This window comes from Phocoena sinus, chromosome 3, assembly GCF_008692025.1.
Source record: "Phocoena sinus isolate mPhoSin1 chromosome 3, mPhoSin1.pri, whole genome shotgun sequence".
Classification (NCBI taxonomy): domain Eukaryota; kingdom Metazoa; phylum Chordata; class Mammalia; order Artiodactyla; family Phocoenidae; genus Phocoena; species Phocoena sinus.
The window spans coordinates 13403933-13543438 of NC_045765.1; the positions used below are offsets into that span (position 1 = coordinate 13403933).

The window sequence follows — 139506 nt, forward strand, 5'->3', positions numbered from 1 at the left end:
CCTAAAATTTCTTCCTTGATCAATGGGTTATTTAGAACTGGTTTCCAAAATATGGAGATTTTTCTTATTATTGTTTTAAAATTGATTCCTAACTAAATAACATTTTGGTAAAGGGACTATTTCCTTCAACCTTGCTTTATAACCCAGTGTGTGCTTCAAAGAAAAATGTATTTTGTAGTTGCTGAATACAATGTTCTACATATACAGGCCCATTAGGTCAAATTTATTAATTGTATAGTTCAAATATTCTGTATCTTTACTGACTTTTTTGGTTTACTTGTTCTATCAACTGCTGAGAGAGATGAATTTAAATTGCTCATTATTACTGTGGATTTAACTATCTCTCCTGGCAGTTGTGTCAAATTTTGCTTTATGTATTTTGAGGCCATGTTATTAGGGTCACACAGATTAAAAATATTTTTATCTTCCTGATGAAATGAATCTTTTATTATTATTATAATAATATGTCCCACTTTATCTCCAGCAATGATTTTGCCTTAAAGCATATGTTGTCTAATATTAGTATAACAATTCCAGCTTTCTTATGGTATTTCTATGGTTATTTTCCCCATCTGTTATATATGTTTTTAAATTAATTAATTAATTAATTTTATCTTTGGCTGCGTTGGGTCTTCGTTGCTGCGTGTAGCCTTTCTCTGGTTGTGGGGGCTACTCTTTGTTGCAGTGCACAGGCTCTAGGCTCATGGGCTTCAGTAGTTGCAGCACACAGGCTCAGTGGTTGTGGCGCATGGGCTTAGTTGCTCCGCGGCATGTGGGATCTTCCCGGACCAGGGCTCGAACCTGTGTACCCTGCATTGTCAGGCGGATTCTTGACCACTGTGCCACCAGGGATGTACCCATCCTGTTATTTTTTAACTTTCTGTATTTTAATGGTTCTTATGTGTCTCTTATAAATAACATAGAGTTGAAATTTCTTAAAATCCAGTTTGACAAACTGACCTTTAGCTGGAGTGTATAGTCCATTTACATTTAATGTAATAATTGATATCACACTTAAATCTAGATTTAAATCTACCCTATTAATTTACTTTCTATTTTTACCCTTTCTATGTTCCTTTTTATCCCCCCTCTGGCCTCCTTTTAGGTTGTCTGTGGCTTTTTAAAAAAATCATTGTCTTCCCTCTGAACATTTGGAAGTTACAATTCTGCTTTTATTATTGTAGTGATTCCTTTAGAAGTTATAATGCATGCTTTTCAAAATGCAGATTTCATCGATGTTTTTTACTTTTGTCCAACACAGTCGTGGACTTGGAACACTCTAACTCCATTTACTCCCTGAAGACTTTTTTTTTTCTGTTGTACATTTTAATTCTATCACTTTTTTTAACTCCAGGAAACATTATTATTGTTTTATGCAACCTATGTTTGTTTAGGTTTTCCCATGTATTCGCTCCTTCTTTATTCTTTCTTACATCTTGACCTTCCATCTGGGATCACTTTCTTTTTGCCCGAAGCAATATAATTTAGAATTTTCTTTAGTGTGAGTTGGCTGCTGCTGGCAAACTCATACGGGCTTTGTCTGAAAAAGTTTTTATTTCAACCTCATTCTTGAAATATTTTTGTTGGGTTGGCAGTTTTCTTTCAGCACATTGAAAATGTCATTTTGCTTTCATCTGGTTTCCTTTGTTGCTGATGAAAAGTAGGCTGTTTACCTTGTCACACTTTTGAAGTTAATGTGTTTTCCACCCCCAGCTGCTTTACAGATCTGTTGTCTTTTTTTTCTTTATAAATTTTACTGAAGTGTAACATATATACAGAAGAGTGAGCAATGATAAATGCTTGATGAATTTTCAAAAGTGAGAACACCATGTAACCTGCATCCAGATTTTTTAAAAATCACTGATATTTTCTAATTTCCATTACATTTTCTTCTTTCATTACACATGGTAATTTAGAAGTGTTCTTAAAAACTATATTTGGGCTCGGTGACGTGGCGGGGGTGGGGGAGCAGGCCCAGGGTGTGGCGGTCACGGCGGCGGCGGCGGAGCTAGAGCAGAGCGGAGCCACCACAGGGGCCTGGCTGAGCACGTTGGGCCACGTGGTCCTCTCCCCAGTCTGGTTCCTGTACAGCCTGCTCATGAAGCTGTTCCAAAGCTCCACCCCAGCCATCACCCTTGAGAACCTGGACATCAAGTACCTGCTGCGGCTGATTGACAAGGAGGTCATCAGCCTTGACACCTGATGGTTCCACTTTGCTCCACCGTCGCCCCAGCACATCCTGGGCCTCCCCGTAGGGCTAGCACATCTACCTCTCGGCTTGAATCGATGGGAACCTGGTCATTCTGCCCTACACGCCTGTCTCCAGCGATGACAAGGGCTTTGTGGACCTGGTCATCAAGGTTTACTTCAAAGACACCCACCCCAAGTTTCCCGCTCGTGGGAAGATGTCCCAGCACCTGTAAAGCATGAAGATTGGAGGCACCATTGAGTTCCGAGACCCAAATGGGCTGCTGGTCTACCAGGGCAAAGGAAAGTTTGCCATCTGTGCAGACAAGAAATCCAACCCTGTCATCAAGACGGTGAAGTCTGTGGGCATGTTTGCGGGAGGAACGGGCATCACCCCAATGCTACAGGTGATACGTGCCATCACGAAGGACAGGGATGATCACACCGTGTGCCACCTGCGCTTTGCCAACCAGACTGAGAAGGACCTCCTGCTGCGGCCGGAGCTGGAGGAACTGAAGAACGAACATTCTGAGTGCTTCAAGCTCTGGTACATGGTGGACAGTGACCCTGAAGCTTGGGACTACAGCCAGGGCTTCGTGAACGAGGAGATGATCCGGGACCACCTTCCACCCCTGGAGGAGGAGCCGCTGGTGCTGATGTGCGGACCCCCGTGCACGATCCAGTATGCCTGCCTGCCCAACCTGGACAGCGTGGGCCACCCCAAGGAGCGCTCCTTCGCCTTCTGATGGGCGGGTCCAGGCTGGCTCCGCCCCACACTCACCGTGCCCTGTCTGCACCCACCCCTCCTGCTGTTGTCTGTTAACACCACTCTCCCCCACATCTCCTGCTGCGGCCGGGTTCAGCCTGGCCTGCCCGTGCCTGGGAGGTCACCCCGCTGGGCTGGTCCCCAAGGGGCCCCTTTGGGAGCAGGGCTCTGTTACAGGTGGGCCGCTGTCAGCCACCTTTAGGGCAGATTCCTGTCTGGGCCTCACTGGAGATGCCCTTCCCCACCCGCTCCTGGCAGGGGCTGCTGGGTGAGAGGCTGCCTCGACCCCAGGGTACAGCAGGCCCGGCCAGCAGGCAGTTGCACTCTCCCTGGAGCTGGAGTAGGAGGAGGGGGCTGGCCGAGGGCCCTTCCAGCTGGCACTTGGGCCCTCCCAAAGCCTCAGCATTTCCGCAAAACATCCAAACATTCGGGCAGCTTTGGAAGCTCCAAGCAGTCGACCTCTGATTGACCAGCTTGGGGCCCCGGGCTGCCAGCCCTAATGGCAGAGCTAAGACGATGTATTTATCCCTCTGTCCCAGACCCCCATCCTGCTGCCCTCACCCCAGATGGGGGAGATTTTGAGCAGAGCCTCTTGTCTGAGGGATATTCTCAGTGGCCTCGACGTTGCCTTTAGACCGCAGCGTGTCAGCCTCTTGCATATCGGCTTTTTAGAGTCATTTATGAGCAAATTGAAGTAAACCTTTGCTAATTTGGAAAAAAAAACATTATATTTGTAAATATTTTAAAGAAATTCATTTGTTGTTGAATTCTAACTTAATTCTCTTGAGAATTCCTTAGAGAATGTGGACTCTAATACCAAGAATTCTTGGGAATTTGTGAAAAGTGTTTCAAGGTCTAGTACACTTTTTTTTTTTTTGGCCTTAAGTCTACTTGGTCTGATATTAATATAACTACATGAGGTTTATTTTGGTATTGGTTAGCATTATTTTCAACTGTGCTGTGTACTTATATTTCAGGTGTATATTTCACAAACAGGATATAGCTGGATTTTGTATCTTAAACTAGCAGGTTTGCTTCGTTTACATTTATTGTGATTCCTAGCATTTGGATTTATTTCTACAATCTTATTTTGCGGTTTCTATGGCACAGTAGGAAAAGTTGTGCAGTTTTAAGTGTTATTATTAAAAGATTCTTAGGACACCTTGTATTTATCCCGCTTTTTCATGCTCCTCTCTCCTTTCCTGTTGGTTTGTTAAAATTTTTACACTGTTTCCCAACCACTGGTTTGGAAGTCATACAAGAATATCTAGCATTTTTAGAGTTTAGTCCATCTTCTTCCCAAACAGTAAAAAGACCTTGGGAGGTATGGATGCCAACTGCCTATCTATTTTGCAGGATGCTGTCCAGAATTTTAGTTGTACCTTATGTTACTACTCAGACATTACTAACTCATCACTACCACTGCTTTATATAGTCAATGATAGTTTAGATATTCCCAATGTTTTCCAAGCTTTTTCAGCAATCCTCCTCGTCTCTTTCCTTCCTCCTGCATTGAATCCTTTTTTGTTGTTGTTGTTGTTGGCGGCGGTGTTGGGTCTTCGCTGCTGTGCACGGGCTTTCTCTAGTTGTGGAGAGCAGGTGGCTACTCTTTGTTGCAGTGTGCGGGCTTCTCATTTTGTGGTGGCTTCTCTTCTTGTGGAGCACGGGCTCTAGGTGCATGGGCTTCAGTAGTTGCAGCACACAGGATTCAGCAGTTGTGGCGCATGGGCTTAGTTGCTCTGCAGCATGTGGGATCGTCCCAGACCAGGGCTCAAACCCATGTCCCCTGCATTGGGAGGCAGATTCTTAACCACTGAGCCATCAGGGAAGTCCTGAATCTCCTTGTTGTACGCCAAGTTGCTTCGTGACGGTCTGCTATCGTTAAACTTTTAATTTTGTTCTTTGGCTGGGCACAGAATTGGTCATCACAGACTAGTCATCTTCTCTTAGCAATTTGAGCCTATTCTTTTTTTTTTTTTTTTTTCCGGTACGCAGGCCTCTCACTGTTGTGGCCTCTCCCGTTGCAGAGCACAGGCTCCAGACGCGCAGGCTCAGCAGCTATGGCTCACGGGCATAGCCGCTCCGCGGCATGTGGGATCTTCCCGGACCAGGGCACGAACCCGTGTTCCCTGCATCGGCAAGCGGACTCTCAACCACTGTGCCACCAGGGAAGCCCTTGAGCCTATTCTTTATCTTCTTCCATTCTTGCAGTTGTGAAACCAGCTCTCAGCCTAATTGCTTTTTTCTTTTTTGCGTGTGTTGTGTGTTTTTATCTTCTTTGCATTGCTTTTTATGATCTTCACTGAGTCTCTAATGTTCTGCATTTTGACTGTGATGTTTCTTAGTTTTAGACTTAGGTTTATTTATCCTGATTTGGCCTCACTGGTTTCCTGAATCTGAGAATGTAAAGATTTTACATTTAAAATGTTTAATTTTGGAAAATTCTGGTCATTGTCTCTTTGTATATTGTGGCTCCCCAGGGTCTTCTGGAGGGAGGCCACCAGGGCTTGCTGCAGATGTGGGCATGCGAGCGAGGGGTGGGGCATTAAGGGTGCCTGCAAGGGCTTTGGCCTGAGTCCTGGGCCAGGGCAACGTCCTTTACTCCACACGGTAGAAGGCCAAGATTCCACTCAGGCTGATGCCCACTAGACCTCCAAGGAGGAGCTGGGTGATATGGGAGAGGGAGAAGAAAACACAGTCCTTGAATGTAAGAGGGTGTGGGGCAGGCAGGGCCATCAGCATTGGAGGGACAGTGGGTGCAGGTGCCTGCAGTGGGAACACAAGCTCCTCCTGCCCATGTGCCCACCATGATCCCCTCTATGGACCAGGCAGCGGTTCTCAGACTCCAGTGTGCACGAATCACATGTAGAGCCTGTTAACTGGTCTCCTGGGCCCCATCCCGAGACTCTGCCTCAGCAGGTCAGGGTGGGCCTGTGAACCTGCATTTGCAGTGAGCTCAAAGGGGACGCTGATGTTGCTGGTACCAGGACCACACTCTAAGGAAGACCACTGGGCTGGGGAGGGATGGGGGCAAGCTGCTGGTGATCTGAGGGTTGGCGGTTGTAACAGTCATCTCCGATGAGAGGGATACATTTTGCTCATGTGCTCTCCTCTGTGTGGCCCCCCTAGAAGGGGTGGCCCTGGTGGCCCAGTGCAATGGCTCTGCCATCCCACTGCCTGCTCCCGTCTTCCCTGGGGGATGTAGGGGCACTGGGAGCTGGTGACACCACACGGAGCCACACACAGGTTGGCGTGAGCCTGCACCTCCCCCTGGTCATCCATGGGGAGTCAGTACCATGCTGCATCAGATGGAAGGCAGGCAGCATGTGTAACTGATGGAATTTAATGTACTCATGACACAAACACAGACAGGGTTGAAGGGGGTGGTGTCCAAGCACAGATGTGGATGACCCGTGCACCCCACCCTCTGAGGCCAGGGGCCCTTCCTGGACCCCACCTCCCCTGGTGGGACAAACACTGATGTGGCTGAGTGACAGCATTGTGTGGCACAGGCTGGCCCTCAGAAGGCGCCTCTGTTGAAGCCTATGCGTCCAGGCCAAGGAGCCTCCAAGGCACAGCCATAAGCTGCAGCCTCCGATCAAAGTGCCAGGTTCTGGCCCGATGTGGGAAGGCGACCCAGCGTCAGCCTCGCTGGGGAGGAGGGCGAGGAACGGGGAGGCCCTGTCCTCGCTAAGTGCTGCCTGAGCGCTGCAGGATGAGGGGCAGGAGGCGTGGCCAGTGAAGTTCACGTAAACAGCAACGGACCAAGACAAAAATCATAAACATACAACGTTCAACAGAATGGCAACAAAACGGTGGCCCTGCCAGCCCGGCCAGACAGTGGTCTGGCGGGCGTTTCCCAATCTTTTCGTGACTAGGAGCTAAACAGCACAGAAGGCTGTATTTGATCTCTGGAGGGAAAGATTTCTTTCCTTCCCTTCAAACTGACTCGGGGGCAAAGAGACGAGACTTCTTGAAGATAAGCCTCTTCTGGGAAAAGGGACTTGGGCGATGAGAGTGGCGATGGCACAGCAGGTGCGCCTGGAGGAGGAGGGGCCCCTGGGTGGAGCCGGGAGGGTGGCTGGTGTCCAGGGGAGCCCTTCCTTCCGGCAGGCTTGGCAGGTGCTTCCTCCCGGTGCTTCCACCAGGAGCCCCAGTGCCGGGCCGGGAGCGTTGGCCACCGTGGCCCCTCACTGGGTCCGGAGCTGGTAATCTAGGAGTGAGCAGGAGGCGTCTGTTGTCTGCTCTGCACCCTGGACCCACCTGCCCCGACCCTGGGGCTGCTCCGTGAGCACCACCCTGGGGACAGCAGCATGCCCACCCAGGGACCTTTTCAGCACCCCCCCGACCTGCCCCACGGGTGGGCCGCACGCACCTCCGTTCTGAGTGATGTAACGAACCCACGGTAGGGCCTGGTAGCCGCTCTTCTCAATGATCTTCAGGTAGCGCACCTGGGGCACAGGTACCAGGGTCCTAAGCATGCACACACCCCCATCCCCCTTCCTGGTCCCCGCTTAGTCATTCCTCCCAGGGCCAGGCTGTGACCAGGAGGGCGAGGGAGGGGGCAAAGGACCTTGATCTGTCTGAACCTCTCTGAGGCTGAGGGAGGGTGGAGGTACTTCTAGAAGATGCGGCAAAGAGCCAGATGTGCTCTCTCGGGCACAGCCCTCTAGCAGGTTCCTGGAGAAGGGGTCCCGTCCAGGGTTCTCTTCCCCATGCAGGTCTTCTGCGGAGGTGCCCAGGAAAACGGGTCCCATGGTGGCAAGCGTGTGGATGCTAGAGGCTCGAACTCTAGTTTTGGGGACTGAATGCGTCTCTGAGCTTTGAGCTCAAGCACAGGTCAGGTCTGGGTAAACAACTGTGGGCCTCTTTCCATTAGGGCCGGACTGCCCTCGGAGACAGGCAGAGCCGGGAGCACCGCGGAGCCCCGGGACAAGCCAATAAGCACCCTTTTCTAACTGGTTGCACTGATGTCTGTCACCTGCAACCCTCTGAGCCTGGACTGACACCTGGTCCCGGTCCCTGTGAGGCCCCCCTGGGCCTGTCCATGTCTGCTCTGGGGCCCTGGCAGCCCTGGCCGCATGTACCTGGATGCCGGAGGTAGTGAAGTAGGGGATCTCAAACTTGACACTGATCGGGGGCTTGCCCTCCTTGTCCTCCGCCTCCACGCTGGGCAGGCCGAAGTGGGCCCGCATCAGGTACTCCTTGCCGCCCTGGGGGAGAACACAAGGGTGGAGGTGGTCAGGCTGAGGCCCTGGGCAAGCTCAGCCAACAGTTGCCCCTGGAGAATGCCAGGCTGCTGGCTCGGCCACCAACCTCTTCCTGTGTGACCTGCAGTCACCCAGTGCCTTGGCTTCTCCAAAACACTCATACTTGTCCTCCAGGCCTCACGGGCTGCCCCCACCAGCCCCGCTGGGGAAAACTGTTGAATTCTGAGGATGAAGAGAAAATTTCACAAGTTGCCAGGCACAGAAGCTTAGCTGCTTCAAGGAAAATAAAACCAACAGGCCTTGGGAGGGAAGAACAGAGAGGGAGAGCGAGCACACAGCGCAGATGTGGGCTGCTGTGGGACAAGGGCCCCTACCTGCCCAGGCCAGAGTCCAAGTGAACACCCCCAGAACCCAGTGTCAGGAAGGTGTGTGAAAGCAAGAGGGACATGTCAAAATGAAGAAAAGGGAACAGGGAGAGGCAACAAAAATAAGAGACCAAGGTTGGGGACTGACTGATGAGCTGGCCCTGGGTCTTGCCCCCAAAGGGCGTGGCTCTGGCCCTGCAAGCTGAGCAATGACTGCAGAGATGGTGCTTGGAGCAGGGCCAGGAATGACTGGAACCCTCCTCTCGGCCATGAGGAGTCAGGAGTGTTGGCCTGGTTGTCCAAGCGCCCGGTGAGTCTCACCCAGAACAGCAGGGAGGAGTGGGGAGCACAGCTCTCGTCACACCCGGGACATGGAGGGTTTTGATCCCCATGCGTCTGGCAACAGGAGTCACTGCCGACCAGAGCTACTTCTGCATGCCTCGGGCAGGGCAGGGCAGGGCAGGGGAGAGCCACGCCTCCCCAGGGCTGAGCTCACGCTCCCCTCCCCCCAGGATGAAGCGAGTGGTCAGTCTCTGCTCATCAGTGCAGGAATGTGGACTCTGCCTGACTCAGTGCTACGTGCTGAGTGCAGATTCTGGGACAACGAGGGGAGAATAATGTGGTCTCAGCAGTAGACGAAGCAGGCAGCAAAGGAACAAAATCACCTCCATCAGCCTGTGTATGAAACAACAACCTGACCAAAAATCTGAGCCTTATAAAAACAAAGTGGAGGGGCTTCCCTGGTGGCGCAGTGGTTAAGAATCCACCTGCCAGGGGCTTCCCTGGTTGCACAGTGGTTAAGAATCTGCCTGCCAATGCAGGGGACACGGGTTCGAGCCCTGGTCCGGGAAGATCTCACATGCCACGGAGCAAATAAGCCCGTGCGCTGCATCTACTGAGCCTGCGCTCTAGAGGCCGTGAGCCACAACTACTGAGCCACTGCTCCTAGAGCCCGTGCTCCACAACGAGAAGCCACCTCAGCGAGAAACCCGCTCACGGCAACAAAAAGTAGCCCCCGCTCTCAACAACTAGAGAAAGCATGTGCGCAGCAACAAAGACCCAACACAGCCAAAAATAAAATAATCAATTAAAAAAAAAAAAAGAATCCGCCTGCCAATGCAGGGGTCACGGGTTCAATCCCTGGTCCGGGAAGATCCCACACGCCACGGAGCAACTAAGCCAATGCACTGCAACTACTGAACCTGTGCTCTAGAGCCCGCGAGCCACAACTGATGAAGCCTGTGCGCTCTAGGGCCCACGTACCGCAACTACTGAGCCTGCATGCTGCAACTACTGAAGCCCACGCACCTAGAGCCCGTGCTCCGTAACAAGAGAAGCCATTGCAACAAGAAGCCTGCACACCACAACAAAGAGCAGCCCCCGCTCGCTGCAACTAGAGAAAGCCCGCACACAGCAACGAAGACCCAAACGCAGTCCAAAAAAAAAGGTTAAGAGTAGTAATTAAAGAAAAAGCAAAGTGGAAAATGAAAGCAAAACAATATGCAGAGAGGCAGGCCCTCTCTGGGGGGTGGGGGTGGAAGTCTGCAAGCCTACCTTGTGTCAGTCATGTCCACGTAAATGGGTTTACTTCTCCTATTAATGAGAAAGACTTAGAGGTTGGCTCACAGACCAAAACCCAACTCCACACTGTGAAAGCAGAGTGAGAAAGGCTAAACCAGTAGAAAGAATGGGTGAAGGCATGCCAGCCAAAGTCAAACAAAATAGAGCAGGGCTGCTGCCACAGCGGAGAATTCAGGGCAAAGAATTACAGGTGCAGAGGATGACAGTCCACATCCTAAAGGCTATTCCTATGATCCACAGGGAGGATACAACAGATAGGAGTATCGATGCACCAAATAACATGGCGGCAACTTTTGTTAAGCAGATGCTACAAGAGAGGAGAAGAGAACCAGAGGAAGGCAGAGCTGGCCCAGCTCTCTGTCTGACTGATGCTGTCATGGCATCATGGCAGACCTCATGGCACACGTGTCAAATTCTCGACCCCAATAACAGAGGCCCTATCTTCCTCTCAACTACATATGGGATATTCACAAACTTTGACCTTCTATTAGTGCACAATGAACACTTCAATAAATTCTAAAAGTAGAAACAGCATGAATAACATTCTCTGGTCTCAAAGCACCAAATTTATAGTGAAGACAAAATGGAAAAAACCCCTTGACCATGAAATTCAAACAAGACAAAACAAAACAAAAAAACACTCTCCATTCAATTACAGAATTTCTAGATAATATCAAATATTACATGCCAGATCTATGGGCTATACAGCTAAGGCAGGGTTCAGAGGAACATTTGTGGCTTAAATATTCATTTATATCAATACAAATTTTAAAACAAAATAATCAAATTAAAATACAGAACTTGAAAACTAGAGCAAAGGAAGGATGAAGAAACTCAAATTAAAGACTTATAAAACTGAAAACTATTATAACAAATAAATTAAAAAGTGAATCTGGAAAAAAAAATACGCAAACCACCAGGTAACCTCATCAAGGAAAAAAGAAGGCAAAAGTACGCAAAATAAGATATAACAAGGGAGAAGTAATTGTCATAAGAGAAAGGGAAAAAAAGACACCAATTTTCTACAACTCTGTGTAGACAAATTTGAAAACCTGGTTAGGATGGATAATTTTGTAGTAAAATACAATTTACCTAAACTGACTCCAACAGAAATAGAAACTCTAAATGGTCTAATTTCCACAGATGAGGTAGAGAAAGTAACAGAGATACAGATGGTCACACAGCCAAATTCTACCAATCCTCTGACGGCGAGATGATCTCAAGGCTACTTAAACTGTTCTGCATCATGGAAGAGGGAGACAAAAAAATAATGAAATGGGTACAATATTGATACCTGATAGAGACTGTACCAAAAAAAAAATCAATCTCAGTTATGGATCTCAATGTAAAAATCCTACATACAATGTTAACCAACAGGATTAATAGCACATTAAAGAGAAAACAGATCATGATCAAGTGGGGCTTGCCAGAATGCATGGATGGTTCAAGATCCATCCTATATTAATACAGGAACTTACAGACACTGAAGAGGCATTTGGGTAAATTCGTTGGCCATTTGTGCTAAAAACACAGTAAAGGGGACTTCCCTGGTGGCACAGTGGTTAGGACTCTGCACTCCCAATGCAGGGGGCCCAGGTCTGATCCCTGGTCAGGGAACTAGATCCCACATGCATGCAGCAACTAACAGTTCGCACGCAGCAACTAAGAGTTCGCATGACACAACTAAGGAGCCTGTGTGTTACAACTAAGGAGCCTGCCTGCCCCAACTAAGACCCGGCGCAACCAAATAAAAATAAATATTTAAAAAATAAAATAAAATAAAAACACAGTAAAGTAGGACTGAAGTGAATTATAGCCCAAAGCAGCAACACACTTAAGAGGGGAAACCCTGCCAGCTCCAGCTGGGGGCAAAGCCAGGAGGCTGCTCTCTCCACCGCCATTTACAGGCAATGGAGACAGCAAGTGAAGCAGTGAGACGCCAGAAGCCATAAGGTGCCCAAGAATGGGAGAGGAAAAGGGGAAACTGCATCTGGCTGCAAACAGCGTGAAAGGATATCTAAAAACCCATGAGAATGGAAAGAAAAACTACCACAAACAAAAAATTTAGTAAGGTACCAGTACACAAAATTACCATACAAATGTTAGCAACCTGTTGTAAGATACAATGGAAGAGAAGACCCCAGTTACCAAAATATCAACTTAAAAATTATCTTAATGAAAAATATGCAAAACCAGAAGAGATCTTTGGGGTGTCCTGGAGGCAAGGAGTGTTCTGTGGTTTTTATCCGTTCAGTTGTGTTCACTCTGAGGAAATTCACTGGGTTGTACACATATCACTTGTTACTTTTCTGCATGTTATATTTAAACAAAAGTACCTTTAAAAACAATGGGAGAGGCCATATGAGGTATATATAAGGCAAGCATTAAAACATTCCCAAAAGGCACAAAGGTGAGAGTGGGGCAAGGCCATTGATAGGATAATTCGGCCTCAAAAAGGTGTTAGTCCTTCCCAATTAACTTACAAATTTAGTGCAAACAAACTGATTCTAAAATTTATAAGAAAAAATGAAACAAGCAAGAGTTGCCAGGAAACAGACAAGCAGTGAGGTTGTGGGGAGTTACGGTGGGGGTAGGGCTGGCCCTACCAGATGTTAAAACATAGAATAAAGTTAAAATGTGGCCTTGCGGCACGGAGAGACAGACAAGAGGATGCTCAGAAAGAGACCTAATGCCGCATGAAAATTTGATTTTTGAAAAACACGGCATTTCAAACCACTGGGGAAAAGATGGGACTTTTTAGTGAATGATGTTAGGAAACTGGATAGCCATGTGGGAAAAGATAACGTTGGATCTGTATGTCACCCATTTACCAGACTGTGCTCCAAAAGGACCTAAAGTCTAAGGTGAAAAATACTACTGTACTCGTTCTAGAAGCAAACATGGGTGAATTGCTTTATAGCCTGGAATGGGGAAGCCTTTCAAATCATGACTTAAAATCCAAACGCAATAAAAGAAAGACTGAGAAATGTGACTACATTAAACAACACTTAAAAGAAGAAGCAATCAGAAAGGTTACACAGCAAAAGACACCAGAAGCAAAGTCAAAAGACAAACACCAAACACTGAGAAATACCATTTGCAACTGATATCAAAGAAAAGGTGCTAATCTTGCCCATGTGTAAACAGCTTTTGGAAACTAAGAAGAAAATGAGCACACTTGATAGAGAAGTGAGCAAGAGACAGCTCCTACAGTTTCCCGAGAAAGAAGCACCAACGGTCCTCTGAGACGTGAAAGAGTGCTCCATCTTGTTTATCATGAGAATGGCAACGGGCCGCACCCTGAGTCGGCACAGCCGCTTACCCATCTTCCAGTCCCAGGGCACTCTTTACACAAACCCAGACTCAAGTGCTCAAAATCCTGAACACAAGCCAGGTGGCTATACCGGCCTGTGGGCCGGGGCAGGAAGTGCTCTACCTTCCTGGAGCTGGTGCTGGATTCCCGTGAGGCTCTGGCCCCAAGGCAGTCTGTTCCCCAGGAGGGATGTTAAGCTCTAAACAGGAGTGTCAGTGGGAGAAAGAAGGAGGAAGAGAGGGACCCCTGCCGTGACTCTGAAGACAGGCTGGTTCACACACAAGAGGAAGGTGGAGTTCCCCCCTACCCTGGGCCCCAGCCCCACCCCTGCCCCAGCCAGGCTGAGCAGAGCAGGCCTCTGCCCATGCCTGTCTGGAGGGCGTGCCCTGCCGAGAAGGGTGCTCACCGGGAAGGACTTGATGGACCACACAATCTCACTGTTCTCGGGGACCCACTTGACGCTCCCCACTGTCGTCTTGAACTTGGGTGAGTCGGCATCGTTGGGCACAGGGATGTGGATCTCCACGTTGTTGGCTGTTGACCGCCGCTTGAACTGGCTCTTGGCCTGGAGACGAGGCCAACGTGGCCAAGGTTGCGGCGGGCGAAGGTGAGACAGCCTGGCTCCCACCCAGCCTGCTCCCACAAGGGCCACATGCCCCTTGGCCTGGCCTCTGGGAGTCCCACTCCCACCACCGAGCTGACCCCCACGCCCTCTCCCACCCCCTGAGGTCTTCCTTAAGCTCAACTTTGGATGGTCAGTCTCTGCCCTCCTGTCCCCTTGGCCTTTGGGACTCCCGATCCCTCCCTCTGGCCCTGGCCTCCAGGGAAAAGGTCTGTGTGACCAGGGCTGGCCTGGGCTAGGTGAGGTCACTGAGTGGCAGAAGTGCTCCACCTGGACACTTGGTCACAGGCCACTGCCACGGTGGCCGCACACAAGATCCGGGCAGTGTGTCCTCTCTGTGCCCAAGGCCCCGGACAGGCCAGAGATACCAGAAGGCCTGCACTAGGCGGGGGAGCCCAAATCCCCCCTCTTATGCCCCACACGCCCGGCTGATGCTGCGTGCAGGATGCACACACACCTTGATCATGTACTCGATGCGGCTGTGGGAATGCTTTTCAATCACAGACTCGATCCAGATCAAGGGCTTGACCTGTCGGGGAGAGTGAAGATGGCGCTCAAAACCAGTCGTTTTACAAAGCCCTGCTTCACAGAGGGGAAACTGAGGGCAAGGGACCACAGGTCCAGGTGTGAGCCCAGTACACTGCTGCTCGGGGCTCCACAGCTGGTGCAAGATGGGTCAGAGCATTAGAGAAAATGCAGAAAACATCACCGAGGACGCTCTGGTGGGGATGCCTGGGAAAGGGGCAGTGGTGTCAAAGGGGTCTGGCCCCTCAGCTCAGAAAGTTCGGAGCCTTGCATTGTCAAACAGGCTCCTTGGAGCCCAGGCTGCTCATGGGGAGCTGTGCCCATCCTGGGCATCACCTCACAAGACGTGAGACTCGCTGTGGACGGGGACGGCTCCCAGGCAGCAGGGAAGAGGAGGGAGGCTACCCCAAGGGAGGAGCAGGGGCGGGGGCCTGGGGGCCCTCTTGGCTGGCGGCTGGTGCACTCACATGGGTGTTGAGGCGGTAGGACATGAGCTCGAACTCGCCATCGGGTGGGATGAAGGAGATGGTGCGGTCGTTCTCAAAGCGAGAGAGCCGCACACACTGGTGGAACTTCACGTCCTCCAGCTCCACGGACTTGCTTTTGCCACCTGAGGGAAGGTGGGGGTGAGGGCGGGACAGTCCCTAGGCCCCCCAGGCCACTCTCTCAGCAATGCTCCCACTGTCTAGGGTTCACTCCTGACAGAGCAGAGCAGAGCTGCCCCCGGATCTGTGAGAGTATCTTGGGCCACGAACACCAAGGGGGCCGGCTTCTGAGGCAGCCACGCCCCATCTCTCCTCACCCCGCTGGAAGCCCCATTACGTCCCAAGATTGGGCTGAGGACAGGTGTAGTAGGCCTAGTTCACAATGAGTCCCCAGCCAGGGTTGCTGCCTGGGACATGTTTGCTGAATGATTAACAGACCCCACTGGGGGTACTCGGTGATGGCTTGGGGCTCCCTAAGGGCGCCGGTCCTGTCATCCCTGGGGTCCTGTCTTGGTTTCCCAGCCCAGAGAGGCTGTGTGGGTTGAGCTCAGTCCTGAGAGGGGAGCTGCTCTGATGGGCTAACGTCAGAGAGGCCCTCACTAGTGATGCTGCAGACGTAACTATGACAACACGCGCCACTGCTCTGGCCGCCGGTGGACCTGTGGTCGGCGGGGAGGCTGGTGGTCCAGTTCGCAAACACGGAGCCCCAGCCACCCTGGGCTCCTGAGGCCGCTCTGGCCATGCCCCACCATGGGAAGTGCTACATCCAGGCCAGGCAGAGCATGCTCGAACCACTGTGTGTGGCTTTTGAACAGCCCAGACCCAACGCCAGAGGTGAGGGCAGAAACTGGGTCTGGGAGGGGAGAGCGAGCCCCGCAGTACCTTCCAGTAGGGTGGAGTTGAGGACCTGTTGTATGATGCTACATGTGCTTTGGCACCTAAGGTACTCACCTGCACCTCTGGCCCTCGGAGCAACAAGGGGGTTTGACTTGAGTATTTTCACTCTCCCATGTCCTCTAAGTCCAGGTGTTAGTTTATTCGTTTTCACAGTTGTCTTGTAAACAACGTGCAAATGTTTCTAAGCCAAGTGCCTGAGATGAACTTGTTGCTATCACGCAGGTGAACAGTCCCTCAGCTGCCCCAGGGGTGAAACCTGGGCCCCGGTGGCATACTCACGGCCCGTGTTGTCGAAGAGAACCTTGTCGTTGAGGCCCAGGCGCAGCTCAGGCATGCCCGACAGGAAGACCCGCATCTTGATGGAGCCCACAATCTCACTGCGTAGGACGTTACCGTTGGCACTGACCTAGGGGGTGGCGAGGAGGGGGTAAGGGGAGGCCCCACGCACCGGTCACTGTCCCCCACCACGCTGTGTGACCCTCCTGGCCACTCCCATTCTCGAAGCCCTTCTCACTGTCCCCTGAGATGGGGAGGCAGTGCCAGGCCAGGCCAGGGAGGCAGACACTTACAGGTCCCGCCTTCTAGTCCTCAGGCCACACTAGGCTCCTCCCTCGCAGAGGGGCCAGGTGATACTGTGCCTGGAGTCCTCTCTGAGGGCTCTACTCTAAGTTGCTCTTGGGATGCCCGGGGCAGACCTGGTGGCTTGAGGCCGTGTGCTCGGCTGGCCTGGGCAGGGACTCTACCAGGTCTGCTCATCGGCTGGGAGCAGGCCAGACTGACTTTCCTGGAAATCTGTTTCTCCATGTGGGGCCTGGCAAAGTCCCTAGGGCTTGTTGAAGACGGAGCTTCCTGGACCCTGCTCCCAGGGCTGCCCTGATGTCTGATAACCACCGATCCAAAATAACAACAGACTTAAGCAAATACAATCACAGCTACAACACTGACTGAGCAGCTCCTCCTCAACAGGGCGGGGCTGTGACTTGGGCTACCTTTTAACTTCTGTGCAAACCGGAAGGCATCTGAGAGTGCAACTAAAAATCACAGCAGGACGATGGGCAAAGCCGGAGACTGTCCTCAGGGGGCCAGGCTGCTGGAGCACCTCTCCTTGGGCCCATTTTAGAGATGAGGACACTGAGGCACGGAGAGGATGCCACACGCCGAGGGCACAGAGTGGCTGGCAGAGGTGCTGGGGCCACAGCCTGGACCACCACCCCATAGTGCCATTCTGCATGAGGCCACATCCACACCAGCAAGGGAAACAGAGGGCTACAAACTCAGAGGCCCTAGGGCCATATGGGCCGTTCCTTGGAGGGCCTGATTTCCGACTTCTGCAGAGAAGCAGGAAAATCTGTCCAGTCTTTAACTCAGATGTCTGCAAGTAACACGTGCACACATGAAAGCCCTTCGCCTCTGAGGGAAGTGGAGAACTGAGGCGCCATGTGGACGATGACCCCGAGAAAGGCACAAAACAGGACAGAAGGCCCTGCAGGGTGTGGCTCCGTCACTTCCCGTTGCTCACCATGCTCTGACCACGCTGGCCTCTCACTGTCCTCGCCTCATCAGGCAGCAACCTGACCCCACAGCACACAGAAGCTGCTTCCTCCTCTGCCTCTTGCCAGCCCTGTCTGCCTGTCCATCCATCCTGTCCACACTCGGGTGAGGGGTCATGTCAGGCTGCTCACTGCTGGGTCCAGCACGAGGACAGTGCCTGGGGCAGCGGGCACTCGGCGAGCCCGTGCAGACACGGCCCTTCGCCCCTGGGCTCTGGGCAGCTGGCACTACCACCTGCCTTACTCTGCGGGTCCTCCGTGTTCCCCCCCCCGACAGTCTGCCCTTAGATCCCCTTCTCTGGGGGGCTATCTCCCCTTGGGGAGTTGGGACTGCACCACCCTCTATAGCTGAACGATGGGAAAGAAGGCTCAGGAAGTGGAGACAAAAGCCATGCAGCCTCTAAGGCTAATCCTGGCCACCTGGGCAGCAACCAGGACGGTGCTGAGGCGTGACTGGCAGCCCAAAGCTGGTGTCTTCCCCAGGGTGGGCATGGAGGAGACGTTTGCCGGGGGATTGGCTGCCTAATTATACTAGTACAACAAGATTCTCAGAATCTGGAGGCCAATGTTGACTCTGAAGGCCGCCAGTTCTGCAATCAGACTTAGGAAGGTGTGTTCCAACGTGGCTGGGATGTCCATACCTGCCTCTTGCTGCCCCTTGTATGGAAGAACAGGGGTCCTTGGGCAGTGCCATGTGTAGGGACACACTGCGGCTGGGACGCCCCTGAACTCCCAGCACTTTCCCAGGCAGTTGTTTATAAGCTGCTCCCTGGGATTGCTTCTCCACCTGAGGACACCCTACAGCCATGTTCTGGGCTCAGTAAACAATTCAGACGAAGGTCCTCAGGCAGGAGGGGAACGCAGTGAGTCAGGCCACTGTCTTGCCTCATGGCTTAGCAAGTAAGAGAGCAAATATGTTTATATTCAGTCCACTGGGAGAATCTTCTTGGAAAGCACTGTTACTTAGCAATTGCATGTCTGGGAACTCGGCCCTCCGGAAATCCTGCCCAGATAAGGGAGATGCCCAAACACACATCTGAGGATGAGCATTCATGCTCATTTCTGCCCTGGCTGTAACAGTCAGAAACGGGCACACCTAAGTGGCCCACGTGACTGGATTGGCCCAACCAGTCCTTGTCTGCCCAAGTAATGGGAGTGAGGCCCTCTCCTGAGAGGTGACAGGCAGGCTGCAGGTGAGATGGAACTGGCCTGCATCACCCTTTCTCTACCACTGACTACAGCTATAAAACCTGGGCAGGATGCATGGGCAACTACTGGAAGACTGAAAAGGTGGATCTGGGAGGAGCCGACTGAATGAGCAGTCCTCCCTACCCCGCTACCCACGTGAAAGCGCAGCAGAAACCTGGAAGTGGAACCAAGAAATACGGTGCAGTCAGAGCTTGTGGAAGCCTCTGGCTCTAGCTCCAGGGCCAGAAGGGGAACTCCTGCCGCTCAGGAGTATGGATATCCCTCATTTACCCTCTTTTCTCTGTTTTCTCACGTCCCAGGCCCTAGGCAATTCAGCTGCCTTTCCGAGAGGGTGGGGCAAACCCAGGATTTCAGCCCATGTGCAGACAAGCGCGAGAGTAGGAATCTAGAGCCCCGAGTTTTTGGCCACAGAACCAAAAAGGGAAGCCCCCAGCCAGAAAGCACCAGGTAGAGAGCAGAGAGTGAAAGGTTCAGGTAAGCAACCACATGAAGTTGTTTATGTCTCCAGATCTCTCTAGAACCAGGCATGCATGGATATGATCCTAATTAGCATACCAAAGACATCAAGAACCAAACTCTCCCCAGTCCCTGAGGGACCACTGGGCAGTGCATATTTGGGATAGATTTAAATAGCAAAGGGCACAAAGGCTTTGAAAACTGAACTGATTCTCATGGCCCATAGAGTGGGGGTTGAAACTTGTGGCCTGAACCTAACCAGGACAATTGTCAGCTAAAACAAACAAACAAACAAAATCAACATTTTCTGTATAATTTAAATAAGACCTAGAATCTTACCCCAGGATATAATCTAAAATTACTCAGCATACAAAGAACCATGAAAATTTCAGCTCACATGGGAAATACAATCAACAGACACCAACAATGATATGGATATTGGGATTATCTGACAAAGACATTAAATAGCTAGGATAAAAACTGCAAACACTTGCAACAAATGTCAAACTAGGAAGTCTTGGGAAAGAAACAAGACTATAAGAAGAGGAATCAAATGGAAATTTTAGAACTGAAAAATACAATAACAAAAAAATCACTGAATGGGCTTAATAGCAGAATGGAGATAACATAGGAAACGGTCAGTGAACTTGAAAGCAGATCAATAGGACTTATCCAATCTAAACAATAGAGAGAAAAAAAAGATGGAATAGAATGAACAGAGCCTCAGAGACCCTTGGGACAATAACAAAAGGTCTAACATTTATGTCATTAGAGTCCAGACAGAAACGAGAAAGAGTGAAATGGTGAAAACATATTTTAAGAAATAATGGATGAAAACATCCCGAGTTTGGTAAAATACATAAATCTACAGATCCAAGAAGGTGAACAAGCCCCAAACAGTAGGAATCCAAAGATATCCGTACCTAGACACATCATAAGCTATCTGCTGAAAACTAAAGACAAAGAAAAAATGTGGAAAACAGCCAGAGAAAAACAACACATTACCTACAGGGGAATACCGATTCGAGTGGCTGTGGATTTTCATCAGAAACCATGGAGCCCAGAAGGAAGTGACACAACATTTTTAAGGTACTAAAAGAGAACTGTTAACCCAGAATTTGATATCCAGTGACAATATCCTTTTGGAATAAAGATGAAATAAAGACATTCTCAGATGAAGGAAAACGAAGGGAATCTGTAGCCAGTAGGCCTGTTTTGAAAGAACTGCTAAGAGAATCTTTTTAGATGGAACTGAAATTGTACCAGAAGGAAACCTGGAAAATTGGAAATGAGGGGAGAGCAACAGAAATAGTAAATATCTGGGTAAATATGGTAGAGTCTTCTTTTTCTCCTCTTGAGTTCTTTAAAGTATGTTTGACAATCGAAAGCAAAAATTTTAACACTGTCTGATATGGTTTTCAATGTAATATAGATGAATATACAGGACAACTCTATAATGGGGCAGTAAAGTTTCTAAATTCCAATTGAAGCTGTAAAATATTAACTCTAAGTAGAGTATTTTATAGCAACCACTAAAATAACTATACAAAGAAAAAAAAGGTAGAGTGAAGAAACAAAATGGAACACTACAAATGTTCAAAAAGATCACAGAAAGATAGGAAAAGGAAACAAAGGAATGAAAAACAGAAGGCAAGTAATAAAGTGGTATATTTTAATCCAAGCAAATTAACAGTTACAGTAAGTATAAATGCTCTAAATATATAAAAGGCAGAGACTGTCAGAATGGATTTAAAAAATGACTCAATTATATGTTTTCTACAAGATATATGGCACAGGTAAGTTAAAAGTAAAAGGATTAAAAAAAAAAGGAGTAAAAGGATAGAAAGACATATACCATGTAAACACTAATCAAAAGAATTCTGGAGTGACAATATTAATAGCAAAACAGACCTCAGAGCAAAAAAATTATCAGGAATAAAGAGGGACATTATATAATGATAAAGGGGTCAGTTCACCAAGAAAACAGAAGAATCCTAAATCCATTTGCACCTAATAACAGAACTTCAAAATATGTGAAGCAAAGACACAGACAAATTCACAATTATAGCTGGAGATTTTAATGCTCCTTAGTAACAGGTAGAACCAGTAGACAGAAAATTAGCAAGAATTGCTAGAAGAATTGAACAATGCCATTAACCAACTGGATTTAATTGGTATTTATAGAACACTCTCTCCAACAAGAGCAGAATACACATTTTTTTCAAGGGTACATGGAGCATTCACCAAGATAGATCATATTCTGGATCATTAAAACAGGCCTTAACAAACTTTAAAGAATTGACAGTATATAAACTATATTCTCAGACAATAATAGAATTAAATTAAAAATCAATGACAGGGACTTCCCTGGTGGTCCAGAGGTAAAGAATCCACCTTACAATGCCAGGGACGTGGGTTCGATCCCTAGTCAGGGAACTAAGATCCCACGTGCCACAGGGCAAATAAGCCCACGTGCCACAACTACTGAGCTTGTGCACCTCAACTAGAGAGCCTGTGTGCCTCAAACTACAGAGCTCACGTGCTCTGGAACCTGCGCACCACAACTACAGAGCCCGTGCACCCTGGAGCCTGGGCGCCACAACTGGAGAAGAGAAAACCTGCACGCCACAGTAGAGAGAAGCCCGTGCGCCACAATGAAGATCCCACATGCTGCAACTAAGACCTGATGCAGCCAAAAATAAATTAAAAAATATATATATATTAATAAATAAATCTTTAAAAAAATCAATGACAATGAGATAACAGAAAAACCTGCAAACATTTAGAAATTAAACAACACTTTTATTAAATAAGCCATGGGTCAAAAAGAAAGTCTCAAGGGAAATTTAAAAATATTTTGAACAAAAATGAAAATCCAACATATCAGTGTAGGATACAGCTAAAGTAGTGCTTAGAGAGAAATTTATAGCATTAAATGCTTGTATTAGAAAAGAAGAAAGTTTCAAATTAGTATCTTTAGTTTCCACTTTAAGAAACTAGAAAAAGAAGAGCAAAATAAGCCAAAATCATGAGGAAGAAAATATTAGAGATAAGAGCAGAAATCACTGTGATTGAAAACAGAAAAATAATAGAGGAAATCAATGATATCAAAAGTTGATTCTTTGTGAAAATCAATAAAACAGATAAACCTCTCATAAGACTGGCAAAGAGAAAAGAAAGAACATAAATTACCAATATCGGAAATGAAAGAGAGTGTATCAGTACAGACCCTGTACACATGAAAAAGGTAATAAGGGAATACTATAAACACTGCATAGAAACTCAGTTAGATGAAACAGATCAATTTCTTAAAAACAGCAAACTACCAAAACACACTCGAGATGAAACAGAAAACCCAAATAATCCTATAACCGTTAAATAATTGAAATTCGTACTGAAAAATAAGTCTCCAGGCTCAGATAGTTTTGCAGGTGAATTCTACCAAATAGAATTAAAAATAAGCAATTTACAATGGCTTCCAAAAAATGAAATAGGTATAAATCTAACAAAAAATTTGTACATGGTAAAAACTAGAAAATGCTGATGAAAGAAATCAAAGATGACCTAAATATATATAGAGAGATATACTGCACTCATGGATTGTGAGACTTAATATACTAAAGATATCAAATCTCCCCAAATTGATTAATAGGGTTATTTAACACAACACCAATCAAAATCCCAGACAAGCTGATTCTAAAACTCTACACAAAGGAACTAAAGAGCTAAACAATTTTGAAAAAGAAGAATGTTGTGAGAGTCACATTATCTGATTTTCAGACTTACTATAAAGTTACAGTTATCAAGACAGTGTGGTTATTGGTGAAGGAACAGATATACAGATCGATGGAAAAGAACAGAGTCCAGAAATAGAGTTACACAATATGGCCAATTGTTCTTTGACAAAAACGCAAAAGCAATTCAATGGAAAAAGGATAATATTTTCCAAAATGATTTTACAACAAATGAAAAAAAAATGTTCAGGGGCTTCCCTGGTGGCGCAGTGGTTGGGAGTCCGCCTGCCGATGCAGGGGACACGGGTTCGTGCCCCGGTCCGGGAAGATCCCACATGCCGCGGAGCGGCTGGGCCCGTGAGCCATGGCCGCTGAGCCTGCGCGTCCGGAGCCTGTGCTCCGCAGCGGGAGGGGCCACAACAGTGAGAGGCCCGCGTACCCCAAAAAAAAAAAAAAAAAAAAAAAAAAAATGTTCAATATGCAAAAAAATGGATATATGCCTCACACCTCAAATAAAATTTAAGTCAAAAATATCATAGACCTAAATGTAAAACTATAAAGCTTTTAGAAGAAAATTTAGGAGAAAATCTATATGACCTTGGGTTTGACAATGAGTTCTCAGACATGGCACCAAAAGCTTAATCAATTTAAAAAAACTGACATTTGGACTTTCTCAAAATTAAAAACTTTTGCTCCGTGAAAGACAATGCCAATAGAATGAAAAGAAAAGTGACAGACTAGGAGAAAATATTTGCAAATCACATATGTGACAGAAGACTTTATCCAGAACATATAAAGAACTTTCAAAACTCAACAATCAGAAAACAAACAACTCAAAAATGATCAGAAGATATGAAGAGACACTTCTCCAAAGAGCATAATGACGACAAAGAAGCACATGGAAAGATGCTCAACATCATTAACCATTAGGGAAATGCACATTAAAGCCATGATGAGACACCTATTAGGATGACAGAAATAAAAATGTTGATCAAGGATGTGGAGCAACCGGAACTCTCATCTGCTACTGGTGAAAATGCAAAAATGTTAACAGCCACTCTGGAAAACAGTTTGGCAGTTTCTTACACAGTTAAACATATACTTACCATATGACCCAGCAATCCCACTGCAGGGTATCTGCCGTAGAGAGATGAAAACTTCTGTCCACACATAAACCTATACATGAAATGTTTATAGCAACTCTTTCAACAACTGCCAAACATTGGAAACAACCCAGATGTCCTTTGATGGGTAAATGGATAAACATACTGTGGTTCAACATATAAAATAAACAAATATAAGAAGAAATAAACTTTTGATAACAGAGCAACTTGGATGAATCTCAAAGGCGTTATACTGAAAGAAGCTAGATTCAAAGTGACACACACTGTATGATTCCACTCATACAACAATCTCAAAAAGACAGAACTAGTGATGAAGACCAGATCAGCAGTTGCCAGGGGTTGGGAACAGGCAGGAGGGTGTGACTACCAAGAGGCAGCATTCAGAGAGGTTTCTGAGGTGATGGAGCTGTTCTGATTCCTGGTTATGATAATGGGTACACAAATCTGTACATGTGCTAAAATTCATAGAAAATATGGTCAATTACCAAATAGTAACTTAAAACATAAAATTAAAAAACAAACAAACATACACAAAACAGTAAAAACCAAAACACCCCAAAAACAAGTCACAGGAGAACTACATCTTATGCTCTCAGTTTCACAGAAAAACAATGTATGTCTGTATATCTACAGCACAAGGTCCCAAAGGATGACAATGAATCCTTAAGCAATGTGGCCTTTCTGATTACAGAGCCCTTCACTTTCAAACTCTATACACTGCTTTTTTTTTTTAATGATGTGCATGCATTCACTCTAAATAAGAACAGAAACTAATGAAGATAAAACAAGCTCACATTGCAATGAGCAGCCCAACCTGAATCCCGCTGATCTGCTATCACACAGAAACCACCTGTTTCTCAGGGCCTTGCTAGTTTTAAAAGTAGAGCTGCTTTTATTTCCAATCATGGAGAAGATAAAATTTTAAAAAAAGAAAAGGAAGCCTACCAGGAGATTGACGGACTCAATGACGTCCAAGAACACCTCGTTCTTCCGGTACTTGATGCCCTCAGAGCGCCAGGACACTGCGTTGGTGACGGTGGCTGGGGGCCGTGGGGCCCCTGTTTCCAACTTGTGGCCTTCCTGAGTTATGTACCTGTGGGCCCGGGCTCACAGTTAAGCAGCTCAGGCACAGACATTCTTCAAAACAGCCCCTCCCTGTAGCAGGCGCCAGGAAAGGCAGGCTCTGGTTTCACCTGAGGCTGTTTAACACAAGAATATCTTACGATTTCCAAAGCCTCCAACAAACTCTTCAGTTACAGTGAGTGCAGAGTGGTCACTTTTAGGGAGCCAAGGAGACAGTGTTGGTGAGGAAAACAAGAAGTGGGCATGAAGTGCTCCCCCGCTGGGGGTGCAGAAGGGACCAACCTCCTAGGGGTGTAAACTGGTGACCCTGATTCCACTTGGGGAACAACAGATGTGAGATGTGCTGAAGTTCACGTGGCTTCTCTGAGTGTCCCTCTACTCCCCTGTAAAATGGGAAGACAGCACCCCTGATTGTGAATGGAGTGAAAAAAGTGCTTGTACAGGGCCTGGTTCACAGGAAGTGCTTAACCCACGGTGACTGTTACTTGATGGGCAGGATTCCAAAGGAGGGAGATTTTTCATCATAGCTTCATTTATGACAATAAAAACAAAGGCAGGTGACTCCCTAATAACAAGCCATTTAGCACACTTCTGTGGATGGAAATGAAGACCTCGCAACAGGAAAAATGCTCATGCTACGCACGGATGCTGCGTGGAAAAAGGACCCACAACTGTCCCAGTGACTTAGTAAACTTCTGGTGCGGCTGGAGACAGGGCAGGGGGACCAACAACATGAACATACGTTTGCTTCCTCCACCTCCAAACCTGCTGACGACATCAATGTTGTGACGTCACCCAGGAGGGGCCTGACCCCCGCCCCCCATCCCCGGGCCCCATCCCACCCACTCACTCCTGCAGGATCTTGCTGTCTGTGGTCTGAGGGTAGCCGAAGTCCATGAGCTCATCCAGCAGCTCGTAGATGATGACGAAGTTGTCGCGGATACTCTCCTCTTCCAGCTCCTTGAAATACTCTGAAAATACCTGTGGTGTTGCGTGGGGGGCAGATCGTTGAGAGGAAGGACGAGGAGGGGATGAACGCTTGCACGAGTTCATTTGCCCTTCGTGCCCTGAGGCCCCTGCTAACAGCCCTTTTGTCCAGGAGCTGCGTTTGTCCATTTCCCAGAGTGCTATGGACGAGGCCTTGGGCTCAGGGAATGTGGGCAGGAGGACAGCAGTGGCCGCCTACAAGGCTGGGGGAGTACAGGCGTCAGGCCTGGTCAGAAGCCCCACCCCTGCGGGCCCACTCTCTTCCCCTCCCTGACAGACACTCCCAGGCCTGGGGCCCCTTCCCATCTTCTCTTTAATCCTGACTGTAACTATCACCCTTTGCCTCTGAGGCAGGAGTGACTCAGGTGAGGGACAAGAACCACTGTGTGTGTGGGGGGGGGGGGGGGGACAAATGGCTCTTCCAGCCTCCTCTGGCCTCCCTGAACTCCAGTCTGTACAGCTGTGCCTGCAGACGAATCTGCCCCATTTCAACAGAAAATTAAGAGGATCAAAGCAGGGATGCCAAAGGAGACAAAGGGAAGAGGAGCTTGGTCGAAGCTCTTTCATGAGCACAAACACTGAAGCAGAAAGGCAACGCCAAACATTTCAGGGAGGAGAACCTTCCTCCTTCCCGCTTCCCCGTCTCCACACCCCAGGACTGCAACCGCTGGGCCTCTCCTCTGAAATCACAGGCAGCGCAGCCCGGCCTGCGACAGCTCCGGAATGCAGGCCTCCTCCTCAGTCTGCACCCGGGGCCTCCCCGGGGGACATGCTGCTCTCCTGCCCCCATGTCCTCACTGCCCACACCAGCCTGTTCCCCAGCATCTGGCGTAGATGGCTCCTGATCGGGCTGCACAGGGCACCATCTGAGGGATGAAAGCTTTCCTGGGCCCACCCCAGGCCTCCTGGGCCCAGCTGCCCACTTTCTTCAACCCCACAGCCCCCACTTTGGCCGCACCCCTCCATCTCTCTCCTGGAAACTGGCATGGCCTCCCAGCTGCCTTCAAGTGCTTTTTCTACTCAGCAGCCAGAGATGATCTTACCTCGAATCAGGTCTTGTCAGTCTCCTGCTTAGTGCCCTCCACCATCTCTCGCGAGACTTGGAATGAAATCTGAACTCCTCACTAGGCCCTGTACATCCGATCCGGCCCCTGCCCACCCCGCCCACCCCTATGGTCTAGCCCTGTCACCTTGCTGATAGCAGCCCCACACTCTGTCCTGAGCACACTGGCCCACCTGATGTTCCCTGACTGCACCACGTGCACTCCCCCGCCAGGGCCTTTGCATGTGCTGCTCTCTGCCTCCCCAGCTGTCAGCTGGGCCTGCTGTGTGTCACCTCTCTCCAAGGTAGGGCCTCAGGCCTCTGTGCCTTTAGGCTCCGCCCCCCCAAGATTCTGAACAGAACTTGGCTCCGCCCTCCTCCTGCTTATCCCACCTTCCTAATCTCTGACTCATCTGGTTACCCTCCACCCTTCCACAGCCAGCTAGGGGGCATACCGGTCCCTCTTGGAGTCATGGCGCACCTGGCCTGAGCCCCACCTCCTGTTCACTTTCCTCTCTTCACCAGGCAGAGGGGCAACTAAGGCCACAGAATCCCACTCACGGATCACGTGGAGCTCCCCCATCTCACTTCTGGGGTTCCAGCTCCGAAGTCCCTAGGGATGCTGCAGCCCTCGGGAGGCTGGTGTGATGAGGCACACTGCAGTGCCAGGGCGACGGATACCCCCATGGCCCCTGTGGCTCAACTCACCTGCACCACCTTGTAGAGGAAGGAGAACACCAGTGACACGCACGCGTTCTTCTTAGAGGTGGCGACCACTGCGTGGCGGCTGCAGTCAAGGAGCAGTCAGAGGCCTGGGCTGCCACCCCACAGACCCCAGTTCACTGCATGTTTTGGAGCCACCCCAAGCCATGACTCGGCCCTCAGCGGGTTACCGACCTCCTGGTCTGAGCTGGGCCTGGGACACAGCAGTTACAGCCAGAGAAGGTCCCGGCTCCCAGGGAGCGCTCAGCTGACAGAGGGGCAGCAGGGGGCACAGGGAACCCACCCAGCTGCTGGGTAGCGGGGGCTGCCCTGAGGTGATGCCTGAGCTGAGGGCTGAAGCCCAGGGTGTGGCAGAGGGCACTTCAGGTGGGATGAGCAGCCCGGGGCAGGAGGAGGCAGTGCGGGTCATCCAGGAGCGGAAAGCAGGAGCACTGCCAGCCCTTCTCCAAAGCCCATCGCTTACGTGACCCTCCTGAGGTCCAGGGCTCCCCAGGCAGGCTCTGGAGGAAGCAGCCGGGGCCAACTGTAGCTCCAGCCTTTCTTTGAGCCTTTGCCCCTGAAGCAAACCTTTTGAATGAAGCTTCCATTTTCTCACTAGTATGATGGGGGCCTGAGGGTGGACTTACTGAGGTGACGTATGTAAAGTGTCTGGCACACTCCCTCTGATGGGCGGCGGGGGACGGCGGGTGGGTGTGGGGTATGTCCTCACCTCTTGGGGTCAGTGTATACTGGGCACTTCCTGTTCCTCTCTTGTTAAAGGGCCTCAAGCCACCCAGGGAGGCCAGCTCCTGTGCACTGCGCCCTGGCCATTCACAACAAGCCTGTGCCGCTCCAGTGCCAAGCTGTGAGCTCTGGGAGGGAGAAAGGGACTGCCTCTACCTCACTTCCTGCCTCAGCTGGCCCAGCGCAGGGCCCCAGGAAATGGAGCTGGGCCAGTCAAAGGAGTGCTGGCTTCCCATCTCTAGTCCGGGCAACATGCCGTCCAGGTGCTCTCTAAGGAGGGGCAGAGGGCACCTCTGACCCTCATGGCTAGGCCTTGCTGGAAACTGCCACCTGACAATGGAACTCAGGCTGGAACTCAGGCAGGGTGTGCTTGGCACTGGCACCCAGAGGGGCAAGCCCTCGATGTCTCCTCCCTGGCTGCCCATGCGTGAGACACTGGGGCCCAACTGGAAACTGGTCTGACGGCTCCTGCTGTGCTGACACAGCTGCCCCTCCCTCCGCTCCATACCCGGGCAACCACTGCCCAGACCCAGGGCAGCTTCCAAGATAGCCAACTCTTGGCTCACAGGCCACCTGTCATACTCTACAGAGCTGCCCCTGAGGCCTTCCTGAGAGGGGTGAAGAAACAGAGGCACGATGAAGGGAGCCAGACCTCAGGGCACTGGATGAAGGTCCCAGGCCAACACCTCCCACCCTGTAACATGTACACAAATCACTAGGGATGGCCTTGCTACAATGCAGATTCTGACCCAGCAAGGCTGCATGGGATCTGGGATTCTGCATTTCCAAAAGGCTCCCAGGGGATGTTCGGGCCCGTGGACCACACCTGCACTAGCGAGGTCCTGTGTGTCTCCGTGAACACGGGAAAGGGGACAGAACCCACGTCTGCTGGATGTGATCATATGCACCAGCTCAACGGACCCTAACAGTCCTGCTCTCACTGGACTGTGGCAAGGTGAGGACTTGCCTCCAGTCACATAGCTACTGGAGCTTGGGTCTGAACAGGGCTGTGTGCTGCAAAGCCATGCCCTTCTTGCAGCAGTGCGGATACCAGAATGTGCCTGACCAAAGCCATGGGGGGCTGGTCAGACCTCACGGATGGAAACTGGCTCAGCCAGGTCTCCACATGAGCCTGAGCATGGGGGGCTCTGAGATCTGGGCAGGGTTGGGAGGAATCTCTCCCCTCCTCTGTATCCCACCACCTTTCATGATCCAGGTCACCACCCTGCCCACCTGGATGCCAACCTCCGCCTCCCCACCCCTCCCTATGTCCACTTCTGATCTCTGAAGTCTGGCATCCACTCAGCAGCCAGAGACTTTCAGAAAATGCAAACGTGCCCATGTCACCCCTCTGCCTGAAACCTTCCGAAGACTTCCCAACACACTTAAGGTGATTTCCTATGAGGCCTTGCAGTGCACACCCTGCTGACCACTTGGGCCCTGCTCCTACCATGCAACCCCCTCCAGGGCTCTGGTCACCCCCCACTACAGCTTCGGAATGAGACTTCACCTGGGCTAGTGCTCCTCGTGCTGGCCAACTCCCACGGCTGGCAGACACCTGGCCTTCCTGCAGGTCTCCTCCAGGATGTCACCTCCTCAGGGAACCCTTCCTGGCTCCCTGGACCTCTGTCACACTGGTCATCCTTGGGCAGCAGGGAGCTCCAGAAAGACAGGGCTGTGCCTCATGGCCCCCACTGGCCTGAGCCAGCCCTGGGTCAGCCGGGGCAGGGGCTGGCAGCCCTCAGTTGCACGTGTGTGTGTATGAACACACATGTCCACACAGGGGCCCCCTGGGAGCCCCCTAGCCAAGGGATACGATACAGGTTGTTGTGCTTGATCCACATGAAGCGGACTCCCCCATGGGCCAGGATAGGTGACAGCATCCCCTCCTCCTCTTTCTCCATCAGGATGGGCATGAAGTGCTCCACCTCCGACATGTCCACGTCACCGCGGTAGTTCCGGCAGATGAGCACCTGGGTGGAGGTGGAAGACAGGGAAGACATTTTCATCTTGAGTTCCACCAGCGGGTGGCTGGGGTGGGGGGTGAGATGCACCAGCTTCCTTCCCTCCAGGGACCCCAAACACACCTGTCCATCAAAGGGCCATCTGATCTCCATCCCCCAGAGGATTCCTCAAGGAAAGCATTTCGCCAAGTGAACTTCCACAGGGGCCAGTGGGAATCTTCCCAGAGGGAGCGTGGAGGGGGGCTATGGGGCAAGAGTCCAGGACCGCGTCACTCGGGAGATGCCAGGTTAAACAATGTCCCATAGGCTCTCATTGCAGATCTTCTCAGAGCCTTTCTGTGCTAATGAGCCCTGCTCTTCTGTCTGTGTCAGGAGTGGGACACTGCTAAGTGTTCACATCTACTAGAACCTGCCTGTGGCCTGAAGAGAAGCTCTTCTCCTCATCTCTCTCTCATGGCCTGTGGGTTTGGATGTGAAGCATCACTGCCGATAGGAAAGGAAAATGGGACAACCACTTTGGTAAAGTTTGACAGGTTCTCAGAAAGTTATAATCCCGCTTATAACCCAGCCATTACTCTCTTAGGTATTCACCCAAGAGAAAGGAACCATACGTCCACATGAAGATGCATGCATGGATGTTCACAGCAGCTTATTTTAAATAGACTCAGGCTGGCGAGAATGCCAACGTCCTTCAACAGGTGAATGGAGACATAAACTGTCCAGCCACACCATGGAACACTCCTCAGCTATGAAAAGGAATGACTACTGACACTGGCAACAGCATGAGAGAATCTCAGGATCACTGAGCCGAGTGAAAGAAACCAGACAATGAAGAACATATCTATGTGATTCCACTGAAATAAATAAATCCTGGGAAATGGTAACAGAAAACACATCAGTGGCTGCCTGGGGACAGGCTGGATACAGACGGGTGTGAGGAAGCTTTAGGGGGTGATAGAATATGTGTTTATGGTTTCCTGGGTATACACAATGACTGAACTCATCAAACTATATGCTTTAAATAAACACAGTCTGTTACATGGAAGTTACACCTCCCTGAAGGAATGAAAAAGGAGGTGTGAAGCCATGCCATTCTGAGCAAGGCCCCATTTGGAAATGCCGCCTAGAGCTGCTGCCACTCTTGTGTGTCCATGAGGACAGCTGGCAGTATAACTCAGTAACATGCTGAGAATGACACCACAGAGCTGACCAGCCTGGGAGCCGCCTGCCTCAGAACCTGTAGTTTCATAAGATACATTGTCTTACTGTTACAAGCCAGAGAGAGACAGAGAGACAGAGAGACAGAGAGACAGAGAGAGAGAGAGCACGCGAGCAGGCGAGAGAGAACCTTCCTTTTCTAGTTTCTCCTTTGTGGCCTATGGGCAAGGGACCCTGTGCCCTCACTGCTGTTCAGAAGGCCTCTTAGAGACTCAGCACCCAGTGGGTGAGCTTGTGGGTACCTGGACCAGGCCCTGGCACAGGGATTCCCACATACCCTCTCATATATTCTTTGCCAGGAGTATATATTGCCTCATATACTCCCCCCACCATGAAGCAGGACTGATATTTTTAAAGAGATGGACAGTGATGTCCAGAGAGGTGGCACCACCTGCCTGAGGTCACACAGCGAACAAAGGTGAGCCAGGATTCTAACCCCACTTCTCACTCCCTTCAGGGCCACTTCTGCTTGATAAATATTGCTTTCCTGGGCTTCCCAAGCCCACCTTCTACCCCATGTATCCAATTTTGGGGGATGCCACGGGCATGGAGTCCCCGGGCCCCCAGTGTGTTCAAAGGAAAGAGCAGGGAGCAATTTATTTTGCTCACCTTCATCACCAAGGCTGCAGAGAGGTCCACTCATTCATACCATCTACCACACAGCATGCTGGGCCTGGAGAAACAGGGGTGACCAAGACAAACAGGGTCCCTGCACTGAGACAGCTGGTCAGGGGGAAATGAGAGACTCTGCAAGGGTATGACCTTCAAACTGAGGCCTGAGGGGACAGGCAGGATAGAAGCAGAGGGACCAGTGTGGCTAAAGCCATGGGGTTAGGGGTGCAGCCCATGTGGGCACACCTAGGAGCACTGCTTAGGTAGAGTAGGGGCAGCCTCAGAGCTGCAGGTCAGGACAAAGGCAGGAGACAGGACAGATTGGAGGGAGGCAGGCAACAATGAGGGGACAATCCTCAAGCCCTGCTGCTGATCTTGACCCCACAATTCCTTCCTCGCAGAGAGACAGGTGTTCTTAGACAGAATCAGATCAGATTGCTTCTCGTTTAAATTGCTGCTATCCCAGCCTCCCCTCATACAGAACAAACTGCAAGTCCATCCCCATGACATGTCTTCACAGCCCCTCCAATGCCTCTCCATCCATGCTCCCCGGGTTCACCCCATTCCAGCCATCCTGGTCAGCACCCTAGCTCTCTCTAAGCCATCTACATTTGCTCCTGCCTCAGGGACTTTGCACTTGCAGTTCCCTCTGCCCAGAATGCCCTGGCCTAGATCTTCTCGGTTCTCAGACCCGAGCTCAGATGGCACCTCCTCCAAGAAGTCTTCCCTGCTCACCCTGGCTAAGATCATATCCTGCCCCTTTCCACTCCCAAGCCCACCTTACCTTCACTGCCCACATTACCACTGCATTATATATTCGTATCCTCATTTATCATCTGTCGCTTCTACCAGAGTCTAACACTCCCTGAGAACAGTGACCACTTTTGTCTTGTTTACGGCTGTGTCCCAGCACCCACAACGGAGCCTGGCCCATAGTAGCTGCTCAGTAAAGTCTGTGCAGTGAACATGGCAGTGAGGAAAAGGAGGCCAGGATAATGCCCATGTCTCCAATGTGGGCAGCTGCATGGATAGTGGTGTCAATCACTGAGATAGGGAGAGACAGCAGGGCCGGCAGGTGGCAGGGAGCTCATCTAGGGAAATGCCAAGTTTGCGGTGGCCGTGAGACCTCCAAGGTGTCCTGGAGGCCTGTGGATCTCCAGATAAGTGCTCTGGACTTTGGAACAAATTTGAGAGTCACTGGCACAGTGACATAAATCAAAGCCTGCCTCAAGGAGAACAACAGTACGGGAGGCACGCCAGGCCCAAGCATGAGGAGCCGACGTCCAAGGGGAGGGCAGAAGATGAGGGGCAGCAGTCAGTGAGAGAAACGGGGAAAATAGAGAGCACTGCAACCTCGAGGCCAACAGAAGCCTGCTGAGGAGGAGCGTAGTAGTGGTGTCAGAAGCTGCAAAGAAGCAAGAAAGATAAGGGCAGAGAAATATCCATGGAGGGCTTTCTATCAGCTGAATGTGGCCCCGCTGGTTTCCTCGGTCATCAGAGGCTCTGGCTGGCAGGTAGATGTGTGGTTGTGAATTCCCTGACCTTATTTTTTATTAAATGAAGTCTGCGCAGAAGGCAAACTTTCAAAACGTGAGGTCCATGGGGAGTGGAATAATAAATGGCGTGATGGTCACTGAGGATGGGAGGCAAACCCACAGCTGCCTCAGGAGCTTCCTGAAAGGCACGTATAATCATGCTTCTTCCAGGCTATTGTCTCCTTATGGTGGCTGTTCCTTCTTGGGATCAAAGTGGTTCCCTCTGTCCTGCTCTCCCGTCTGGACATCCTCAACACCCACGGCCCTCTTGGTGCCATCCTCCAGGCTCCAGCATTACCCAGGACTTTTGGCTTGCCAGGGCCAGCAGGCCCACTGTGACACCTCCTCGTTCACCTGACTGCCACCTGGTCACCTTCCCAGCTCTGGCATCTCCCTCCTCCAGGAAGCCTTTTGTAAACACTTCTCTTCCCGCCAGCCCAAACTGAGGATGGGTAACTGCATTACCTGGGGCCTTGTCCTTGTGGCTAATGGGATCTGGCCATTCGGATCCATGTGTCTGCTTGGATCTGTCAGCTTCCACGCACCTCCTCTACCAGAGCTCAAGGTCCGTGGGGACTAACGTGGCCTGTGGACCATGGATGGTGCTGAGCCTGCCTGGTGTGTCTGCTCAGTGAGTTCACACACTCGCCCTACGTCATGCAGCTGAGCAGCAGAGACAGGTTTTGAGCTCAGCCCTAACTCCTCAGTCACAGAGCGATGGTCCGCACTGGAATTGCTGCCTACTAGGTGCTCATGAAATGTTTGCTGAAGAAATGAGTGATCTGAGTAGGCAGCCTGTAGGACCTCTGGTGACACAGTGGCCAGGGAGGAAACAAGAACACGTGCTACAAAGACTTGGGGAACACTGCACCCTCCCAGCCCCTGGTGTGCCCTGTGTCTTTCTTTGCCTCCAAGAAGGTTGAAGAAGGGAGCCTAGTACTGGGTCTCACTAGCTGTTGACTTTGGGTGGCATCCAAGGCAGGCAACCCACTTAAGGGACTCTGGGAAAGTGCTGGGGGTGGGGAATGGAGCAGCAAGGGACAGTCACTTCACCTCTTCACTCCCTGCTGCTTCTGAGCTAACTCCTGCCCACTTCACCTAGGCCCAACACCCGTGTTTCTCTCACTCACTGATGTGGGGCTTGTTTAATATTGTTGGTTCTGCCCTATTCTTGTTACTCCCCAATGCAAGAGGTCTCTTGGCTTCTAGCTGGGATGGACTTGGGGGAAGGCAGCAGGTCACTTCTGAAAAGTTTTGAGATCCCTCCTTTATGAAGCTTTCCCAAAAACCCCTGGGAAAGGCACCCAAGTCCTAGTTATGTCCAATTCCTCCTTCATGTCTCAGCCGGGTTTGTCACTCCCCCTGGGCAGCCCTTCCTGACCCCCAGCAGAGGCTGACTCTCCCTATTATATCATCACTGCTCCACCACTGCAATTTATATTTATTTGTGCTTTTTGAGATCAGTGTCCCTCTACCACCAGATTGTGAGCTCCAGAAGGACAGAGACTGATTCTGATTTTGCTCCCCAAAGGCAGCCCAAAGCTTAGCACCCTGCCTGGCACTTAGTAGGTGCTCCTCACATATCAGCTGAATGAACAAATGATTCTGGGTTCAACTCCTAGACCTGCCACTTCTCTGTGACCGGTGTGACCTTGGGCAGGTTGCATCGCCTCTCTGTGCCTCGGTTTCTCCCTCTGTTAAATGGCACTCCCACCACCCACTTCACCTGACCCTTGTAACTCAATGTCACAGTGAACGTTAAGAAATCCCTACAGGGACTGGCACAGAAAAATCGCTGAATAAACATAAGCTGCTGCGCTCCCAGAGGGCGGGACTGGCCCGAGGGCACACTGTCCCCGCAACGCCTCACCACCTCTGGTCAAGGGTCGTGCAGCCCCTCGGCGCCAGGCCTGGCTTCCAAGCGGGCTGCGGCCCGCGCTCCCCGGCCCCCACGGAGGCCTGGGCCGCCAGCCCACAGGGGTGGGGGATGAGGGTCTTGCAGCCGGTTACCTGGCAACGGCGGCAGCCCACCGCGTTATCTAGCAACGAGGCAGGACTAAAGCGGACCTAAGACCCCTTCCTGGATACTTAGCAACAGGGTGGAGGCCTCAGCTGCTGCCAAACGGCTTCCTTGCCTAAGACCAGGATGGCTCCCATTGGCCGGTTAACTAGCAACAGGGTGGGTCCCCATGGGGCGAGGCCCCTGCCAGTTGCCTGGCAACGCGGAAGGTGGGGCGCCCTCGGTACCTTGCCCTTCAGGTCCAGCACGTAGACGGCACTGGCGGACATGGTGGCTGCGGAAAGCCTCGGCACTGGCCAAGGGCGACGGCGACAGCGGGGACTGCCAGGCGGTGAGCCAGGCCGGGAGCGCCCCGCGACAGTTCGTTTCCACTTCCGGTCCGGGGAACCTCGCGCGGACCGTTATGTCCGGCCGGGAACGAGCTGCCAAGAATGCGCCGGCGCAGGGCGCAGGGTGCGCAGGCGCAGTAAGTCCAATGCGCCCTAATTTCCCGCTCCTCCCTCAAGCATCCCGGAAGTAAGCCGAGAGGGGCGGGGCCGGGGCCGGGCAGACTGAGGTAGGGCACTGTAGCTGCCTGACGGGGCGAAGCCCCTGCAGCTGAAAACCCCACTTTGTGGGCCAAGTTAGGTAAGAGATCCTTGTGGTTGAACCCACCTGGGGCCCAGGCGTATGGAACTCATAGCCTGCTGGGGAAGTCGAAAACAAATATACAGTCACCAATTGTGATACCCTTTATAGGGAGGGGTAAGGTGGTGGTTACTTGGAAAGAAGTTAAACTCTCTGGCAATTGAGCCGTATCAACAGTCAGTTCCTGTCACCTGTCAGTGTCAACGATTGTCAGTGGACAAGTGTGCCAGTTTATTGCCTGAAATGATCTCCTGAAAGCCACACCCCACTGAACCTAGGCAAAAAGCAGGTGATTTATTTCTGTAGTTAGTGGTCACTGTGGGTAATGCAAACTGTGACCCTAATTAATCTAATTGAATTATATCTCATTTGCTTTTATGAATACTCGGCCTTTGGAGAAATGCCTGCATTCTGTCCCAGTGAACCATCACAGTGCCCTGGGCCCAGTCCTGCAGTATCAGAACCATTTACCCAGGCTGCTTGCCTCTCTCTTATCTTCTCTACTACCTCCACTTGGGGTTTTCAAAGATAGTTTTTGCAACTCTGTGGTTATACATCCTCTACTTGGGGTAGAGATGTAAGTGCAAGAAAATCCAGAGAAGAAAACTGGAATCTTTAAAGGTTATCAAGTGAATCCTGGGCTGGAAGAATTCTTCCACAAAGCAGCCAACTGAGGCTTTTTGACATCAACTCTCTCTTAAGAAATCCTACCGTGCCTAGCCTCATACCTTGCCCAATTTATTGCAGTGTTTTAGAAAAACATGTCTTTTTTCTAACTACAAAACTGTACATCTCACTGAAGAAAAACTGAGGAAATGCCAAAAAGCATAAGGCAAAAAGAAAAGCCACCCAGGAAAGGCAACCCTTTCCATTATGGAGGATTTCTTTTCAGGCTTGCTGTGGGCATTTTAGATGTGTAATACAGTATCGGGGGGCTAGGAGGACAAAAGTCTTTTGAGGAAACAAAGACTTCCAAGTGCCAAGAGTACTGTCACAGTAAACACTGTTTACACATAAGTTACTTGTAACCTCCTTTTCTCCATATGCGGAGGAAGGAATTTGAATCATATCTGAATTTCATTCTTGGCAGTTAATGTATAAGTCAGATTTGACCTCTGTGACATCTCAGAAAAGACCATACTGATTGTGCTAGACCAGAGTTTTTCAAACTTTGCTGCATGCTGGGGTCACCTGGGGAGCTCTGAAAAATCTCATGACGGAACCCCACCCCGGGCAGCATCAGTAGTTCTTAATGCTCCCCAGGAGAGCCTAACATACAGATTTTGAGAACCACTGTGGTAGACTATAAGTGATGGCCCTCAATAAACCGCATCTTCTGGTGTTCGTGCCCTGTGTAATTCCCTCCCAGAGTGGGTCTGGCGATGACTTGTGTTGGCGATGGAACAGGTTATGTAAAGGGAGATTCCAGAGGACGTTCTGGCCCCAGGCAAGTCAATGTAACTTACACATGAACTAAACTACACCTCGTGGAGCAGAACCATCCAGCTGAGCATGGTCGATACACAGAACTGTGAGAGAGAAATTCCACTGTTTTCAGCCACTCAGTTTTGGAGTGATCTGATGGGCAGGGAGAATTGGAGTAGCTGTCTTCCCCACTACCGAAGCAGGCTCTTCACAGCGCCACCGCATCACGCTCACAGGCCCCAACTGCTGACTCATGGATGGCGAAGGCCTGAAAGTGCCTTTCTACCAGTCAGTGGGGGAATCCACCGCAAGGAGAGAGTATGTCACCTCCTTTAGGTGGGTTGCAAACCCCAGGTGGAAACACATGTCATCTAATTTTCTCCAAATTGAGGGAGAATAGTTGTTTTGTGGTACACACATTCTTTGTGTGTGATAATCCTAAAGGCAGTGTTTCTAGTGGTAGTCAGCCTGTAATTATACTCAGACTCACAGTTAATAACTTTGTTTTATTCTGCATTTCACATATGACAGTCCCAAACCCAACACATGGTTTTGTTTTCTGCCTTTCTTATTCTCTCAGCATCTATGTCAACACATTTTTTCCCAACAGCATATGCAATCTGATCCTTATCTGGTGGGTATACAGAGGCCTTCAAAGATCCTGGCTCTCCAGCAAGGGAACCTGAGTCCTTCCTTTCGACTACACTCACGTCTGTCTGTGCTGGGGGTCTGCCTCGGTCCCATCACCCTCGAGGTGTCCTTAGGCCAGTAACGCCAAACATGTTATGTGCCAACTCTGAATAAATACGGGGGCTGCTTGGAGCCCAGTGTTGAGGGTACGATGGCAGGCTGTGTCTGGGTTCCATCACAAAGAATGCTGTGCCTGACTGGCAATGCCTGCCATGGCAACACCCACTAGGCATGTCTGGAATGGGGATACTGGGAGAAGAGGCTACATGCTGGCCACAGGTTTAGAAAGGGACAAGGTGTATGTTCCATCCTTGCCTTAGGTGGTTGTTCTGTTTCCCTGGCTGTGCTGTCTCACGGGCCAGGAGGCTGAGGGGGCAGACTGAAGACCGTAGCTGCAAGTGGCTTCCCCAACCCCTGGATGGGAGAGCATAAGCCCCAATCTAGAGGGAGCTTGGAAGGGCAGCCTGTGCAGGGCCCTACAGGGGTGTACATGCTGCAGGCCATGCTGGCATTAGCTCCTTGTCCTCTGGAGTCGGTTTCATCCAGGCAAAACCAGCTGGCTGGCTGTCAAAGAGTCAGATACAACTCGGGGGTAAAACCACTTTTCCATGGCACTTACACAGAAATAACCTTAATCTCTGGATACACTTTCCAAACTAAAAATGTTTCTCTTCTATGTGCTACTGAGAAATCAAAATAGGGTAAAAGGACGGTCTTATTTTAATCAAGTTCCAGAATGAGGACATACAGCTTTGAAAAGCACTGTCTCAGCAGATGATGCAAGGATGTGTGTAAAAGAATGTTTCTAGAAAATACCAAAGGCGCCAAATATAACCCCAACTTTGCCTTCTGCTTCTCCTTGATGCCACTCCATACCCCAGGAGCGGAGGCTACTTTGTCCAGCTGACTTTGGGAATGTCATAGTGCTCCGTGAGTGTGTCCAGGTGTCTGTTGAAGTCCTGGAAAAGCCGAGGAGAAAGCCCATGTCAGCACAGACCCAAGCAGGGCACTAGGGATACGCAGCATTGCCCACTCCCACTTCTCCACATCCTGTCTCTCCTCAGTGAGCCCATTCCTCTCAAAGCCACCCTGCCAGGCATTATAGATGCCTGAACCCTGGCCTTGCCCTTATATGACCCTGGGGAGGTTGGGTAAAGCACCCCCCCCCCCAACACTCCAATGGCTCCTCTACCAGGCTCCTAGCCTCTGGGCCCAGCCTGGTCCTTACATGGCTCAGTCTCCCCCACCAGCACATGACTTACCTCTACTCTCTGCTTGTGGGTTTTGGATGCTTTCTTCAGGATCCTTTCCATTTGCTGAAGAGAGGAGAGAAATGGAGGTGAGTCACATGCCTGATGCAGCCCAGGCCAGCACATGATGGAAGATGAGAGCCCCCAGCCAGCCTGGCTCTCACACTTAGAATGGCTGGAGGTCTCAGGGTGAACACCTCACCCCTCCCTCAACCCCACTCAGGTGGGTCCAGCAGGGATGCCTGACCATAACACACCCCGGTGGGAACTCACATCAGCTGCCCTTTGGTCTGAGTGGCGGGAAACGTCCTAGCACTGACTTAAGGAGAGAGACTCCGCTGGGAGCTGTACATGTGCTTCCTGCATCCTTGGGCAACTGACTGCATTCCCAGTTTGCAGAAAAAGAAAGCCTCAGAAGGGGTCTGAGGAAGGATGATAAATGAGGAAGGTAAAGAGCCTGACACAGAGTAGGTGCTTGAGTGACAGGACACAGAGCCAAGAGGGTTACAAGACCCAGATGGCCTTGACAAGTATGATGCTGGAACATGCACCCTGTACCACCACGACCTACCCTCATGCTTAACACCAATTATACCTGGTATGAGGTGAGAGCATGGGATGCAGAGCCACGCAGACCTGGGGCCGCACCTGGCTCTACACTTACTAGCTGGGTGACTGTGGCCGACTCACTTTGGTGCCCCACCCCACCCCACCAACCGAGCTGCCTGGTACTGGTGCCCTGGTGCAGTCCTCTGTCGCACTGACTCTGGGTTGGTCCTGTGACACGGTTTACTTAACAGAATGCAGTGCCAGTGCTGGGATGAAGCTGTAAGGAGGCCTAGCAGGTTTTGCCTTGTGTTCTTGGAAGCTAGCCACCATTCGGGAAGTCTGATGACCTTGCTGCAAAGAAAGGACCTGGAGAATGAGATGACATGTGGGGAGGGAGGCCATAGAGGAGCAATGAGGCACCAGACACGTGATGGTGAAGCCATCTTGGATTTCCAGCCCAGATGGGCCTCCAGCCCCAGCTGCCATCTGACTGCACCAGGTTCCAAGGGAGGCCAGCAGAAGAACCACCCAGCTAAGCCCAGGCAACCCACAAAAGCATGAGATATACTGTAGACTGCCCCCTGACTGCCCCTCCCTTTCCCTCCTCTTTCCTTTGCTGCCTCTTCATCTCCCTCTATGTCCAGTCAGCTCCCACCTGGCTGACACTCCCTCTCCCTCTGAAGTATCTGCCTTGTCCATCCCTGCCCCTTCCTGCTGCTGTAAGCCCACGTGAGGCCCGTGTCTCCTCACAAGAGGCCACACTGACTTGAGCAGCTGTCACCAATGCCAGGCACTTTGGGGGGGCTTTGCCCTCCCTCTTCTCACTCCACGCACCAAGTTCAGAGGGTGTCATGGGTGCTGTTGCAAACCCCACTTCACAGACAAGAGAAAATGAGGACCAGAGTGCACAGTGGGTGATGGGGCTGGAAATGCCAAGCTCTGATCCTTTCTACCAGGCTGGAGTCTTCCTTCCAGGAGCTGTCCAGCCTATAAAGCCCACTGTGCTCAATCCAACACACTTCCACAAGGGAATCTGCATTTCCCAACTGTACCTCGCTTTGTCCACACCTGCTCCCTTCTCTCTCATCCATCTCATGTACCTCCCTCTCTTCCCCTCTCTTTCTCTCTCTCTCTTCCTGCCCCCCTCTCTCCCTCCGCTAGGTCAAACCAAACCCTCAGGAGTATTTCTGGTATTCAGTGCCAACAACGAAAACTTCACCTTGACCTTCTACCCTCCAGCTAGAGGCCATTTCTCCATTCCCTTTGACAGCACATCTCCCAAGACTTATTTCTAATCCTTGTCTCCATCTCTGCCTTTCCCTGCCCCCACTTGGATCCACTCTAATCAGCCTTTCCTCCTTTTCATACCAAATGCCAACTAAGGGCTCTGAGTGCTCACCCGCCTAGACCTCCTGCCAGCATATGACACAGCTGATCACGTCTTCCTTCTTGAAACACTTTCTCCACTTGGCTCCTAAGGACACACTCTCTCCTGGTATCCCTCCGTCCTGTGCTCCTCTGCAATTTCTTTTCTGCCACCCTCTGATCACCAGGGGTCAGATCCTAGACCTCCTCTGTCACTATCCTTCCTCAAAGGATCTCATGCAGTCCCCAAAGCAATTCCCCTATGTTGATCTGGGCCCAGACCTTTCCTCTCAACTGCAGATTCAGGTATCGAACTGTCCATGAGAATTCTCCACTTGGGTTTCTAACAGGCACCTCAAATTTAACTTTTAAAACGAAGATCTTGATCCCCCCACTTTAGAAGCCTGCTTTACTTCCAGTTCTTCCTGTTTCAGTAAAACAGCACCTTCACTCACCAGCTTCTCCCACCAAAAATCTTGGTCGTCCTTGATTCCTTTTTCCCAGCCCACACCCAGCCCATCAGCTAATCTGGCTGTTCTTCCTTCAAAACCTATCCCAAACCCGATACATTCCATCACCTCCACTATTGCTGCCCTACTCTGAGGGGCCATTATTAGTCACTCTGATGGTTGCATGAGCCTCTCCCCCTCTCCACCCCAACTCCAGCAGTAAAATCCCAGCCCTGCCTCTGACTATAACCTTAAGGAACGGGCTTAAGTGCATTCACTTGTTAAATCCTCACCACCTATGAGGTTGGGACTTGAGTCCCACTTTACAGATGAAGAAATTAAGATGTGGGAGGTGAGCCAACTTGTCCAGAGTTACACCACCAACAGTGGTAGAGACAGAATGGGACGCAGGTCTGTCATGTCAAAGCCAGTGAGTCTCTCTCTCTTTTTTCTCTCCTATGACTCAATTAGACCTGAGAGTAATGAGTTAACTTTTTCCTGACGTTACTGGACCAAATCACCAAGACCACCATTAGCGTTTCTCAGCCTGGGCACTACTGACATGTTGGGCCAGATCAATCTTTGCTCTGGGGGACATTGTCTCAAGCACTTCAGGATGTTGAGCAGCATCCCTGCCCACCCCCGCCCCACCCAAGTTGTAACAAACAAAAATGTCTCTAAACATTGCCAAATGTCTTCTTGGGGGTGGGGGACAAAATGGCCCCCAGTTGAGAACCACTGACCTAGACGGATTATTCCCCCCAAACATAATGGGCTGAACGTATCTATCCTACGCTGACCTCTCCTACCCGTCGCCACCCAAATTTATTAAGTATTTAATATTAAGAGAAATCATTTTTCAGGGCCTGAACATACAACGTATTTGAAGCCGCCAAAGTCGTCATGGGAACACTTCGTGGTGACCTACAGCGGTGAGTATGCCCGTTTAATGTCAACAGCTAATATCCATTGAGCACTGACTTTATGCCAGACTGAGTGCCATTTGCCCACGTTACCTCATCCAAAGTTCCCATCCCTCTTAGGAGAAAGCATGATTCTGACCCCTACATATGTGGAAACTGAGGCATCAAGAGGTGAGTCACTGACCAGTGTTACGGGTCAAACGAGCGACAGCACTGGAATCCAAAGCCGGGTCTCTAGCTCTCCCCTCTGCGGTCCAATCCGGCCAGAATACCTTCTTGTCCTCGGAGCTCCCCGACCGTGGACTCTTACTCTCTTACTCACGCAGCATCTTCTCCCCGGAATTAAGGTCCTCACTGACCGCTTGCCCTCCCCGGAGCGTTCTGGTGTAGACCTCGGTTACGGGTCTCCGGGTCCTGCCCTCTGAATCCACCCCAGGAGACCCAGGCCATCGATGCGGGACATCGCTAGGCTTCCCACCCGCCTTACCCGCTTCTCCTGCATCTTCTCGAAGGCCGCCTGGGCCGGTGTCCGCTTGTCCAGGCCGCGCCGCTTCTCCTCCTCGTTCTTTTTGCTTGTTCCCATCGCTTCCAGCAGTTTCGCCTTGTCTTTGTCCTTCTTTTTCTTCTTCCTGGGAGGGGAGACGAGGTAACGGCGGGTCAGAGGGCTACGCTCCGGGGTCTCAGGAAGAGGCTCAAAGGGGCAGCCTCTCGAGACTCACCGCTTAGTCACTCCGAGCTCTGCCACGCCTTTCAGCTTCAGGGGCGCCTTCTGGACCTGCTCGTAGGCCTCCATGGCGCTCGGCTAACGTCCGGAACGTAAAAAGGCCACACTTCCCGATTTTCACCCGAACGCCCGCCTTCCTTCGTTTTGATTGGCCGATCTAGTCTGTGCGCATGCGTAGTTGCCCTGGACGTGGGCCACACTTCCGGGTTCGGGGGGGGGGGGACTTGGAGAGTCAAGCGCGTCCCCAGCTTCTGCATCCTGTTTCCTGCCACACTTCCGGCTTTGGCGCCCACTTCCAATTTCCCCCGCCTTGGGCACCTAAATCTGGGAAGCCTTTTTGACAAAGCACCGGTTTCTTAAAACCCAACGTTTTATTGAGTGTTTTGCGCGTATTTGAATGTTCTGTTCTCCTTTATTGCCATATTTTGAGGGTTCAATAGATAACCTAATTTTGTAAGTACTCCTTAGTTTTTCAGCTTTTGGTAAATGACGGTAGTATGTGAAATATATGTTCGTGGTATTTAAAATAAAAATCGATTTAATTGAGGTACAATTTATAAACAGTAAAATGCACCCACTTAAATTGTAGCCTTCCACGAGTGTAGTCACATTTATACACCTATGTAATCGCCTTCAGAATCAAGATAAAGAACATTCCTTCACCCCCAAATTCCCTTGTTCCTCTTTACAGTTAATTCTTCCATCCCTTTCCCCAGGTAACTCCAAATTTGTTTTCTCTCACTATAGGTCATAATGGTCTTTTTTTAAAGTTTCATATAGGTGGAATCATAAACCATGTGTTCTCTTGAGTTAGAGTACTTGCACTGGGCATAGTGTGTTTGAGATTCTTCCTGTTGTTGGGTATAACAGTACTGCATTTTTATTGGTAAGTGTTATTCCATTGTAACTGAGTAGGACCCTTCCTGGAACACACCCTCCCCCACCCACTCACCCACCATGTCTTCTGCCTGCCTCTCGTTTGTAGAAGAGGTTAGCCTCCAAGGCTGTCCCCAAGTTCCAAAGTGTAAATTTAATCAGAGAAGTGAGACAATGGAGAAAGAAAGGAAGACAAAGTAATAATAGTTCAGCCATTAAATAAAGTCAAGGGGACTTGCCTGGTGGTCCAGTGGCTAAGACTCTGCGCTCCCAATGCAGGGAACCTGGATTCGATCCCTGGTTGGGGAACTAGATCCTGCACGCATGCCGCAACTAAGAGTCCGCATGCCGCTACTAAGACCCAGCATAGCCAAAATAAATAAATACTTAAAAAACAAAAACAAAGTCAAGGACATTCAGTTCCTCCTCAAGGGCTACAGATAATATTCTGAGCCATACCCTTTGAGGGTTTCCCCACCAGGTAGAAGAAGTTAACTGTATGCTGACCACAAGCACATAGATCCCAGACCTGTTGGAACCAGAAGATTGATGATGTTGACTCCCAATTGCCTCCTGACCAACCAATCAGAAGAAGGTCCATGAGCTGATCACATACCCCACAATCCCCCTTCCTCACACTGTCATTAAAAATCTTTCCCTGAAAGCCTTCAGGGACTTCAGGCCTTTTAAGCACTAGCCACCTGGACTCCTTGCTTGGCACCCTGCAATAAACACTACACTTTCCTTCACCACAATCCAGTGTCAGTAGATTGGCTTTACTGCACACAAGCAAGCGGACCCAGGTTTGGTTCGGTAACACAATTATATATAAATGTATTCAACTTGCTTATCCACTCACCTGTGGATAGATATCTGGGTTGTTTCCAGTTTGTGGCTATAATGAATAGAGCTTCTGTGAACATAGTATATATCTTTGTATGGACATATTTCTCATTTCTCTTGGGCTCACTCCAGATGCCTTTGCTTCTTGAGGTAGAATTGTAGCAAGATTTGGTTTTCCTCAGAATAAAATGTTGATTCTCAGCCACTCTGGCTTTGAGGCTGTGATAAGAGAATATGGTTGCAGAAGGTGTACCAAAAAACCTGATCTAATAGTGTCATAACACTTGGGACTCCAGTGAGTTGGGCTTTTAATTCCCTGATATCACAAGTAATTTGTTTGTTGAATAAGCAGAACTATTGTCATAACCAAAACACAGTTCTATCTTTGTTCCCTTCCATTCTTTTAAACATTATTATTTTTCAGTGTGGATCATCTTCCTCTGTCCTGGATGAAAATGCTCTCAGCCCCATGGCTCTCCTCTCATTTTTTCATGTGACACAGAGGAAACTCACTTTATGTAGTAAATAAGCCTCAGATCAATAAATGGAAAGACCTCAAATGGAGTCACTTATACTAAGTGCCACATCACCAAACTGAGACTTAATTACAGTTTTGGCTTTTCCAGAAATGGAATCTCAAAGTAGTCAATCAGGAATTGCCTGGTCAGCACTAGTTAGGTCATCTGCCTGATAGACTCCTACCATCGCCTAAAGAAAAGTAACCTTGCAATAACCAACCAGGTAAGTAGCATAAAACATAAAATTTACCATTGTAACCACTTTAAATTGTACAACTCATCAACATTAAATGCATTCACAATGCTGTGTATCTATTTTTTTTCAGATTACAAAAGATATACAAACATTAATTGTGGAATACGTAATAGAAAAAAATACAGAGAAACCCAAAGAAGACAGTAGAAATCGCTCCCATACAGAAAAAAAAATCTGTTAGTGTTTTGATTTCTATTTCAGTCTATTATTATTTATAATTTAAAAAAATAAAAATGAGATCTTATTCTATACTTGCTTTGTCACTGACCCTTGCCCCATGAGAATACTGTGACTGCTTTCATGTATTGAGTTAAAAATTTTATCATTGAGATTTTAACACTAAGAGAAACAGGGAAGAAGCCCAAAATCTCCCATAATCCTTTGCTGACATTAAGATATATGTATAAATCCACATGTTCCGTGTAAGAAAACCACACAGTAAAAAAAACTGGTTAAAAGAAAGAAAGAAAAAGGAAAACAAAAAAGTAGAAGCTTCCCTTCCCACCTCCTTCCAAAGCGATTAACAAGTTCATTTTGATTCTTTGCAGCACAAAATGTGTATATGCCAATATATATATATATATATATATATATATATATATATATATATATATATCTTTGCGATGTTCTTTTATTTCTGCCTTCAGCTTTTCACTTATCAAAATGTCTTGAAGCTCTTTACAAGACAGCAGGTACACTTCCACCCCACCTTCCTCAAAGCTGGATGTCCTGTGGATGAGTGAAGCCCTCCCCAACCAATGACCACCTAGGTGCCCACAAATCTTATCTGAGTTTTGCAAGTGGCCTGAATCTGTAGCAGTGGAATTGCTGAGTCCAAGAGTATGTGCATTTGTGCATTTAAATTTGGACTGCTGTTGCCCAAATTGTGCCAGGGACATTTTTTGAGGGCATTATGGGGGTGGAGGAGAAAAAAGAAGAGAGAAGCAAGAGCCCCCAAATCTAGAGGGGGTCGACAAAGGAGGGCACGATGCCTGCCATTTCCCATTCTACCTGCAGGGGGCAGCAAACCGCTGCCCAATTCTCCAGCCATAGGCTCAACCTTTGGCGAACCGGAATTGATGAGATCGCCAAGAAAGGAGTGGCTGTAAATATATATATAACAGATTCACTTTGTTGTACTCCTGAAGCTAACATAACATTGTAAATCAACTGTACCCCAATACAAATTTTAAAAAAAGAAAAAGAAAGAAGGGGCTTCCCTGTGCCAGTGAATGGGGGCGACCAAGTGGCGCCAGCTTACTTGTGGGGCTGTCCACGACAGAATCAACTCCGCAGGGAGGGACAGGAAAGATTCAGGTGTGGAAATCTGTCTTCCCCAAGCCAACCCAGCAGCCTTGGAGCTCCTTTTTGGCACTTCCAAGGCTATGTGCCCTGGAGCAAGTGGTCTGACCTCTCTGAGCTTCTCTTTCCTCTTTTATAAAATGGGAGTGATGATGATGATAACAATAACAGCTAATACTTTATATGGACTCATATGGAGATCATCTAATTTACTCTCACAGCCACCCTATTATGTAAACCATCCTGATTTTATAGGTTGGGAAACTGAGGCACAGACATAATCCAATGCACACTGAGTACTGTTTGATCCTTGTTTTTGTCAACCACTATGAGGCCATCCGCTCAAATTAGATGCATCACTGTTTTATAAACCTTAAGAAAGTGTTTTTCAACCACTTCCCCCCCCTTATTCCCCCCTAAAGAGACCATTTTAATTTAATTTAATTAGAGAAGTTAAATGCTGATGAATAAGATTTTGCGAGGGAGGGTTAAGCTTTGGAGGGCCACAAACCACTGAAATATCTAAGATTTTTTTTGTCACCTCCTCCCCGCAAACCAATTTTCACCCCCTTGGGGGCAGTATTACCCCCACTGATATTTGGTGTTCTAAGAAGGAAAATGTGACAAGTGAACTATGACACAGTGCTTTTGATTCCTTACAATTTTTATTTTATATCCTTTTGAAGAGTCTCGAGATTTTCATTATATGCTACTGCTGTGTATAGATACAAAGAAAACCAGTGAATCAGTTAAGGCTTCCTAAATGTCTTCATATTCAGAGTATACTCTTCAAAATCACTTTCCAACTCTAGGTTGTCAATGCCTGTGCTTTATCACATGACATCTCCCTCTGTGCCATCAAGGACTCACGTAAGGAGCATTTCTGTAAGACAATCCACACTGTTTCCAAAGAATAGGGTATGGAAAGAGAAAAAACATAGGGTATGGGGGGAAAACATGGGACATATCGCCTTCCAAGTGATCAAAGCCAATGTTGTTGGTGACATGGTATAGCTCCTGGTATGATGTGATGATGAAACTGAGCAGGACCCTGCAGGACCTTCCTGGGGACACACCCCATGTCCTCCACCTCTTGTTTGTAGACAAGCTTTAGCCTCCTACGCCTTCCCCAAGTTCCAAAGAGCAAACTTAACCAGAGAAGTGAGAAGGTGCAGAAACAAAAGAAAACAGTCAAGTGAGACAAAATAATAATAGTTTAGCCATTAAACAAAGTAAGGGACCTTTGGTTCCTCCTCAAGGTCTATAGATAATATTCTGAGCCATATCCTTGAGTTGTTTTGCAGATACTAAAACCCCTACCAGATGGAAGACGTTAACTGCATGCTGACCACCAGCACGTAGACCCCAGACCGGTTGGAACCAGAAGGTTGATGATTGAGATTCCCCAAACACCGCTCTGCTACCTCACCACCAACCAATCAAAAGGACATACACGAGCTGATCCCGCACCCTATGACCCTCTGCCTCACCTTGCCTTTAAAAACACTTCCCTGAAAGCCATCCGGGAGTTCAGGTCTTTTGAGAATGAGTTGCCCATTCTTCTTGTTTGGCCCTGCATTGGGCACCTTGCAAAAAACACTGAAATTTCCTCCAGCAAGACCTGGTGTCAGTAGATTGGATTTGCTGCATGCAGGCAAGCAGACCCAAGTTTGGTTCAATTACAGTGAAGAAGGGCAAATGAGGTGTTTCCTGTTTGGGGCTATTATGAATAAAATAGCCATTATAGGTTTTTGTGTGAATATACGTTTTCATTTCTCTGGGGGTTGCCCATGAGTGCAAGTGCTGGGTTGTATGGTAGTTGAATGTATTTTATTTTATTTTATTTATTTTATTTTATTGTGGTAAGAACATTTAACTTGAGATCTACCCTCTTATCAAAGTGTATACTACATTATTGTTGGCTAGAGATACAATGTTGTCCAGCAGATCTCTGGAGCTTATTCATCTTGCATGATTGAAACATTATGCCTACTGATTAGTACGTCTCATTTCCTCCCTCAAGTCCCTGCCAACCTTTTCTACTCTCTGCTTCCAAGAATTTATTTTAGATATCTCATATAAGTGGAATCATGCAGTGTTTGTCTTTCTGTGACCGGTTTATTTCACTTAGCAAACATCCTCAAAGTTCAACCATGTCGTCACATATTGCAGAATTTCCTTCTTTTTACAGGTTGAATAATATTGCATTGTTTATATATATACCACATCTTTATCCATTCATTCATCGATGGACTTTCAGGCTGTTTCCATATTGTGGGTACTGTGAACAGTGCTACAATGGACATAAGAATGCTAACATCTCTTCAAATTCCTGATTTACATTCTTTTAGATTTATACCCAGAAGTGGGATTGCTGGATCATATGGTAGTTCTATTTTTAATTTTTGAGGAACATCCATACTGTTTTCCACAGAGGCTGCACCATTTTGCATTCCCACCCACAGTGTGCAAGGGTTCCAATTTCTCCACGTCATTGCCAACACTTGTTTTTTTTGTGTTTTTGTTTTGTTTTGTTTTTGCAGATGTGAAGTGATATCTCATTGTGGTTTTGATTTACATTTCCCTGGTGATTAGTGACATGCAGTATTGTTATTATGATTCTGAGTTTTACAGCCTATATTATTATTATTATTATTTTTTTGGCTGTGTTGGGTCTTCTTTGCTGCACGTGGGCTTTCTCTAGTTGCGGAGAGCGGGGGCTACTTTTCTTGCAGTGCGCAGGTTTCTCATGGCAATGGCTTCTCTTGTTGCGGAGCACAGGCTCTAGGCACACAGTCTTCAGTAGTTACAGCACACGGGCTCAGTAGTTGTGGCTCGCAGGCTCTAGAGCACAGGCTCAGCAGCTGTGGCACATAGGCTTTGTTGCTCCGTGGCATGTGGGATCTTCCCAGGCCAGGGATCGAACCTGTGTCCCCTGCATTGGCAGGCAGATTCTTAACCACTGTGCCACCAGGGAAGTCCTATAGCCTATATTATAAGGGGATTTAAAAAGACCTCCTTGTTCCCCATTGCCTCATGGTTGAAGTCCAGGATATACTATAAGGTATTGTTGCATATAGTTTAACATAATAAAGCTGAAATTGATCTATGCCAAGATAAAATTAATTTATTTATACCATGAAAACTGATTTCTTGGAAATGCAAAAAAGAAAAAAATTCCATCATTGGAGCTGGTGTATCAGAGAAGCAGCCTCTAATGGCAGACATGAGCAGCAGCTTAATTAACCGTTATTAATTAACTTAATCATAGTTAGTGCTTGCTGAGCCCCTACATACAGCACTGGCTGGCTTGCTCTCTCTCAACTGTGTGATGCTTGCTCCAGCCTCAGGGCCTTTGCACTTGCTGTTCCCACTGCCAGGGACTCTCTTCCCACACAGCTTACTTCCCACTCACTTCCTTCCAGTCACTACTCATATGTCACCCCAACAGAGGTGCCTTCCCTTCCTAATCTTGTTAGCTCACCCTCATAGCTCACCCTCATCTACATAGCTCACCCTCATCTCTATCTATGTCTGCCCTGTTTTATTTTTCTTCTTAGAACTTAGCCCTCCTGACTAATTATGTGTTTATTTGGTTGCTTGCTCACTGGAATGTGAGATCCATGAGATCAGAAACTCATTTTTTTCCACAAATGTATTACCAGGACCTAGGACAGCGCCTGGCACACAGTACATGTTCAATCATTAATTAATTGGGGGGGGGGAGTTACATAACCAAATCACAAAGTGTTTGATGGGGTCAGGCATAGGAATTTGGACTTCAACCACGAGGCAATGGGGAGCAAGGAGGTCTTTAAAAACTAGTTTTGTTATTGTCTTCATTTAAAAAATGTATTGACCAGCAATAAAATTCACCCTTTTTGTGTACAGTACTATGAGTTTTCACAAATGAATACAGCCATGTCACCGACACTACAATCAAGATATAGAACAGTTCCATCACCCCCCAAATTCCCTTGTTCCTCCTCCCACCTCCCAGCCCCTGGCAACCATTAATATATTTTCTGTTCCTATAGTATTGTCTTTTTGAGAATGTCACATGAGTGGATGAAATCATCTGGTAGATGTCTTCTTGACTCACTTGAAGGAAGTGAGGCTTCTTTCACTAAGCGTAATGCGTTTGAGATTCATTCACATTGTGCATATCAATAGTTCATTCTTTTTTATGGCTAAGTAGTATTCTATCATATGGACAAACCACAGTTTGTTTATCCATTCTCCAGGTGAAGGACATTTGTGTTTTTTCCCGTTGTTGAAGGTTATGAATAAGGCTGCTATAAAAATTTATGTACAAAGAAATTTTTAAGCTGAAATACAATTCACATACCATCAAAGTCACCCTTTAAAGTGCACAATTCAGTCACACTGAGTACGTTCACCATGTTGTGTAACATTCACCGCTATTCAATTCCAGAACATTTTCATCACCTCAAAAAGAAACCCCATACCCATTAGAAGTCACTCCCCATTCCCCCTCCCTCAGCCTCTGGCAACCGTGTATCTATTTTCTGTCTCTGTGGATTTGCCTGTTCTGGGCATTTTATATAAATGGGATCATACAACATGTGACATTTTGTGTCTGGCTTCTTTCACTCAGCCATAATGGTTTTGAGGTTCATCCACGTCATAGCATGAATCAGTGCATCACTCCTTGGTATGACTGGATAATATTCCATTGTATGGATAGACCGCAATTTCTTTATCCATTCACCCATTGATGGCCATTTGGGTTGTTTCTACTTTTCTTTCATGTACAAGTTTTTACGTGGACATATATTTTCAATTCTCTTCACCTAGGAATAAAAATTGCTGGGTCATATGGTAGCTATAAGTTTAACTTTTTTTTTTTTTTTTTTTGCGGTACACGGGCCTCTCACTGTTGTGGCCTCTCCCGTTGCAGAGTACAGGCTCCGGACGCGCAAGCTCAGCGGCCATGGCTCACGGGCCCAGCCGCTCCACGGCATGTGGGATCTTCCCAGACCGGGGCACGAACCCCTGTCCCCTGCATCGGCAGGCGGACTCTCAACCACTGCGCCACCAGGGAAGCCCTATAAGTTTAACTTTTTAAAGAACTGCCAGACTGTTTCCCAAAGCGTCTGCACCACTTTACATTCCCACCAGCAGTGTATGATGTTTCCAATATCTCCACATCCTGGCTAACACCTGTTATTGTCTGTCTTTTTTAGTATAGCCATCCTAGTGGGTGTGAAGTGGTATCTCACTGTGGTTTTGATTTCCATTTACCTAATTACTGGTGATGTCGAGCATCTTTTCACGTGCTTACTGGCCATTTGTATATCTTTTTTGGAGAGATGTCTATTCAAATCCTTTACCCATTTTGCTTTGTTTTAATAGACTTTGGTTTTAGAGAAGTTTTAGGTTCACAGCAAAATTGAGAAGAAGGTATTCAGAGTTTTCCCTTACATCTCCTGCCCCACTAATGCACAGCCTCCCCAGATATCAACAACCCCCACGAGAGTGGCGCATTTGTCACAGGTGATGAACCTACATTGACCCATCATCAGCTAGAGTCCATAGTTTAATTAGAACTTACTCTTCATGTTGTACATTCTGTGGGTCTGGACAAATGTATAATGATACATAGCCATCGTTATAGTATCATACAGAGTAGTTTCACTGCCCTAAAAATCCTGTGTTTCACCTATTCATCCCTCCCTCCCCCCAACATTTGCCCATTTTTTTCTTGGGTTATTTGTCTTTTTGTTGTAAACTTCTAATAGTTCTGTATATAGCTTGGAGACTAGTCCCTTACCAGTTACATGATTTGCAAATATTGTCTCTATTTCGTGCACACGTACAGGTTTTTGTGTGCACATAGGTTTTCATTTCCCCTGGACAAATACCCAGGAGTGGGATTGCTGAGTCATGTGTAAGTGTATGTTTAACTTTATAAAAAACTGCCAACCCATTTTCCATAGTGGCTGTACCATTTTGCATCACACCCTCAATGTATAAGAGTTCCAGTTGCTCCATGTCTTCGTCAACACTTGGTATTGTCAGTTTTTTCCCCCAAAAAGATCATCTTCAGGGGGGTCTTTAAAGCTTGATCATAGTCATATTTTACAGGATGGCTTCACACGCTGGGGCACAGTATAGAAGCTGAGGCAGGGGCCAGAGGAGTCTTGTGGGAGGAACTGCAATGGTCCAGGCCAGGGAGAGTGGGGATGAGGGAAGGGGAAGACTCAAGAGTGATTCAGGGGGCCTGGGGTATGGGGCTGGAACTGGCTGAGCAGGAGAGGAAAGTGGAAGGAGGCCAGATCCAGAGTGAGAAGGGCAGGGAGTGCCAGGCTGGGAACTTTCAACTCCCAGATTTTCTGCCCAAGAGGATTCTGAGTCTTAATAAGGTTGGGAGCTGCTACATTGTATTTACCCCTTGAGGATGTATGGCGCACATTAACATATTAAAGCCTCTGACAAGTACTCCAATAAAGAACTCTGGTGTTATTGAACCCAAACTTAGACATTGGATTGCTTTTCTCAAGCCATAGCCTCGTCCTCATCATCATCCCCAATGCATACCTCATCTAGCTTGTTTACCATTATGTGCCTAGAGCTTGCTTGTATCCAGTGGTCAAATATTTTTTGGGGGGTTGTATTAATGATCTCATTAGATCTTCAGAACAACTCTATGAGGTAGGTACTAATATAATTTCCATTTTACAAACAAGGCTCAGAGAGACCAGATGACTTGCCTAAGGCCACACAACTAGTGGGTAAAGAGCTGGAATTTGACCTGGGGTGTGCTGGCAGCCTCTCCATCACCCTGCCCATCTCTCAAAGGTGCCCCATAACCTCGGTCTCACCTGGTGGTGGCACGTGTGCTCTCCCCACTGAGGGCTACCCTGTGACCTCCCAAAGCCCTTCTCCTTGCTCTGGTGGCTATGGACATACTCAGGCTGTTGCCCAGAGAGCTCGGCTGTAATTTGAGTCTCACCCAGGCTGGGGGTGATGTGGAGGGTGGGCAGGTGACAACCAGGGCAGGGAGATTTGCCCAGACACTGGTACACAGCAGCCTGCCGACCGGTGTGGCCCCGAGGAGTTTGGGGGCTTTGGGAGCTTGTTCCAGGGTCCTGGCAGTGGTCTTCACCATGGGCAACAAGCAAACAGTATTTACTCATGAGCAGCTGGAAGCATATCAGGTAGGCGTGATGGGCCGGGCCCTCGGTGGGTTTGGCAGCCTTGGTTTACTGGCCCAAGAAATGGGGACAGCATCTCTTCATCCTGGGTGTGCAGTCAGCAAGTGTTCTGGGGAGGCTCTGTGTGTGGCTTCAGGCAGCGATGGACGTGGGCTTGTGGGAGAGGAAGGAGGCCCCCCCCCCCAGGCAGGGTCTGGGTCAAGCCAACATCTCTCTCCGCAGGACTGCACCTTCTTCACGAGGAAGGAAATCATGAGGTCAGTCTAGGGAGGAGGGAGGAAGAGGTGGAAACTTGCTATACGTTGCTTGATTTGCAATTTGACCACGTTCAATGTTTCGTAAGGGTTAAAGCACTAATGGGGGGATTGCGTGCATGGTTGGTGGATGGATGCAGAGACGGGAAGGCTGAGAAGTCACATCTGGTCCTGTTGTCACGTCTCTAGGCTGACAAGCTTGGCCTTTCTCCCAAAGGTGGTGGGGAGCCATGGAGAGTGTGTGAGCATGGCAGATACAGATCAGCATGTTAGAAAGATCCCCCTGAGGCCAGTGTCAAGAGGCTGGGAGGCCAGGGGCAGAGTCTAGAGCCAGTTCTGGGCTGTGGGGTTGACATCAATGTTAGAGAGTGAGAAGGTGGCCCCAGGCTGCTGCAGGTCCCTGGTGTGAGCGAGACAGGCACAGGTGGGTATTCTACATCATCACTCATCCCATCACTCTGGAGCTCTTATCCAGAGGCCCCGACCCATGAACTTGGAGCTGTGAAACTGAAGCTGGCTGGGGTTTAGCTGCAGAGTGATAGGGGCCAAGGCCCCAACTGTGTGGGCACAGGACATCCATTATTGATGGACACACCTTTCACCAGTGAGCCCCATTGTCTGGGTGAGGACAGCTTGCAAGGTCATCCTGGCCATCACGATTGGATTACTGATGGGGAAACTGAGGCTCAGACAAGGGAGGCTGACCCCAGGCCCCTGGGTAGATGGGTAGAGCCCCAAGGAGTTGGAGACTAACATTTTGTCTGCCTCAAGCTTCTCGCTTGTCAGACAGACCTACTGAGGGGAAAGGGGGATGAGGGGAAGAGGGACTTACACAAGGCCATACAGAAGCCCAAACCCAAGCCCAGGCTATTCTCTGAAGGAACCCAGGACTGAAGTTCCAGATATCTCCTCCTCGAGTTCCTAGTCATCATGTGACCGAGGGGCTCCTGTCCCCTCAGAGACAGTCCCTAGCAACTTGGGGACCTCTGACTCATCAAGGATGGTCTCTACAAGGCTACTGCTCAGCATGCTTCAATGATGGTATGGTGTCACCAGGTGAGGGCATTAGGGTGGAGAGCTGGCTCTACCATCTAGGTAGTGTGTATGGCATTTGGTGTTTTGCAAAATGTCTTTCATTTACCCTTTTGAAAAACCTGAATATTAGACTTTTGTGTTTGCTCCGCCCCATTGAGAGAACCCTGCCCCCCGCTGTGAAGGGAGAGAAGGAAAGTGTGAGGATGTGGGCCTTTAGAGGCCTTGCCAATGATGTGATAATGTCCAGAGGTACATAGATTGGCTCAGATTCTCTGAATGCTAAATGTGAATGCTATTTGTCTCCTAGCATGGAGCAATGCTGTTTACTTTTTTGTTCTTTCATCTGCTTACTTCTTATTGACTTTCTCTCGGAGGAGACCCAAGGGCAGTGACAGTGTCTGTTTTGTTCACCATCCGTCTCTGTGCCTGGCAGATAGTAGGTACTCAGTAAATACTTGTTGAATGAATGAATGAATGAATGAAAATTTATCACAGTGCCTGGCACACTGTAGGCACTCAATAACTACTTGTTGAAAGAGGGAATGAATGAATGACCTTGCCTTAAACACTCTCTCTTTGTCAACCCCAACTGCTTGGTAAGCTCCTACTCATGCTTCAAAACCCAGCATCAATGCCCCCTCCTCCAGGAAGAATTTCCTCCTCCCTGGCTTGCTTCCTGCACTCTAGTTTTCCCTAGCTCTGGAGTCCTCTCTTTACCTTGGCATTGTCCCCAGGGCGATAAAGGCACCTGTGTCTGGCTTTGTGTGTGTGAGGCTTAGGCCCACGGCTAATGGCTCTTGGGAACTCAGCATCTTTCAGTGTAGAGTAAGCAGCTGCAAGAGTGAGAGAGTAGGGACAAGGCCACACACACCCATCTCCCAGACCTTCTCGTTGTTTCTGTCCCCACACCAGGCTCTTCTATCGCTACCAGGACCTTGCCCCCCAGCTTGTCCCTCTCGACTATACCAGCTACCCTGATGTGAAGGTTCCTTACGAGCTCATTGGCAGCATGCCTGAACTGAAGGTATGCCTGGGCCATGGGGCAGGCAGGGAAAAAGTAGTAGGGATGTCCCTTGCTGCATTCCTATGAGGTGAGTACTGTGATTATTTCCATTTTACATATGAAGAAACTGAAGTTCAGAGAGGTTAAGACACTTGTTCATAATCACACAGCTAGGACATGACACAGACAGGATTTAAACCCTGGGTTGTTGGGAAGATGAGATGAGATAATGCAGGTAAAGGGCTCAGTACAGGGCCTGTGACATGACAAGTACTCAGGGAACATTAGTTTTTCTTTTCATAGTAGGAGCTATTAAATGTGGGTTCTTCTCAGCTGGTTGTCTGACACATAGTTTGTGACTCTGGAGGGGACTCTTGGGGTGAGGGACTGTGGATAGAGATTATTTTATCACAGGGGACAGAAACCTCATTCAAGAGGGACAGAATGGGTTGGATCACATGAACAAAAATGCAGGGAGAGGCTTAGCATCATGTACGGCTGGAACCAGGGTCTCTGAGAATATGCTTGGGAATCTCCCTCCATCTTTCAGCTTCTCCCAGGAAGAGTCTTCAGTCTCAGGAAGCCTGTTCTCTTGAGGTAGTGAAGGGAAACACCAGCTGCCTCAGATTTCCTCCCATAAGTTCTGCAACAAGCAGAAATAAGGTTCCTCCACCCCAACTTTTCAGCAACTCTCCCAGGGCAGCCTCTGATTGGCAAGTTTGAGTCATATGCTCATCCCAGAGGCAATCACGGATGCCAGGTGAATGGAAATCCCTGATTGGCCTCACTCGGGTCATGTGACTGCCTCTGAAGCTGGAAATGGGGTTAACGACACCCAGACCACTGGGGTGGAGATTGGAGTTGCCTGAAGTCCTCTCCAGGGATCATGGGAGGAAGAGAGTCTTGGTGAGGGGTACTTGGAGGTTCCCAGGAAGGTGAGTGTTGAGAGTGAAACCATGCAGAGCCCTCCCCCCAAGGTCCTGGTCAGGGATTGGTTCCCTGCTTCCTGTCTCTAGGACAACCCTTTCCGTCAGAGGATTGCCCAGGTCTTCTCCGAGGATGGGGATGGCCACATGACCTTGGACAACTTCTTGGACATGTTTTCTGTGATGAGTGAAATGGCTCCCCGCGACCTCAAAGCCTACTACGCTTTTAAAATTTATGGTGTGTGCAGGGACCCGGGGTGGGGAAGCGGGAATGAGACCGGGTCGGGCCAGGGGCTGTCCTGCCATCACAAATGTCTCCCCAAGGGCTCCGAGGCCCTGCGTGGCCCTGTCCTTCACCTCACCCTGGTACCTCCCCACCCCATCCGTTTACTGACTCCATTCCAGCCACAATGGCCTGGCTGTTTCCCCAACACACCAAACTCTTTCTGCCTCTAGGCCTTTGCCTCTGTTGTGCCCTTGTCTAGAATACCTTTCCCCTGGCTCCTTCTTACCTTGAAATTTTGGTGAAAAGTAACCCATGCCCCCGAGTTACTCTCCATGCCACAGCCTATTTCTCTCCTTTCATGGAGCAATGCTGCTTAATTTCTTGTTCATTCATCTGTTCAGTCCTTATTGACTTTCTCTCTGAGGAGACACGAGGGCAGTGACAGTGTCTTTTTGGTTCACCATCTGTCTCTGTGCCTGGCACTTAGTAGGTACTCAGTAAATACTTGCTGAACGAATGAAAATTTATCACAGTGCCTGGCACACAGTAGGCACTCAATAAATACTTGTTGAAAGAGGGAATGAATAACAGTTATCACACACTTGACACATAGTAGGTGCTCAATAAATACTTGAGTGAATGAATGACCTCCCAGCAGGTCCCTGCCCAATTCCAAAGCAAGATCCAGATATTACCCTAGGGTCTTGGGTTCCCTCCAGTGGCTCAGTTTCCTCCTCTGTAAGACAGGGAAAAGATGTGCCCATGACTGGCCCAGCCTGCCTGCCCCTGTGTCCCCTCACCACCACAGCCCCACCTGTTCTGCTGCGCAGACTTTAACAATGATGACTACATCTGTGTGTGGGACCTGGAGCAGACGGTGACCAAGCTAACGCGGGGAGAGCTGAGCGCTGAGGAGGTGAGCCTGGTGTGTGAGAAGGTGCTGGATGAGGCCGACGGGGACCACGATGGGCGACTGTCCCTGGAAGACTTCCAGAACATGATCCTGCGGGCGCCGGACTTCCTCAGGTGACATTCCTCTCCACCCTGCACAATCCGTTCCCATGTATGAGAGAGGCTCTTATGGAAAGGGTTCATAGACTCCCTTTGTGAAAATCCCTCTGTTCATTCATTTGTGACCTTGGGGAATTTTCCCGACCTCCCTAGCCTCAGTCCCTGTGTCTTTAAAATGGGGATAATTAGAGACCTTGTGAACACCTCCTCTGGGTGGACACAGCTCTTTGGGTGAGTGGAATATGGTTGGACTTCAGCCCTCAGTTGCTTGAACATTTTGTAGTGAACAGACTGTACCATAGCACTTGGCAGCCCTGGGGAGAATCAGTGCTTCCACTGTAGGGTGGATAGCATGGGTTAAATGACTTAATACAGGGGTTGGCCCACCACCTGTTTTTTTGTACCTCCCGTGAGCTAAGAATGGTTTTTACATTTTTAAATGGTTGGGGGAGAAAATAAAAGAATAATCATACTCCACGACACATGAAAGCCGTATGAAATTCAAATTTCCGTGTCTATTGCTAGTTTTATTGGCACACAGCCATGCCTGTTTGTGTACATAGTGTCTACGGCTGCTTTTGAGCTACATGGTGGTGCTGAGTCATTGTGCAAAGTTGGAAATATCAACTATTTGGCCCTTTGCAGAGAAAAGTTGAGTGACCTCTGAGCTAGTACACGGAAAGAATTTAGAGCAGTGCCTGGTATACAGTAGGTGCTCAGTAACTGCTTTATGGTTGCTGTTGTGGCTGTTATCATTGGTGGTATCCTTTCATGACCAGAGGGCCTCCTTCCTCTACCCTGGATAAGCAAGGCTGGTCTCCCGCCACAGAGACACAAATAATGACACCAGGATGAATCCCTTGCTACTAATTGAGCACCTACTGTATGTCCCGCCCTGTACATTGGCCTCTTTTTAGCCCTTATTACAGCACAGTGAAGGAGGGACAGCTTATCCCCATTTTACAGGGGAGTAAACTGAGGCCCAGAGAGGGGTAGCCGCGCACTTAGAGTCTGGGGCAGAGCCAGGATGTACACTCTGATCCAAAATGATGTGCTCTCAACCCCTGTGGGGGTCAGGAAGGCCACGGCCTGGGGTTTATTGAGGGGGTCTATCTCTCCCCCACCCACTGTGGCTCCTTGCATGCCTCGGGGACTCCTGGTGGGAGTGTTGGGGAGAAGGACGAAGGAAGGGTACCCTCTGCCTGCTGACAGACTCCTTTTCTCTTTGCACCCAGCACCTTCCACATCCGCATCTGAGGGTACTGCAGAGGAGCCGGGCCAGAGGAAGGCAGGGCGACCCCTCATCTCAATGTAGAATCTGGTCTCCCTGGGCTCCGGGAATAAACACACATCACTGAGTCACAGCTGCTCCGAAAACGTGTTTCCCAACTTTAACCTGGCAGACAAGAGGGAGGCAGCCAAGGATCTAACCTCTGTCCTCACTATGTGATCCTGGGTGTGGCTGCACCCTCTCTGGGCCACAATCTCCCCATTTGTACAAGGAAAGGGGTGACTTCTGGATGTCTCTCCACCGAGAGGGCTGGAAGTGCCTCACTGTGGGTCTTGGTGGGCAGAGACGAGGTGTGGAGATCAGGCCCATGCTGTCCCAGCTCAGGGCCCCCCAAAGCCCAACCCTCGACCACTCAAGTTGCCTTTTCCCCCCTCAATCCCTGAATTCCTCAAGGGGACTAAAGCTTCACCGCCTCACTGATTCATTAGAATCGCCAGAGGAGGCCTCTGGAGAGGGTGTGGTGGCAGGAATGTTATTCACTGAGGCTGGCACAGTGCTTTACAGTTCAGGAAACACCTGCCATTCTTTCATCACATTGGCTGCCTGTGACATCCCAGCAGGGTTGGCTGAGGATAACTCACACTTCGTTCAGAGGCAACGGGGTGACTTGCCCAAGGCCACACTTGAAGTCATCTGCAGAGGTGGACTTGAACCCAGGCCCACTTCACTGCACATCCCAGACCTCTACATCTTGCAGATTTGGGAACCCCCATACCCAGTCCACCTATAGTCAGCCTGGGGGCCCATTCCATGTCCCCAGTCAATCCAAGGAGTGGTCATTCCTGCAAGAGAGACAAGCCCCCCAGGGACCCTCCCAGACACCTCCACTGTGTATTATTTCTAGGGTGTCCACTCTTGCCCTAACCCCCATTTATTAAGCACCTACTGTGTGCTAAAGCCCTAGGTTTTATTTGAATTCTGCTGGTTCATCCTGAGAAAGAGGGACTGCTCTTCTCCCCATTTTCCAGATGAGGAAACGGGCCCAGAGATGTCTAGTGACTCACCAAAGGTCACACAGCCCCACAACCCAAGATTCCCTCCAGAGCCCATCCCCATCCACAGCCCTAGGCTGCCTCTCCCTTTTTAAAGGAAAGGGCCTCTTATGCTTCTCCTAAAGCTGCCGTTGATGTCAGGAGTGCTTACTGTGTGCCAAGCCCTCCACAAGTTTCATCTCCATTTGCACAAGAACGCTGAGAGGAAGGCATGAACAGCCCTGTTACAGACAAGGATGTACTCTATGAGGTGTGCCTAGGTTACGTGGGGAAAGGGCTCAAACTGACCTGGCTTTGAATCCTGGTGCTGACACCCCAGCCATGTGACCTTGGCCACACCTCTTCTCTTCTCTGAACCTGGATCTTTATTTTTTTAATTTTAATTTAATATAATTTAATTGTTTTGGCTGTGTCACGCAGCTTGTGGGATCTTAGTTCCCCGACAAGGGATCGAACCCAGGCCCTTGACAATGAGAGCATGGAGCCCTAACCACTGGACCGCCAGGGAAATTCCTGTCTCTTCTTTAAAATGTGCAGAATGGGGGCTTCCCTGGTGGTGCAGTGGTTGAGAGTCCGCCTGCCGATGCAGGGGACGCGGGTTCGTGCCCCGGTCCGGGAAGATCCCATATGCCGCGGAGCGGCTGGGCCTGTGAGTCATGGCCACTGAGCCTGCGCGTCCGGAGCCTGTGCTCCGCAACGGGAGAGGCCATAACAGTGAGAGGCCCGCGTACCACACACACACACACAAAATGTGCAGAATGAACCTACCTGATGGGCCTGCTCAGAGGCATAAAAGAAATAATGAACATGGAGGGTCTGGTGTGAGGCTAGGCACAGAGTAGGTGTCCTAGACGCCACTGCGGTAACATTATTATTATTACTAATTATTATTAAAATGACCAGGTCACCTTACTGGCAATCGCAGGACCAGACCCAAGCAATGTCTTTATTACATTCCTCAGGTCCCTGAGGGCTAGTGGGTCACGGCAGAGAGCAAAAGGTCCAGGTATGAACGGCCCCCGGCAGAGAGGGTCCCAGAGCCGGGGCGAACCTAGCAGTACCCAGGGGCGAAGGGTGGCGGTGAGCGGTACTCCTCGGGGAGACAGTCCTGTGGTTCTTTTGAGCCCCTCGGCTCCGGTTTGGACACGTGTGAGGACAGGGCCCTCACCACTGCCTGGTGCCAGTCCCTGACCCTCGAGGTTGTCTCGCTCCAGCTGGCTGACCTTGAGGCTTTCCTGGAGGGCTCATCTCTGTTTCTTGGAGCTTGGGGGTCTGTGTAGACGTTATTTTTCCAGGCTGAGTCCCCTGCTCCAGCTCCAGAGCCATGGGCCACCACCAATGGCTTGGTGTCCCAGAGCGATGAGCTCGCAGCCACCAGCTGGGATTTCAGCTCCTGCTGGACCTTCTTGCCCGTCTGGGGGAGTATCTTGAGATTCCTCCAGATTTTCTGGCAGACCTCCTCAAGAGGAGCTTTCGGGGGGCAGGAGGAAGTAGCTTTCTCCGTGGATGCCCCGTCCGGCTCTGCCAATGGCTTCCCTTCTTTTCGCCGATGGAGCAGGACTGGGTTTGTGAAGGCCTGAAACGGAGAGCAGGTGAGACCTGGGGCTACCCCGCCTACCACAGCTCTGAATCTGCCCCAGAAACTGGGATCTGGGTTCCACCCAGATGTCCTGGGGCCAAGAAAGTCCCAAAGAGAACCCCCAAGCCTGATCCCACGACCCACACTTCCTGTCTCAGTAAAGGGCTTCACTGTCTCCCTCAGTGGTTGGCAAACTTTTTCTGTAAGGGGTCAGAGAGGAAATGTTTTCAGCTTTGCAGATCAGTCTATGTTTCATTACTCACCTCTGCTGTTGTAGGGCCAAAGCAGCCAGAGATCATACGTCAGTGAGCGAGCGTGCCTGTGTTCCTCTAATACTTTATGGACACGGAAATGTGGGTTTCATCTGACTTTCAAGGGTCATGAAATACGATTTTTCTTTTGATTTCTTTCAGCCATTCAAAAACATAAAAGTCATGCTTAGCTCATGGGCCATACAGAAGGAGGCAGTGGGCCAGATGTGGCCCTTGGGCAGTAGTTTGCCAACCCCTGATCTACCAGGTTGTTCAGGCCCCAAACTTGGGTGTCATTTGTGGCAGATGCTGTCAATGCCCCATCCACATCCCTTTGTCTTGAGCATTTTGGTGCCTCCAGGTCCACTCCCAAGTGCCAGCAGTGGGGACTCTGCCTTGGGGACTTCTTTGGCCACTTGCAGACCAGAGGTACCAGAGAATTAAAACCTCCCAGAGACAGCGCTTGACTAATGACTGATGGAAGGGAAGATCAGTACCACAGCTCCTTGTCCCTAAGGTGGGATAACTGACGTGCGTGTTCCACAGAGTCCACAGGGGTAACCTGCTCACTACAGCAGCCTCCTTTGGTGGCCCTCTCTCTCCTGACCCACTTTCCTGCTCCCCTCATGGCACCTCCTGGGATCACTTCCCAAATAATGAATGACTGGGGGACTCAGACCATGATACTGTCCCTCTTCCCCTCACCCTCCACCTCCAAGCCATCAGCAAGATCCACCTTTAGGGCTCCCTTTCTAGTTTCTCCCACATGGATACTGTCCCTGCCTCCTTCCCGCCCCCAGACAGCCCCTTCTTGCAGCTGGCAGCCACAGGGAACACCATCAGTCCCACCATGCTCAAGCTCTCTCATGGCTCCCCAGCACACCTGGAATAGATCCCAGCACCTCACCCTGGCCCCAAGACCCGGCATGAATGACCCCTGCCGACTCTGGCCCCTCACCTCCCAACAATCTCCCTTTTGCTCACTCCACTCTGTCCACACATTGGCTATTGTGGTTCCTGTTTTTCACCCTGAGCCTCAGGACATTTGCATGTGCTGTTTCCTCTGTTTGGAATGCCCTCCCTGCATCTCTATGTGTGGTTGGCTCCTCTTCATCCTGAATGTCCCAGCTCTATGCCACCTACTCCAGGAAGCCTTCCCTGACTGTTCCCCCACCCTCACCTGCAAACCCACCGATGTGCCAGGTCCTCTGAGGGACAGGAGAAGCAGTGGTGAACAAGTCAGATTCCCAGGCCTCCCAAAGCTCACAGTCTGATGGGAGAGGCAGGCAGGAAACATGAAAACTCATAAATAAACAAGACTTTTCAAATTTTACAGACTGCTCTGCTGCAAATGAACAGGGTGATGTGATGGAGACGGCAGAGGGGCTACTTTAGGTCTGGTGACTGGGCAGAGAGATACTTGAAGAAGAAGTGATGAACGAAGCCAGGCACGGGAAATCTGGGGGCAGAGCACACAGCACATGCAAAGGCCCTGAGGTTAGCTTGATGTGTCAGAACAGCAGAAGGGTTGGCAGAGGGGCTGAAGTTGGGCTGGTGATGGGTAGCGGGACCTGAGATCATAGTTGGGATTTTAATCTCAGTGCCTTGGGAAATCACTGAAAAGTTTTTTGTTTGTTTGTTTGTTTTTGGTTTTTTGGGGGTTTTTTTGGCCACACCCCACGTGGCATTGGAAGTACAGAGTCTCGACCACTGGACTGCCAGGGAAGTCTCCCTGAAAAGTTTTGAGCTCGGAGCTACGGGATCTAATCTTCATTCTAGAACATCTCCTCTGGCAGCTGTTGGCCACCTCTGCTCCTGCATCCCCCTGCCTCACCTCCCGCCTTCCAGATTGAAGGTGCCAGTTTTCTGTCACATACCTCTTCAAGTGGGGCCATGGGACAAGAGGAGGGATTCTGATATTTGCTGAGGCCAAGAGCAGAGCTGGTGGCTTCCTCAGCCAATGCGTTGGAGAAAAGGAAGAGATCCTTATAATCCGCATTTGCTGGATCCTTCTGCGGGGCAGAGGGGACATGCAGCTTAGTCCCAAGGAGGGTACAGGGATGGGGCTGTGGTCCCAGATCCTGGAAATGGGGCCTCAGAGGTTGCCCCATCCACAAACCTTGTAAGGAAGAATGCCCCTCCCTCAGCAGCTACTGAGGGCTAGGCCCTGCCCTCTGGGCCTTATAAGGAATATGCCACACTCACAGCCCCTTCTGAGGGCCTAGGCCACGCCCATCAATCCTTATAAGGAGATATGCCCCTCCCCCAGCAGCTTGTGAGGGCTGGGCCCCACCCACTGAGTCTTATAAGGAAATATGCTATTCCTGTAGATCAGCCAAGGTTATACCTGGCACATGAATTCCTGTAAAAAAAATCAGCCTGCGGGCCAGGGAACAAGGACCAGGAGGGGCGGGGCCACAAGAGAAATGGGGACCGCAAGAATGACAGAATCACAAGAGGCTGAGGGGACTGAGGGAGCAAAAGAGTCTGGGGGGCTTGGCCCTTGGGAGAGCGCTATGGCCCTTGAGGGTCCCAACCCTCACCTGCTGGCTGGGCTGCGTCAGCAGATCCCCGTGTGGCCGCAACGGCTGCTGCTGATGGAAGGTGACCAAGGCAACTAGAGAGGCATGGGCTCTCTCTTCCCCAGGGATGATGAAGCTCCCATCGTCCAAAAGTTTCACCATGAAGTGGCGGCAGCAGTTCTGAGCTCTGCGGAGACATTGCCATCTCATTCCCCATCATTCTGTCCCCATCCCCGAGCCCTTGACCTGGTAGCATCATGGCTACAGCCCATCTGCCTAGATTCCCTTGTAGTCTCCTCCACTCACTAGCCATGTGACACTTGGCAGGTGACTGCACTGTGCCTCAGTTTCCCCCTTTATCACATGGGGCTACTAAGGCTGACCTCAGGACTTCTTGTGAAGATGGAACAAGCTACTGCAGGTAAAAGCTTAGCTCCGTGCCTGGCAAGGGGTAAATGATCAATAGAAATGACAACAATGAAAACTGGTACAGGTACTGAATAAATGCTCCATTATTAATGAACGGATGCATTTATTAATGGACCACTATGTGCTTACTACGTCTCATTTAATCCTCCCATTATGACTCTGAATTAATTTTAGCATTCTTATGTTCGAGATGAGGACTTTGAGGGGGGAACAGAAAGGGTGAGTAACTTGTCCAAGATCACACAGCGTCTTAAGTGGCACAGCCAAGCCTTGGACTGCGTGACTAAAAGCCTAAGCTTTCCCCTCTATGGGTAACTCTGTAATAGGTCCATTTAAAAAATTCCTTTGGCCTGGAATCCTTTTGAAAAGTAGTTTGTGCTGCTGAATCCCCTAACTGAGATGCTGGATCAGGCATCGAGAAATTAAGGAGCTGGGCTGCCCTGGTTTCCCCTAACATGTCCCCCTGAGTGAAGTCAGGGAGTTGACATTTAAATGGTAGGGGAGAGGGGTAGTAAGGGGAAATGCAGTTGCCACTCTTGAGTCCTCAGCAGTTCCTGTTCTCAGACACACAGTCTCAGTTACCACCAGGCCCAAGTCTGCTGGTTACAGCCAGACCTGCAACTGCCTACTCTTCAGTTATATCTGGCCAGACCCTCGCACTGGTTGCTCACTGAGAAGTTGTTGTATGAAGCACCACTTGCTCCTCCAAGGAAGCCCCAGAGCCCTCCTGTCCCTGCCCTGGCCCCTAGCCCAGGCCTTACTTGTAAGAGAGCGTGTAGCCCACGTGGCTGTGACTGACCCTGATGAGGAAGGATCCCAGTGGCTGTGACTCCAGCAAGTTCTCGGCATCCCTGGAAGGGCAAATACAGGAGAGAGATGGCTAAGCATACTGGCCAGATGTCTGGTATACCAGTCATCCCAGTACTGGTGCCCCTGAGTCAGAGAGGCCTGTACTTTTCTGTTTTCAAACAAACAGCCTAAAACCCCTTCTTTTCTTGGTTATTTCAGATCTTGAGATATTCAGGGACAGGGGTGTTCTCCCAGACTTGGCAGGAAGCCTCTGATGACCTTGACCATCTCTCAGAGCCCCTGCTTGCCTTCCCAATGCCTGGAAGGCACCCCCCAGAGGCACCTTTGGGTAGATCAAGGTGTCACAGGTAATAAAGCAGGAGCTGCTCTTAGATGCATTTGGTTTTAAAATCCAGCATGCTTTTCATTAGCTGTGTGACCCCTGGTGAGGGTCGGTCCCTTGGTGACCTTCAGCTTCCTTAAGGTGAAAGTAAACTCTTACTCTCAGGGCCCACTTGAGGACAGATGACGTGCATCCAGCGCGAGTGTGCAGCTGGCTTACTGCCAGCTGGTAAGAACCCACAAAGATGCTGACTACAGTAACTCCCCTACACATGAACCTTCAAGATGCGAACTTTCAAAGATGCGAATGTATTATAAACTGCTTACAGTACAGTACTGTTGGGCTGGCCAAAAAGTTGGTTCAGGTTTTCCGTAAGAGCGTATGGAAAAACCCGAACGTACTTTTTGGCCAACTCAATACATTGCCAATTGTGTTAGCTGGGTACCTAGGCTAACTTTGTTGGACTTACGAACAAATTGGACTTCCGAACACGCTATCAGAATGGAACTCATTCGTATGTAGGGGACTTAGTGTATTATTGTTACTCTTATCCCGGGTTCACAAAGAGCAATGTGGCCTTCTAGGAGACCGAATGGGGATTTTGGACCCAAGCTGTCGAATACAGAGGCCACTGGCCACGTGTGGCTGCTGAGCCCTTGAAATATGACTGGTGGGAATTGAGACGTGATTTTAGCATATAATACGTGCTGGATTTTGAGGACCTAGCGCCGATTACATGTTGAAATGAGAATATCTTGGATATACTGGGTTAAATAAAAAATATGATAAAAATTAATTCCACCTGTTTCTTTTCACTCTTTTAACGAAACTACTAAAAAGATTTAAAATTGTAATGTGTGGCTCACATTGTATTTCTTTTGGTGCACCCCAGAACTCAGAAACCATGCCCAGTTCCTCCTCTCTGTGGCTTTCACAGTTTCCTCGACTTCCTGCATGCAGAATGTGGCAATAAATGTTCTATTCACCATTTATTTAGAGCCAGACCCTAGGGGTGACTAGGTGGATTTGTTCATGTCCTCAGAGCTCAGTCTGATGTAGGAAGTGCATGTTGGTTATATCCCTGATGGACTGAGAGCAGCTGTTTGGGGCACTGTGTTAAGAAAGATTCTGAGGCTGCATTCTGCCATCATTGACTGGTGAGGTTGCATCCCCACCTGGGTGAGGTGGGGGGCAGGGGCCTGTCAGGTCCCTGGCAGTGCTGGTCTGGTGGCCACTTGTATAGAGAAAGCTGAGGACCCGTAACTTGCTCAAGGTCACATAGTGAGTCCATGGAGGAGGCAAGATTCAAGTCTGGGACTCCAGAGCTCTTTTCACCCACCCTCTTAACACACTTAGCTGAGCTAAGCCCAGAATTCTGCAGTAAAAACCTGCCTAGAGTCGGGGAAGACAAGGGAAGAGGGTGAAGGGCAGGGTGGAAGGTGTGGGTGTGTCCTTACTCTCTTGAGATGGCACCATGGAACCACTCAGGGACCCCTCCACAGGTCAGCTGGTCCACCTGAGTCTGCACGAACCAGTCCAGTCTTGGAGGCAGTGGTGGGGGCAGCTTTCTGGCCTCCGTCATGGCTTCCAGGGGTGAGGGGTGACCTGGGAATGGGAGGGAGGAAAGAGAGTCAAGCCTGGACCACCTCGCAACTTTGCTCTATTCACGCAGCTCATGGTGTTTCCTCCTTTAAGAAGTCCTCCAGGCTGGACAGAACAACAGGATTGAAGTCGGCTTGAGTTTCTTGAGCACCTACTATGTGCTGGCACTTTATGCACATTCACTCATCGACTTGTCCCAAACCGCGCCCGCCCCCCCAAGGATTTTTCCTTTTCCTTTTATTCTTATTATGTCGTTACTACAAGTATTAGAAAGTCCCTTTTAAAAATATATGTATTTAAGAACTGAGTTTATTTAAATATTAAGTAACTATCACTGTCCTGGGAGGGACGTGGAGATGGCAAAATGATAAGTGAATGAATGAAACAGCAGGTACACAGTGGGTGCCATAAAAGGTTGCCACGGTTTCATTAAACACTACAGAGATGTGGCCCCAAACAGTTGCTTCTGCCACCATCGTCACCATAAGTGGTGGCTACAGATGGCACACCTATAACTTGTCAGGTGCATGGCTAATTCACACTCATTCTCAGCAGTTTTAAGCTCAGGTACCACAGGACTTCGTGAGCCAAGACAGAGAAAACAGAGCTGGAAAACAGAAAGAAAACAGCAGCGATTTGCAGAACAGTATTAAGTCAGCGAAAAACCAGCAAAAGGGTTGTGCCCTGCTGGGTTGTCTACACATGACCCCTCACTTTTACCCTTAATTCTGTCCCCAAACTGCAGCTCGCCCCTTCTCCTCCCACCCACTGGTCTAACTTTTCAATATCTCAGAAGGTCTTTGTTACCAAGCTGTTTCCACAGGGAGGGGATGTGTTTATCAACCCAGTCAATATTGACTTTCTCCTGCCAGAAGACAGACACCAAGCACACCCTCTGGGGAAGGACCCAAAGGAATTCTGCGGCAAGTGAAATTAAATAGATCCATTAAAAAATGTTAAATGAAGCAGCGTGACAAATCAGTTGAGCCCAATCAGAGCCAGGCAACCTGGGTTCAAACCCCAGCTCCCTCACTTAGCTGCTGTGTGACCTTGAGCAAGTCACTTAACCTCTCTGTGCCTGAATTTTCATCTGCAATTTGGGGTTAATGATGGTAATTACCTGAGAGGGTACAGTTGGCACAGCAGTAAGCACTGTATGTATATAATGAACATTCATGAATCCAGTAGTGACCTAGCATGAGGTAATGTTTACAAGCTTGTTCTTTTTTTCTACCAGGAAGAACTCTTACTTATCCTTCAAGAGTCAGCAAAAATATCCCCCCTCCAGGCAGCTTTCTTGCCTCTTCTCTAAGACAAAGCCCTGGGCATCCCTCTCTGTCCCTCACCTTCCCCACCATTCTGGTCTAGCCTTGCCTCATGGAGCTGGAGTGTCTCTGTCTGGCTCTGTCTCCCCCATATTAGGAGCTCTTGAGGACTGGGTCCAGGGCTAGGTTCTTTTGGATTTTTCTTGGTCCCCAGCATCACCTGGCACTGGGTGGGCACAGAGGAGGGTGCAGGGCTGTTGGCTGATGAATGAAGTCATACTGTTTTAAGCTTCTGACCCTGGCATTGAGGCCTCCCTCACCCCTTCATCCCCACATCCTTACTCTACCCCATACTGATCAAGCTGTCTCTCCTCTCCATGTCTTTGCCCATGCTGTGCCCCTGCCAGGAACGTTCTTTCCCTAATTCCAGCTCTATTTTCCAATGGTCACCTACCGGTGCCCCCAGAAAATTCCTCCTGCCTCTCTGGACCCCACCAGCCCTGTCCCTCCTTCAGGCCCAGCCTGGCCCCCATGTGCTATCTTCTCAAGGGTGGAGATGAAGCTCAGGGTCTTGGGGCCCCGGTCTCAGCATGGGGTGGGTACAGAAATAGGCACGTACCTGGGAGAACCCTGTGGGGGGGCCCGAGGCCCTCACTCTGGCTGTGCCCCGGCACCTGCAGGAGCCTGGGTTTCTGTTCAGGGACTGCACGTCAGCGGGGTGGGGCGTTGCCCCAAGTGGTTCCTGTTTCCTTAAGTAGGTGAGCCCTGGGCGGGGACTAGGACACTGCTGTCCCCCCCCACCCCCCCGCCCCATCTGCAGTCTGACGGAGCTGCTGAGCTGCATGCAGGTGGATAGACACCCTTGCTCCATCCAGACCTCGACAAGCCTTTATTGAGCACCTACTGTGTGCCAGATCCTCAGGGAATAAAAGAGGTGACCCCAAGACAGGCATAGGTCCTGCCCTCCCAGCATCTATAACCTGGTGAGAAACGAAGAGAAGTGAGAAATGATTAATGTCATTGTTTCACAGTGGACAGCCTGTCAGGAAGGGGGAACTGGAGTTGCAAGAACCCCGCAGAGGGGGGCCTAACTCATCTGGAGGAAAGGGCTTGCTAGGGGGGCAGGTAGGAGTCAACTTGATTGCCGGGTTGTTGCACAGAAAGAGTGCTCTAGGGGGAGGGAACAGCACAAGCAAAATCCCTGAGGCAGGATTGAGCCTGGACAGGCTGAGGCCTCACTGCGTGCCACAGGGCTACATTATGACCTCCTCTGTAAGAAAACAAACAAAAAAAAGAACACACCCATTTAAAATTATTTTTTATAAACTCCTTGATATCAAGACTAACGTATCCTGGGCTGGATTTATTTTATATATTCATTATTATTGTATCCATTTTTTTCTCCTGATTTTAAAACACTAAAACATTTTGGGGGCCCCTACACACATTGTGGGCCCTGAGTGTGGGAACCCCTGCCTAACACATCAGCTAGCCCCAGATGCGCGCTGGCTGCCTCACCCGTCCCCGGCACACAGGCAAAACCACTTCCTCCTCCCTTTTCAGAGAGAAACGGCCCAGATCCTGTGGCTGAGCTGGGGGCCTCCCTGCGGACCTATCATCCTGGTGCAGCTGGTATAGATAGCCCCCCCATTGCAGGCTCAAGATGGATGTCATCACCATCCCCTGCTCCTGGGGTTGTTGACGGGGGTTGGGGGTGGTGGTGCTGGCCTTCTCTGGAGCCTGTGGGTCAGTAAGGCTCAAACAGGAGACACATGGAACCTGGTTTCTCACTTACTCGCTGTGCGGCTTTGGGTGAGTCACTCAAACTCTTCTGGGCCTCAGTTTCCTCATCTGTGAAGTGGGCACGAAGATAGCCCTCCTTAGTCACGTGACGACGATTAGGCAAGACAACCTTCAAGCATGCAGCATGGGGCTCAGTTAAGAGAAATATCAGGACTCTTCCCTGTGACTTAAGCTGATGCCTTTGTGCCTGGCTGGGGTAGATGCAAGTTTGGCCTCCTGATCTCACAGGCTGGGCTGCCTTGGGCAACACATTTTACCTCTCTGATCCTCCATGCCTTCCACAGCCCAATGGACAAGGTCCCAACCTCGAGGAGAAGAGCAATTCTTTGGGCAGGGGATCAGAATTGTCCAAGAGACCCTTGTCACTTAGAAAGTCTGGCCATCGGGGATCTCATTTACATAGAGTGCAGTCTCCAGAAACATGGGGTGTTTCAGTTCACCTCCAGCATGTCCCCTTGAGGTCCAACCACAGAGGGCACCACCCTGATTAGCCTGACCTGCCTGGGGGGGATGTGGTCTTTCCCAAACTAATGTCCTCCCCTGAGACTGTCACAACTGAATCATCCCCCATCTCTTGGTGGCCAACAGTCTTTGAACAGGGCCCTCAGAGGAACATTCCAGAAGGGGACCAGCAGGGAGATGGTGGGGCTGGGAGACTCCAAGGCCCCTGCCCCTCTGAAGTCAGCCCCTTACCCTTCCAACGTCAGGTCTGGGCTTCTCACTGGAGGCCCCAGTTGGTGACTGGGACATTCAATGGCCCCTATGTGGGGTGGCTCTCGGGGTAGGAGGCCACAGTGGTGTCTCAGCCCAGGGATATGCTGGGGCTGTCGATGTCAGGGGTGGGGAAGCCCTTAGACTCTGTCAACTCTGGGCTTTACGCAATTTCACAGTTCTCTCATTCTCCAATGCCTCCATTCTATTCATTCATTCCACAAAAACTGACTGAGCCCCAAGTGTGGGCACCATGTTAGATGCCGGGGATGAAGCAGAAGACAAAACAGGCCCTGTCCGTGTCATGCTGGAGCTCATACTCCACGGGGAGACTGATGCCACAGAAGTCCACATGCAGGAGAGGCTGGCAGAAGAGGAGACAGCAGGGGCAAAGGCCCTGGGATAGGAACAAACTTGGCACACTTGAGAAACAGACAATAGGCAAAGTGTCCAAAAGGTGGAGACAACCCAAACATCCATCAGCGGATGAACGCATAAAAGATGTGGTCCATCCACACAGTGGAATACTAAGCAGTCATAAAAGGGATGAAGCTCTATGACTGATCTCAAAAACTTCATGCTGAGTGAAAGAGGCCAGATGCAAAAGGCCACATCGCGTGCGATTCTATTTATACGGAACATCCAGAACAGGCAAACCCATAGACAGAGAGTAGATTAGTGGTTGCCAGGGACTGAGGGAGGGAGAATGGGGAGTGACCGCTAATGGGTACTGAGTGATAAAAATGTTCTAAAACGGACTCTGGTGATGGTTGCACAATGCTGTGAACACAGTAAAGACTACTGAATCGCACACTTCCGTGGGTGAACTGTATGGTGTGTGAATTACATCTCAATAAAGCTGTAATTAGAAAAAGAGCCGATGTGTCATCTGTCTCGGTACAAGAGGATGGTAGCTGAGGAGCTGCTTCCCCACCTGCCACCCCATCAAAGTCTTCAGACACAAGGAATAGTAATGACTCTCTGAGCAAGAGGCTGGTACAAGGTCGGACTGAGGAGTTCAAGGATGCCACCTGACCTGGTTGCGGGGGGCCACTGGTGGAATTTTAGGGCATTATGGGGCAAATACTTACAGCTCAAAGCTGTAAGCTACTTGGATGACTTGTTCCCCATTAGAGACAAGGTGTGAAAAGAGAGGTGAGCTTTTCTCTTGGGGCACAAGACGAATAATGATGCTAATGATGATGGATATGAATATGATGACACAATGTGATAGCAGTTAGCTTGGGATGCGCCCTCACGGGAGCTTCATAGCCACCCTATGAGGTGGGAACTATGATCATGCCCAACTGAGGCTCAGCCCCTGGTTGTGCCGTGGGTCTGAAGCAGGACCATGGGGAGGAGACTTCCTGAGAGGTGAGGGGGGCGCTCAGAGTGGATCACTCAACTTGGCAAAATGGGTGCAGTAGGGACCAAGACGAGAGAAACTCGGTGGCATGACGGGGACTGATGTGGACCGAGCGGGTTAAGCAGGGGGTGTGGTGTATGAAGTGGTGCTGCAGGGAGGGACACCTCCTTGCTTTTCTGTGCTGCGTGTGTTTGGGGAAGGGGGCAGGTTGGGAAGCTTATTCTCCCCCGTCAGTCTTTTGATAATGCGTCACCTCCTCAGAGCTTGGGGTGACCTTCTCCTCCAGCTTGGGGTAACCTGCCACCTCTACTTTGATCTTGTCCAGACCTGAGGCCCCTGCTGACCTGGGCTGTGTTTTAAATAGCAGGCATCCTGTGAACCCAACATCTGGCCACATCTGTGTACCTACAGAGAATGTGGACATAAAAATCCGTTAACTTTAAAATGAGCTTTAATTTGTTTTCCTTAAGTGCATTTATCGATGTAAACAGAGCATGTTAAGAGATACCAAGGGGAGAGCAGACAATTGCTGGTATGTTGGTTTTAATTCAAAAAAAAAGAAAAGGAAAGGCTCCCTGGTGACACCCCCCTGGCCTGGTTACCTGGTCCCGACCGCAGTCTATGGGACGGTAGAGATGTCAAAACAGAACTGAGCAATGGCAGTTAAAAACCCACCCAGACTGCTCTGCAGTGGGGCCCCGCAGGCCACCCCACACTCAGCCACGTCCGAGAGGTTGCGGGGCGGGGAATGCGTGTGTTCCCGATCACCTGGGTCTGCTGATGGAAATCAAGGAGAGAATCACCTCCTGACACTACAGATCTGGAAAAATAAAAATCTCTAGAAAAGAACGTCCGATTTGGAGACAGCGGGAGGACGAAGAGGAGTAGGTGCCCCGATCGAGGGTGGGCCGTGTGTGACTGCATTTTGGGGTCACCGTGGCACGCACGGAGACCCCTCAGTGCTCAGGTGGGGACTGTGGAGGGACCTACTGGCCATGCCCAAGGCCTGGCTGGACCACGGGACCAAACCTGGCTGTAAACAGGAAAGGCCACTCTATGCTTCTTTCCTCAGATTTCCTTAATTTGTGCTTCCCTTTGGTTTGACAGTTAACATGGGGGTGAAGGGGTGGAGCCGGGGGGGGGGGGGCGGGGAGTAGAGAACGGTTTCTGTCACTTGTCCAAAAACTGAGAGAAGAGGTGAAAGCGGGTGTTGGATTTGTTGGGCAGACGCTTCCCGGGCCTGATGTGAGTTGCCTCGCTCAGGGTGCAGAGACGGGCTCCCCTGGAGCTATCACTGGCCTTTGGGGGCCTCGCTTCTGCCGCGGGGGACATGCACGGGCTTTCCGGCGGGGCTCTAGCTATGTCGAGGCCCAGAGATGGAGGCCTGCCGTGTGGGCTGCTACTGACGGCCGTGCCGCGGCTCCACCTCTCTCTCTAGCTTTACACGGTGCATGGACCCGTTCAGTGGATGTCGCAGGAAAGGTAGCAGATTCTTAACTTCTTCCATCTCCAGAGTTGAAAAAGATCAGTTACCAAAATAAACAATTTCTCGATTGTGTTCCGGTGGCCACGGGCCCGGGGGCCGCGGCGTGGCGGGGAGTGGTGAGGGGGGAGGGCCCCGGCTGAGTGAGGGGCTCACTCAGGACAGGCACAGTCAGCTCGGCTGAGCGAGGCTCAGGGTAAGGCGGCGTTCCTCACAGAAGAACACATCGGAAAAAGCTGCTCCTCTTCTGCTGGTCCGGTGTGATTTTGACTCCCTGGTTGCTCCCCTGGGGGCTGTTGCCTTCCTGAAATCACAAGAGGTTTTCTGAGGTTACGGCTGAGCAACGTGAGCTCTATGTCTCTTAACCAACCAGCCAGTCAACTAATGAACTAACCAACCAACCGCCAGCCTATGTATCCATCTGTCACCTTCCAACCATCCATCCATCCCCTCCCATCCATCACCCATCCATCCCCTTCCAACCAACCATCCACCCATTCATCCAACTGTTCCCTCCAACTAACAATTCATCTTTCACAAACCCATAGATCTGCTTTTTATCTACTACCCATCACTCCTTCCAACAATTCATACCTTTAATCACTCATTCACGTACCTAACCACCCCTTTCCATTCACCCTCTCAACATCTTTCCAACCACTTATTTACCCATCTCACTCTCTTCTTTCCCTATTTCCTTCTTTCCATTCACCCACCCCTGCCTCCTTCCCATCCATCTACCCATCTGTGCTGAGCACCTATCAGTGAGGCAGCTGAGGGCAGCAGAAAGGTACTCTCTCTTGGGATTTGGAGTGGCTGGGTTCAAGGTCCCAGTGCCACTCACTCACCCGGCTGGTCTCCCTGCCCCTGTGCCAAGGCTCTGGCTCCCCACCTTTCCCCACAGTTCACCCTCCACCCTGCTGCAGGTGAGGTAAGCCCTAAACTCAAGCCCTGTTGAAAATCCATCAGTGCTGTCGCCTGGCATCTGAAGCCTCTGTTCTGATCCCTGCCTACCCTGGGAACTGAAATCCTATTTTCTCTCACATCACCATGTTTGGAAAGGTTCAGCCCTGTTTCTTTGACTAATTCCTTCTCATCTTTCAGCTCTCAGATAAAACCTGGATTTATTCAACAGTAACTGCTGAATGCCTACACGGTGCCAAATTTACACAATGTCCTATGTCAATTACATTAAAAAAAAAAAAAAGACGCCTGATAGAAGTGATGTGGGGTTGCAACTCTGAACATAAACAAAGGTGGTAGGAAATGAACAGAATTTAACTGTTGGTGATTTGCAACTTAGTTAAGAAAAAAAGAGAAACTGCAAGGATTATGGTGAACATCACAATCTATGCCTTGGAAGGATACGGCACGTTCTGGAGGCCATCAACAGGCCGGTATCAATAACACAGGCAAAGTGTTGCCGTGAGGCTCCGTGTAACTCCCGGCGGGCATGAGTGAGTCAGCAGGATCGTTAAAAATCAAAATTTTACTGTTATATTGAAGAGGAAAGAATTCTAAGAAAATCACAATTGTAAGAAAAGCTTTCTACAAGCACAGTGGTTTTACACAGAATTCTGAGAAAATCACAATTGTAAGAAAAGCTTTCTACAAGCACAGTGGTTTTACACAGAATTCTGAGAAAATCACAACTGTAAGAAAAGCTTTCTACAAGCACAGTGGTTTTACACAGAATTCTAAGAAAATCACAACTGTAAGAAAAGCTTCCTACAAGCACAGTGGTTTCACACAGACTCCTCTGTTCTGGCTAAGCAGCTGCTACTAAATTGATTGTGTGCCTTGCAATTCAATCCACAGCATCTTAGAATTATGAAAATGACACTCATTTTAAGTCAGATGTGAACTACCTGAATGGCGTTTTGTATGGTGTGAGCAGTCCTATATGCACAGACACAAAACAGGTCACAAATAGAGTGCTTTATGCTCTCGTATCAGACAACAGGGAGCATCACTTGGCGGGAAGAGTGGTCACTGGAACAGAGGCTTTGGAGTAAGACTCACGACAGCGTTTAGCCGCTAACATGCCCAAAATATAGTTCAGCGTTCAGACCCTACCAAGAAAGCACTAGTTATGCTGAATGCTGGGGACTGTGAAACTGCTCATGTGGTAAACAGAAAAGCTAGAAAGGAATGAAAGGGTGGATGCGGAGGGATTCAGGCAGGACCTCCTGGAGGCCTCAGGGCCCCGGCACCCACTGAAGGTTGTCACAACCTGCAGAATTTCGGGCTGGAAGGAAGAAAAAGGCTATCGACCTGCTGGACTCATCAGGATGGAAAGCCGGCAGCTGTCAGACACGAGCCCGGCTTGGGGGCCTTGTTACGGGGTGGACCGTGGTTCTGGGCCTGCCTGGGGGGCTTTTCTGCAGGAGGCCCTCTACCTTCGTGCATGCTTGGCTCCCAAGAGGGACGGAAAGGGTCCGGTGTCCCCAGCTAGCTTGTGTGCTTAGTGAGCAGCGCCTGGTACTGAGCAGCTCTGGGCCACGGAGGAAAGATGTAGTTGAGAGGCATGTTCAGGGTGGATGGCCCCACCACACCCGATAACTCTACCCCCCTTCCTAGAGATGCCCTACTAGGTGCACCTGGGCCCTAAGAAGCAGGATCTGCCTGGGGGTGCATCACACCACTGAGAGCGATGCCAGCCAGCTCCAACAGGGGTGCATGTGGGGATCCGGGGAGGACACACACTCACCAATTTTTTATCCATTTTTGCTTTGATGTCTCTGGCGAGAGTGAAAAATGCCTGTGGAATAAGCACGTAGTTAGTAGCCCAGGAATGGGAAGCAGGTGGGGGGCCTGCTGGTTCCTAGACACTGCCACACAGAGGGTGCGGCTCAACAGCAGGGCCAGTGTGGGGAACAGTGTTAGGACAGAGACCTGGGCATGGGTCTCACCTGTTCAGTCCCATCTCCTGCCCCTACAGGGATACCCCCACCCACCTGGACCACTTCCCCTAAACCAATGACTCTGAAAGGTGGGATCACCCTTGGCTGGTCAGAGAGGAAGCTGAGGCTTGGAGAGGGGGTGCCCAAGTGACTTGTCTCAAGGCACTCAGTGGCTAACTGACTGATTGAGCTCTCCATCCCTGACCCCTGTGCTCTATCTGCCCACTTTGCCACGCTTCTAACAGTCAGGGGCAGGGCAGAAAGACAAGTGGCTCCTTGGCCAAACGAGCTTCATTCTGGGTCCTCGCCCAGTAAGAAGGCCTGGTAGGTAGGGTGAAAGGTTCATCTTTCAAGGGTTGGCGAAGGCCTGACCCCAGGCTGCTGCCTCTGTCACAGGCTCCTGACCGTTTCTTCCCTTCCCCCACCTGGACAACACTTATAAACCCTACTCTGGCACCAACCCTACTCCGGGCCTCATACAGAGATGAGCTGGCCTCAGCACTTGCAGTCGAGGGGCTCCTGGTTCGGCAAGAAGCAGAGTCTCAGCAAACACCCAGGTGACGTGGAAAGTTCTGTCGCGGAGGGTACCTTGGGGTGCTGCGGACGCCTAAAGGGGGCCTCAGGGCCTGGGGAACGGCAGAGGCCTCCTCGGGAAGGGGCCACACGGGCTGGTCCCTGATGGGAAGGTGGGGGTGTAGGGACTGTGGCAAAGGCCTGGAGGAAGGTGAGGCACAGGCGGCCAGGGACGGAGAGTGGTGGGCGAGGCCTGAGCTGTGGGCGGCACACACTGGCTGGGGCCAGCTAGCGAGGGCCTTCTGTGCCTCGCGCAGGGGCTGAGGTTGGGAGTGGCGTGGAAGATCCATTTTGGAAAGATCACGGGAGTGGCGGTAAGGAGGAGAAGGCAGGTGAGCTGCAGGGCTGGCACTGCTGGTGGACAGTAGGAGGAGGCCTGGGCCAAGGCTTGGTCAGGGTGCCCTACTCTGTATGGGCTCGTGACCCTGTCTGTGCGGGTGGTGTGAACGAAAGCACAAACCCGGAGGCAGGCCTGGGCGCCAGCCAGCGCAGAGACTCTCTGAGCCTCGGTTTCCCCACCTGCAAAACTGCGCCTGCTCCCCAGGGCTGCGTGAGAGCCAGTGAGATCATGTCCTAGGTGCCCAGCTGGGGCTGGCACCTGCTGATGTCAGGACATGGGGGCGGTTCCCCCAGGCCCCCTGGGCCTTGCAAGAGGCCTGGCACACGGTGCTGCCCAAGAAGTGCCTCTCAGCCGTCTGTCCAAGAGGCAGCCGAAGCTGTGACCAGTCCCTGTGACAGAGCCTCCCTGGAGGGTGCGGCCCGATCCTTAGCCCTAATGGGCCGGCGCTGTGGGCCCGGGACTCACGTTCTCCACGTTGATGTTGGCCTTCGCGCTGGTCTCCATAAACTTGATTCCATAGTCCAGGGCCAGCTGCGAGGGAGGGAGATAAACATGCAACATCAGCCACCAGGTACCCAGACCTCTGCACAGCGCCCTGAGGGGGGCCGAGACAGACAGACAGAGTGGGGCCTGCTCCCTCAAGCCACCAGTGGAGAGCAGGTGGTGAATGTCCGTGGCAGGAGGGTGGAGGAGGGCCTGGCTCAAACCACGGCTCTGTTCTCCGCCCGCTGTGGCCTCGACGGGTCCCACGAGACGCTGTGCAGAAGTAAGCAGAGCACACCCAGAAGCCCTCGCTGCTTTCAGTCTTTAGCCTGAAGCCCGGCTGGGCGTGTGCTTTCCACCTTCGCTTCCCATGGCATGTGCCCCACTTGGACAACCGACTCATCTGCATGCCCAGTCAAGCCCTGCATCCCAGGAGATGGGTCATCTTATGCTCAAAAAGATTGTTAAGGGAGTCTCCCCAAAAGCCCAGCCTCACCATCAGTGAGCAATCGGGGGGCCCTCTGGGGCAGGGCAGGGCTGGCCTCCATGCAGGGAACCCCAGACGCTGAGGTCCCTCTGCCCTGAGGTGTCTGGCAGTGCCAGGCCCAAGCCGGCCACCATGCCTACCTTTTCTCCCCGTTCCTTGGAAACTTGTCTCTTGTCGTTCACGTCGCACTTGTTCCCAAGTATCATCTTTTCGACGTCTGCAGAGGCGTGCTGGAGGGGAGGGGCAGATGGTGGAGGTGAGAGGTAAGGTCAGACCGGACTACCAACCAACTGGTAGCCCACCCCCCAAGATCAGAGTGATGGTGTCAAGACTGCTAGGCACACCCTGCACAGACGACAAACTGAAGCTCAGAGAGGCTGAGAGGCCTGTCCTATGTCACTGAGCCAGTGCCAGGACAGAGTTCAGGGTTCTGGCTGCTACCCTGACCAAGCGCACGCCTTCTGGCTGCCAAGGACAGCTTCTCTATGGGCCACGCCAACTAGGCTACCATGGCTGTCCTCGGACTCCCGGCCAGGTCTGGCCTATGGGAGGCAAGTGGGGCTGGGGTATTGACCTCTGCTCGCCTCCCTCCTTCCCCGGCTCCTCTGCTGGAGACCCCAGCTGCTGTCCTGGGACCTTCTGCCCTGCTCCAGCGCCCCTGTTCTGGGCTCCAGAAACAGGCTGTGCCGGGGGTGGGCGCAGACCTCGGCCGCCACCAGCCCTTTGTGCTTTGCCATCCCCTGGCGTTCCCTTAACTCTGCCTTCACGCCTGAAAACAGTCCCTTCCTCCAACCTGCCCCCACATTCCAACCCAGTGGGCCTTGCTTCCTGAAGGACTGGACCATCAGAAAGGCCCTTCTTGCTGCAGCTCAGATCTGGTCTCAGGGAAACGCGCTCCTCTCTGCTCCCTAACTTTCTACTAACTGGAAAGCTCTCTCGCCTACCGGCCGGAACAGAGGCCAGTGTGAGGACCCCCTCCTCAGGCCAGGTGCAGCCTCCTGCCAGGAAATAACGGGGTCATCGGGAGATGGCCCAGTGCAACTGCTCACAGGTGCTGGCTGTGATGTGACCTTCTCAGACCCGAACCCCACCTGGTGAGTCATCACAAGCCACAAGCACCTTGTCCAGGGAGGCTCTGAGGGTGAGGGTAAGCTCTGTAGAGAGCGGGGAGGTGACGACACTGGCTTTGGGACAGGGAGGCGGCGCTGGCCGCCTTCTCTTCCCTCAGGGTTCAAGGTCTCCTTCCACAGGCAGCTGCCGCTGCTGGCCTGAGCATGGGCACAGAGAGCTCATACCAGCTCAAACCCTGCTCTGCTGCAGTTCAAAGTCCAACCTGACACATGCCCTCACCACACCCACCAGATACAAAGGTCATGCCAACTCTAGGACCTTCCTTCTCTAGAAAGCACCAAATGCTCACAGTGACTGGATATCCTTCTTCCTTCACCTCGATGTTGCCCAAACCCGACAGCCCGGCTGGGGAAATGGGCTCTCAGGGTTGCTCTGTGATGAGGCCGGGCCAGCGTGTTCTCCAGGGTTGACTGCGTGGGTTCCCGTCTCCCTGACTCTGTTCCCAGCGAGTTACTTCTAGGTGCCTCTGGGCTCAGTGATCTCATGTGTAAACCAGGAAGCTCCGGGGTGAGGGCTGAGGAGAGGATGCGTGGGAGGTTCCTGTACATGGGAGGGGTCCCCAAGCCTTACCTCCTCAATGTTCCGAATCCAGTTCCGGATGTTGTCGAAGGACTTCTCGTTGGTGATGTCATAGACCAGCATGATGCCCTAATAAGCAGAGACAGAGACACACGCTCTGGACAAGCCGCGAGCCCTCTGAGGGGGAGGGCCCAGCAAGGTGTTCAGCAGGGACCCTGACAGGACACCATCCCCGGGGCCCTTCCTTCTGCTGGGCTCCACCACTAGCCTCTCTCTGGTGTCCCAGGCTCCTCAGCCACTGATGTGACCCTTCACGCCGCAGACCAGACCCTACCATACCTGTGCTTACAAAGGAGCCCTGCTGTTTCCCCACTACTGGCAGGGTAAGTACGGCCCGTGTGTCTCAGCAGCCAGCGAGGTCCCAGTGGCCAACCTCTCAGCCTCGCATCCTGCAGCCCCCTGCTCTGCAGGCTATATTCCATGGCCCTGATGCCCACCGGGCTCCCCCTCTTGCCAACCCTTGGCTATGCTCAGCCTCTTCCACACCCTCACTCGCCCCCCACCCTGCCCTGAGTCATCTCCTGGGCTCAGCCAGGGCTGCCTCCACTGGTCACCCCAGCTTCACCCCTCATCTGGTGCCTACCATGAGCCAGGTACTGCAACTGGGTCTCCCTGAGTCTCACAGGCTTGGGTCGGGTGGTCCCACTGTCTGCACTGTGAAAATGGGGAACCTGAGGCTGGGGGGTGGGGGGCTAGGTCCCTGTCCCCAGTCACACGACAGAGAGTAAAGGACACAACTGGGGTCTAAGCCCGGGGGGACAGACCCTAATGCCCATGTGCCTTCCAACAACCCCATCGGAGTCGGGGCTGGCTTCAAGCACTGGGGCAGGCAATGCTGAGGCCTCTGTGATTCCATAACCAATGCGTGAGCAGCTGGGAGACGGTCCATGGGTTCTGAAATAGCTGCAAAGTGAACCCGTCTCTGCTTGAGCCCACAATCTCGCCACTGCCGAGGAGAAAGGCAAATATCCCCACTTGATAAAAGGGGAAACTGAGGTGCAGAAAGAGGTGACCTTTAAGATTCTAGCCCAGCTCTAAAGGAGCTGATGACACTGGCTCCCGTTAGGAATCTCCCTGGGTCCTCATCAGGATCAAGCAACGCTCAGGGTCACCCTGCGACAGTCCCCGTGTTGCCCTGGACATCCTCGCAGGGCACGCGTGGTGAGCCAGCCTGCAGCAATACTATCGCCAGCCCCGGTGCGGCTCAGCCCCGGGGTTCCAAGGTCCCAGCTGTCCTGCCCAGGCCCGGCTCACTCCATTCCTTCACTCTACCCGCTCCAAGGGCCTAGCCCTCCATCCACAAGCTCTGGTGCTGGCCAAGACGTCTCTGAGGCTGCCTGAATTTGCAGAGTAAGAACCCGGGCCCTGTGTGCTGGGCAGATAACCGCAGGGGCGAGGGTGTGTGACAAAACCACACAGACAGCGCAAGCGAGTCGCTGCAATTCCAAATCCCCGCTGTGACCTTGGGGATGCGCACAGCGGCCTTAGAGCCTGCTACAGCCACAACCCCTCAAAAATGCCATCTGGGAACCCTCATTCAGTGGTCTCTTGGGGAGACTGAATAGAGACTGCTGACGGGAGGACCTGGAGGAGTTTTAGTGGCCGTGATGTGTGACATGCTCCAGCCAAAGCCAGAGTGAATAAAGACACTGGTGGATGGACTCTGTGAGTCGAGCATCACTGGGGCCTCTGCGCAGCAGCTGGCCTCCCACTGTCAGGGGCAAGAAATGCCACAGGGCTCTGAGGGCTTTTTGCCCCTTTATCCAGGGACCGGCCCTTTTGATGGCCCAGGATTCTGCCACCACCGCCACTAGGCTGGCACCAGGTATGCAAGATTCCAAGGTCCCAGATTTTTACCTATGCGGTGTCGGGGGCAGTGAACAGAGCTCTCTATCAGGAAAGAGCAGAAGTCCCTGGAAAACAGTGTCACCCTATTCCAGGTTCTCCGTGAAGCTCCCCTCGGGGCTCCAAGTGACCATTTTCCTGGCCCCAGTCTGGGCACAGCTCCCCATATCTGTTTGCAAGCTCACAACAAGACACCAGATACCCGATGCTCCCCAAATCTGGGACCCAAGGGTCCACTGCCACAAGGACGAAGATGATGACGGGGCTGCAACATTGCCAATGTTCTCTGTGCTGTCCTATATGGTCTCCACTGGCTGCACATGGCTCCGGGGTACCTGAAATGCAGCCAGTGCGGCCGGGGGGCTGAGTGTCCTACTTTTACTGGTTTAGATTCAAATAGCCACACACAGCCAGAGGCTTCTGTGCAGGTTAGCGCAGGTCTAGGAGGATACAATCATCTTGGGGCTGGACAAGGTCTTACAGATGGCTCAGTCCAGCCTCGTCAGGGTCTGGCTGAGATGTGGGGGCTGGAAAGGGCCAGCCACTACCAGCCCAGACATTTACCCTCTGTGTGAATTTAAGCAGGGCCTGGAATGGTGCCAAGCCTCAGCCTCCTCATCTGTAAAATGGGGATGATATGGCACCCACACTCAGGGCTTTATGGCCAAGACCTGGGGCCACTGCCTGCTGGAGGGAAGGGCTTGGTGAATGGGGAAGGGGGTGCTATTTCAACCCAGAGAGGGATGGGGCCTACCTGAGGCCATACAGCAGAAGCTCCCCCAGGACCCCAGTGCCCCAAGGCCCCCGCCCCACCAGAGCAAAGCAAGGTGAGGGGAAAATTAGTAAATTAATTTTAATGAGGAGCACTAAGGTTGCAACCCACATGATTGAGTTTCTATTATGTTCAGATGCTGTGCGGGATGCTCTAAATACTTAATGCCTCTATTCATTTCTGCTGTCCATCAGTATTTCCTGAGCTCCTACCGCATATTCAGCATGGCCCCAGGCACCGTGCATGTGGCAGGGACCAAGAGGTGGCCCAGCCCTCCTGGAGCTCATGGCCTAGTGGAGGAAACGGGTCTATAGCTGATTGATGGGGTGCATCATGGAAAGGATGGAGTGCAGTGGGAGCTGGAAATGGGGAGCTGGGCATCTATCCTCACAGCTGCCTGGAGCATACTCCTGTTCTCTGTTCCACTTTCCAAGTAAGGAGACCAAGCTCAGAGCGTGACCCAGGGGGCTGAACAAGGTCCTGAGGATCTGCCTCCCACTCCCCACGGCCCCCAAGCACCCTGCTCTGTCTACCCCTTGCAGGCGCATGACCAGCTCAGGGCTCTCGAGGACAGGACCCTGGCCCAATCCAGGTTGCCCTCTGCATCTAGTTCTGGCCTGGCCCGGAGAAGGTGCTCGGTAGAAATATTTGAGGGATGGGCTTCCCTGGTGGCGCAGTGGTTGAGAGTCCGCCTGCCGATGCAGGGGACACGGATTCATGCTCCGGTCTGGGAAGATCCCACATGTTGCGGAGCAACTAAGCCTGTGTGCCACAACTACTGAGCCTGCGCTCTAGAGCCCAAGAGCCACAACTACTGAGCCCATGAGCCACAACTACTGAAGCCCGCGCACCTAGAGCCTGTGCTCAGCAAGAGAAGCCACCACAGTGAGAAGCCTGCGTACCACAACAAAGAGTAGCCCCTGCTCGCCACAACTAGAGAAAGCCCATGCGCAGCAACAAAGATCCAACATAGCCAAAAATAAATAAATTAATTAAATAAATAAATTTATAAAAAAAAATAATTTGAGGGATGATGAATGAGTCTTCCTATCACATGACCCCACCTCAGGGGCAGGCAACAGATGTTAACAGCCAACAGCCCTTAGCAAGTCAGCTCCTGGATGATCTTTATGTTTTCAGTAGCAAGTTCCACAGAGGCTGACACGGGCCACGTGAGCGCTCTGAAGTGTTGGGGCATGCTGGCTCTGATTTCTCTGACCTCACCTGGAAGAACCGGCTTCCTGTGTCTTTCTTCATTCCCGGAGAATTAGGTTTCCTTGAACCCTGCATTGTTTCTGGAGCCAGAAGGGGAGGTATGGAGGACGAGGGGGCAGAGGTGGGGCACACAGCCTTTTCCTAAAACTAACCTGGGACCAAGGACCCCTGAGAAGCCAGAGCACGGGCTCCTCAGAAACATCCAGATTTTGGTATCTAAGGCACTGATGTTCATTTTGACGTAAAAAAAAAAAAAGACAACCCCCCCGCGCCAAAATAATCCATACCATGGCGCCTCTGTAGTAGGCCGTTGTGATCGTCCGAAACCGTTCCTGACCAGCTGTGTCCCTAACGATGAGGAGAAAAAGGGATATTAGCGACACAGAAAGAGAACAATCGTCACAGTGAGAATGAGGGGCATTTACCCAGTATGGACGCCCAGCTTTCTCACGGGTCATCTCCTGATTTATCATCCCGCTGTGAGGCAGCCCCCCATTATTACAGAGAAGGAAACTGGCTTGGGCAGGTGTCTGATGTCTCCTGGCTGGGGATGTGGCAGTGACTCCTCTGCTACATCTTGTCGTCCTGGGGATTTTCCCCAGAGTTTCTGGGCCACAGAAGAGCCAAGGTTGGATGTTATTATTTGTGAAAATCTGGAGCCTTGTATGCGGAAGAGGCTGGTCACATGGCACGGGAACACAGCCCTTGCTGGTGGGCTGAGCTGGTCGAGCTCAGCGGGGCTTAGGAAGCACTTCCACACTCGCCATCCTGGTGGAGGTCGGGGGAAAGTCCTTCCTCGTGGGTACGGTGGAGATACCTGGGTAACACGCACCCATGCCTAGCCCAGCTCTTGGCATGGAGGGTATTCAGTGTTTGGTTTAAAGGTGACAACTAGTCAGTGGCAGAGCCAGGGCAAGACCACGTCTTCTGTCTCTGGGCCCAGGGCTCCTCCTCTGACCCTGCACCTCCCCCTTTGCAGGGCTCTGCACGTCTGGACTGTACAGACACACCTTATTTGGGGCTAAGTTGACTTTCTGCCGCCAATAGCAGGTGATGTTAGCGGTTATGATCAGTTACTTTATGACTGTTCTAGAAGAATTTTAAGAGAGTCATTAACCCCACTGCGACTGCTAAGAGCAGAAGCACGAGGACAGGAGGAAAAGAAATAAAAACTTCTGCTTGCTGGTATGGTGTCACTTTGGACTTGGGCACTGAGACTGCTGGGGAGCCAACGTGTTGTAAATAGAGGAACTTCTACGGCCCTGTAACTTACGAGGCGGCCAGAGACTGGCTGCTGCCGCCGGAGCTCAGTATGATTGGTTGGGCCACACCCAGATTTCGATTCTGAAGCCAGGTTCAGAGGCGGATACAACTGAAGTCAAGGGGACCTGCTGGGCAGGCGGGGCTGTGTCCAGGCTCTGAGACTTGAGTTGGGGAGAGAAGCCGCTGGGAGGGAGGCTTCACAGTCCATCTCACGGCAGCCCTCCCACCCGCAGGCATGTGCCTGGACCGGAACGACTGAGCCACTCTCCCAAATGTGACTTCTCTCTCTTTTGCTCAGGGTTCGTGCTTCCCTGCAAGTGATGTGGCTGCAGGGTAGGACTCTCCTACCCTCTGACCATCTGAGCCCAGCCTTCCTAGCGCAGTGGGCTGCAGACCAGAGTCACCATCCGTGACGGGGACTCACAAATTCCCTGATTTTATGTAGCATGGGAAGTCAGCCCCAGGTGAGCAGAACAGAAACAGGTCTCACTGCTGGGCCTGGCCTCAGCTTATTTTCAGTTCTGGGATTTCGGGTCTCTGTATTAGGAAGTGAGGTCTGGGCGTCCCCAGGAGACAAAAGAGGAAGCGATGTCAGGCCTTCTTCAGCGAGCTGACGGGCTTAGAAGGAAATGCCGGGCTGTGGTATCTTGCTATCCTGGCAGCCTTCACCACCACCAGGAGGGCTCTCTCCAAGTTCAATGGGAACAGGTGGCTCTGAAGCCCAGGCCCAGACTGTGCCCACATCAGAACTGGGACTGGTAGCTGTGTCCTCAGAAGGGGCTGACACAGACTCTAAGCCCCAGCAGAAAGCAGAGCACCGTTCCTGGGGCCTCTGAAGAAAGCCTGATGTGTCCGGGCTGGGCACAGAGAGATGGAGGCCGTGGTCATAGGGAAGGGTACGGGGCACCAGGGGCTTCGGGCTCAAAGCACTCGCTGGGTGAGGGGGCTAATGAAGGAAACGACTCTTACCATATCTGTAGTTTAATTCTCTTGCCATCGAGCTCTATGGTCCTAATTTTAAAGTCAATTCCTGAAAGAAAAGAAAAGGAAAAAAGAAGTGCACATCAGTGTCAGTCCATTTCCCAAGCTGTGTCTAGGACGGATGCTGACAACCTGTGCAGGTAACAGCTGCCATGGTTTCTGGAGCACCTGCCGGGCACGTGGGAATCTCTGAATCCCGCAAACGAATCTGGAGGCACCCGGCGAACTTTCTCCTCTCACAGAAGGGGAGGCTGAGGCTCAGAGGGCAGAAAGGAGCTGCTCAGAGTGAAGCTGGTGAGGGGCAGAGCTGGCGGGCAAACCCAGGTAGCTCAGGTGCCAAAGCTGTGTTCTCCTCCCTTTCCCGGGAGGCAGCCTCGTGAAGCAGGCTCCACAGCCCTTTTCGGGCCAGAGCCCCACGCTTCCAGCCACATGCACCCAGCCTTCCAAGCACACGGGACGCTGGGCCCCGAGATGTACCTGATGCAGGTGGGCCTCTAGCATTTACACGTGCTGTTCCTTCTCTGTGGGTGGTCCCTACCCTGCCCGCCTGTCAGCCTGGCAAACTTCTCCTCCTTTAAGACCTGCAGGAAGGTCACCTCCCAAGAAGCCTTCCTGACCCTGCCCTCCTTCTTTCCCGCCCTCTGGCTTTAGTCCCCTTTCCCCAGGGCCAGGGTGCTCTCAGCCTCCTCGGCTGCTCTCCAGGCTCCCACCGTTGTCCCCTCAATCCCCTCCCCAGCTTCCAGAACACACACTCAACCATGTCACCAAGCTAAGCTCTGCTCCAAACCTTCCAGTGTGTTCACCAACAGGTGAATGAATAAACAAAACGTGGTCTTTCCCTACAGTGGAATATTACTCAGCCATAAAAAGGGATGAAGCATCGACATATGCGACAACGTGGATGAATCCTGAAAACATCACGCTGAGTGAGAGAGAAGCCAGACGTGAAAGGTCACACAGTATGTAATTCTGTTCATAAGAAATATCCAGAATGGCAAATCCAGAGACAGAAAAGAGGTTAGTGGTTGCTGGGGCGTGGATGTGAGGAGATTAATGAGATTGACCAAGGGGTGTGGAGTGTCTTTTTGTCATAATGAAAATGCTCTAGAACTGACTGTGGTGACGGTTGCACAGCTCTGTGAATATATCTGAAGCCACTGACTTGTACCCTTTAAACGGGTGAGTTGAATTATATGTCAATAAAACTGCTTTGGGGGTTTTTCTGTCATTTTTTTTTGGCTGCGCCACGTGGCTCGTGGGATCTTAGTTCCCCGACCAGGGATTGAACCTGGGCCACAGCAGTGAAAGCCCGGAATCCTAACCACAAGGCACCTGGGAATTCCCGACAATAAAACCGTTTAACGGTTAAAAACCTTTCCACCGCCTCCTGGGCCCCAGAATAAAGTGAAAACAGTTGCCTGAGTGCTCCTAACCTGGTCACCTCAGCATCCATGGCTCTTGCCCTCCTCTCCGGCCACAATGCCCAAGCGTGTTCCAGCCTCAGGCTTTTACGCTTGCTCCTTCCCCTCCTGGAATGTTCTTTCATTCCATGGCCATCTGGCTCCCCTCTCCCTTCACTCAGGTCTCTGTTCAAGTCACCTCCTCAGAGGAGTCTTCCTAACCATCCTCGCTCCCCTCACCTGCTGCATCTTCTTCACGCACTATCCCTGACGTCGTATATTTGCTCATTTGCTCCATGCACATGGGAGCAAAACTTGCCAATTGGAATGGCCTGCGTGGAGGGGTAACAGCCAAATCCAGCCTTTGCCCCCAGGAGTTGGTTCTAAATCTCCGCCTGTGGAGCCTTGAGACTGAGGCCTGGCCTGACCCCCTCAGAACACGGCATGGGGATGCTAATTCCATCCCTGCCCGCCTCAGGAGCTGTCCTGGGGACCACAGGGAATATAAGCCTGTATTTGAGTTTTGTCTCCTAGAACATAAGCTCCAGGAGGGCAGGGACTCACACGTCTTATTCATGGTTGCATCTCCATGAATGCATGGCAGGGCCTGAGTACGTATTTACTAGAAGCTGATCACCTCGTCCTGCACAGACGCTCTGACTACAGGCTTTGTTACATTTCTGCTTCCCTCTGATTCATCCCAGTCACCTCTGCAGCCCCCGCACTGAAGCGGATGCCTGGTGCACAGCAGGCACCGGGGAAAGATGGCTGGATGAAAACATAAAGCGCAACGGGATCGACGTGGTGCCGCACAGTTTACCAAGTAAGCACTTTCATGTACATCAACCACTTCTCTGAAGGAATGAATGAATGGGGCCCTGAGGAGGAGCTGGGGGCTGAGCCAGGCTGGGGAGAGCCAATTCCAGGAGCCACGGGGCCAAGTTCACACCACAAATGACTGATTGACGGAGCCTATGAGAATAGGCTTTGGCAAAATGTAACCTGGGCAGACAGTGAACAGCCACTTAATCCCTGATCTATACAGAAAATACAGAGATACACTCAGTGCCAATACAGAATCACCTCTATGCATCAGAATGTATTTCAGGACTAAGCCACCCAGTGTTAACTCTTCCTAAAACATACCCCACTCCTCTCACAGATGCACAGGACCCATGAAATCAAGAAGCACTGTTCAGTCCACAGAACCCAAAGCATCACTCTGTTCTATCTTCCTCCTGGGTTTTATTAACACACCAAATTTAATTAGGAAGTGTAAACTTTACGAGGCCTTAGTCATGAGGCCATAACTTCAAGGCCAGGGGGAATTAAACTTTCCTAGAAGACAGAGGCCTGCAGGAAGGCTACAAATGTAATGAGAATCCCGGGGTGGGAGGGAGGGAACCTGGGTTCGAGTGCCACGCCCACCTCCTTAGACGACCTTGCCCAAGTAATGTCCTCATCTGCAAGTGCAGGCTGGCCTCCTCAGAGCCCTAAAGGACTAGACTGGGTTTCCTGGTCAAGAATTAAAAAACAGACAAACCACTCAACCCCTGAATTGATCTCACTGGGAACGTTCTGACTCTGGGAAACTGAGGTCTGGGTTGAGAGCGAGCCACAGTCTACCAGGAGTTAATATCACTTCCTGATTGGTGGGGACGCATGGGCTATCCCAAAGTTTGACCTTGGAGTTAGGGAAGGGGAGGAATCAGAAAGACATGTGCCTAGGGGAAGGATGCGGTCACTACAAGAGACATTCTGCTTCCTCTCCATGGTCTCTGGCAGCGGTGACAACCCCCTATTCATTGTACAGTTCTGATCCTCCACAACCCAGGCGATAGCCAAAGCAAAGAACACCACTCCTAAGCTGAAGAAACAGGGCTCGGAGAGGCGAAGTGCTTGTTTAAGGGCAAACAGCAGCTGGAACCCAGGCACGATGATTTCCAGTCCAATTCTCTTTACATCTGGCAGCTAAGTGTCTTCCAAAGTGCAGCTCCTGGAGGACGGCAAGGATGGAATCAGCAGCTAATTGTGGGGTTTAGGAAGATAAGGTACACAGGGGTAAAGGAAAGCCCTTTTCCCAGGTTTTTTCCAGTTCCTGGGCTTGGGGACCATTCTCCTGCTTCCCCACTCCAGAGCAAGACTGCGTAGCTTACAGGCCACTCTGCTTGATGGGTGTTACTTCCAGGTCAAACTCTTCATGTGGGCAATGGCTGTTTTTGTGGTGTGGGAAGAAGTCTGCTCCACTTTTGTGTATGTCAGAACCGGGAAGCGATAAGCCAATTCTGCTCAACCACAATGTGGGCTGGCCCTGCAGGAAAGGCTGTTCTGCAAAGTGACAACCGGTGTCCTGGGCCTAGCGATAGGGAAGTCAGGGCTGTCTGTGGCAGCCGCTGATTTTGGTTTCTCACTGAAGCTTTTATCTGGCATCTCCTCCGGATGACAGGTCCCAGGGCAGGCGGCTGTCACTCGCCATTTCTGTCACCCTCGAGTGAGATGGAAGTCCGCGCAGGGGAAGTGTCTGGACTCCCTCTCACCATTCCTTCCAGAAGAAATTCATTCATGGGGGAAACAGGGTCAGGAAGAGGGGCTCAACCCCTGAACATTCCAGAGGAAAGAGCAGGAGAGGTCTGCGTTGGAGTCCTGGCTTCAAAGTGGATCAGCTGTGCTCACATCTCTCTGGGATGGTTGAGCCTTGAGTTTTGGGTCAGACACACCCAGGTACAAATACCATCCTTGCCACCTGTAGACCGAGTGACCTTGGGCAAGTCCAGTATCCTCCCTGAGCCTCAAATTCCTCCACTGTGAAACGAACTCATAACAGCACCTGACACAGAGGACTGGAAAGTGTGGTAATGCACATAAAGCGCCTGGCACACAGTAAATGCTCAGTAAGATCAGATGTCACTTGTCACTGTCCTTTCCCCACGGACAACTCTCCGTGCCTCAGTTTCCACTTCTGTAAGACAAGGACCCCAAAGAACTGCTTCAAGGTATGCTGCGAGGACAGAACAAAATGACGGGCGCCAAGACCTCGTCCAAGCCATACACTCCTTGAGCAGGCTGAGGGTTGGTGCCTCAGTCTCCCCATCTGCGAAATGGGCACCTGGTGCCCACCCCGCCCATGGCCCGGGAACCGCCAAACGGCGGTGCAGGCGACTGCTCTTTTCCCCTCCAGTTCCCTCGACCCTCTGCTCTTTTCTCCATCCGGCCCGGCCGCTCCCTCAGCCCCAGCCCCTCAGGGGCGCGCCCGGCCCGGGCCTCCCGCGCCCCCGGCCGCTCCCCAGCCCTGCTACCTATGGTGGAGATGAAAGTGGAGTTGAAGGCGTCCTCGGAGAAGCGGAACAGGACACAGGTCTTCCCCACCCCCGAGTCCCCGATCAGCAGCAGCTTGAACAGGTAATCGTAGGTCTTCGCCATATTACACTCTCTCCCCGACGGGAAGTGCTGCCAGCGCCTCGCCACTGGCCCCTGGGCCCGTCCATCAGCGCCGATCCCACCTCCCCATTGGCTCCCGGCCCGACGCGCGTCACCGCGGCCGACGCCCGCCCCCGCGCCCCGCCTGTCTCGGGAAGACGTGGGGAAGGGGCGAGCTGGGCACAGAGCCGGAAGCGGCCCGAGCGTGCCGCTCATTGGCCGGCGCTCAGGACAGGGCGGACTGCGATTGGCCAGCGGTGAGGAGTCGAGGGGCTTCAAATGGGGACAGGGCAGAGGCGTGGCAGCCCGTGTCCCCTCCTTCTGCCCTCCACTCTGGGGCGGCCCCGCCCCCCGATGGGAGGGGGAGGGCGGGGAGCTTGGCCAACGGCTCCGCGCTCCCTCAATCCGGGGGCGGGGTCTGTGGCGCGTACGCAAGCGCGCCAGGAAGACCGTTGGGCGCCAGCAGAGGGCGCACGCGCGTGGGGTCTGTGGCTCCCGCCCTTCAAGGCCCGCGCAGCCTCAGTTGGTACCGGGACGAGCGCGGGAAGGCGGCGTGGCTGTGTTGGTAGTCTAGGGGTCTCCGCGTCCGGCCAGGGGGAACCAAAGAGAAAAGGAGAATAGGGGCGCCGTCATAGTCGAAGCGAGGTCCCTTCGAGACGTGCTGCGGGACCTCGGCGCTGGCCAGGGGACCTACCTAGAGATAGCCAGGCTCCAGCCACCAAGCTATGTACTGAGGCTCGCAGGACTCCCCTGGAGGGCCCTCGAACCTATGTAGAGGTTGTTCGGGTCTTACCCCAGAGTCTCGTCCGCCTCAGCCCTTTCAGGCGCGCCCCGGGTGCCTCGGAACCTGCCGAGGTAGTTAGCACAGTGAGAATTATAACCTGCCGAGGTAGTTAGCACAGTGAGAATTATAGGGAATACTTACGAGCGTTGGTTCTGTGCCTGCCGGTGTTGTTAGCACTTATAAAAAATACATGAAATAGTTTATTCCCACCCCGACCCGCTGAGGTAGGTATTGTTGTCCTCCCTCTCCCGCCCCCCGTTTTATGGTGAGAAAACCGAGGCCAAATAGGTTAAGTGACTTTCCCAGGCAAGTTGGTTTTTGACTCAAAGTGACCATCTTCAGAGGCTGAGGTCTTGATCATGTTGGTTTCTTGCATCGTAGAGACGGGCCACACACCACCTGCGTGGCGTCACCGCTATGTGTCCCTCTGGGGTCAGTCCTGGAGATTTGCCCAAGGATCTTACAAAAGATGGCCCCTGCCTCCAACTGCAGCACGTTCTTCTGCTTCTTTGGCTCCGGTTAGGAAAAGCTTCAACCAGAGCCATAGACCACTTGGTTGGCTTCAGCCTCTGTGGCATTTGATACTCCTGACTACCTTCTCTGGCAGTTCTCCTTTTCTTGGTACACTTCCCATTTTATTTGCCTGTTTCTTTTATTACCTATACCTCCCCTTCTCTGGGTGCTGCTTCTCCAGATTCCACTGCAGTCTTTTGTGTGTGTGGGGGCGGGGGGGGGGGGGCGTTGCTTGATGTTCCTCTTTCTGTGTCTGTTCTTGCTTCCTGGGTGATCTCATTCACTTCTTGGCTCCTACTGTCTCCATACTGGTGATTCTCAGTTCTTAGAGAACCCATAGCCCAGCCATCCCTCCATGTCCCAACTACCTGGGCATTTACCTTTGGATCTGTCAAAGATACTTCAAACTCATCATGTCCACAACTGAACTTGTCATCTTGTACTCACACTAGCTTGTCTTGAATTACTTTTCTGAGACCTAAGCCACCATACTTTTCTTTCATCCCTCACAGCCTGGTTTTTAAGGATGTTCTAAATAGCTCTTAAACCTTGCTTTTCTATTTTTTTTTAAAATTAATTAATTTTATTTTCGGCTGTACTGGGTCTTTGTTGCTGCACGGGCTTTCTCTAGTTGCAGCGAGCAGGGGCTACTCTTCCTTGAGGTGCATGGGCTTCTCACTGCGGTGGCTTCTCTTGTTGTGGAGCACGGGCTCTAGGCACGCGGGCTTCAGTAGTTGTGGCTCGTGGGCTCTAGAGCGCAGACTCAGTAGTTGTGGCACGTGGGCTCAGTAGTTGTGGCACATGGGCTTAGTTGCTCTGTGGCATGTGAGATCTTCCCAGACCAGGGATCGGACCCATGTCCCCTGCCTTGGCAGGCAGATTCTTAAGCACTGCACCACCAGGGAAGTCCCTTGCTCTTCTATTTCTTCCTTTTTTTTTTTTTTTTTTTTGCGGTACGCGGGCCTCTCACTGTTGTGGTCTCTCCCGTTGCGGAGCACAGTCTCCGGAAGCGCAGGCTCAGCGGTCATGGCTCACGGGCCCAGCGGCTCCGCGGCATGTGGAATCTTCCCAGACCAGGGCACGAACCCGTGTCCCCTGCATCAGCAGGCGGACTCTCAACCACTGCGCCACTAGGGAAGCCCTCTTCTATTTCTTTTGCTCGTCAGATCATCACATCTCTCCACTGCTCTCCCTGATCATTCTCTAATCCAGATTCAACCCTGCAGTGAGCTTAGTCTAAAACATTTATCCAATATCCATCCATGGTCTATTGGCAGGATAAATTCCTCACAGTTTGGTCCTAACCTCACCTTTTGTCCCACCCACACTTCATGGGATTGGGAACTCCCCAAGAGCTGAGACATGTCAGTTTAACAAACATTAAATACTTATAATAGGTGCTGAGGCACCAGGATGACTAAAGCAGTATACTGAGATTAGATTACAGCCCAAGGGGGTGAGGAGGAGGGAGAGGAGGAACTTCAATCTAGCAGTGGTAGGGCACTTAGAGGAGGGCATTATACTTTATTCATCGACATTCCCTGCCTCTACCACCTAAACAAGCTCACAGTGTCAGCTAAATGTTGAATTAAAATGAAGGAAATGTTTTTAACTGTACTTGGTAACAAAAAAAAAATTGTTTGCATACTGCATTCATGTCTTAAAGGCTTTCATTTCTTTTGGATTCCCTAACCCCCTTCCCCAAGATCAGATCTTAAGGCAAACCTCAAAGCAATTCAGGTAGTGAAACTGCAGTCACCTTTGACACTTTCTTCTTTAAGTTCCTGCCATCCAGTAAGCCAAGTCTAAAGATTACTTTCCTTCAGATCACTTCTTCCTTCTTAGTCCAGTCTGGCAAGCACTGTCCTGGATTAACTGAAATACCTTTCTAACTGATCTTCCTGCCTCTAGTCTACCCCACTCTAGTCCTTCCTGACAATGCATGCTAAGTGGATTTTCCTAATTTATTTCTTTTATTTATTGATTATTGATCAGTGGCTCTCCACTCCGGACCAACTTAAGTTCAGGCTCTCATCAGTGTGGACCCCGCCTACCTTCCAGCTTTCCTACTTCTTTCTTTTTTATATGTCACACAGAGAAATCCTTACCCAGCCAGGCCTTGTGCTTTCGTGACTCAAGTGATAGGGACCATCTTTCCTGCTCCTATCTTGTCTATTAAAATCTTCCTCATTCTTTTAGTCTGGCTCAGGCAGGATTGGGGATAACAAAGGACAGGAGCTCTGAGTTACTAAGGCAAAGAGCTCTCACCTGTAATATAGAGATCATAATCCTTATATCAGGTAGTCATGGTAGACAGCAAATAAATAACATTTGCTGAGTTCTTGGTACAGTTATCTTTCCTTTCTATCCCATTTACATTTGTCAAACCATAATGCTGTGTACGTCCCCACACACTCTAAAATTCACACAAATTGTAGTTTATGTAAAAATTTATTTGACCAAAATGTAGAAAAAGTGATACTATTACATATGATACAGTTGCAAGAATCTAAATGAAAAGTGTGGGTTTTATTCAGTTGCACAATTTGCTAGTGTATCTCCTGGGTAGTGTGACGCTTAATAAATAGGAGTGAGGGGCAGAGGATTTGGATAAGCTAGAAGCAGGGTGATTTTTAGTCAGAATTGTAAACTTGAGTTGGCTCCCACACTGCTGGGGAATGTGGAATGTTTCAGCTCTGAGATGTTAACTGAGAAAGCAGAAATCTAACAAAGACAAAATGTGCAGCCCTGTCTACAAAATACTCCATATCCAGTTTAATCAGGAGTTTCTTGGTCTTTGATTAACTTTGTCCTGAAGAAGGAATTAAAATTCCAGATAAGTAAATCTCCAATTTGCCAGTCCCTGGAGTATAGAGGAGATGAAGTTAGGCCAATTACTTTTTCATCTTTACTTTGCTGTCAGAGAGGGCCATTCTGCCCAATATTTGTTTATAGAAAAAGAGTCTTAATTATTGATGCTAGCAGTGTTTTTGATACGGCTTCTCTGAATAGGACTGAATTCTACAACATTCATTCCGGCTGAGTGGATGGCCTCATATCGGAGCAGATAAGCATGGGTCGTTATTGGAATAAAACATTAGCTCCTCAGAGAACAACTTTAGAGTGAAAGAAGCATAGAGAAGAGCATATCAATTATCTATTCCGAAAACATCTGGGTAATTATTATGACTCTTTTCCAGGCATTCTCATGCTGGCTGCTCAGAGGATGTTTGTTCTGCACGGTGGAGGGTGGAAAAGAGCCAGGATGATCAGGTTAACCTCTCTGGTTTATGACTTCCTCCCCCACCCCCCTTTTTTGCTCTGGATGGAAAATCCCCACCCATTTTAACGTGACGGTCCCTGGCCTCCTATAGTGTGACCGATGGTGAATATTCTCCAACCTTTTAAATTGACCCATGACTAGATATCAGAATCTGTGTTTCGAAAGTGTGAGGTTGTCTATTCTCCCAGGAACCAAATGCCCTCAGTCTTAAGAGAGTATGCTCAATATGAAATACCCTGCCTACCTTAGGAATAAATGCAATTTAAGGATAAAAATAGAGCTGAAAAAGCTGGTGCCATTTGAAAAAAGGAAGGAATAGATTTAACTGGTGCTCAAAGCTTCTCTGATACAAAATATTTGGTCATGTGTTCATAATTTGCTTGACATTTCCAGCAAAGCGAAGAGGCAATAACAAAAGAAACTTCTTACAAGAGAAGAGAAAGACACGGAGCTCTGGAGTTTCTTTTGGAACAAGACTCTTCTGTTTTGGTTATATACAGTTTAGTTCGTTTAGTGTCTGATCCAGTGTCTGATGTAAGCCCACATTCTCTTCTTTGGCCTGGGCAAGCTTTTCTGGTAAGAATTAAGAATGAGGGAAAAATAAATTAATAAGCATCTTTGTTAAAGGAAAAAAAAAAAAGGTTTCTAAACTCCACATTGCCAGAGTTAAAGAGCAGAGAAGGTACTCTACATTTTAATTATAGCAGAACACCGTGGACTAGTAGACACTAAATGCCAAGTTTGGGAGCCAGATAGGGTTGCAAAATAAAATACAGGTGCTCCGTTAAATTTGAATTTCAGATAAACAATGAATACATTTTTTAACACAAGTGTATCCCAAATGTTGCTTGAGATATACTTATGCTAAAAATTTATTCATTGCCTATCTGATATTCAAATTTAACTGGGTGTTCTATGTTTTAATATGATAAATCTGGCAATCCTAGAGTCAGAACACCTGGATTTAAGCCCCAGTTGGGCCAATGAAGTAAGCCATTTAACCTTTCTAGGTCTCAGTTTCCCCATCTATCAAATGGGGATAATAATACCATTGTGCGGCATGGGGGTTATTATGAGGAACAAATGAGAAATGCTTCAGAACTTATGAAATGCTACACAGATTTTAGTCTAAGATATGGATGACTTAATACATTTTCTCCCTAGTGCTGGTTAATTAATCCTTGAGCTTATGGTAGGGAAAGATAATCCTGTAACTCATCTTTCCTTTGGAGCTTCTGGGAATGGCTGTTTAAATTCCAGGCATAATTGTGTAATTGTTTCTAGGTGTCCATAGCACTGTAGTCAAACTGCAGGTAAATGCAACATGATTGAAATTTAAGACAGACTATAGGTACATTATTAAGTAATTGAGCTGATGAAACAAATAAAAAAAACCCAACAAAACCCAAAAATCTAAGATGCCATCTAGGGCTGTGCATGACAGAGCATGAGAGAGAACTGGTTTGCAATGAGTGATGGCTGATAAGGACTAGGCCAAGACTTATTAAAATACCAGAGGAAAGCAAAATGCCTCTTAAAGTGTGATATGATCAGCTTGGAAATTTTCAGAAAGAATAAAAATGACTGCAAAAGATGGCAGCCTTTCAACTAAAACTACTGAACCTTTCATTTGATGTGGCACTTTAAAAAATCTAATCTAGTGACTATGATCTGGGAGGATTCCCTCAGAGGACAGTTACTTGGGCCTGTCCAGTCTGGATTAACAGAAGTAACTGAGGGCCTACTATGTGTGAACCAATTTCTCCATTACCTCATTTAATCCTCAACAACTGAGCTATCACTTTTGTTTTTGCAAAAAAGCTAAGCAGCTTGTTCAGGGTTGCACAGCTAAAATGGTAGAGCTGGGATGTAAACCCAGGTTTCCCAACTCCAAATCTCGACCTCACTTCACACCTTGCCACTTGGATTCCCTGGCATCTACTTTATCATTAGGTCTGAGACTAACTTTCCCCTAAAGTGTTAATTGCCCTTGAGAATGTGACAGGCCCCCACGCTGTCAACAGGTAGAAGTAGATCTCCATAGCCCTAATCGCTAAATGAAGTTCCACCTAGGTGCTTAGTTATGCAGACTGACTGGATAGACAGGGCTGCAGTTATTTCCAAGGGTGGAGGCTACATATGGCTGGAAAAATCCCAGGAACAAATATGCAGAGAGAGAAAACAAAAAACACCTACCCCTACACAGTTTAATCTTTCCAGGGGCATATGTATAGCAATATGTGAGGGGAGTGGTTTATGCAGAAGTTCAGGGTGGACAGCAGTTAGGAACAGAGAAAGGTTGGAGGTGGAAGGGAATGGGTAGTTTAGGGAAGATGTATTTTGGAGGACTGAATATAAAGAATTGTGACAGAGGTTCCCACCTAAATAAAAAATTACTGGATGAGGAATAACAAGCTATAGTGACCAAAAATTAATGATCTCACTGGAGCTTTTCATGCCATTTTCAGGTTCAAGGGGCAGTCTGGAAGACGGCTTGGACATCAAAATGTCAGTGTTTCTGGGACAATTTAAGGCGGTGGCAGCGGTGGGGTGCAGGGGAGAGCCAGACAGACTATTTAAAATTTGGATTCTCTTGGGAAAACTGATGAGCTTTTGGTCACCATAGGTGTGAACTTTTAACACCCACACACAAATTTTATGAGCTGTCACTAAACCAAGGTTCCTGGCTCTAGTTAACTCAAGTATGAGGGGAGATAGATGTTAGCATCTCAGGCAACTTCGTTTGGAACTCAGGAAAGAATCACCTCACTTCCTTTGTTTGGCATTCCAGCAGCTTCCATTCCCTTGCCCTGTTAATGGGATGCCCTTTAATTCCTCGTATAGTTGTTTTCTAAGGGCAGGGTATAGAGGTGAGCTTCCTCCCAGGACTGGGAGCTGGAGATGTGTTCAGTGAACAATGAAGACATAGGGAACCCCAGGCACCACTCTCCGAGTATATCACAGAGAAAACATGAGAAAAGGAGGACTAAGGAGACCAAAATGCCATTGCCGCTATTTGAATCCACAGATGAAGCCCCATCCAAAGGTAGCCTCTTTTTAGCGATAAGCCTGCTGGTTTTTGCAAGTTCTGCTGACTCTATTAAGCTGCTCAGGAGGTTGGATGAGTCTCCATTCAACATAATTTCTATTTAAGGAAAAACTGCTATTGGCATGTAGATACAGTTAGCTAATACATTTGAGAGCTCAGGCCAAGTTGGCTTTTGTTTTTACATTGTCAGAAAAGAATCATGTGGGCATAATTTTCTTTTTGAAACGAGCTCTTCATTTGAACCACTCACTTTTGGTTGCAATCATGGTCAAGGGCCTCATAGCTACGGCTCAAAAGCGGCAAGTGGAGAAAATGAAAATGGGAGGGCATGAAGGTGAGGACTGCCTGACTTTATTTCTGTCACACAGTCACAGACACAGCAGAAGAAGGCTTGAAAGGTCAAACCAGGAGGCAGGAAACTGGAGCTTCTAGCTTCTAGAAGCCCACAGGAGTATAGGCACCACAGTATTGAAGCAGACTTCAGTATTGCTAGGACAGAGAGCAGCACCCCAGCCGCCTCTTAGAGAGAGGTCATGTCGTTGAGAGCATGGTCCAGCTCCTCGCTGATAGCTTTGTACTTGAGCTTCTGAGCATATAGCTCGTCTAGAGGGCGGAGGTCCCCAGGGAGAGAGTTCAGAAGAAGAGGTACAGGGTACAGAATGCGAGGGTCGGAATGGAGTGTCACACATGAGCAACGAGAGGAAGAAAAAAAAAGTGAGAAAACAAAGCATGAACTAGGAGAAAGTCGTGTCCTGTGTAACACAAAAGAGAAAACAAAAGATCTATGGAGTGATTTCTAAGTGGTGTGAAGTTCTGCAGGGGGTTAGCCATAATGAACCTTTAAAAAGAGTGGTGACTAGAAATGGCTAGAGCTTCTCCCCACCAATCTCCCACCCCAGGTTATTTCTGACTTTCAATGATGTCATCCAGTCCAAAGGCTGTACTTTGGAATAGGGCATTTTCCCTTATATGGAAACCTCACTTCCTAAATCAAACATTGGGACACATGGTCTGAGGAATGAGTTCTGTACCCTTTCTGGGTGGGACAGGCAGTTTGGGAGATTTCGTTTGAGCCCCAAGATTCTGGAAGTTCTGGGTTATTTCATGAAGAACATGGGACAGAATTTTTTTAAAGATGGAACTCTTCAAGAAATTCTGGGATATGTGGGCAGCAGACTCGCAGACTGGAGTCTTAATTCAGGTCTCCACGGTCTCTAAATTTCCATTTTCTCATACTGTGATAAGCTTTGCACTCTCTGGGAGAGAGCTTCTGTAAAAATGCAAGGCATTTAAAAAATGCAAGGCGTGTCAGAAATGAGCAAATTAAAGGAAATTCTAAAGACTTGAAAAGAATCAGCCATATTTGGGTCCCTTTACTCACATGTGGAGCTAATTAAGCAGAAATATTTTAGTTCTTGAAAAATGGCGACCCTAGTCTGAATTTGATTTGCACTGTTCCATTCCAGGGCTCCAGACTTCCACATGTGACATCACTCTGCACTTTGCTATCCTAAAGTGGACGAAGCCCAAATCAGCCTTTCCAGATTCCCCCCAACTGTCTGGGGATGTGCCGTGTAGAGGGAGGCAGAACAAACATAATTATATGGTAATTTCATACCTTCCAGGTCATCAATTGTCTTTTCCAGTTTTGCAACTGTTCTCTCTGCAAATTCGGCACGGGTCTCAGCCTAGGGCAGAAGAAAGGAGTCGTCACTATGAGTGCTTTAAGACCAGCCGCAGGAGAAACCTGGACTAGTTGGATGGAAATCACACGCACCTCTTTCAGTTTGTCAGACAGAAGTTTAATTTCTTCTTCATATTTATCCTCCTTTTCAGAATACTGTGGGAGAGACCAAAACACTGCTTTTAAAAAAGGGAAGGAATAAAAGCACAGAAGAATGCATGTTCCCTGTTCCTCGGAGAAAAGTGTGTGCTTGAAGCTATGAACCTGCCTAAGAAGTAGAGACAGGCACCTTCCCAGGCAGAAGAAATTTGTGCAAAACTCAGAGAATCTGGGAGAGACCCCTCTGGGATGGTATTGATCTCAAGACCTGAGCTGATAACTCAGGATACACATGTGATGAATATGGTGCCGATGACCGCATGGAAATAGGCTACTCAAGGCCCTCCACAGCAGCTGGCCTAACCTATGTTTCCAACCCCACTTCCCATCAGCTTCCCCAAGGTGCTGGCCACTTCCTAGCCTTATTCTGAGTGTTCTCTGGTCTCCAGCCCTTGACTACAACTGGGCCGCCCAGCATGGAATGTTCCATTCCTCATTACTATCTGTCAGAAGTTATGTTTGTCTTTCAGGGCTCGACTCAGATGAATAGTCGCGAACCTTCATTAACTGCCTGCTATGTTGCTAGATATCATCAATCCCGATTTACAGAAGAGTAAAGAGTAACAGACAGGTTAGCTAATTTGTCTAGGGTCACATGGCTACGAAGTGACCAAGCCGTGACTGGAACCTGACTCTGGAATTTGAGCTTCTGGCCAGCATCCCGCTCTACGGTCTTTTCTGACGTCACCTCCTCGTGACACCTTTCCCAATTTTGTGAAGTCCCTCTGTTGAAGCCCCACTGCACTTTGTTACTTTATCAACCCCTCTACTCAGCTAGACTTCAAGATCTTCAGGAACAGAAGCCGTACCATCACTGTAGCATCTCTCCCCGTGACCAGGGCAGCATCTGGCATACATATGTGGTCTGCATTTATTCACCACCTATCCTAGTATGAGATATACGCCAGGCACAACGCTAGGACTAATGACACAGCTCTAAACGAGACATAGTCCCTGTCCTTAAAACCTACAATCTAGCAAGGAAGGCATGCGATTATGATAAATGTGATCAACCATCATGATAGGAAAAGAAGTAGGTGGGGCTACACAGCTGAGAAACACCTAACCTAGGTGAGCAATCAGGGAGGGCCTCTCATGCAGGGGCCTAAAGGATGAATAGGGGGTTGCCAAGCAGAGAGCAAAGGGAAGGCCACCCCAGGCTGAGTGGACAGCAGGTTCAAGGTATTGAAGGTGACCAACATGGAATGTTTGTGAAACTGAAGTTCAATGCAACTGGAGGGGAGTAGGAGGAGGGAGAATGAGGAAGAGATGAGGATGCAGGGGTTGGCGGGGGGGTGGGAAGAAGGCCATGGAAGAGCGTGTACGTTGCTTCTAATGCTCTCTCCTGTAATGACTGCGCTGGGTACTGTTTCAGCTAATAAAGCCCAATTCCACCTCTGATTGCCGCTCGACCTTCTAGAAAGCATTTCTGGAGGAACCCAGGGATTCAGTTGAGAGTGAGGCTCTGTAGGTTCTGTATCTATATGATGATGCTCAGATCTACCTAAGAGGAGCCTGGCCAGGTCCCAATCTCATTCCATCTCCACCTTCCCGGAGGTAGAGATAAAAGATGGTGCTAAGACCCCATCTTAAAAGGGGGAAATATAGCCACTGGACACCTCTTTCTATAGGGGAAAAACCTGGCTGCTGGGCACCAAAGCTGCTGTTAGCAAATACAGGTCAGATCCCTGATACCCTAGCACGCTCCTGCGTACGTTGGGGGAAGAAAAGAAGAAAGTCCAGCACATCACCCTCCAGCTCAAGCCAACAACCAACCTTTTCAGATGCAGCCTCTAGCGACTTCAGGTTGTTAGTGACATTCTTGAGTTCTTCTTCCAGGTCACCACATTTTCTGCCCAAAGACAAGGGATTTTTGTGTCTTATCTTACATCAGGCAATTCCCCTAAAAGAAGTTTTCAAAAGGAGGAATCGCACTTCCAGGGGCCCCCAGAAGGAATGCGGGGGGAAAAATGTTAATGGCTTTTTCTGAGACACAGCGCTGTGTGTTTATCAAAACCCTATCATGCCAGGCAAAGGCGCGGCAGGCCGAGGAGTATTTGGAAGGTTTGTAAAGCACTCCTGGGCTCCTGCCAAGTCTGAGGCAACAGGGACTTGTGAAATCTATGACTGATGTGGTTGACTCCGGAAGGTGTTTAAGAATGAGATGGAGGCTGGGAGCAATCGGAGTTTACACCGGACACTCCAGGAAGCAAGGTTGGAGCGGATTTTCGAAACCAGATCTCTCTCAGCACAGCAGGAATGCTCCGGGGAGCTGGATTCCTCACCCAAGTCCGAGGGGGGAGGCATTTTGGTTTTCTGGTGGGGAGCTTGTGGGGATTCCGGTCAACCTTCTCACCTTTCCCTCCAGGAATGTGTCCCAATCCAACAATGACATCAAGAACAAGGCATTTAAACACTGACATGGCACCCTGCCCTCAGTGTTCCCTTAAGAAGGCACAGGGCTTCCCTGGTGGCGCAGTGGTTGGGAGTCCACCTGCCAATGCAGGGGACACGGGTTCGTGCCCCGGTCCGGGAGGATCCCACATGCCGCGGAGCGGCTGGGCCCGTGAGCCATGGCCGCTGAGCCTGTGCGTCCGGAGCCTGTGCTCCGCAACAGGAGAGGCCACAGCAGTGAGAGGCCCGCGTACCACAAAAAAAAAAAAAAAAAAAAGAAGGCACAGCCTCCTGAGTGATCCTCTCTGGGAAAACGGACTTCTGGGCTTCTCTGCTCTCCCTGTCTCACTCATCTTTCCCAATACCTTTGTGGGAACAGTCAACACGTGGGCAGCACTGCCCAGGGCAGTAAGAACAAACAGTTGCCCATCATTCTTTGTCAGCCATGGAGGCAAAGAGGAGGCACTGAGCAATGGGTCTCAGATGCCCGTCCACTTGACCAGAGGCCCTGGTCGGTATCCATTCCCAACACAACCAACTCCCTCCCAGCTCCACCCCCGCCCCGGAGCTGAGCTGGGCGCCACTCAGCCTTGCTCTGCCACTCACAGTTCAGACACCTCGGCACGCTCCTCTGCTCTCTCCAGCTCGCCCTCCAGGATGACCAACTTACGAGCTACCTGCAGAGACAGGAAGGATCGACCAAGACTGACCCCTGAGAGCCACGTCTAGTTCAATGCCCTCCCCCGTTCAGACAGCAAGGCCACGCCCAGACCATCTGCAACGTGGGGCTTTCTCCTGCTTCTCCGACTCAGACAGTCCCGGAGAAAATCTATGTTCTCTCCCTCAGGCCCCGGGAAGTAAAGGAAGAGATGGGACCATGAGGGCAGGCAGAAGGAGCAACTGAGCTTTCATGGCCTGAAGACCCACGACTGGGGACCACAATTCCCCATTTTAGCCTAACACCAAGCTGCAGGACAAAAAAGGGATCTGATCACTTGGTTTCCCCATTAAGTCTAAGTCCCCACTTGTCTGAGTGTCACAGAATTTCCCAGGACTTTTGGCGTCGTGGAAGATACGGTTTCCTAGCCAAGTGGCTGTCTTAGGAAAACAGATGTGGACACAGAAGGACAGCTGAGCTGACCAAGAACTTCCTTTAGGCAGCCCCAGGGTTCTCCCTATCACAGATCCATTTCCTCCCCACTTCCTGCTGCTGCCATCTACCAGCCCCACTCACCCCAACTCACCTCCTCGTATTTGCGGTCAGCCTCCTCAGCAATGTGCTTGGCCTCTTTGAGCTGCATCTCCTGAATCTCCATCTTCTCCTCATCTTTCATTGCCCGGTTTTCTATCACCTTCATTCCTCTGCAAGGAGCAAACCTCGTCATTACTTCCATACATTACCGCCTCATCACACACCTCCATGCATCTGCTCATCTAAACACATCTCTGACATCTACCAAGAACCGTACTCCGAACAGGAAATTGTAGAGCTGCTCACATTCATTTCATCTTTGCCAAATGCCAGGCACTAAGTGCCTCAAACTTCACAACCCCCACCCCCAGGGTAGGTACATTATCCCCATTTCACGGAGGAAGAAACTGAGGCATAGAGAGACTCAGTTAAGCAAATAACTTGCTTAAGGTTACACAGCCAGTAAGTGGCAGAGCTGGGATTCAAACTGGTGATGTGGCTCCAGAGTCCATGCTCCCATCCTATAGAGTCTCTCACTAACTAGTAACAAGGGGGACTTGTACGCCAGCAGTTACCACGATGTGATCGGAGGTCTGGGCCCAGCTTGGCTGTTGGAATGATGAATTCTGCTGCAGTGAAGTGGTGTGTGTGTGTGTGTGTGTGTGTGTGTGTGTGTGTGTGTGAGACGAGGCACTTCCCAGAAGAGAGTCCACAAATGAACAAGGAGGGGAAAGGTATTCTTCAGTGAGACAGAGCTGTACAAGAAAGCCCCAGAGGAATGAAAGAATATGGCAGGGAGGTCAGGGTGGCTGGACCATAGGCTGCTTGAATGACACACTAAGTGTTTTATGCCAAGGGGACATGGAACCACAGGAGGGTTTCAAAAGCAGGAGTGAGTGGAAACCAGAATGATGGATGGACTGCAGTGGGAAGACCAGGTAAGAGGCAGGTACCCACAAAGTGATGGGTGAAGAAGGCCTGAACTGAAGTGGATACTGAACTGAAGTCCACTTTGGAAGGGACAGCGTCCTGGGGATGGCTGGAAGTCTCCTACAACTTTTGACCATGAGATGGAGCACACTCTAGCCTGCACTGCTTGGGGTGGACAAGGTAAGACCAGATACTTCCAAAGAAGAGGCCAGTGCTGGATAATGTATCGATGTGTGTTGTGCCTGCCCACAGCAGAGGACCATATACTTCTTTTCTTTATTTTTGAATTTTTGAATCATTTAATTTTTTTATACAGCAGGTTCTTATTGGTTATCCATTTAATACATATTAGTGTACATGTGTCAATCCCAATCTCCCAATTCATCACACCACCCCAACCCCCACCATATACTTCTAATAAATACTTTCATTCGGACTATCACTACCATTCTCAGCTGACTATCAAAACACTCTCCATGCCTGTACCAGTCCTCAAGATCATCAAGTTTGGAAAACCCTCTGCAGTAGTGGAGAGATCAAAGTGACTTGTCCAAGGCCACATAGTAAATGGCAGTGGCTTTTTGGAAGAACTTAAATCTAGATTCTCCATCTCCCAAGTATAAGATTCTTTCTACCTAAACAGCAGTGTCTAACAGGGGTGCCATCAAAGGCCTCTGGTAAGGTGATACGGGCTTTCCCAGGCTCTCTTGGTTTGCCTTGGGGAGGTCACAGAAGTGAGACAATCTGGTCAGGCTGGTCTGACTGTGAACAACGGTAGCAGCTAATCTAGGCCCCAGGCACAGCCATGAGCAACTTGTGACTGGATCCTTCACACTTCCTTGTGACTGCCCTGAGCTGCCACCCTCTCCCTCTATTAAGTGGCTGAAGCAGAGATCTGTGCTTGCACTGGGATCTGTGCCCTGGGTAGGACTATTCCACTGCACGGGAAGAAATTTCCCACTTGGGCAACTTGAAAAGTCAATCTCCAAGATTCCCCGGTTGGTTCTGCTTCTCCAGTGTATGGTCACAACGGCACAATCGGGAATGAACCCTTGGGAGGAGTATATACCAGGAAACCATGGTGGATGGGTCCGGTGAGAATTCTGTTGTGAAGATGTGGCAGATACACGAGGACCAATGGGCCAGCCCACACCATGACCACACAAGGAACCCATTTACCACCACACAGAGACAGCTGCTTCTGTGAATTACACAATCTGCCCTCAGTCCTCCAGAGCCTGCGCCAAGGCGTGCCAGAGAACTTGCCCACTCTGGAGGACACAGTACCCTTCTGGAGGCAGCGTAGCTCTGTCAGTGGCAAATATATTAATGGGACTGGTTTGTGCATGTCCCTGACACACAGCTGTCCAGTAGCCCAAAGCCTGAAGCACTGCCAACGAACATCTATGTAGATGGCCCATTCCAAATTTTCATCCCCCGCCTTCTCACATCACCCTGGAAACTGATGTCTTGAGAACACTGATGACGAGATGCACAGCGACTTTCAGGGAGAACGTGAGAAGCAGCGTTCTGCAAACTGATTGCCAATGACAGTTGCAGTTGCAATCTTATATGTGTCCATTTTTTGCCTTCTTCTGCCTGTTGTTAGTTTTCCTTTGGAACCACCACATCAAATGCCCCTACAAACAGCATGATGGTTTACAAGGCGTTGCACCTACGTACAAACCATACGCATTTGTACGTATGTGCACACGTGCAGGTCTGTGTGATCTCACTTACTCTCACCCCAGCTCTGGCAGGTCCGCTCTACAACACGATCCCCGTTTCCCAGAAGCAAAGGCTAATGCCACTGGGTTCAAAGCGTCCTTACCTCTCGCTCTCATCTGCAGCCTTTTCTGCCTCCTCCAGCTTCTGCAGGGCTGTGGCCAGTCGTTCCTGAGCCCTGTCCAACTCCTCCTCAACGAGCTGGATGCGTCGATTGAGAGCTGCCACATCACCTTCAGCCTAGGGAGGTCAGAGGTGCAGCCAGGTTAAGAAGGAAACGGGTCAGCTAGCAGCAGGAGCCCTCCACTCACACAGTGCCCTTTCCCCCAGCTAACCCGCTTCCCCTGCCAAAGCCCACCCGGGAATCCAGGTGATCAGGAATTCACACTGTGTCTCATCTGGAGAACGTGAATTTTCCATATGATCTTTTCCCCAAATGTCAGCAGACATCCACCACAATAGGACAGTCTGTCAAGTCAATACAGGAGAGAGAGGTAAGAAAGCTGTATGTTCCAAGAGGACGGTGCTGGCCTCTCCATGGTATTTCTAGAGAGCAAGGCCACCAGTGACCGGCTCACCCTGTCACGTAAGGTCTGCTCCCAACCACCTGAATGGCAAGACAAATGCAAGAATCTGGATGCCTCAGTTACATGTTGGCCATACAGTTGGGAGGGAGGCTGGGGGCGGCCCAGCTGGAACGCTGTCCTTAACCAAGCCTGGCTGAGAAATGTTGGGACAAAAAGATACAAGAAAGGAAAGGAAAGAAAACTTGGTTACAGGCGTGGGAGAGAAGTCAGAATGTTGTTAGTGGCTTTTCAAGGTGTTTTCACCTACAAAGAAGGTAATATGGTGGCGTGCATAAAAGCAAGAACTCCAGGATCACAGTGTGCTGGGTCAGAATCCCCGCTCTGCCAGTTTATAGCCATGTGGCATTGGGCAGGTCGTTTCACGGCTTGCTCTGAGCCTCCCTATCCCAGGGCCTGCTTGCTTCATGCCTCTGTGGGGACTGTAAAGGAAGGGTAGGGCATTGCACCTGGCATGTGGGAAGTCCCACAAAGTGCAGTCCTTACTGCCATGGTTTCACCTCATTTAATCCTCACGTATCTCACCCATTTTACAGCTGGGGAAATTGAGAGATCCAGTGAGGTGAAGTAGATCGGTTCAGTGTCACAGAGCTGGTAGGGAACGGCTTCTTGAGCCCCAGCCCAGGATTCTTCCCTCGCCGAACCTGTGCTCTGAGTCCTGCAGGGGCTTTGAGGCCACACACTTAGGAATATTGAGAATTGGTAAAATGGAGCTCAACCGACAGGAGAAATATAAAGCTACCCTGACTTCTTCATAACAAGACAAATAAAGAATCTCCGAATTGGGGAAGGCTGTAAAAATCAGTGGCGTAATAGAATAAGGCCAGCGTTGCTGAAAAGCGCAGAGTCAGGAAACTTTTCTTAGCTCCGGAGTCCTAGCAGCAGGGGGAGCAGAAGCTCCCACAGGTGTTTTTGATCGCAACTTCCTCTGAAACATCAGTTTGGGGAATCCATTTAAACCACTGATGAACTATTTTAAGAAATGTCACCCACTCATTCCAATGAGTGGGTGCTTTTTATTCTTTTTAAATCATATGAATCTTAACTCCTTCAGCAACTGGGGCAGGAATTGACTTCCCCCCAACCCCATGTTTTTTAGTACACTCACAAAATTGTGCAACCAACACCATTATCTAATTCCAAACGTTTTGTCACCCCGAAAAGAAACCTCATACCCATTAGTAGTCAAGGAACTGACGTTTTAGATCATACAGAGGTGCTTGATTCACGAGTAGTCTTTAAAAAAAAAACAAAAAAAACACTGCCTCTTTACGTGGGGGATTCTGAATCCTGACAACCAAGCTTTGGGCACATTTTCAACTATCTGGAATCGAGACAGTTCTGAGATACATTCATATATGTACATACATACATACATATATATTTTTGAAAAACTGCTAGTCACTGCTAGTCATTTTCGGTTCCACCCCTTCCTGCAATCAAAGTTTCTACATGCTACAAAGGATTTCCCTTATAAGGTAAAAGAGGCTTGCTAGATACATGTGGCAAAGGAACAGGAAGATGTCGGTTAATCACACAAAAATCTAAACGAAACCAGCTGTTGGGAGGCAGACCCAGAAGTCTGCCACACGCCGGCTCTTGGCTTTCTCTACAAGAGACTGAAAAAGTGCCCCCCCCTTCCCCCCGGGCTCAATTCCTTTTGCCCAGGAACCTTCTTAAGGCTTTTCCCCTTTCCTGATCAAGAGAAGCATGCCTTGAAAAGTGAACTTTTTAAGAAGTTCGAAACTTTCCAAAAACATCTCTCCTCCCATATTGGACTGTCCCACTCCTAAGTCTTGGCTCACAGCTGAGGGCCATTTTTAAGCAGAAGTAATTGTCCTCCAGAGATGACTTGGGATGAGATCAGAGGGAGGGTTATGCCGGTTACGTGTGCGAAAGAGGCCAAACTGGCTACTGTTGGAGGCTTACACCAGGTTTCTGAGGCCTCTTCACGCCAGAGCAGCCCTTACAGGATTAAATGCTTTGACTCTGGCCAGCGGAGAAACAGTCTGGGGGGCTCTTCCCCAGACCTGTCAGTACACATGGTAGTTCCATCTGGTTGGGCACTTTTTCCACTTTTGGGGTGCCCACCCTGAGTCCCAGCACTCCAGCTTTCAGGGACCCTGGGCTTCCACCCTCTCCCCCAACTTTCTTTCCTCTGAGTCTTTGCACAGTCTCTTGTCCCGGAAAACTCTTATTTATTCTATAAGACTGTTCAACCTCCATTTTGAAGCCTACCCCACTGGTTCTCTACTTCTGTCATGCTCCCATAACAGTACGCAGACACACCCCGCCCACAATGTTAATCAGCCTTATTTGTCTGACTCCCCTTGCCCCTCCCCCCACTAGGCTGTGAGCTCCTCTAGGGGTAGAACGAGGGGAGAAAAAAGTCCAGTAATAGAGCTCGTACTATATGCCAGTTGCCATGTAGGGAGGTTTTACTCCTGAGACCCTCCCAACTATCCTTGGGGTCAGCATTATTGTCATCCCTACTTTGTAGATGGAGACACGCTCCTAGCAGTTAAGTACACCAATACAGATCTCTCTCCAGCCCCAGTGGCGGCCACCACCTGTCCCGTCCCAAGGGGCAATCAGGGGACGGAGAGAGGGCGGTGAGGCCCCCTCCTCATTCAGCCCCATTATCTGCCTCAAGCCCCGCAACTTGCAGCGGCCGCACACAAAACGATCTTGGGTCGGGGGCCCCATGCTAACATTCCAAGGGTCTTCTAGAGGAAGGCGGGTTCCGCGGCCCGCGTTCCCACAGGGACCAGCTTGGGAGGGAAAGGCCCGCGGCTCGGGACTGAACTTCCGCCCCCAGTCTGGAGCAGACACGTCGCCGCCGCGCCCCTGGGAACAGCTGGGAAAGTTCGGCAGGAACCGGGAAGCCTCGGAAGAGGCGAGAAAGTGCGACGCCCCCAGCTCCACTCCCGGTTTCGGCCTGTCCAACCCTAGACAATGGAAGCTCGACGTTTTCACTCTCACTTCCCGCTCCTAGGTGGAGTAGCAGCTCCCCTCCCTCCCCCGCCCGGACCCCGGCGCCAGCGGCGAGTCGGAAGGCAGCAGGGTGCCCCCTACCCCCTCTCCCTACTCCAGGATCGCGTACACCCCCCCGCTCCGCCCCATCCCCCCATTTCCCGCTCGGCCGGCCCCGCCCGACCCGGATGCGGCGCCCCCTCCCCCGTCCCAGGCTAGGGAAGGAGGATGGCGATGGAGGAACGGGTCTCAGCAGAGGGTCCCAGGTTGCGGGTCCGCGATCGGGAGCGCCGGGGCCCGAGGGTGCAAAGGTGGGATAATGGGGGCGATGATGGGGGGCGACAGCGGCGGGCGCGCAGGGAGCGCGGGAAGCGGGCGGCGCCGGGATAAGGGAAGAAAGGAGGGCGCGCCGGGGCCGGAGGTGCAGGAGCCGACGCGCAGGCTCTCACTTTCTCTCGCCGCTCGCGCTCGCCGTCCAGCTCCCGCTGCAGGCCCTGCGCGCGGTCCTCCGCCTCATCCGCCTGCTGCTGCAGGGCCTGGATCTTGCGTTTCACCGCCTCCAGGGAGTTGAGGCCAGCCATGGCGCGGAGGCGCACGCAGCGGGCGGCGGGCAGCGGCGGGCGCTCGTCTCGGCTCGGCTCCGGCGAGAGCTGCAGCAGCCGCGCCCCAGCCCCAGAGCCTTTGCCTGCGCCAGGGCCGCCCCCGCCTCTCCCCGCCCCCGGCCCGGCCGCTGTCGGGGCGATGAGGTCACCCGGCCGGGCAGCCGACGTCAGCACCGCTGGGGGAGGGCCTGACGTCGGCACCGCTGGCCGCAGCTGCTGGAAAGTGCCCTCTTTCGGGACTTATTTGGAGAAAGCGCCGGGAGGCACCGCCTTCTCCTCTTCCTCTTCCTCCTCCTCCTCTTCCTCCAGCGCTTCCCGCCCGCCCGGCCCCGGGGCTCCTGTCCGGCCCTGCCGCGGTCGCCCCCATTACTGGGCACGTACGTCGGAGGCTTTCTTCTCCGTCAGCTCCAGCTTCTCCTGCGCGTCCTTCAGGTCCTCGGAGTATTTGTCCAGCTCATCCTCCGTCCCCTTCAGCTTCTTCTGGAGGTGCGTCAGCTCCTCCTCTACCTGGGGACAGATAGGGGGACGCATCAGCCTGGGGGCCACGTCCCCGCGGCGCAGGGGCGTCCCCCGCATTCATAGGAGTCCAGGTTTCCTCATCTGTAAAACAGGGATAACAATGTTACACACCACTCAATAAACGCACCACTCGTACCTGTTAATATGACTTTCACATCCTTTCCTTATCCTGGGACCAGCTGTGCTTATCTTTTTTTTGGAGTCCCCCAATACTCTTGCAGAATGGATCACAGCTTTTGGGAAACAAGTCCCGACAGGTTTCCTACAAACACGCGTTCAATTTTGCAGCCTCCTCAGGGGAGTCTCATACTCTGGGCCTGGACCATCCCTCTACCCTCAGCCTTCCCAACACTGGAAGCAGAGGATCTTCCTAAGTATGTTTACCCTCCCTCTGTCTAGAACCTGCCATGGTTCCCTATTGCCCAAGAGAGTGGTTCTCACAAAATACCCTGAAGGGTTGACAGGCTCAATCCCCGCCCCCGCCCCCCCACTCCTGGACTTTGAGGGCTTACTAGAAGAGAGCTACTCCTTAAAGATCACTTTCCTGGAAGGCTCAGGTTAAATCTTTTAAATTCTTGCAATCTGGCTTGTGTTCGTTTTAATAAAAGTGTCCCCTGCATTCCCCACATTTTCAGTCCTCTTTTGTTTATCCCAAGAGTCTTGCCAGCCTCCTGGCACCCCCAGTTTGAGAAGGTCAGGTCTGTGGGATACAAACCACAGACCCCTTCACCTCTCCATCACCCCCCACCACACCAGTCAAGGGTCAGCTCAGAAAGCTTTCTCAGCACCCTCCCTCCCTCCCTCTGTGCGCCTCCCTCCCCTGCAGTAACTCTAGGCTGGGGTGGTCAGTCCAGATCAGGCTTTGATCTGACTTTATGTCTCAGGTGGTTTGACCCCTGGTCCTGTTCATGCTCCCAAGGTGGGCAGGCAGCCCCCATGGGCCCTGCATCCTCCTCCTCCTTCCTCCTCACAGCAGGAAGCCCAGAGAGGTGGAGTGCCTTTCCATGGATCACAAAGAACAGGATCTGAACCCACATCTGAACAGGCCCTCATAACAGACCTGCTTTTCTGCATCCCTCCCTAACTTGCTCATGTTCACTCCTGAGACAATGTGCAAAATGTGCCAGGTTCTCTGTGTGCGTGTGTGTGTGTGTGCGCGTGCATGCGTGCGTGTGTGCAAATTCTTAAAAGGGCTGCTATCCCAACCTCCCACCCAGCCTCCCATTTCCAGGGCTACTGAGTGTCCTACCGCTGAGCTGGGGAATGGAAACGAGGGTGGGGGATCAGAGGAGGAGGAGGGTGGCTGCAGCTGTGGCCTAAGACAGGGTCCACCGACCCTGACTTGACCTCTAGGCAAGGAGCCCGGAAGCCTGACTCCAAATCCCAGCTGTATGACCCCGTCCCCTTTTCTGGCCTCAGTTTCCTCATCTGCAAAATGGAAGCCTTGACGTGGTGGTCTCTGAGCGCCCTGGCAGCTGCTTTTGAACTTCCACTTTCACTGAGAAAATGAGCCAGTTTCCTTAAAGACAGGTCAGCCCGACCCAGCATCCACCTGACTTCCTTCCAGATCTGTGTGGTAGAGCATTTCCTAGGTGCCAACTGTGTGCCAGGCACAATGCTCTTTTAACATGAAAAAGTGAGGGCAGGTTCTGCAGCATCGGGCTCATTTGGGTGTCAAGATTGTTTTTGACAACTTTTTCTGGCAATGTTTGGACAACAAGGAGTGGGGACTGTGATAAGGGAGGCAGAGTCCTATGAAGCAGTTAGAATGTGCCAGACACATTACAAATACCGTCCCACTGAAGCCTCATGTCACAGAAGGGTAAACTGAGTCCCTAAACAAGAAAGGGACCTGCCCAACGCCATACGGATAGGGCACTGGAACCCTTGTCAGACTGATTCCAAAAATGGTAGGCTATACTGTGCCCACTGCCCATCACGCCCTCCTCCCACTGACCGTCCACACCCAGCCCCCTCCCCTGGGTGGCCTGCACTGCTGCCCTGGGCCCTCAGTCCCTGTCCCACCCTCTCGCCCAACCCTGACCCCTGAGGCAGGGGGTGTCCCTCTGTGTTTGGTTCTGTCTCCCCCAGCCTGGGGCTCCTTGCGAGACAGGCCTGGGGCTGAGGTCAGTCTGGACTCCAGCATCACCCAGTATGGGACTGGGCCTGATGTTCGCCACAGAACCCCGGGGGAAGTTTGCAGAATGAATCAATGACACAACTGCAAACCCCTCAGTGGTTGGAGCTGGGTCTGAAAAATAAATAAAGTGGACACAGATCGGGTTCCTTTCCCTCTGTCCGAATTCCACACACAAAGTGTGTACGGGTGCGTGGTGCCTTGCCGGCGGGGGGCTGAGCCTTGCACTGACTCTGCAAGGTCTCCCTCAAGTTGCTTCCTTCTTGGGGCCTCAGTTTCCCTGCCTGTAAATTTTTGGCCAGGAGGGTCACGGGCTGCGTACCATAGTCCCGGCAAATGGGGCCCTTGGGCAGGGCTGAGGCAGGATGTGGGGTCAAAGGCCAGTTGGGGCGGATGTCACTGCCCTGGGAGGGGAGCGGGCAGGATGTGGGCAGGCTGGGCCTCCTGATCCCATGCCCATACTGGAGAGAGAGGGCTTGGAATTGGGACTTTGCTGCAGGTTCCCTGAGGGTCAGGCTGGCCTAAGACCCATGCTCTCTGGCCTCCTGAAGCACAAGGCAGTCCAGATAAATTGAGTCTTTCACCACCTCCCGCCTTTGCCCCAGGCAGAACTGGCCATCTGCACTTTGGGATTCAGGCTTCTGCTTTGGACCTCTGGAATCTTGGGTGCCCTGCCATCAGAAGGCATTGTTTGCCCCCATTTCTCAGATGAGAGCACTGAGGGCTCAGAGAGGGGCAGCGATGTGCCCTGAGTTACAGAGCTAGAAGATGATCTGGCCTGGATTTGAGCGCAAGTCCACCCCAGTGGGCAGCTTTGTGGAAAAAAAGAGAACAGAATGAAAATCCAGCTGGAGACCAGAGAACCTGTCCCTGCCTCCTTGGCCGTGCAGCTGGCTGGAGGCTTTGAGGAGCCTTCCCTTTTGGACTTGTGTGCGCCTTGGTAGAGTGTGCTTTATCACTCACTCACACCTTAGTGAAAATTAGAGCCCTAGAATTGCTTTTTTTTCTGAATTCCTAGCTAAGCCCCTCTTGGTAAGGGCTAAATGATGGATGGAAGCCGGCAGCTCAGGGCCAGCCCAGGATGGGTGTTTGTGTTTGCCAGGGAGGGAGGAGGAGAGTTTGTGGCTGGGAGAACTGGGGTGGGGCTGTCCTGTGCGGGTGTGTCACAGGTGCCTAGGGCAGCCCCGGGACACTGGGGGGTGGGGAGGCCCAAAGGGGAGGTAGGGCAGGGCGGGAAAGAATCCTGAGTTTATTGAGCGCTTCCACTGTGCCGGGTCCCAGGCCAAGGGCTCCCCCTGCCTAGTCACCCCTCGTCCTCCCATGGTGGTGAGGGAGGCACCACTTTCACTTCCCCATTTCACACATGTAGCCACCGAGGCACAGAGAGGTGAAGGTGTTTGCTCCAGGGTGCTCAGTGACTAAGCTATGAGCAAGGCCAGCCTGAGTTCAGAGCCTGCACTTTTACCTGCTGAGCTGGCCTGACGCCTGGGATGGGCAGGGCTGGGCACTTGGTGGCACCGTCCTAAGCGCCTCCTGGGGCTGATTCGAGACCCTGATGCTCCTGAGGGCTTGGCAGTTGGCCCCAAGGGTGCAGATGAGCCGTGTGGGGCAGGACACTGTGGGAGGGCTCAGGACCCCCTTCCCTCCTCTCACTGGCGGCTCTGGCCACCCAGACACAGACAGCTGACTTCTGCTCTGTCCCAAGCCACGGCCTTGGGACTGCCCAGCCCAGGACACTTCCATTAGCTCTCTGATGTGTCCCGGCTGCCTGGGCCTCCTGGGAACCTTGTCCCCAAAGCTCTGGGTCTGGGGCCTCTGTCTTCCACAGGTATCCCCGCCTTCCCCTGCCAGGCTCACAGCAAGGGCTCCCCAGATACACAGAGACACATTGAGATTCTCAGGTTCACCCTCAAATCTCTACCCACCCTGGCCCCCAGCCCTTCACTCAGCTGCCCCTGCAGTCGGTCACAGCCGGCCCCACCGTGCACCCACACTTGGCCACTGTCACGCACGGTCACACCTGAGTGTGCTCTGACACGGGCACCGGGTCACCCGCACTGGCACAGATACCCCAACAGGCACACACATACCCTGACACACACGCATGCACGCCAGCCCAAACACACAGTCACCTTCACACACACACACACACACACACACACACACACACTCACCCTGACACCCACACATTCCATTAATGTCATGTCAACTTTTGTGCAAGCACACACACAGCTAGCCTCTCCCCCATACACCCAAACCCCTGCTGATACCGCCATCAACACACGCAGACTCACAAACATAGCCATACTCTTCCACACCCACTTTCCAACAATTGCACGCGCAGGCTTCCCTCTGCACACACATTCTTAGTCACCTTCACCCCTCCAGAGAGCTGAAACACACACGCGACACATGTGAACACACAAATGCTCACACACACACAAATACCTTTCACACACACAGCATCCCCAAACCACCCCCTCTAGGATACCCCCCAACACTGATGCCTTCACCCCAACACACATCCGCACACCCTCACATTTGCACACACACAACCAGCCCACACAAACACCCCTCTCTTTCTCACACGCTTTCTTAGTCTCTCTCTCTCTCTCATTCGCTTTGCTCCCACTGGCTTTGTTGGGAGTGGGTCCAGTTGGCCCCCTCTCTCCCAGCCCAGGGACCCCTCCAGGGAAGACGAAGCATCACTCTTTCTCAGCCGGAGCATCACCCCCTGTGTCTCCCCCAACCTCCGAGTACCAAGATTTCCCAGACCCCCACCGTCGGCCCCAGAAGCCCGCCAGCTCAGAGAGGGTGCTGGGCTGCCCGGCGCAGCCCAGCAGAGGCACGTCCGTCACCTGCTTGCACTTCTCCTCAGCAGCTTTCTTGTCCGACTCCGCCTGCTCGGCCCGGTCGATGGCATTCTCCTTGTCCAGCTTCAGCAACTGCATCTTCTTCTTGATGGCCTCCATGGCTGGGCAGGCGGGGGGCGAAGGCGCAGGAAGGGCTGCGGGATCGAGTGAGCGGCGAGGGCGGTGGGGAGGCCCTTATAGGCTCCCCAGGGTGCGCCGCCCTGCTTCGGGGCGAGGCCGGCTGGGCCAGCCACCACTCGCTTGCTTGTTCAGGAGGACTTGGCCAGCTCACCGGCCTCCCCACAGCCCTCGCCTTATTTGGGTCTAGGATTTTCTCAAAGGAAAAAAAAAAGGCCCGACCCGTTTCCGTTTTTAACCTGGTGACACAGCTCCCTGCCGGCTGGTCTGTTTCCCCACCTGTGCTTCCGTGGGCTAAAGAGGGTTTGTGGGTGGGTACAGAGTAGGGGTGTGGTGGGGTGACGGGGCTCCTGTCCTCCCTTCTTCTCCCCTCTGGGTCCCTCCAGGTATTGGGGGGTCAGGACCCCATCCCATCTGCTACCACCCCTGGGGGACTCCCTGGATTACTCCCACCTGTCTGACCAGTGTCTGTCTCATCATCTCCCTCTGTCTCTCTTTCAGTGACTGTCTCTGTCTCTCTCCATCTCTTTTGTCTCTGTGTCTCTCTCCATCTCTTTTTTGTTTCTGCGTCTCTCTCCATCTCTCTGTCTCTTTGTGTCTGTCTCCATTTCCCTCTCTGTCTCCCCGTCTCTTATGGTCTTTTTCTCTCAGACTTTTTCTGTATCCTTTTCTCTGTATCTCTCCCTCTCTCTCTATCTCCTCCTCTATGTCTCTATCTCTCTCTGTCATCTCACCTGCCCCTGTGGATCCGGCCCACAGGGGCGAGATGGACCCGGGCTGTCTTTCTTTCGGAAACTCTGGGAGGCCAAGGCGGGCGCAGACCAGACCCTTGATGCCTTCCTTAGATCTTGCCCCCTCCCTCTCCCACTCCGAATCTGGCTACGGCTCCCCAGCACCGGCAGGAACAGGAGGCGGCTTAGCTTCTCACTCAAGACTCCTGTTCACCCCCACCCCCAGCTCTCCCCACACTCAGCTCAGCTCCTTCCACTGCTTCCCAGGCAGGGCTGCCATTTCCCCTCCTCCAGGCCTTTGCATGTTCGGTCCCCTCTGCCTGTTTTGCCTTCCCTCCAGCAACTGGAGCAGGGACTCACTGCCTTCAGAAAGATGTATTCAAAAAAAAAAAAATAGGGCTTCCCTGGTGGTGCAGTGGTTGGGAGTCCGCCTGCCGATGCAGGGGACGCGGGTTCATGCCCCTGTCTGGGAGGATCCCACGTGCCGCGGAGCGGCTGGACCCGTGAGCCATGGCCTCTGGGCCTGCGCGTCCGGAGCCTGTGCTCCGCAATGAGAGAGGTCCGTGTACCGCAAAAAAAAAAAAAAAAAAGAAAGATGTATTCACTCACTTGAGAAACACAGAATACCTCTCACGTGCTGAGTCCCAGAAGCACAGGCTTGGAATGTGGGAGCCATTACTATTATTGTTATTATTTGATCATCTGTTTTGGACCGTCAGCAGCTTTGGGGCAGGCCTGTGCCTGGGTCTTATCTGTGGTGCCCTGAATGCACCCACCCCCCAGAGGATCAGAAAGTCCTTGTTAATTAAAATGAACAATTCGCTCTATACACTCACACACTCTCTCACACACATTCACATACAGACCCATCTCTCTAACTAGGAAACTTCTGTTCGTCCTTCAAAGCTCAGATCAGATGCCTCCCTCCTCCAAGAAACCCTCTTGGACTCCTAGACAGAGCCCCAGACCTAGTCCTGCATCAAGACTTCTATGTGGTATACACGATGGAATATTACTCAGCCATAGAAAGGAATGACATTGGGTCATTTGTAGAGACATGGATGGACCTAGAGAGTATCATATAGAGTGAAGTAAGTCAGAAAGAGAAAAACGAGTATCGTATATTAACACATATATGTGGAATCTAGAAAAATGGTACAGATGACTTTATTTGCAAAGCAGAAATAGAGACACAGACATGGATAACAAACATATGGACACCAAGGGGGAAAGGGGTGGCGTGGGAGGAATTGGGAGATTGGGATTGACACATATACATTATTGATACTATGTGTAAATTAGACAACTGATGGGAACATACTGTGTAGCACAGGAAACTCTACTTAATGCACTGTGGTGTTCTAAATGGGAGGGATATCCAAAAGGGAGGGGCTATATGTTTAGGTATGGTGGATTCATTTTGCTGTGCAGTAGAAGTTAACACAACATTGTAAAGCAACTATACGCCAATAAAAATTAATTTAAAAAAACCCAGACCTATATTTTAAAAAAAAAGACTTCTATGTGGTATGGAGTGCAGGTAGTGAGGCTTCTGTGTTTCCTGCCTGAGGCCGCAGAGGGAGTGAGATAAAGGGACTGGGCAGTGGGCAGCACTGCTGGAGAGTGTGAGGGGTGAGATCTAGAGTTCCCAGCACCTCTCTGCCCCCTCCTGATTCCTTCACTGTCCCTTAAGCCAGCTTCCTTTTCTCTGTCATGGTGAGAACAACTCCCTTGCAACCCCGCCCCCAGCCCCATGCTCCAAGGATACTGGTTTGTCCCCACGTTCAGGAGCTAAGAAAGCTCAAACTAGACCCCTCCCCAACTCAGTTCTCCGTCAGCCTTCCTCATCTCATCCCCGCCCCATGTCCTGGCTGTGCAGACTCTTTCCTCTTATGATAAAAGTAGGGTATCATAATTGCATCTTGAAGAATGTCAGTGATGATTAAAGGACACTAGGTAGATCATGGAATACTGTTCATTGATCGAGTACCACATGAGGGACACCACACTGAGCACTGGACACGCAGCATCTCACTTAAGCCTCCCTGAACCCTAAGAGGTAGCGGACTGTTTTTATTCTCATTTTATAGAAAAGGAACCTGAGGCCCAGAGTGACCCGCATGGGGTCATCCAGCTTGTGAGTGACAGAGCTGGCACTCGACCCAGCTGACTCTAGAACAGAGCTGGAGAGAAGTCCTAAGACCCCACCTCCCACCATGCTTTCCTGCCCCCCAACTCCCATCCTCTGACTATCTCAGGCTGAGTCATCAGAGGTCAGCTCTCTCCACTCCTGATGTCCCCCCAGGAGACCCTGGAACCAGCCTCATCGCCAGGTGGTGTGGCTAATTCCAGGCCTGACACCACCGGCTCCAAAAAGGAATCCCTCCCCTAGGAGATGCTGGCTCGCTCCATGGCCTTGTAGGGTAGACCCTTGTCCCTGGAATGGCCTCTTGCTCAGGGAGCTCCCAGAGGTGGAATCTGATGCCGGGGAGGGGAGAAGGCAGCTAGGAATGGTGTTAGAGCCCAGCTGTGCCCCCTGCCCTGTAACCTTAGCACTGGAGTTATGCTCTCTCTGTGTATCTGCCCCAGGGACACCCCAGAATTCCTGGCCAGGACTGGAAGGGTCATCTGGGGTTCCTGGCCCCTGGGGACTCTGGTCCAGCTGTCCAGGCTGCGTGGCCTGGGGCATGAGGTGGATGAAGCCTGCCATTTATAGCTCAGAAGGAGTGGGCTGCTCTCCTGCACCGTCATTCTCCAACTGGGGACTTCTGAGAACTGGGGTGGGGGAAGAGCTCTGTGTTGCCATCAGGCCACCTCACAGCCCTGAGACTCAGGGTCACTTATTGAGCACCTACTACATGCCAGGCACTGTGCAGTCTTCGGAGACATGTTGCTAGACATGACTCAGCCCAGTGGGGAGAGACAACCAATACCTGCAAACCCCTGTGGAATTTGTTAGGATAAGGCAAACTGCTGTCTTAGGTTGGGATCCCCCAGAAGCAGACCATGAGACAAAAATTCGAGAGCAGGTAATTTATTTGGGAAGCTACCCAAAGAGACACAGGTAGCGGGTGGGGAAGTGAGAAGCGTTACCACTCTGGAAGTCTGGAGCACAGTGCCACCAGGGACCTCTGGGGGGCAGCAGAGAGCATGCCCTTCAGAGTTTGAGGACCTGAGGGGTGAAGGAGCTGTGGTATTTATCTACCAATTCCCATCCTTGTCGGTTGAAGGCTGATCCTGGGGGGTGTTGATATAGGGCCACCACCAGCTTCAGCAGCTGGAGAAAGACACCCCCGCACCCCACCATGCATAGGTGCTGGAAGAAGAAAGCCCTTGGTATAGGGGGACCTGATTAATTTGGGGTGGAAGTCAGGGAAGGCTTCCCTGAGGAGGTGGCAATTGAGGTGAGGGCTGAAGGAGGACTGTAAGGGGGTTGCCTCTCCCCCCCCTCCAAATCTCTCCTGGAGTTTGAGGCATGCAGAGAGACCAAGGGGCCAGAGTGAATTTACCGAGTACTGGAGGAAAAGAGCAAAGATGGTCTCAGCTTGCATCCTATGGAGTCTTACTCACTGAATAATAATATGACAAGGATGATGACCGAAATGGCACTGGCTAAAGATGACCCAGAGCATCAACAGATGTGCTGAGCCGGTCACGTGCAGCATGTGGGCAAGGGGTGGGTGGGGATGGGGAACTCGACCCTTCACTGAGAACCTTGTGCAGTGTGTACTTGGAGTACCCTCAGCAGGAAAGTTGCTTATCAAGGTCACACAGCTGGCACTGTGCCAAAGCTAAGATTTGAACCTGAATCTGTCTGATTTCCCCCGACCCTGAAACCACCACTGCTCCAGCCCTGCTGCCCTGTTTATTAAGAATCACCAGGGAAGGAGCCAGTGTGGGGAGGAGGGAGCAAAGGGCCCCGTGTTCTCCCCAAATTCTCTGAGGCGGACTCCAAGGGAACTGTGTGGATTACAGACCTTGCCCACAAATACTGAAAAAGAGGCATGACCACAAGCTTTATGGCATCATCATAATAATTAATAATAATTATGGTTAACACTGACATTTCCCTCAATCTGCCTGCGCTGTTCTAAATGCCTCACATATATAAGCTCATATATTAATTTTCACAGTAACCCTATGAGATGGGGCTATTATTATTCCCATTTTACAGCAGGAGAAACTGGAGCACAGAGAGGTCAAGAAACTTGCTCAAGGCCACACAGCTGAAAATGGCAAAATCAAGATTTGAACTCAGGCTGTCTGACTCCAGAGTTAACACCCTGAACCTCTGTACTATGCCCTGAACAGCCTCATCTGCTTGACCTCCAGCCCAAATTACCTTTGCAGATGACAGCCGCTTCCCATCGGGTGTCAGAGCTACCACTACTGAGAGATGATTCTCTGTGAGTCCCGGGTGTTTCCATACAGCTCACAAGCAGGGATGTGAACAGCTTTCGTTCTGGCTGTCTTTTCAAGAATGTTTGTGCAGCAAGCAGCCCCGGAAGATAGAGAGAATTTCTTGCTCTGAGGCAGAGGGCAGGTTTGTTTGCTGTCCATGTAACAAAGTTAATGCTTCCCTCTGAGATAAATGTTTGTTCACAGTCCACTAGAAAAGACAGGAGTTTCCGAGCTCAGAGTTACTCAGCTGTGGTGCAAACCCAACGTGCACCTGCATTGTCCCCGTGGCATTTGAGAGGAACCAGCAAAAACATGAAGTTCATACTGCCTGCTGTGCTGTGAGTACTAAAGTCCTTTGTCTCTGACCCTGGAGTCTCGTATCTTCTGCCAGCATCCGTGAAACTGGCAGGTTAAATTGTCAGCTTACAGGTAAAGTCTCAGACCCTTCACAGTCCTAGATAGCTATTTGCTCGCTCCGTGATGCTACCTGTCACCAAGATGTCTCACCAGGGATCCTGGATTTAACCTGTTTAGGTTCCGAACACCTCTGCTGCTGCCTTTCTGACCTGGTGCAGAGTGGAACGTGAAGCATGACATGACGTGAAGCATGTCATTCTTTCAGGTTGATTTCTCAACCTTGGCACTGTTGACATTTTGGACTGGATCATTCTTTATAGTATAAGGCTGTCCTGTGCACTGTAGGATGTTGAGCGACATCCCTGGACACTACTCACTAGATGCCATTAGCACCCCACCCCCAGTCATGACAACGGAAAATGTTTCCATACATTGTCAGTGCCCCCTGGTGTGTGGCCTAAATCATCCTCCTTGTTGAGAACCACTCCTTTTAGGAAGGACCAACCGCTTAGGCAACAAAAAAAGCTGGCTTCTTTGTCTTAGGGAGTCTATTTTTCAGAGAGATCCTTCTCCACTCCCAAATTATCAATATATAGAAATGATTCCTAGATTACTCTCAGTATGAACACTGGCGTGTTGGAAGTCTTGTGACTTTGGACCAATGAATGAGTTAACAAGCAAATGATAAAAAGTAACAACACCACCGTACACCCATGTTCATGGCAGCATTATTCACAATAGCTAAAAGGTGGAAGCAAACCAAATGGCCTTTGGTGGACGAATGGATAAACAAAATGTGGTTCATCCACACAATGGAATATTATTCAGTCTTAAAAAGGAAGGACCTTCTGACACAAGCTGCAATGTGGGTGAAACTTGAGGACATTATGCTAAATGAAATACACCAGTCACAAAAAAGACAAATATTGTATGATTCGTCTTATATGAGGTCCCTAGAGTAGTCAAATTCACAGAGACAGAAGAAAGTAGAAAGGTGGGTGCAAGCGGCTGAGGGGTGGAAATGGGGAGTAAGTGTTTAATGGGGACAGAGTCCCCATTTTGCGAGATGAAATGCTACTTAACTATACACTGAAAAAAGATTAAGATGGTAAATTTTATGTTATGTGTATTTTACCACAATTTTTAAAAAGTAACAACACAACCAATAGCACCTGTTGAGTATTTACTATGCACGAGGCACCGAGTGTTTTTGATGCACTATCTCAGAGTTTACAAACTTCAGTTATCCACATGTCACCTCTACCCTTTTGACCATGTCTTACTTTGGGTTTCCCCAAAAGTAGACCCCCAAACAAGAGTTTGTGGGAGGTGGTTCCTGGAAGCCTGGTGAGAGAGTGGGGAAAGGAGACAGGGAGAGGAGGTATGTTCATGAGTGGCTACCGCTGCGGGCAACCAGGGGTTGGTTCCACTAGGGATCTTCTGAACACTTCTGACGTCTACTCTGAAGTCATCTTAGAGTCATCCAACTGAAAGGTCAGGAGGCTGGGGGTATTTGCCCACCAACTCTTGACCCTCAGAGATTGATGGCTACACCCTGGGCACTAACACCCTGCAGCTTCTGGTCTGCCACACGCGGGGCCAAGAACGCTCTGTATCAGAAGTTGTTGGCATGTGATGGGAACTGTCTGTAGGTGAACTACGGGTGTCTTGAAGGAATGTGGGGAGAGGTCACCAACAGTGGCTGCTAAAGCCATGTCTGTGTACCAAAGGTTCTATCATTTCCTTGATTTTTTTTCTTTAAATCTATCATTTAAAAAAATCTCAGGGGCCTCCCTTGTGGCGCAGTGGTTGAGTCCGCCTGCCGATGCAGGGGATGCGGGTTTGTGCCCCGGTCCGGGAAGATCCCACATGCCACGGAGCGGCTGGGCCTGTGAGCCATGGCCGCTGAGCCTGCGCGTCCGGAGCCTGTGCTCCACAACAGGAAAGGCCGTAACAGTGAGAGGCCCGCGTACCGCAAAAAAAAAAAATCAGGTGGGTTAGTCATTGTGAGCATCCACCATGGGGTACCATGGTCAGAACCAAAAAGTGCAGAAGGTGACAGTGCACCCCATCATTTTCAGATACTTGCAAAAGAGATCTCGGATTCAAGTCCGGCTTTATTTATTTTTTAGTATAAGTTTATATTTATTTATTTACTTTTGGCTGCATTGGGTCTTCGTTGCTGCGCATGGGGTTTCTCTAGTTGTGGCGAGCCGGGGCTACTCTTCATTGCGGTGCATGGGCTTCTCTTTGCGGTGGCTTCTCTTGTTGCGGAGCACGGGCTCTAGGAACGCGGGTTTCAGTAGCTGTGGCATGTGGGCTCAGTAGTTGTGGCTCGGGGGCTCTAGAGTGCGAGCTCTGTAGTTGTGGTGCACGGGCTTATTTGCTCTGCGGCATGTGGGATCTTCCCGGACCAGGGCTTGAACCCATGTCACCTGCATTGACAGGTGGATTCTTAACAACTGTGCTACCAGGGAAGTCCCTCAACTGTAGCTTTATGAGCAAGTGAGTACGCAGATAGAGTGTTGTATCATTGGTTTTAATGAGTACAGAAACCTTATATCAGATGATGCTGAGGGATTCATTCTAAAACAAAGTCAAGCATGATCCTGGGGCGGATCATGCTCAAAGGAGATAATATTACTCTGCTCCAAAGTGTCTCCAACTAGAATATTACTCAGCCATAAATGAGGCTAAATAATGCCATTTGCAGCAACAAGGGTGGACGTAGAGATGATCATACTAAGTGAAGTAAGTCAGAAAGAGAAAGACAAATACCATATGATATCACTTATATGTGGAATCTAAAATATGACACAAATGAACTTATCAGAAACAGACTCACAGATATAGAGAACAGACTGGTGGTTGCCAAGGGGGAAGAAGATGGGCGAGGGATAGATTGGGAGGGTTTTTTTTAAAAAACATCTTTATTGGAGTATAATTGCTTTACAATAGTGTATTAGTCTCTCTTTATAACAAAGTGAATCAGCTATACATATACATATATCCCCATATCCCCTCCCTCTTGCATCTGCCTCCCACCCTCCTTATCCCACCCCTCTAGGAGGTCACAAGGCACGGAGCTGATCTCCCTGTGCTATGCGGCTGCTTCCCACTAGCTATCTATTTCACATTTGGTAGTGTGTATATGTCCATGCCACTCTCTCACTTCGTCTCAGCTTACCCTTCCCCCTCCCCATGTCCTCAAGTCCATTCTCTACATCTGCGTCTCTATTCCCGTCCTGCCCCTAGGTTCTTCAGAACCATTTTTTTTTTAATTCCATATATATGTGAGAGCATACGGTATTCGTTTTCCTCTTTCTGACTTACTTCACTCTGTATGACAGACTCTAGGTCCATCCACCTCACTACAAATAACTCAATATCATTTCTTTTTATGGCTGAGTAAGATTCCATTGTATACATATGCCACATCTTCTTTATCCATTCATCTGTCGATGGACACTTAGGTTGATTCCATGTCCTGGCTATTGTAAATAGAGCTGCAATGAACATTGTGGTACATGACTTTTTTTGAATTATGGTTTTCTCAGGGTGTATACCCAGTAGTGGGATTGCTGGGTCGTATGGTAGTTTTATTTTTAGTTTTTTAAGGAACCTCCATACTGTTCTCCATAGTGGTTGTATCAATTTACATTCCCATCAACAGTGCAAGAGAGTTCCTTTTTCTCCACACCCTCTCCAGCATTTACTGTTTGTAGATTTTTGGATGATGGCCCTTCTGACCCCCTCATTGTAGTTTTGATTTGCATTTCTCTAATGATTAGTGATGTTGAGCATTCTTTCAAGTGTTTGTTGGCAATCTGTATACCTTCTTTGGAGAAATGTCTATTAGAATGGGAGTTTGGAGTTAGCAGATGCAAACTATTATATAGAGAATGGATAAACAGCAAGCTGTATAGCACAGGGAACTATATTCAATATCCTGTGATAAACCATAATGGAAAAGAATATGAAGAAGAATGTATATGTATAACTAAATCACTTTGCTCTACAGCAGAAATGAACACAGCATTGTAAATCAACTATACGTCAATAAAATTAAAGCAAAACAAAGTATCTTCAACTAGAACTTTTCGGCCATGGCACGTGAGTCGGTTCAGTCTAGTTCAAGATGCTGACAAACTTGAGGGCTGGTGCTTGAAAGACAGAATTTTGGTGCTTGAAAGAAGCTTTTCAAGGAGTTAAAGTGTATTTGAACATGTGATGATTGATATTTATAGAATAAAGGTTCTTGCTTTCTTTGTCCCTTTCATGGTGGTAGCAGGGTAAACTTTTGAGAAGGTACCAAATATCTAAGAACATATATCTGCCCCGAGAGAATTTCTGTAGAATTCAATTCCATTAGTTAACTTCCCTAGTGGTCCAGTGGTTAAGAATCCGCCTTCCAATGCAGGGGATGGGGTTCTATCCCCGGTTGGGGAACTAAGATCCCACGTGCCTCAGGACAACTAAGCCCACATGCCGCAACTACTGAGCCTGCATTTTCTAGAGCCCGCGCGTTCTAGAGAGCCCATGCACCACATCTAGAGAGCCTGTGCTCTGCAACTAGAGAAGCCCGCGCGCCACAATGAAGAGCCCGAGCACCGCAAAGGAAGATCCCGCATGCCGCAACGAAGATCCCGAGTGCAGCAACTAAGACCCGACAGGGCCATATAATAATAAAAAATGTTTTTTTAAAAATAAATACAATGAAATAGTTTTTCTACTAACTGGCCCCAGCCTGAAGCTTGCCACAGTAACTAGACTAGCTATTTACTCTACAACTATCCTAAGAGAACTGTCAACTGCTTTAATTTACAAAGATTATATTTAAATTCCATTCTTTTGACTATGTTAAAGATTGTATGTTTCAAAGCATCCTTTTAAAAACTTATTTCTTTGTGCTTACAATTTTTTTCTATAGTAGATCATTTTATTGATTAAATTTAACCCCTTCAACAGAAAACAGATCAGTGCATTCCTAAGGATCAGGGAAGAGTTTGTTGAATAGGATTTTGGGGTGGGGGGAATATTGCCTGCCGTATCAGTAAACGAAGGATGTCAGTCTTCAGTGCTTGCAGCCCTCCGACGTGAGCCGGTGAGCCCTGAGGGAACTAAGGAAGGAAAGATTACCTGCCATCTAGCAGCCATCAGACTGCAGCCCCTCCCCACAGTGAGCCCTGTGGTAACTCAGGATGTGAAAACATTGGATATTGGCCCCAGATAACGGAGGTGCATATCAAAATAATGACTTCAGTGAGCCCAGACTCTTGCATCTTCCCATACGTAGAAAAGCACTAAATTCCTTAACTTGACATATCTGGTTTTCTTTAATTAACAATAATCTTTCGATGTTCAGACTATCTGCCCTTTGTTGCAAAACGCCTATATAACCTGGCTTCCCCCTGGCCTCCCCAGAGCAGTTCTTTCAGGGTTACTTGAGGTGCTGCTTCCCGGGCTTGAAGTCCTAAAAATTCCCGCCGAATAAAACATGACTCTCAGCTTTTAGGTTGTGAATATTTTTTAACTCAACAGGGCTGAAGAACTGCTCTACTCTTTGGTTATGGTGGTGATTGCATTTGTCAAGCTTCAGAGTGAGTCTTACTGAATGTAAATTCTACGTCAATAAACATGACTTTAAAAACTTAAAAAAAAAGTGTCTCCAGCTAGAAATGATCAGTGAAGTGAGAAATTGTTGAGAAGGCAACACAGTTTGTTTTTTTTAGGTGTTCTTTGTTGGGAGTGTGGTTCTAAAACATTTCTGCATATTGTTACCCTTATGTTGTTATTACCAGCTGACGATTAAAAAAAAAACTCAAATAACTTCTTTGGCCTCATCATAGTGCAGGGTCGAGGTACCAGTTGTGTTTTCTACACATTTAAGTAAAATGTGTTTGTCCATTTCACACTTCAAAAAAATTATTTTTAATTGTTTTGGCCCTGCCACACGGCACATGGGATCTTAGGTCCCTGACCAGGGGTGGAACCTGCGCCCCCAGCAGTGGAAGCACCGAGTCTTAGCCACTGGACTGCCAGGAGAGTCCTCATTTCACATCTACAGTCATCTTGCTTGCCAGTCATTCATGAACTGTATTATCTCATTTAATCCTCCTAACATCCCTGTGCACTAGGCGTTATTACCTTTATTTTACATATGAGAAAATGGGGACTCAGAGGGGTGAAATGACTTATCCCAGGCAGCACTCAGGTACACGACATAATGATTCCGTATTTGTATATATTGTCAAATGATCACCCCAATAAGTCTAGTGCACAACCATCACCTAAGCTATAATGGAATAAAGAAAAGAATATAGATGTATACATATATGTGTATAACTGAATCACTTTGCTGTACACTGAAATTAACACAATATTGTAAATCAACGATACTTTAATAAAAACAAACAAAAAAACCCAACCATCGCCACACATAGTTACAATTTTTTTTTCTTGTGAAGAGAACTTTCAAGATCTCTCTTCACAACTTTCAAATACACAGTAAGGTATTATTAACTATACAAATCATGCTGTACATTACACTTCCTGAGTTAATTATTTTATAACCTGAAGTTTGTCCTTTTTGACCACTTTCACCCATTTACGCTACCACTCACTCCCTGCCTCTGGTAACACCAATCTGCTCTCTGTATCTGTGAATTCATTTTGTTGCTGTTGTTTTTTTAGATACCACATATAACTGTATAAACGACACCAAACGGTATTTGTCCTTTCTCTGTCTGACTTATTTCACTTAGCATAATGCCCTCAAGGTCCAATTGTCACAAATGGCAGGATTCTTTTCTTTTTTACGGGCAAATAGTAATTCATCCATCTTGAATAAACTTTTCGGCAGCTGTAAGATACAGCTACTAGATAAACAACCAGATAAGGAACTAGACTGCCCCACCCATGAGGCTCTCCTTTCAGAAAGCCCTGGGTAACCTAAATAACTGACCACTTGAGCGGCCCTACTTCTCCCTTCTTGTGCCCTAATTCTTGTTATTAGGCTTTAAATTAGCCAATAAAGAGTGAATCTGCAACACCCCAGGCACCCCACACTTGGACCCTAATAAAGGCAGAGCCCCAGGTCTGTGCTGTCTTTCTACCTGTGACCTCACTGTGTGGTCCTTGGTGTGTCCTGTACGCTCCAGGACCTGTAAGAAATCTTTTTTTCAAAGTTCCCCAATGGTTGTTGCTGAGGTGTCTTGAAATCATAAGAACCACAAGGGCTAGTCCAGCCCCACCATTGGCTCTGGTTGGTTGCAAAAATGTCTGTGGGGGTCCCTACAAGTGTTACATGTCCAGGTGGGTGACCCCAGGTGTTCCTAGCTGAGACTGACACACCTTCTCACCCAAGACCTTTGTTTCAAAGGACCTCAGGTAGCCACTATTCACATGATAAAGAGACCCGGGTAAATCAAGGAATGCAAAAACTTCGGCTGGGATAAAGCTTCCGGTATGGTTACTGACTGGGAACAAATAGCCTGTGAAGTGTTCCAGAGAATTATTTTGAAACCATGCACCCAGTCTGTGCCTATTTGAGCCTTAAAACAATACCCAGGTCCCGGGCTTCCCTGGTGGCGCAGTGGCTAAGAATCCGCCTGCCAGTGCAGGGAACACGGGTTCGAGCCCTGGTCCGGGAGGATCCCACATGGCGCAGAGCAACTAAGCCTGTGCGGCACAACTACTGAGCCTGTGCTCTACAGCCCGTGAACCACAACTACTGAGCCTGCGTGCCGCAACTACTGAAGCCCACGTGCCTAGAGCCGGTGCTCCACAAGAGAAGCCACTGCAATGAGAAGCCTGCGCACCGCAACGAACAGTAGCCCCCGCTCGCCGCAACTAGAGAAAGCCCGTGCGCAGCAACGAAGATCCAGAGCAGCTATAAAACAAAAACAAAAACAAAAAACCTCAGGTTCCCTAATTTGCATTAGAGGAATAAGGCGATGATGGCTGTAGAATTCCCAAGAAGGGTATTTCCTTCTATGTTTACTTCAAATGTAGTGTGAAATAAAATTCATACTTTATGGCAAGACAAGCAAAATTCAACCGTAAAAATTCTCCTCTGTTTTTTGGCCTTGTCTCTCCGCCGAACTGTGCATTGTGTATGTGCATTATTCATCATCAAACCTTCCCCATTGGCAGGAATACCTGCCGTAAAGAGCAACATTTTCCGAGCATCAACCAGAGAACTCCTTCAAAGATAGCATTTCTGGCTTCCCTGGTGGCGCAGTGGTTGAGAGTCCGCCTGCCGATGCAGGGGACATGGATTCATGCCCTAGTCTGGGAAGATCCCACATGCCGCGGAGCGGCTGGGCCCGTGAGCCATGGCTGCTGAGCCTGCGCATCCGGAGCCTGTGCTCCGCAACGGGAGAGGCCGCAACAGTGAGAGACCTGCGTACCGCAAAAAAAAAAAAAAGATAGCATTTCTTCTTGAGCTTATCAGGGGTCACGTGACCCACCACTTAGATCTGGATTATGTAAACTGTCAATTATACACCTTTTGATGTACAGCCTTCTGTCTCAAAAAAACTTATATAACTGTGCCTTGACTTCTAACAGGTGGAACAGTTCTCAGAGCTTTCTGAGATGCTCTTCCTGGGTTATAATCCTCAAATTTGGCTCAAATAAAAATTTCCATTTCTTTCTTAGATCAACTGATTCATTTTTCATTGACGGTGGCCACAGAGGGTAATGGACAAGGAAGAATATCCCAGATGGCAAAACCAGAGACTGCAGTGAATAACAGACAAAGAGGTTCCCCCTCTAGAGCCAAAGAATTTATTCCACTTCATGAGCAGGGAAATCTTAAATAGATTCTGCCCTGTGGGATTTGATCATTATGATGGACCAGTAGCTGGTCTCATATTGTACTATGGGTGAGAGGAGGGCCAGATAAATAAACTTCTAGTTTAAAAATTATTAGATCATGGGATAAACATTCTGTTCTGCTGAAGAAGACTGTGTATCAGGCAGAGATTTTGGACTCTGAGCTGAAAGCATCACTGGATGGGACTTTAGGTTATCTTCTTCAGGGCAGGGTATAAGTGGATTCTATGGGTGGGGAGAAGCATGCTTTCATGTATTTGGCGGCTGGAGGGATGGAACGTGGACTGCCAGCTCTCCACAAACATATACTCTCTCCTGGGCTTCCCTGGTGGTGCAGTGGTTGAGAGTCCGCCTGCCGATGCAGGGGACGTAGATTCGTGCCCCGGTCCGGGAAGATCCCACATGCCGTGGAGCGGCTGGGCCCGTGAGCCATGGCCGCTGAGCCTGTGCGTCCAGAGCCTGTGCTCCGCAACGGGAGAGGCCACAACAGCGAGAGGCCCGCGTACCGAAAAAAAAAAGAAAATCTACTCTCTGCTTTTTCTGTAATGACAGAATCACAGCCTAGCAACATGGCTGACCACCTATGCTGTATTTCCCAGCCTCTTTTGCAGCTAGGTATTACCCAGTGTGGAATGTGAAAAGTACGTGACACTTCAAGATCAGGAACTTTCTTCCCCTGTGTTCACTGATTTCTTTCTTCTTCTTTTATTCAATCTAGAGTTCACAGCTTCAACCTCACAGACGATAATAATGCTCAGGGAAATAGACAAGAAATAGAACATTGGGAACCTAGGTTTCTGATTGATTGAAAGGAGCAGAGTCACCCACTGATATAGAACTCTGACTGTTAGTTGAGAGGGGAATAAACTTCTACTTTGCTTGAGCCATTACTCTTTTATTTTTTAAAATTATTTATTTATTTTTAGCTGTGTTGGGTCTTTGTTGCTGCCTGCGGGCTTTCTCTAGTTGCGGCGAGCCAGGGCTACTCTTTGTTGCGGTGCGCGGGTTTCTCCTTGCAATGGCTTCTCTTGTTGCTGAGCACGGGCTCTAGGTGCAAGGGCTTCAGTAGTTAGTTGTGGCACGCGGGCTCAGCTGCTCTGTGACATATGGGATCTTCCCGGACCAGGGCTCGAACCCATGTTCCCTGCATTGGCAGGCGGATTCTTAACCACTGTGCCACCGGGGGGGGGTCCCCATTATTCATTTAGTCTTTTGTTTAAGCAAATGTTATGGATTGAATTACATCGCTTTCCCAAATTTATGTGTTGAAATCCTAACCCCGAGTATTCAGAATGTGTCTGTTTTTGCATATAGTAGTTAAGATGGGGCCATATTAAAGTAGGGTGAGTTCCTAATCCAAGGTAACTGGTTTCCTTATAAAAAGGGGACATTTGGAGATAGACATGCCCACAGGGAGGATGCCATGTAAAGATGAAGGCAGATATCTACAAGTCAAGGGACACCAAAGATAGCCAGTAAACCACCAGGAGTGAGGGGAGAGGCATGGAACAGACTCTCCCTTATAGCCTCGGAAGTAACCAACCTGCTAATGCCTTGATCTCAGACTTGTCTCCAGAGCTGTAAGACAATAAATTTCTGTGATTTAAGCCATATAATTTGTGGTATTTTGTTATAGAAGCCCAAATACAGCAGGTAGGCTATTCATCCTACCTAATACAAAAATTAGTATCAGGAATGGGGTGTTGCAATCACAAAAATCAAAAATTAGTTGCAGGGCTTCCCCGGTGGCGCAGTGGTTGAGAGTCCATCTGCCGACGCAGGGAACACGGGTTCGTGCCCCGGTCCGGGAAGATCCCACATGCCGCAGAGTGGCTGGGCCCGTGAGCCATGGCTGCTGAGCCTGCGCGTCCGGAGCCTGTGCTCCGCAATGGGAGAGGCCACAACGGTGAGAGGCCCGTGTACTGCAAAAAAAAAAAAAAAATTAGTTGCATTAGCTTAGTGACCTGCTGGTAAGGTCACAAATATTGCAGACTGGATAACTGACCCTCATTATGCCAAAGAACAACATTTGGTAATGTCATCACCCGCGATCACCTACCTGAAAGCTAGATCATATGTCTACTAAGCCTGTGTTTCTAGAAGTGATTGTAAAGATTGTAAAGTGTTAGAATGTCACTGTAAGTGGGCTGCTCCTTGCTGCTTTCAGCAAGGAATCACAAGAAAGAGATACTCTTACACAAGAATTGGCCACTTTTCAAAGTGAGGAACATCACAAGTTTGGAAGAGCCAACAGCTTCCTCGCCCCCTAAACAGTATAAACAAGGAGCCTGCCCAAGGCTATTGTTTCAGATGACCATTAATGGAGAAGAACAAAGATGTAGCTAGTTCAATGAAGCAAATACTGCAAATTAAATAGACACAAGAACTCTGGCTAGAAAAGAACACGGAATGTTCTAGCAATGGAACTAGCTAGAAGCAACTAGACCAGATGTCTACTAAGTTTTCTGAAGCAACAATGTTGCTAAAAAATCCGAGTTCAGTCTGCAAAATCTTATGACTTCTGAGCTTTTGCCTTGGGTCTCTTTCTTATAGCAGCTTAACCTGACCCTTAACCCAATGTGGGGCTTGAATCCTGGGTTCTCTGGTTTCCAGAGTACTTCCTTTTTTTTTTTTTTTGTGGTATGCGGGCTTCTCACTGCTGTGGCCTCTCCCGTTGCGGAGCACAGGCTCCGGACGCGCAGGCTCAGCGGCCATGGCTCACGGGCCCAGCCGCTCCGCGGCATGCGGGATCTTCCCGGACCGGGGCATGAACCCGTGTCCCCTGCATCGGCAGGTGGGCTCTCAACCACTGCGCCACCAAGGAAGCCCCAGAGTACTTCCTTTTAACCATTATGTGTGCTTTAGGCTGCAGTTTAAGTGCCACAAGATCAGGGATTTTGTTTGTTCTCTGCCAGACTCTTGAAAGACTGTAAATACTAAACAGTAAATAGTAAAATGTGACAGATGTTCAATAAATATCTGTTGGAAGGATGAGGTAATAAACAAATGAACCAAGAGTGATATGAAGGAACTATCTAAGACTGGGACTGTGCCCAGAAGTTCAGAACAGATGGGAGCCGTATTTGGACAGGCATTCCAATGCTGTGGTCACCGAATAAAAACTGGCCTCCTGCTGATGAGGGCCCCCAGGGCGCCCTTCATGTCGTTGTTGCGTAGACTGTAGATGAAGGGGTTCAGCATGGGAGTGACCACGGTGTACATCACTGCAGCGGTTGTGTCCTTCTGGGCCGTGCGGGAGGACATGGGGCTGAAATAAACCCTGATGAGTGTGCCGTAGAACAGGGACACCACAGAGCGGTGAGAGCCACAGGTGGAGAAGGCCTTCCGCTTGCCTCTGGTGGACGGGATCCTCAATGCAGCAACAAAGATGTGCGTGTAGGATACCAAGATACCCATAAAGGGGGTGATGATGGGCAGGGCGCCCACGGTGTACACCATTGCATTGTTGAGAAAGGTGTCAGAGCATGCGAGCTTCGGCAGACGACTGAGGTCACAGAAGAAATGGGGGACCTGGTTGTGGATGCAGAATGAGAGGAGGGTCAGTGATATCGTGTAGGTCAAGGCATTCCCAAAAGGTTGCAGTCCAGGATGCTGCCACCAGGAGGCTACAGAGCTGTGGTATCACAGACGTGGCATAGTGCAGAGGGTGACAGATGGCCACATGGCGGTTGTAGGCCATGGCGGTCAGCAGGAAGCTGCCGATGCCGGCGAACCACGTGAAGCAGAACGTCTGGATCAGGCAGCCAGCATAAGGAATCCCTTTGTGTCCTGACATGTGATTGGCCAGCATCCTGCAGATGGTGGTGGAGGTGTAGCAAATGTCCCCAAAATCCAGGTTGGCCAGGAAGAAGTACATGGAAGCTGGACGTCGATGGCGATGGCCAGGATTATGAGCAGGTTCCCCAGTTCTGTGACCAGGTACATGCTCGGGAAGAGTATGAACAGCAGCTGTTGTTGCTTGGGGTCCTCCGAGAGGCCCAGGAACAGGAACTCGGAGACCAGGGTGAGATTTGCTCCTTCAACGGCCATCCTGAATCTATCAGAAATGACACGGAGGAGCTGTCCAGGGTCCTGGCCAAGGCTAGTCTCTACTTTGCACCCTGGACCTCATCCCCTCTTGTTAGTTCGGCCATTCATCAGTTCTTCCCACTCCCTCATGCAACAGGACCTTCCCCCACCATTTGTTGCATCATTTCCGTCAGTGAACACACCATTCATTCCCCACAGCCCACCTGCAAAATGTCACCTGGAGCTTGGTGGACAGCTCCCAAGCACACTGACCATTTCTCACTTCCATCACATGTATCTCTATGCCCCAAGGTTTCATCTGGTCACCAGAGCAGGCTCAGCCTGCACACAGGGTAACATGGAAGTGTCAGGGGTTCGCACCCCAAGAGTGACTTTTGGCCAGTGAGGGACAGGCCTTGTTTGGTGAACGCCCCAGCTTCATCACTTCTGAGTGAAGCAGTTCTGGGGTGTGTTCTCTCAAGGATCCCTAGAAAGATGACCCCTCAGTTGCCAAGAGTGAGAATCTACTTATCACAACTCCTTTCTCCAAACACTCATTGGGTCTCCTGGGATTATTTCCCAAATAAACTATTTGCACTCAAGTTCTTGACTCAGAACATGCTTTGGGGTGATTTCAAACTAAAAATGCAACGATTCCAAAAAAATCTTCTATTTTTGAAGGAATCCCTTCTTTGTCCCAAATACCCCTCCTGCTACAACTCCCCCTTCTCTGCTCCATTAGATCTCATACTCCTCAAAAACATTGCCTGTCCTTGCATGTCAAGAGCAACCACGACCTCCTATTGCTAATCCAAGGCTAGTATACAGTCAGTATGCACCAACACAGTAGTCCCATTGCTAAAATCTAGAAAGATTTGGCAGAGGCTGGAATATACCCTTAAAGAACATCCAAAGAATAGTAAAATTAATTAACAGTACAAATTATAATATAAACACACTTTCAAGTTTAGTGTTGTTGAATGCTGTAATGAGCTTTGAAACATGGGCAACATCTGAGAAACATTTGCAAAACTTTTTGCCAGTTTGGCTACTGTCACTGTGAGCAGTGTGGTTGTGTGCTTATAAAATTATCTGTGCTATAGGAGAAGTACCAGTTTATCATTACCCTCAAATTTTGAGGTTGGTCCTGGTTTTAAATAGTTAAGATTTACTTTGGTTTTTATTGTTTGTGCATTGTAGTTTTTGTCTAAATTGTCAGTGTGCAATGTTCTCATAATTATAAAATCAAAAGTTTACAATAAACATGAAAAGAAAGCATCCAGAATGAAAAGGCAACAAAGATTGGATAACGTTCCCTTTCAATATTGCTGTATTTGTGGAAGAATAAAAAAGAAATGATATTCACGGTGAATAGCAGTCCTGGAACATCTGATACTTGCAGAAGTTGAGCAACCTGGAACAGTTTTGCTACTGTGTAAGACTCACTGTAAAATGTAACACTTAATTTATAATTTTGGAATGAAAAACAATTTTTTAAAATAAAAATATGGGTAGTTTATGGTAACAGGTGATATAAATATTGGGTCCAAGTGTTATCCAAAACCGTTCATTAAAGTTGGAAGTGCTCACACTTAAATATTTCATCTGAATAGCAATCATGTTTTGTTCATTTTGGGCTCAAATAAAGAAAATTTATAATGGTCAATAAGGAAAAATGAAAAGAACATCATTATTCAGTGAGACACTAAAAAGCGTTTGAACAACAGAAAGTTCTGGGGAAATTTTCTGTCAAAGTATTATATGTTGGTAAAGCAGACAGAAAGCATTTAAAAAGTAATACAGGACTTTTAAAACACTCTAGTGTATGGTTAAAAGTAATTGAGACTTTTCAGTTATGAAATAATTAACAGAATTTCAAAAAATGTAATTTTGATGTAGGCATGACATTGCCATTCTGACACATGCACCTGCTTGTGGTAAAACCCATTTACTGGAAAGAGAAAATACCTTTTTGGAAAACGACATCAGGTCAGTAAAATTTCAGCCATTACCAATGAAGTTTCATTAGTGTCACTAACTTTTTTTCCACTGCAATTTATTTATAAAGTGAAATTCAAGACTTTGAAGGTAGTTTAAGTTTGTTGATCACATGAGATTGTGATTTATTTCAGAACATTTGAAATAAAATTGGAAAAAAGTAAAAAACAGAATTACATTTACTGACTCTGAAACGTGGTCAAGTGATGTCTGAGATGATCAGATGGTATTTTAGAAACGTCTTCTCAATGAAAAAGAGTCACATGAAGACCTTCTTGGCTTTTATACAGATATAATATAAATTTGGGGTTTCAGGCAAAAGTTACAAAACTTCCTGGATATTTTAATTTGGTTTCATTGAAGCCTCTTTGTTCAGTTATCTCTGGGTGATTCAAAAAAGATATAATTCAAATGAAACACTTTAAACATTTTCTGTATGCCACCATACATCCAATAAA

At 50.0% G+C, this 139506-nt stretch overlaps 7 protein-coding genes and 2 pseudogenes across 21 annotated transcripts; 3 read left to right on the forward strand and 6 right to left on the reverse strand.

Annotated features, from left to right (window-relative positions):
• Nucleotides 1–972: 972 nt before the first annotated feature.
• LOC116750855 lies at nt 973–4549 on the forward strand (annotated as a pseudogene).
• Nucleotides 4550–6278: 1729 nt separating this feature from the next.
• On the reverse strand, nt 6279–36399 carry AP1M1 (adaptor related protein complex 1 subunit mu 1). 4 transcript variants are annotated; one of them, XM_032626147.1, is made up of 13 exons: nt 36159–36349; nt 30670–30789; nt 30399–30555; nt 27845–27912; nt 25958–26088; nt 24970–25117; nt 16231–16357; nt 15037–15179; nt 14502–14573; nt 13829–13987; nt 8041–8166; nt 7329–7404; nt 6279–7166 (listed from the first exon to the last, which is right to left on the reverse strand). In XM_032626147.1, exons 2-13 carry the CDS (start codon nt 30697–30699, stop codon nt 7144–7146), a joined length of 1260 nt encoding a protein of 419 aa, XP_032482038.1. In that variant the 5' UTR covers nt 30700–30789; nt 36159–36349; the 3' UTR covers nt 6279–7143. The 4 variants fall into 4 exon arrangements, with proteins under 4 accessions (XP_032482038.1, XP_032482037.1, XP_032482039.1 ...); XM_032626146.1 differs by lacking the exon at nt 30670–30789 and having other exon boundaries at nt 36159–36399; XM_032626148.1 differs by lacking the exon at nt 30670–30789 and having other exon boundaries at nt 30404–30555; nt 36159–36348.
• A 2070-nt stretch (nt 36400–38469) lies between these two features.
• Nucleotides 38470–44060, reverse strand: FAM32A (family with sequence similarity 32 member A). Its single transcript, XM_032628574.1, has 4 exons — nt 43929–44060; nt 43697–43838; nt 39936–39989; nt 38470–39632 (listed from the first exon to the last, which is right to left on the reverse strand). The coding sequence occupies exons 1-4, from the start codon at nt 44000–44002 to the stop codon at nt 39564–39566; spliced, it is 339 nt and encodes a 112-aa protein (XP_032484465.1). The 5' UTR covers nt 44003–44060; the 3' UTR covers nt 38470–39563.
• A 10788-nt stretch (nt 44061–54848) lies between these two features.
• CIB3 (calcium and integrin binding family member 3) lies at nt 54849–60725 on the forward strand. Of its 2 annotated transcripts, XM_032627879.1 has the most exons (6): nt 54849–54909; nt 55129–55163; nt 57108–57219; nt 58215–58362; nt 59181–59376; nt 60597–60725. In XM_032627879.1, the coding sequence occupies exons 1-6, from the start codon at nt 54859–54861 to the stop codon at nt 60616–60618; spliced, it is 564 nt and encodes a 187-aa protein (XP_032483770.1). In that variant the 5' UTR covers nt 54849–54858; the 3' UTR covers nt 60619–60725. The 2 variants fall into 2 exon arrangements, with proteins under 2 accessions (XP_032483770.1, XP_032483771.1); XM_032627880.1 differs by lacking the exons at nt 55129–55163; nt 57108–57219.
• A 1843-nt stretch (nt 60726–62568) lies between these two features.
• On the reverse strand, nt 62569–71150 carry HSH2D (hematopoietic SH2 domain containing). Of its 5 annotated transcripts, none has more exons than XM_032628774.1 (7): nt 71044–71150; nt 69015–69162; nt 67187–67276; nt 66018–66183; nt 65352–65486; nt 64667–64744; nt 62569–63220 (listed from the first exon to the last, which is right to left on the reverse strand). In XM_032628774.1, exons 2-7 carry the CDS (start codon nt 69137–69139, stop codon nt 62696–62698), a joined length of 1119 nt encoding a protein of 372 aa, XP_032484665.1. In that variant the 5' UTR covers nt 69140–69162; nt 71044–71150; the 3' UTR covers nt 62569–62695. The 5 variants fall into 5 exon arrangements, with proteins under 5 accessions (XP_032484665.1, XP_032484664.1, XP_032484666.1 ...); XM_032628773.1 differs by having other exon boundaries at nt 64655–64744; XM_032628775.1 differs by lacking the exon at nt 64667–64744.
• Nucleotides 71151–74737: 3587 nt separating this feature from the next.
• Nucleotides 74738–93395, reverse strand: RAB8A (RAB8A, member RAS oncogene family). Its single transcript, XM_032628979.1, has 8 exons — nt 93056–93395; nt 88348–88408; nt 86403–86463; nt 82275–82352; nt 80714–80803; nt 80069–80134; nt 78498–78548; nt 74738–76091 (listed from the first exon to the last, which is right to left on the reverse strand). Exons 1-8 carry the CDS (start codon nt 93390–93392, stop codon nt 75999–76001), a joined length of 837 nt encoding a protein of 278 aa, XP_032484870.1. The 5' UTR covers nt 93393–93395; the 3' UTR covers nt 74738–75998.
• A 3510-nt stretch (nt 93396–96905) lies between these two features.
• TPM4 (tropomyosin 4) lies at nt 96906–118828 on the reverse strand. Of its 7 annotated transcripts, none has more exons than XM_032628973.1 (9): nt 118563–118828; nt 113430–113555; nt 108996–109129; nt 106287–106404; nt 105649–105719; nt 104425–104500; nt 102583–102645; nt 102424–102493; nt 96911–98329 (listed from the first exon to the last, which is right to left on the reverse strand). In XM_032628973.1, exons 1-9 carry the CDS (start codon nt 118674–118676, stop codon nt 98247–98249), a joined length of 855 nt encoding a protein of 284 aa, XP_032484864.1. In that variant the 5' UTR covers nt 118677–118828; the 3' UTR covers nt 96911–98246. The 7 variants fall into 7 exon arrangements, with proteins under 7 accessions (XP_032484861.1, XP_032484865.1, XP_032484864.1 ...); XM_032628977.1 differs by lacking the exon at nt 96911–98329 and adding an exon at nt 101326–101408 and having other exon boundaries at nt 118563–118728; XM_032628970.1 differs by having other exon boundaries at nt 96906–102493; nt 118563–118729.
• Nucleotides 118829–126202: 7374 nt separating this feature from the next.
• Nucleotides 126203–126852, forward strand: LOC116752016 (annotated as a pseudogene).
• A 9277-nt stretch (nt 126853–136129) lies between these two features.
• On the reverse strand, nt 136130–137071 carry LOC116750974 (olfactory receptor 1361-like). The gene is given in 3 exon segments (XM_032626477.1): nt 136130–136615; nt 136617–136900; nt 136903–137071. Coding segments are annotated over 3 exon segments (939 nt in total).
• Nucleotides 137072–139506: the final 2435 nt, after the last annotated feature.

Excerpts from the sequence above, each read along its gene's own strand:
- FAM32A (XM_032628574.1), bottom strand. The coding sequence starts at position 44,002 with ATGGAGGCCTACGAGCAGGTCCAGAAGGCGCCCCTGAAGCTGAAAGGC. Across the intron at positions 43,839-43,928 it reads GAGCTCGGAGTGACTAAGCG|GAAGAAGAAAAAGAAGGACA; the intron begins GTGAGTCTCGAG and ends CTCCCCTCCCAG. Across the intron at positions 39,633-39,935 it reads CCCACAAGCAGAGAGTAGAG|GACTTCAACAGACACCTGGA; the intron begins GTAAGTCATGTG and ends CGGCTTTTCCAG.
- AP1M1 (XM_032626146.1), bottom strand. The coding sequence starts at position 36,200 with ATGTCCGCCAGTGCCGTCTACGTGCTGGACCTGAAGGGCAAG. Across the intron at positions 30,556-36,158 it reads TGCTGGACCTGAAGGGCAAG|GTGCTCATCTGCCGGAACTA; the intron begins GTACCGAGGGCG and ends ACCTCCACCCAG. Across the intron at positions 25,118-25,957 it reads GACAGCAAGATCCTGCAGGA|GTACATAACTCAGGAAGGCC; the intron begins GTGAGTGGGTGG and ends CCGGGCCCACAG.
- TPM4 (XM_032628970.1), bottom strand. The coding sequence starts at position 118,676 with ATGGAGGCCATCAAGAAGAAGATGCAGTTGCTGAAGCTGGACAAGGAG. Across the intron at positions 104,501-105,648 it reads CGTGCCGAGGTGTCTGAACT|AAAATGTGGTGACCTGGAAG; the intron begins GTGAGTGGCAGA and ends GTCTTTGGGCAG. Across the intron at positions 102,646-104,424 it reads TAGAGGCTGCATCTGAAAAG|TATTCTGAAAAGGAGGATAA; the intron begins GTTGGTTGTTGG and ends TCTCTCCCACAG.
- HSH2D (XM_032628773.1), bottom strand. The coding sequence starts at position 69,139 with ATGACGGAGGCCAGAAAGCTGCCCCCACCACTGCCTCCAAGACTGGAC. Across the intron at positions 67,277-69,014 it reads CATGGTGCCATCTCAAGAGA|GGATGCCGAGAACTTGCTGG; the intron begins GTAAGGACACAC and ends TTGCCCTTCCAG. Across the intron at positions 63,221-64,654 it reads GCACATCGGTGGGTTTGCAG|GCCTTCACAAACCCAGTCCT; the intron begins GTGAGGGTGGGG and ends TCTCCGTTTCAG.
- CIB3 (XM_032627879.1), top strand. The coding sequence starts at position 54,859 with ATGGGCAACAAGCAAACAGTATTTACTCATGAGCAGCTGGAAGCATAT. Across the intron at positions 55,164-57,107 it reads ACGAGGAAGGAAATCATGAG|GCTCTTCTATCGCTACCAGG; the intron begins GTCAGTCTAGGG and ends TCCCCACACCAG. Across the intron at positions 59,377-60,596 it reads CGGGCGCCGGACTTCCTCAG|CACCTTCCACATCCGCATCT; the intron begins GTGACATTCCTC and ends CTTTGCACCCAG.
- RAB8A (XM_032628979.1), bottom strand. The coding sequence starts at position 93,392 with ATGAGCGGCACGCTCGGGCCGCTTCCGGCTCTGTGCCCAGCTCGCCCC. Across the intron at positions 86,464-88,347 it reads AGAATTAAACTACAGATATG|GGACACAGCTGGTCAGGAAC; the intron begins GTAAGAGTCGTT and ends CCTCATCGTTAG. Across the intron at positions 76,092-78,497 it reads CAAAAATGGATAAAAAATTG|GAAGGCAACAGCCCCCAGGG; the intron begins GTGAGTGTGTGT and ends TTGTGATTTCAG.